At 36.2% G+C, this 144,179-nt stretch overlaps 6 protein-coding genes across 8 annotated transcripts in view; 3 read left to right on the top strand and 3 right to left on the bottom strand.

Annotated features, from left to right (window-relative positions):
- Nucleotides 1-8,597, bottom strand: part of LOC117329405 — a 12,775-nt gene extending 4,178 nt beyond the window's left edge. The window contains exons 1-4 of the mRNA XM_033887352.1: nucleotides 8,220-8,597; nucleotides 3,472-3,825; nucleotides 1,613-1,999; nucleotides 1-89 (exon numbers count right to left, since the gene is read on the bottom strand). The exon at nucleotides 1-89 is cut by the window's left edge and continues 43 nt beyond it. Coding sequence (XP_033743243.1) covers nucleotides 1-89; nucleotides 1,613-1,999; nucleotides 3,472-3,825; nucleotides 8,220-8,301 — 912 coding nt within the window. The 5' untranslated portion in view covers nucleotides 8,302-8,597. The remainder of the gene's footprint in view (nucleotides 90-1,612; nucleotides 2,000-3,471; nucleotides 3,826-8,219) is intronic.
- A 62,321-nt stretch (nucleotides 8,598-70,918) lies between these two features.
- LOC117329398 (actin-like) lies at nucleotides 70,919-73,613 on the bottom strand. The gene is made up of 2 exons (XM_033887340.1): nucleotides 73,352-73,613; nucleotides 70,919-72,172 (listed from the first exon to the last, which is right to left on the bottom strand). The coding sequence occupies exons 1-2, from the start codon at nucleotides 73,457-73,459 to the stop codon at nucleotides 71,282-71,284; spliced, it is 999 nt and encodes a 332-aa protein (XP_033743231.1). The 5' UTR covers nucleotides 73,460-73,613; the 3' UTR covers nucleotides 70,919-71,281.
- Nucleotides 73,614-78,118: 4,505 nt separating this feature from the next.
- LOC117329390 (actin-3-like) lies at nucleotides 78,119-80,879 on the top strand. Its single transcript, XM_033887327.1, has 2 exons — nucleotides 78,119-78,375; nucleotides 79,547-80,879. The coding sequence occupies exons 1-2, from the start codon at nucleotides 78,268-78,270 to the stop codon at nucleotides 80,516-80,518; spliced, it is 1,080 nt and encodes a 359-aa protein (XP_033743218.1). The 5' UTR covers nucleotides 78,119-78,267; the 3' UTR covers nucleotides 80,519-80,879.
- A 5,386-nt stretch (nucleotides 80,880-86,265) lies between these two features.
- LOC117337267 lies at nucleotides 86,266-113,095 on the top strand. The gene is made up of 16 exons (XM_033898199.1): nucleotides 86,266-86,602; nucleotides 91,657-91,970; nucleotides 92,474-92,628; nucleotides 92,949-93,088; nucleotides 94,764-94,914; nucleotides 95,826-96,315; nucleotides 96,787-97,015; nucleotides 98,241-98,413; nucleotides 99,229-99,463; nucleotides 102,436-102,617; nucleotides 104,175-104,376; nucleotides 104,429-104,766; nucleotides 105,282-105,378; nucleotides 105,655-105,775; nucleotides 107,210-107,424; nucleotides 109,231-113,095. The coding sequence occupies exons 1-16, from the start codon at nucleotides 86,323-86,325 to the stop codon at nucleotides 109,989-109,991; spliced, it is 4,083 nt and encodes a 1,360-aa protein (XP_033754090.1). The 5' UTR covers nucleotides 86,266-86,322; the 3' UTR covers nucleotides 109,992-113,095.
- LOC117329364 lies at nucleotides 112,827-131,783 on the bottom strand. The gene is made up of 8 exons (XM_033887290.1): nucleotides 131,710-131,783; nucleotides 124,440-124,551; nucleotides 121,638-122,559; nucleotides 120,528-120,619; nucleotides 119,732-120,011; nucleotides 118,769-118,893; nucleotides 117,698-117,803; nucleotides 112,827-117,222 (listed from the first exon to the last, which is right to left on the bottom strand). Exons 1-8 carry the CDS (start codon nucleotides 131,721-131,723, stop codon nucleotides 117,038-117,040), a joined length of 1,836 nt encoding a protein of 611 aa, XP_033743181.1. The 5' UTR covers nucleotides 131,724-131,783; the 3' UTR covers nucleotides 112,827-117,037.
- Nucleotides 131,784-131,858: 75 nt separating this feature from the next.
- On the top strand, nucleotides 131,859-143,924 carry LOC117329375 (kinetochore protein Spc24-like). 3 transcript variants are annotated; one of them, XR_004533157.1, is made up of 6 exons: nucleotides 136,212-136,291; nucleotides 137,852-138,036; nucleotides 138,217-138,463; nucleotides 139,204-139,280; nucleotides 142,341-142,617; nucleotides 142,652-143,924. XR_004533157.1 is itself a non-coding variant. In XM_033887314.1 (5 exons), exons 2-5 carry the CDS (start codon nucleotides 137,853-137,855, stop codon nucleotides 142,445-142,447), a joined length of 615 nt encoding a protein of 204 aa, XP_033743205.1. In that variant the 5' UTR covers nucleotides 131,859-131,936; nucleotide 137,852; the 3' UTR covers nucleotides 142,448-143,924. The 3 variants fall into 3 exon arrangements, 2 of the variants coding, with proteins under 2 accessions (XP_033743205.1, XP_033743193.1); XM_033887314.1 differs by lacking the exon at nucleotides 136,212-136,291 and adding an exon at nucleotides 131,859-131,936 and having other exon boundaries at nucleotides 142,341-143,924; XM_033887302.1 differs by having other exon boundaries at nucleotides 142,341-143,924.
- Nucleotides 143,925-144,179: the final 255 nt, after the last annotated feature.

Below are 144,179 nucleotides of genomic sequence, written 5' to 3'. Positions count from 1 at the left end.
TGGTATCATTTCCACTGGACCACAAAATCGTGGATTTTCAGCACTCTTCTTACCACACGAAATGACCACCTTTTGGCCAGATAAAGTTGCTGTAATGAGACAAGCAAGAGATTCAAAGTAGGGTTCATTATTTCACTCATAAATTATGATGTTTATGTTGTGTGTAATATCTTGAATGCAAAGATGTGCTTTATACATGTGTATAACTGTGTTAATTTTTAATCAAGAAGTAACAGTAATTATGCCTCATCTGTCCTGTTTTGTTAGTATAGTGCCTTGGTAATTTTTAAGCAAACCCTTAAATTCACTTATTTCTTAAATTTTAAACAACCCAACCAAACTTCCCCATTGATTAAGTGTTAGTATACATGGCCAGTATACATTAAAGACGTGTAAATATTGATCATATGCATTGTAAAACAAACACAAAACCCAAAATCACTTATTCTTAAAATTCATGTAAATATGATATTTTTACATAAAGAAAAATCATCATATGCATTCTTCCCAAAAAGAGAGAAAAAATACATCTGATGTATGAAAGAAGTTGTTTCAACTTGACAATAAGCTAATTTTTATGTCAATTGGAGAAGCAATAAAGATGTGGTATTATTTTCTCAAAAAACAAAGGTTTTATCCCCAAAATAAACAAGGTATATACATATATATGTAGTCCATAATATAATGCATCTATATTCCAACTTTTTTTGAATAAAACTGATGCTTATTAAGAAACTAAGGTAAACACTAAACTTTAAAGTAGATCCCCAGTATCCCTTATTTCCAGTCACTGGACATAAATTCTGGGTGATTTTCAGTGAATGAATGGTGTTAAGATAGATACCATGTGATTTAAATATATATCAAGTTTGGTTATATTTGAACTTATACTTTTTGAGCAATGGACCAAAACGAAAAACTTTAAAGTGAAATGTCAGCCAACAGGACACCGTCCCAACAGCCAGAAAATTAACACCATATAGTCTCACTTCTGTGACTTTTCCTCACAGACGAGACAAACATTCTGGTACTATAAGTATCATCTAACCAATTTAGGATTATTCATGTTTTTTTTCAGACTAAAGAGTTAAAATTATTTGCATTTTCATAACGATGATAAAGAAGAATTTTAGTCTGGACCAGAGAGATACCTAAATAACATCTTCAAGTTACCAAAATAAGAAAGTTGGAAAGTATATTTCATTTCATTAACAAAATATGTAGGAAATAACAGAAGAATCTGTGTGATCAAGCTTCATCAGCAGGACAACACAAGGACAACACAAGAAAATTGGTTTTGTAAGCCTGTTCTTCATTCTCTTATGTATTCAAAAAAAATTCTTATCATGATAATACAATATGTATTTCTCACATTGTGCATGAAACATCTCTTATACCAGTAATATTACATGGAGGTAGTATTGCCAAACTTGTATACAATGGAACAAGTGACTAACTGAGTAGTGAAAGTTTGAGATAAGGTAGACTGTTAAACATATATCACCTGTAAGTTTGACTTGCAACAAATCTAAGAAATAAAATTATGCATAGGAATATATATATATCAGTATATACACCTATACCAGACTGCTGACATTTAAAAGTGTCTTACCTTTGACTTGCAGCCACACCTGGGCAGGGTACACGCCTGGTTCGTAGTACATTGACATGCGGGCGTAGGAGGAGGAACTGTAGTATATGTCCATGAATTGTCGGTAGAAATGATTTGTCTGGCATTTATAGTCCCGAGGACCATTGGTATCAGTGATGGTGAACTTGGCATGTGGGTGACACTTGGAGATATTGCTGGCTTCATGAAGACGCACATCCACGGTACGGAAATGAAGTTTCGCGATAGAACTACAGTCAGAAGTAGATAGGATACAGACACAGCGGTTTGACTGCCGGTTAGAGGTTTCCATATGTGTGCCATTAAATATCAGGTTGATGGTGTCTCCTTCCAGGGACTGATTGGAACACATGTCTAGGAAGGAGGAATCTAAAACAAATCACAACATTAATTCACTCAATACATCATGTAATAACTAGTAATATGTTTTTGAACTATGTCTGCCATTGCTCCATTTTGATGGGCATGAAGCTAAACACAACAATTTGACTCCTAAAAAACTTTCATATAAAATCCTAACACCCTTTCACTTTTCATGGGTGCATGACAAACTCTGCAGATCTCCCTAACCAAAATATTCGACGTAGAATGTTAAGTATAAAACATGTCAAAATTCAAGTAAAATATAGTAAAATTTTCCTTTAGACTGCACAGCATTAATGTCTGAACACCATTGGCATTATTGAATGTGACTGACTGACAAAGAGTACCACTTGATGCCTTGGATCACTTCCTAGTGCATAAAAGAAGTGTCCATGCTTTTAGTCAGGTCATAATTATGCTTCAAAATTTCTTCTAGGAATAGGGGTTACCTGGATGCAGGTTTCCTGCATTTGATGCAGAAATTATATGAAACCACTGGAATTTGCCACTTAGGCAATAGTACATAATTTGATAAATGTACATTTTTCATGAAACTTGACAACTGGTACTAAGAATACATGTTACATTCAGGAATGAAATGCAAATAACACAACCAACAGGTACTGTTTCGATAACTACAATCTATGGTTGACAAGGTTAACGGGGCTCATTGGACATATAGAATCAATGGTTTACACTTGTGACTTATGTTAATGGAAGATTTTTTTCACTTTCTTTCGATCACTGCCTTTGAACCTCTACATGATGTTAAATGTAGACAGGATGTTAAACCACAAACAAATCAACAGATAAATCATCAGTCCAGTCTACAATGTACCTAGGCAGAACCCGGTTACCTGATGACTCGGTGTGATGACATTGATAAAGTGCAAATTGCAGCAGTTGCCAAAATGTTTGGAGTTAAATATATATTTTGGTTGTGTCATATGTAATGATTTATTTGTATACAACCTTTATATTTATTACCTTAAGTACCTAAAGACATGTGAAAAGACTTGATAAAACCAAGTGATATACTAGGTATATCACTACTAGGTATATCACTAATTAATACAATACTGGGTTTGATACACCAAGTCTATTCACATTCATACTTACCAAACTAAAGAACCTATGTTTCATAATAAGTTTCCATACAGTTATTTCGTGCCCTATTTTAAACTATATTGTTACACCAACCAATTTCTTTTTATTCATTTGCAGAACTACTTTTACTTACATGTCATTTTTTAGCTATCAATATTTCACAGGAAGTGTTTTTATAAGATGGTCCTAAAATGTATGCATGTCGTAAAACTTAAGTATACACCTATATAGCTACATCTACAGTATGTATGTATATATATGAATATGATATATATCAACAAGTTTTAATATTAAACGTTTCCCATTTTCATGCTGCATGGACATTACCACTTTTTAATGAGTGATTATATATGAAGTATAAGAAGTTGTACCATCAACACATTTGTAGGAGGCCCGGACGTAGTTGGTATGGTTTCTGCTGTTACAGGTATATGCTGCGCTATCAGCTTGGAGCCAGCCACACCGCTGCATCCCAGAACAACGCTTGTACACATCATATGCCTTTGACTCTGAAAATGGCATTCTACAGTCGTATGGGTCATATCTGCAGCATTTATCAAGGTCCTGACAGGCAGAGCTAGGACACTCTGAAGTCAGAGGCTTGGAATAGTATTGCAGATCTTTGATGGCAATCTTCTGTTGGTAGGGACATTCTAGAGAGTACTTATCATTACATTCTCCAGCACAGGCCGTCTTAGTCCACACATCTCTGCCTGGGAGGGACACTACAATGCCAAAATATACTATAAAATTACTGTATATAGTAACACAAGATACCTACATAACCTGCTTTATCAGAGATACAATCAATGAAAACATTAGATGGACATTAAAATTACATGGAAATCACATTTGTTTTGTCTTTAACCTGATGAAGAACTTAAATATTCTCCCTACCCCACAACCTGTGCCAGCTTATATATAATTATATTAAGTTCTTACCATGTAAACATATATGTAAAATACTGTACCAGAACTTTAATTTTCAGTAAGTCATTTTGTCTAAAAGCGAACACAGACTTGGCACAGATGTCCAAACAACAGTAAATATACCCAGTATATGGTATGCTAAGATATACTATGATACAAATATATGTATATATGGACTATGGGGTTTTATATACCATGTACAATATTGTATTATCTCAAAAATAAAAGCCATAATGGTATAAATGATGTCATCTAAAAAACTCACAACAGTACTAGTAGTGGCAAGCATATATACTATAATGAAGAATAATGTGTCATTTATATACATCATGTATGACAACTTTTTGGTTTGTTTGTTTTTGTTTAACGTCCTACTAACAGCCAGGGTCATTTAAGGACGTGCCAGGTTTTGGAGGTGGAGGAAAGCCGGAGTTCCAGGAGAAAAACCACCGACCTACGGTCAGTACCTGGCAACTGCCCCACGTAGGTTTTGAACTCGCAACCCAGAGGTGGAGGACTAGTGATAAAGTGTGGGGACACCTTAACCACTCGGCCACCGCGGCCCCTGTATGGCAACACTTCATTTTACACATGTACATGAAGTATAGCACTAACACATATAAAGACTGAAGTTCAGGTGCTCTACATATATACGTATACTGACTCAATTAACTAGCCCATTTAAGTTTATTATAACTTGGGGATGTCATCAATGTCATACAAGCATGTAATTGTGACATAATAGCAAGAATTGAATGTAATTCCTCAGAATGTGCACTGATAACTGCAGGTTGGTTACATTACATTCTTACATGTAACGCCTCATTAACACTGTAAAAGACATCGGGCCAAAAGAAGATAACCACAGGGACTTATATATATACATGTACACATAATGCATGCATATGTACATTTAAGGACCACGGTTTGGAAATCTGTGCCAAGTTCCTGTGTTGATAACAACTTTGTGTCTTATATAGTATTCAATACCAATATCAGACCTTAAGTTTGAAGAACAGAGATTTGAACACTATAGCATTATGCTGAGAATGATCTACCTTATGATAATTTTAAGTGCAATGCATGTCATCACAAAGCTAGACTCATGATATATATGAGAACCATATCATGAAATAATCAATACCTTATATAGGCAGACAATCTAATTAAATTTGAATACTAATCTAATGATGACAGAACTATACATGTATAGCAATTTCCATACACTGTTATTGGACAAAAGCCAATTACCTTTCACCATGTTAACTGTTATTTCTCACTATAAAACAACTGTCAAAGAATGAGATTCCCTAATGAACATGCTTCTCTTTGCCCTTAAGGCATCCCATCAAGAACACCAACGTCAACATGGAATTCAATCAATTTCAACCACTTTAGCGAAACCACAGTGAAAACTAATTAAAATGGTCGAATCATTTATAAAAAGAAAACACTGCCTCAGTAAATGTTGAGTGTAATGATAGTGCGAAATGAATTAGACTTGAAAGTGTTATTGCACATAGGGAGTAATAGTGCAAGCTGTTTAGCAAATTCCAACACAGAAAATGTAGTCTTGTAACACAGTTAGTCGTATGATTATAGAAGTGTTTTATGGTATCTATTCCATGTATGGTAGACTACACCTATATATTATACATGTACATGTTTTACATATACACAGAGCAAGCTGCTGTGCTTGTTACCATACCAATACAGTATACCGTATATACATTTTACATGTATATGTGATGACACATTTCAATTGTAAAGTAAAATGTGAACCAAAACAAGTGAAACGTGTGCACAGATCTAGATCTATTAGTATTAAAAGAGGCCAGTACATGGTACTTTATATAATTACTAGCATAAATTGTAAAGAAAATTAGTGTCTGGATCATATATAAACAACAGTAGCTAGCACTCTTGAAAGAAGTATTAACAAGAAATATCTTTAAAAAAGATAAACCGCATAGTTCTAATGCTGGTAGTTATAATGTAAAACTGCTGGTGAAATATGCGTTTCAGCACGGATAACAAAATTATATCAGTTTGAATCATTTTTGGTGATAATAAGACTGCATTTGAATCAGGAATATAATTTCATTAATGTGTCATTTGAAAAGATACATCCACTTATTCAGCTTGCATTCAATCTTAACTTTGTTTCATTTTTAACTGCATATCTGTATTTTGCATCTACCGCTACATTGACCAATCACATACTTCCTCTTGACCAGTAACGCCACCTGTCGCGTCATATCCGGGGCCAAAAGAATATTATACGGCTATGCCGAAAAATATTTCTTCTGAAACAATAGCGGTACTATAGCTAGCTAGCACCCTTGAAAGATGTATTGAAAATATAACAGTTTTAAAAAAGTGTGTTACAGTAAAGTAAAACAAATAGATACAAAACACTTCAACCTACAGATTATCCTTCAAAACCCTTGTTACAAAATTATATATCCTTCAAAAACCCTGTTACAACATTATGTATCCTTACTATCCTTCAAAATCCCTGTTAGTAACAACCTTATCATTCAAAAACCCTGTTACAAGATTATGTAACCTCAAAAACCCTGTTAGTGACCTTATCATTCAAAAACCCTGTGTTGCAACATTATGTATCCTTCAAAAACCCTGTAATTAGTGACCTTATCATTCAAAAACCCTGTTACAACATTATGTAACCTTCAAAAACCCTGTTAGTGACAACCTTATCATTTAGAAACCCTGTTACAACATTATGTATTCTTCAAAAACCCTGTTACAACATTATGTATTCTTCAAAAACCCTGTTACAACATTATGTATCCTTCAAAAACCCTGTTACAATATTATCCTTCAAAACCCCTGTTACAACCTATCAGACTGTACATTAAGTTTTAGAAGACAATAGAATCTTAAGTTTATCAAGTGACTGATTGAAGATCGAGGGAAAAAAAACCTCTGAAGAAAATCATTAAATTTAAAAGAAAAGATCAACTAAAAGAGCACAACTGCTCTATCTTGTAATTACCAACTGACAGTTTTGTATACTACATGTACCTTATTAATTTCAAACAAGCTGTCTAATCATGATCAGGAATAACCAGCTCTACTTCAGACAATTACGTATATTTCATAAAACCAACATATCTCCACATAAAAATATCCAAATGAATAATACATTGCAGGCTTAAAACAACTTCTAATTATCAAATTGAAAATCACAAAGTTTGCAAAAGAAAATGCCTTGGCATTTCATAAGACATAATATTCCAGACAGACAGTCAGACACAGTTGTTTCAATGTGACTGAGGGAACGGCAGTAGAGACACATACTCAAGATATATATATACAACAAGCATTATAAATAAGATCTGAACTAAAGGAGACTCTACATAAACATGTCTTTATATATAAAGTAGAGATTGTTATTGTCGATTTGTCAGTGTATAAATATCCTAATGACTTGTTGCAGGTGATTGTTCTTAATTCAACGAGTGAGAATTTTCAGGAAAAGTAGCATTATGTCAGCAATTTTCTTGAAGTTGAACAAAAAATGAAGTTTCATCAAAGGTTAGACTTTGCTGAGTACAAAGATATCGGTAAATGCAAGGGAATAGCTATATATATAGTATATCAATAGAATTGTGTACACTTGTGACATTTTTGTATCACTGTGCAGCTGATTTGAGGGTTAGCTTCAAACAACTGAAATAATATTGCCTCTCTGTTTTCATGGAAAATGTTATGTGACTATATATATGCCAAGGGTCAAAATGTATGCACTGCAGTGTTCATAAAACTGAAGCACAGCAATGTAACAGTAACATATTGTATACTATACTGTATGAATAAAATAGAAACACACACTCAACATGACCACTTCTTTAGAGAACTAAACTGAAAAGTGGCTAATATCAAATTTAAAGATGTTCAACAGTAACCTCTTACCTTGTATTGAACATTACTGAAGAGTATATAGATGTTCAGTCTACAGTTAATTAAGTGTTCCAGGGAATATTTATAGTATAACAATGACACTACACCATACAATCTGATGAGTGTACGGTACACATATTTCCCATGATATATCCCCTGACTATTCGTATCAGGACATCGATTACACGTGTGTACTGAAATAAAACACTGAAGTGACTCACCCGGGTGTCCAGTGATTATGGTGTCTGCCATATATACGTACCTACGTAAGTTAACAGGTGTCCGGCGAGGAGACAACATAGCGCCCATGTTCGGGTCCACTGTCGCCCTGTTACAGTGTGCATGCTGCTCCGACACCATCACACATACCCTGCATCGGTCTGATCCTACAGCACAGCCTCCCTTGATCGTTTGACAACTACACAGACGGTTCGTCGGTCTGTGACCTTCCGGTGCTATTGTTTACATCCGTCATTTACATCAGCTTTTACATACCAGCGTACGTATATTCCTCCGTCTTACATACGAATGAAATATTGGAAGGTACTTATTCACCCAAAACAACCATAGATTTTCAAAAAATCATGTTTTCTGTGCCAGATATTGCTCCTTGTTGAACCTCCATGTCGCACCTGGAAAGGAACCGGAAATAACCACTCAAATGTGACAGGTGTTATTGTTAACTGATGTGTTGTGGGAAATTAAGCGCTTAGTTAAAAATGCCCGGATATTTTTGTTAACCAAAGAATAAAAAGAGGTACGGATCTATCTAAGTGTAAATTAATTATGGTAATAATTTCTCCATATTTCGAACGAACATAATGTGCATTTGTATGTCGACCAAATTAAGTAATTTTAAGAGTAAATTTCCCCGCTATCAAATAATGACCAGGCATTAGGCCTAGTCTAGTATTTTCGCGCGTGAATTCGAACCTTGCGTTGTCCCTACTAGGTGGGCCGATTAGACTTGATGGTACTTCTTTGACAGAAAAGCTATCTAATTATTTCCTGACCGTCGAGAGAAACGGTTCGTCAAAAGGTATAGGCTATATCCCTGTCAAAATATAAGGCACTACTGCAAGTTTTTGTTGGGGTTTTAGAACTTGCGTATATTCAAGCCATCACTATGGTAGATTGGTGTTAGGAGAGCTAGTGAAATAATTATACAATAAAATAAAACTGTCAGCATAGTGGATAACCGGAAGGAGAAAATCAGAGTGAGATTGTGGACAATTTGAACAATGAATGGTCCAATGTGAAACGACAACAGTATGTTTCTAACCACTATCCCTCAATCCGTCGGATGGGACTTAAAATGGTGGTCCGTATGGGAATACCTAACTCCCACGTGCGGTTATTCGGGTAAAATTAAAACGTGATCTAACGGCGGTCAAGAGGTTAGAATCAGATAATAATTGGTGATTAAGAAATTCAGGGGGGCTTACAAATTATTGATATAAATCAAATTCAATAGACTATAAGACCCCCACTCTTTAATCGATGGTCACAACAGGGCATCCTGATGTGTCATTCGGCTAACATCGGCCGATTCCGGTACCCTTCATCTGATGTGTCTAATCAGAGTTAGGATATGGCTACTATTTGGATAAGGAATCGATGTGATTTCTCTGTCAACCCCTAGGGTGTGATTTCTCTGTCAACCCCTAGGGTGTGATTTATCTGTAAACCTCTAGGATGTGATTTCTCTATCAACCCTAGGGTGTGATTTCTCTGTTAAACCCTAGGGTGTGATTTCTCTGTCAACCCCTCTGTTAAGCCCTAGAGCGTGATTTCTCTTGTCAAACCCCTATATAGGGTGTGATTTCTCTGTCAACCCTTCTGTTAACCCCTAGAGTGTGATTTCTCTGTTAACCCCTAGAGTGTGATTTCTCTGTTAACCCCTCTGTTAACTCATAGGGTGTGATTTCTCTGTTAACCCCTCTGTTAACTCATAGGGTGTGATTTCTCTGTCAACCCCTCTGTTAACCCCTAGAGTGTGATTTCTCTGTTAACCCCTCTGTTAACTCATAGAGTGTGATTTCTCTGTTAACCCCTCTGTTAACTCATAGGGTGTGATTTCTCTGTCAACCCCTCTGTTAACCCCTAGAGTGTGATTTCTCTGTTAACCCCTCTGTTAACTCATAGAGTGTGATTTCTCTGTTTAACCCTAGGATGTGATTTCTCTGTTAACACCTAGGGTGTGATTTCTCTGTTAACACCTAAGGTGTGATTTCTCTGTTAACACCTAAGGTGTGATTTCTCTGTTAACACCTAGGGTGTGATTTCTCTGTTAACTCCTAGGGTGTGATTTCTCTGTTTAACCCTAGAGTGTGATTTCTCTGTTAACCCCTAGAGTGTGATTTCTCTGTTAACCCCTCTGTTAACTCATAGGGTGTGATTTCTCTGTTAACCCCTCTGTTAACTCATAGGGTGTGATTTCTCTGTCAACCCCTCTGTTAACCCCTAGAGTGTGATTTCTCTGTTAACCCCTCTGTTAACTCATAGAGTGTGATTTCTCTGTTAACCCCTCTGTTAACTCATAGGGTGTGATTTCTCTGTCAACCCCTCTGTTAACCCCTAGAGTGTGATTTCTCTGTTAACCCCTCTGTTAACTCATAGAGTGTGATTTCTCTGTTTAACCCTAGGATGTGATTTCTCTGTTAACACCTAGGGTGTGATTTCTCTGTTAACACATAGGGTGTGATTTCTCTGTTAACACATAGGGTGTGATTTCTCTGTTAACACCTAGGGTGTGATTTCTCTGTTTAACCCTAGAGTGTGATTTCTCTGTTAACCCCTAGGGTGTGATTTCTCTGTTAACACCTAGGGTGTGATTTCTCTGTTAACTCCTAGGGTGTGATTTCTCTGTTAACACCTAGGGTGTGATTTCTCTGTTAACTCCTAGGGTGTGATTTCTCTGTTAACACATAGGGTGTGATTTCTCTGTTAACACCTAGGGTGTGATTTCTCTGTTAACTCCTAGGGTGTGATTTCTCTGTTAACACATAGGGTGTGATTTCTCTGTTAACTCCTAGGGTGTGATTTCTCTGTTAACTCCTAGGGTGTGATTTCTCTGTTAACACATAGGGTGTGATTTCTTTGTTAAATCCTGGATTGTGATTTCTCTGTCAACCCCTCTGTTAAACCCTAGAGGGTGAATTCTCTGTCAACCCCTAGAGTGTGATTTCTCTGTCAACCCCTCTGCTAAACCCTAGAGGGTGAATTCTCTGTTAACCCCTAGGGCGTGATTTCTCTGTAACCCCCTTGGGTGTGATTTCTCTGTAACCCCCTAGGATGTGATTTCTCTCGAGGTAAGATATTTAAGCTACCAAACACTCGGCAAGCTTCGTGTTTTGCATACTTACTAGGATTATTCTCCATATGACTTTCCCCTGTCCCACCCCCAAGAGAATGAAATATTCTATTCTATGTTCTATAGACTGAATGATACCGTGGAAGAGAAAAGACAAATGTATCAACCCCGATTAAAGAAGCCCCGTGTTGACCACCCATGAAGTAGACAGACAGACAGACAGACAGAGGCAGAGACACAGACAGACGGAAAGAAAGATGGAGAGACACACACACAGACAGACGGAGAGACACAGACAGACAGACAGACAGATGGAGAGACACACACAGACAGACAGAGGCAGAGACACAGACAGGCAGACAGACAGACAGATGGAGAGACACAGACAGACAGACAGACAGACAGACAGAGGCAGAGACACAGACACACACACAGACAGAGGGGAGAGACAGACAGAGAGAAGACGTGAACAGTTTTACAAGTTCTCACAACATTATGCATGTACATCCATTTGCACTATATCATCCAGGATCGAGTTGCTCTGCTGATCAAATTACCCCGTCAATATATTGTACTAGACTGAACGACGTTATACTAAGAATGAAACTCCAACATCACCACGATAGTGAAATTACATTGGCCAATCTCATCTTCACATTTACACTGGATTTTAATTAGTAATTTGGTGTCTTCGCTGTCCTATACAGAACATTGTCTCCTACATTCTATCTCAGAATGTTACGACCGAAACATTTTATCTTCAATCCAATGATCAAATTATACCTATCGTTGTCTGTACCTTTACCCAGTAATGGGTAGACTCGAGCCCCACATAGAAAATGTCACCTGGGATTAGTTGTCCAGATTTTAATATTGCACGAATTTAATGTTTCTGCAATTGTGTGAATTTAATCTACTTTTAGAATTCTACTTTTTATTTCATTTTAATGCAAATACGCTTATCGTGTTGTCCAAAGTAATATATAATTAAAGAGTAGTATATCGTTCTGAACTGCACCTCATTACGGTGGCTGATTTGTGCCGTTTCGTCTTTTTGACTTTTCGCGCCGAAAAGACGAAAACTAACAAACCTTGAATTTCGTCTTTTTGCCCCGAAAAGACGAAAATTGAGCTTACTAATTTTCGTCTAGACGAAATTTAAGGTTTGTTTATTTTCGTCTTTTTGGGGCGAAAAGTCGAAAAGACGAAACGGCACAAATCAGCCAATGTACATCATGTCATTGGTTCGAGGCCATAGAAAAATAATACCATTATGACCAGGATTAGATTTATGAGTTTTTGAACCCCCTGAAGAACCAGAGGTTTTCTTCTCTGTTCAGAGACAGAAATAAAGTCAATATGAGGATTCTAAAGACGATAAGATCGCTAAAAGGACCAGACACCAGACCGACACTTCATGATTAGAAAACGGAAAGACACACCACCCACTCATACTGTACGGCTAACTGCCAACTTGTTAACATCAATGAGAGAACCATAGGTACAAGTGGGTGGTCGGGTGGTATGGGGGTAACACACTTGCCTTTCACCTAGGCGACCGGGGTTCGATTCTCCGATTGGACGTGAAATTGTTTGGATGTCGCCTACCTCAACGTGGGTTTTCTCTGGGAACTCCGGTCTACTCCCACAGTAACACCAGTTGCGCGCTTCCATCCGGGCCAACAAGAGTGAGTGTTATAAGTTAGTATAATTTGTCTCGTAATTGTTGTAAAATAAATAAAGTTTATATTTTTATCCGCAAGAACTAGTTTTTAGACTGGCTGTCCTCGCTTTGACGGACGCCCAACAAGGCCAAACGCGAGGCGATGACAAGGAATTGGGAAGGAAAATGTAAATGAAAAATTCAAGAGATTCAAAATGTTGCACTGCTATTCTCTTTAAAAAGGTTTATTGACAGAATTTTACATGAAAGTCCGTTGTCAGAATAATGAAAGCGGTAGAGAAATATGTTGCCCTGTCCAACTAATATTTCAGAGTTAATTAATAGTCGAGATGAAACTGTAACCCCCTAACAACCACGGAAGTTATCGTACGAGTGATATACATGTACAAGGTATTACAATCACAAATTGAGAGCACAGACGTCTACTTCTAGAGTTAGTATTTGTAGAAAAAATAGCAACCCCTACTCCTACTATATCAACAAGGTATAAGGCTTGTCTGAAGTGGGAGCGATATAGTAGGAGTAGGGGTTAATATACTAACCAGAAGCAGACACCTGTGTTGAGAGTTTGATACAGTAGAGTTAGATACAGTATAGTAAGGTACAGTAGAATTAGATAAGTAGAGTTAGAGACAGTATAGTAAGGTACAGTATAGTAAGGTACAGTATAGTAAGGTACAGTAGAGTTAGATAAGTAGAGTTAGAGACAGTAGAGTTAGATACAGTATAGTAAGGTACAGTAGAATTAGATAAGTAGAGTTAGAGACAGTAGAGTTAGATACAGTACAGTTAGATTCAGTGGAGTTGGATACAGTAGAGTTAGAGACAGTAGAGTTAGACACAGTAGAGTTAGGTACAGTAGAGTTAGATACAGTAGAGAGTTAGATACAGTAGAGAGTTAGATACAGTAGAGAGTTAGATACAGTAGAGTTAGATACAGTAGAGTTAGACACAGTATAGTAAGGTACAGTAGAATTAGGTACAGTAGAATTAGGTACAGTAGAGTTAGACACAGTAGAGTTAGATACAGTAGAGTTTGATACAGTAGAGTTAGACACAGTAGAGTTAGATACAGTAGAGTTAGATTCAGTGGAGTTGGGTACAGTAGAGTTAGTTAAAGTGGAGTTGGATACAGCAGTTAGATACATAGAGGTTACACAACGAGTGGTTGTTGGATATGGAATTTATTTCACACGAGTAAGTTATTTTTTAAAAGTTACAAAAGACACGAGCTTTAGCGAGTGTTTTTTGCAACTTTTACAAAATAACTTACTCGTGTGAAATAAATTCCATATCCAACAATTTCGAGTCGTGTGACCTGTTTCTACCACAATAATATCGGCTTGAATCAAAGGGAAACGTGGCCAAGTATAATTTCGCGTATGCAAATAAAGTGTACCGGTGACGTCCGGGACCCGGTGATGTGACGTCATTAGATTATTGATGACGTCAATAACAATTGCAGCTTGGGTCAAAGTTCACCGTGTTAGCCAATCGAAATGCGTACAGAGTTTATACCACGTGTGGTATAAACAGATTGTTAATCAACAGCTGTAATGATTAACTGATGGTCTGAGAGTTGAATAACACAGGGTATTGTGGTAGAAAGTAGAGTTAGACACAGTAGAGTTAGGGACAGTAGAGTTAGGGACAGTAGAGTTAGGGACAGTAGAGTTTGACACAGTGGAGTTTGACACAGTGGAGTTATATAGAGTAGAGTTATATACAGTAGAGTTAGGTACAGTAGAGTTAGGTACAGTAGAGTTAGACACAGTAGAGTTAGACACAGTAGAGTTAGACACAGTAGAGTTAGACACAGTAGATTTAGATACAGTAGGGTTAGACACAGTAGAGTTAGATACAGTAGAGTTAGATACAGTTGAGTTAGATACAGTAGAGTTAGATACAGTAGATTTAGATACAGTTGAGTTAGATACAGTAGATTTAGATACAGTAGAGTTAGATACAGTAGAGAGTTAGATACAGTAGAGTTAGATACAGTTGAGTTAGATACAGTAGATTTAGATACAGTAGAGTTAGACACAGTAGAGTTAGTTATAGTTGAGTCAGATACAGTAGAGTCAGATACAGTAGAGTTAGATACAGTAGAGTTAGTTACAGCTGAGTTAGATACAGTAGAGTTAGACACAGTAGAGTTAGGTACAGTAGAGTTAGACACGGTGGAGTTAGATACAGTAGAGAGTTAGACACGGTAGTGTTAGATACAGTAGAGAGTTAGACACGGTAGTGTTAGATACAGAAGAGAGTTAGACACGGTAGTGTTAGATACAGTAGAGAGTTAGACACGGTAGTGTTAGATACAGTAGAGAGTTAGACACGGTAGTGTTGGATACAGTAGAGAGTTAGACACGGTAGTGTTAGATACAGAAGAGAGTTAGACACGGTAGTGTTGGATACAGTAGAGTTAGATACAGTAGAGTTAGTTACAGCTGAGTTAGATACAGTAGAGTTAGACACAGTAGAGTTAGGTACAGTAGAGTTAGACACGGTAGAGTTAGATACAGTAGAGAGTTAGACACGGTAGTGTTAGATACAGTAGAGAGTTAGACACGGTAGTGTTAGATACAGAAGAGAGTTAGACACGGTAGTGTTAGATACAGTAGAGAGTTAGACACGGTAGTGTTGGATACAGTAGAGAGTTAGACACGGTAGTGTTAGATACAGAAGAGAGTTAGACACGGTAGTGTTAGATACAGTAGAGAGTTAGACACGGTAGTGTTGGATACAGTAGAGAGTTAGACACGGTAGAGTTAGATACAGTAGAGAGTTAGACACGGTAGTGTTAGATACAGAAGAGAGTTAGACACGGTAGTGTTGGATACAGTAGAGTTAGACCAGTAGAGTTAGTTACACGAGTTAGTACAGTAGAGTTAGTACACGTAGAGTTAGGTACAGTAGGTTAGACACGGAGTAGAGTTAGATACAGTTAGAGCGTTAGACACGGTAGTGTTAGATACAGTAGAGAGTTAGACACGGTAGTGTTAGATACAGAAGAGAGTTAGACACGGTAGTGTTAGATACAGTAGAGAGTTAGACACGGTAGTGTTGGATACAGTAGAGAGTTAGACACGGTAGTGTTAGATACAGAAGAGAGTTAGACACGGTAGTGTTAGATACAGTAGAGAGTTAGACACGGTAGTGTTGGATACAGTAGAGAGTTAGACACGGTAGTGTTGGATACAGTAGAGAGTTAGACACGGTAGTGTTGGATACAGTAGAGTTAGACACGGTAGAGTTAGATACAGTAGAGAGTTAGACACGGTAGTGTTAGATACAGTAGAGAGTTAGACACGGTAGTGTTGGATACAGTAGAGAGTTAGACACGGTAGTGTTAGATACAGAAGAGAGTTAGACACGGTAGTGTTGGATACAGTAGAGTTAGATACAGTAGAGTTAGTTACAGCTGAGTTAGATACAGTAGAGTTAGACACAGTAGAGTTAGGTACAGTAGAGTTAGACACGGTAGAGTTAGATACAGTAGAGAGTTAGACACGGTAGTGTTAGATACAGTAGAGAGTTAGACACGGTAGTGTTAGATACAGAAGAGAGTTAGACACGGTAGTGTTAGATACAGTAGAGAGTTAGACACGGTAGTGTTGGATACAGTAGAGAGTTAGACACGGTAGTGTTAGATACAGAAGAGAGTTAGACACGGTAGTGTTAGATACAGTAGAGAGTTAGACACGGTAGTGTTGGATACAGTAGAGAGTTAGACACGGTAGTGTTGGATACAGTAGAGAGTTAGACACGGTAGTGTTGGATACAGTAGAGTTAGACACGGTAGAGTTAGATACAGTAGAGAGTTAGACACGGTAGTGTTAGATACAGTAGAGAGTTAGACACGGTAGTGTTGGATACAGTAGAGAGTTAGACACGGTAGTGTTAGATACAGAAGAGAATTAGACACGGTAGTGTTGGATACAGTAGAGTTAGATACAGTAGATTCAAGTATTTTCGTCCTTTCGTCAGTTTGCGTTTTCATACACACGCGATTTTAGGTTTGTGTAGTGAAAACGACATCCGCATTTGTCGCCTTCTGATTTCATTATAATGGTTTTAGTATCTGTTTACATGTTTTAGGTTGCTGTCTCCGGACGGATTTCCCGTAACTGAGTTGGATTTCAACTGTAATCCTTACTGTCAGTCTCCTACAATCGTTGGTTATCCAGAACCGATTGCAAAAATTCCTGTGTCTGTCGATGTTGTTAAGCACATGTAGTTTCGTGTCGTCCGCGTATAACCTGGTAATTGATTCTGTCACCGCTGTTACACTGCAGGCCAATAGTGAATTCTGAGGGTCCGATCACACAAAGTGTAGACATTCTGATGATGCTACCCTAGTACCTGTAATACATCTGAGTTGTGTTCTAGACCCACAAGGTTCCTGAATAGAATCCTACAAAAACAGTCTTATGGAAATGGGAGAGAGGTTAGATTCATATGCCGTGATGGAAATTATATAAAAGTCCTCCTCTGATACAAGCTGTTATATTTTTTGGGGGCGTGATTTACCTGACCTTTCTTTTTTCTACACCAGATCGACAAAAGACAATGTCATGTATGATGAAGTTTTATATAATACTGACGTAAATGAGCCATTCACTTAATTTAGTTAGTCGTTTGTGTAATTCTTTGTGATTACTGAGCGGTACCGAACAGATTGTACCATGTATGAATTCCTATATTGGTACCGGATCAGACTATATACATGTATCATATGTCCCACTAAAATCATCAGATATTCAAAATATACCAAATTAGATGGATTGAATGACAAGGCTAGTGTATTTAGTTTTTTTATCTTCCTGATTTTCAACACTTTTGGCCCATACTACTTAATTATCACTGGCGAGTTCTAACAGGATACAAAACAGCATTATGGTACATTTTACGTATACAGGTTCTACCAATATTTATCCAAAGGTATTTCCGCATCAGTTGTATGTTTTTGTAGAAGTCCAATTTTGAGTCCCTTCCCCTAGGAGATGATAAGATTTCTCTGGAAATCGACATCACGATAATTATTTGTCCCTTAGACCTAATGTAACTTAACACTTCCCATTCATTATGCACCCTAGAGAATTTTCTTCGAATTTGTGGTTGAATATCCGATACTTTGATTCCTGATTCCTTAGTTTCATGAAGAATGTTGGTACATACCGAATCAATCTTAAGCCTGGAACCTTGTTGTGTTGCTCGTCCGCGAGTCTAGGACCTTTGCTATGATACCATCTGAATATAGGACCCTTGCTGTGTAAATCGCTGTCAACCGTCTGAATACGGAACTATCGCTACGTAGATGTCTGACTGACATGACGTCGAATCTCAAACCTTTGGTGTGTTGTTGTTTATGTATAATGATTTTTATATTACATGATGTCGAAATTAATAAGTTTGATTCATGATAGGAAACCAAACTTACAAACTCTATTTCGTATGCAGCTATCCTCATTTTATTCCCATAGAGACTGCTACCTTGGCTGTTTCATCCCCATAGCATGTTTCCTTAATTGTTTAATTCAACATGCCGCTTCATTAGCTGTTTTATTACCATAGACTGCTTCATTAGCTGTTTTATTCCCATAAACTGCTTCATTAGCTGTTTTATTCCCATAGACTGCTTCATTAGCTGTTTTATTCCCATAGACCGCTTCATTAGCTGTTTTATTCCCATAGACTGCTTCATTAGCTGTTTTATTCCCATAGACCGCTTCATTAGCTGTTTTATTCCCATAAACTGCTTCATTAGCTGTTTTATTCCCATAGACTGCTTCATTAGCTGTTTTATTCCCATAGATCGCTTCATTAGCTGTTTTATTCCCATAGACTGCTTCATTAGCTGTTTTATTCCCATAAACTGCTTCATTAGCTGTTTTATTACCATAGACGGCTTCATTAGCTGTTTTATTCCCATAGATCGCTTCATTAACTGTTTTATTCCCATAGACTGCTTCATTAGCTGTTTTATTCCCATAAACTGCTTCATTAGCTGTTTTATTCCCATAGACCGCTTCATTAGCTGTTTTATTCCCATAGACTGCTTCATTAGCTGTTTTATTACCATAGACCGCTTCATTAGCTGTTTTATTCCCATAGACTGCTTCATTAGCTGTTTTATTCCCATAGACTGCTTCATTAGCTGTTTTATTACCATAGACCGCTTCATTAGCTGTGTTATTCCCATAGACTGCTTCATTAGCTGTGTTATTCCCATAGACTGCTTCATTAGCTGTTTTATTCCCATAGACCGCTTCATTAGCTGTTTATTTCAACATGCCGCTTCATTAGCTGTTTTATTCCCATAGGCTGCTTCATTAGATGTTTTATTCCCATAGACTGCTTCATTAGCTGTTTTATTCTCATAGACTGCTTCATTAGCTGTTTTATTCCCATAGACTGCTTCATTAGCTGTTTTATTCTCATAAACTGCTTCATTAGCTGTTTTATTCCCATAGACTGCTTCATTAGCTGTTTTATTCCCATAGACTGCTTCATTAACTGTTTTATTCCCATAAACTGCTTCATTAGCTGTTTTATTCTCATAAACTGCTTCATTAGCTGTTTTATTCCCATAGACTGCTTCATTAGCTGTTTTATTCCCATAGACTGCTTCGTTAACTGTTTTATTCCCATAGACTGCTTCATTAGCTGTTTTATTCTCATAGACCGCTTCATTAGCTGTTTTATTCCCATAGACTGCTTCGTTAACTGTTTTATTCCCATAAACTGCTTCATTAGCTGTTTTATTCCCATAGACTGCTTCATTAGCTGTTTTATTCCCATAGACTGCTTCGTTAACTGTTTTATTCCCATAGACTGCTTCATTAGCTGTTTTATTATCATAGACCGCTTCATTAGCTGTTTTATTCCCATAGGCTGCTTCATTAGCTGTTTTATTCCCATAGACTGCTTCATTAGTTGTTTTATTCCCATAAACTGCTTCATTAGCTGTTTTATTACCATAGACGGTTTCATTAGCTGTTTTATTCCCATTGACTACTTCATTAGCTATTTTATTCCCATAGACTGCTTCATTAGCTGTTTTATTCCCATAGACTGCTTCATTAGCTGTTTTATTCCCATAGACGGCTTCATTAGCTGTTTTATTCCCATAGATCGCTTCATTAACTGTTTTATTCCCATAGATCGCTTCATTAACTGTTTTATTCCCATAGACGGCTTCATTAGCTGTTTTATTCCCATAGACCGCTTCATTAGCTGTTTTATTCCCATAGACTGCTTCATTAGCTGTGTTATTCCCATAGACTGCTTCATTAGCTGTTTTATTCCCATAGACCGCTTCATTAGCTGTTTTATTTTATAGACTGCTTCATTAGCTGTTTTATTCCCATAGACCGCTTCATTAGCTGTTTTATTCCCATAGACTGCTTCATTAGCTGTTTTATTCCCATAGACCGCTTCATTAGCTGTTTTATTTTATAGACTGCTTCATTAGCTGTTTTATTCCCATAGACTACTTCATTAACTGTTTTATTCCCATAGACCGCTTCATTAGCTGTTTTATTCCCATAGACTGCTTCATTAACTGTTTTATTCCCCATAGACTGCTTCATTAGCTGTTTTATTCCCATAGACTGCTTCCTTAGGTGTTGTACTCCCTTAGACCTCTTCCTGTACCCCCATCATCTACAATATTGTATGTATCCATCAAAGATGTATCGAAGAATTCTTGCACGGTTTTGATTAGCGTATTACATATTTTCTATGGATCCTTGTCATTCGTTCAGTTCTTGTCAGTCACCTTGTGTATCTACTGTTGCATTATCCACTGATCAATATATATATGTGTGTGTGTGTATATGGAGTAAAATGTTTACGTAGATATAATACAATTCACACTTCAGTTCTAGTTAGGCATCGTCGGATACCTACGATTGATAACACCACATCACGCTACACTTTATAGCATTGTGTAGTGAAATCAACCAGGGGTATCCGCGATGTAGTTAAGATGACATCTTATCTGTTTGAGCCTATTTTTCTTGTGTACGGTATTTATTGACAACTTATTAGAAACATAATTTACAATTATTAATTATCTAGATAACTAATTGGATAAGAGTCGCTAGGTACACGTACAGTATTGAAACTAACCAAGCCTGGATAGTGCCTCTAGACAAATGGTAATATATACAAAGTGTACATGTATAAATATATACATATATAAAATATACACATATAAAATATAAATGAGAATTTTCTAACGATTATGAATCAGTATAGACCCATTGGAGTGTGTATCCTAGAGAGAAGAAACTTGTTTTCGAGGGTTTACATTATATCAGTCAGAAATATCAAACACATCCTTCTGTTAAAAACAAGATACAATGTAACAGGATTAAATGTACATGTATTAAGACAGCAGAATTAGATGTATTAAGTTGTATTCTGTTATACTCTACACTAAAACGTATTTATTATCTTCATTTAGATAACTAGACAGAAATGTAAAGTATGTATTAATTTTGTATCAATTCATATTTACAAATACACGAAACTAACGATGGTATCACAGAAAATATATGGCCCATTTTCTGTGTTACATTCCTTTTAAGTGATAAAAATCAGTAAATTGCAAGCGACCTTGAGAGCTGATGTTGCGACATATCACTAGGAGTGATTTCATAGAGCCTTAGATTTAGAGAAACGATCTCATGATTTTCCCTTGGTGGCTGGCAGATGTGTTTTAGATCTAGATTAGCTGCTGTCATTGTGTTGGAGGATTCCCTTACATGTATTTAAGTTTGTCGAAGTGTGGTTCAAGGTAAAGACCAAAGTAACCTATAGTCGATATTGATGTCATAGGTTTAGGCTGTTAAGCGTGGTAACCTTGTAGGCATGGATTACATTTTCATTTCCCTGGGGTATTATCTCCCTTTGGCTGGTATGGTATTAATATCAAATTATAATTTTGAAGGGACTGGTAGTTTTGGTGGCTATGCGCGTATTGGCAAGTTAAATAATAACTTAACCCGACAGAACGGGTAACTACGTTAACTATACACATATCAAATTATCAATTTGAAGCGGCTGGTAGTTTTGATTAAATTGACGATGATAACCATTGTTACATCGATCACACCTTTATTGAACGCGTTGACATGTAATACCTACGTACGCATACATATATACCTATTACCTGTCTAAAGATATTGATTTCCCCCTATTGCCTATCGTAATAATCTATTCCTCAGATGACCATGAGATAAAACAAATATTTGTTGATTTAATTTACCGCGCATTATATTTCAATTACGACAGGTGATTACATGGTGGACAAACAACGCAATGGCGCCCCGACTACCTGACATGTGGACCGGGTACCTGTAATCACCATAAATAATACAATGTAAACCCATTTATTGTTAAACCTCTTCAGCTCGAGCTTTGTATCAAACATTATACATGGCGTAAATTGTGGTATTTGATGTATTGATTTAAAAGCGACCTACCTCACCAAAACTGATTTTGTCAACAATGCCCTCTCCTGTATACACACAGACTGATAAAACAATCGAAGTCTCGCTGTATATATTACTAGTAGTATTCTTGTTATTAACTCGTTAAATATATCTAATAAATCAAATTTAAAATTTTGGACCACTAAAAAGCAGCTCATGCAAACACTTGTTGTAAGGAAAAATTACCTAAAGTTTGAGTTTAATCTGCCTAAGGGAGCTTGATTTGTCGCACGGAAACATTTTTTTCTATTTTTAGTAAAAGTGACCTTGACCCACGACATTCGGACCTGAAAAGCAATCCCAAGTACTGTTGATAAGGAAGATCTGCATGAAGTTGGAGTTTGATCGGTCAAGGGGAACGTCAGTAAACGCACAGGAACACATTTTCTATTTTTAGCAACAGTGACCTTGACCTTTGACATTCGGACCTAAAAAACACTCCCAAGCAAGCACTTGTGATAAGAAAAATCTGCATGAAGTTGGAGTTTGATCGGCCCAAGAGAACCTGAGTTATCGTACGGTAACAAATTTATTATTTTTAGCAACAGTGACCTCGACCTTTGACCTTCGGACCTGAAACGCATTCCAAAGCAAGCAATTGTGGTAAGGAAGATATGCATGAAGTTTGAGTTTGGTTCGCCCAATGGAACTTGAGTTATCGCACGGAAACCTCTGTGCGGACGACGCCGGGATTCGAAATATGCAAATTAACGAAGTTCATGGGAAAGTTTTATGGTCATAATGGCCTCATTGGTATATAATATTATGTAGTTAGGCCGTGAGTGATTGTAATTTTGACGAATAAATTTGGGATATTATGTTTTCCCCCTTAGATCTCCCTTGCTCCTCTTTCTTAAAAACTTTCTCCATCCTTAGATCTCCCTTGCTCCTCCTTCATAACAACTTTCTCCATCCTTAGATCTCCCTTGCTCCTCTTTTATAACAACTTTCTCCATCCTTAGATCTCCCTTGCTCCTCTTTTATAACAACTTTCTCCATCCTTAGTTCTCCCTTGCTCCTCTTTCTTAACAACTTTCTCAGTCCTTAGATCTCCCTTGCTCCTCTTTTATAACAACTTTCTCCATCCTTAGTTCTCCCTTGCTCCTCTTTTATAACAACTTTCTCAGTCCTTAGATCTCCCTTGCTCCTCTTTTATAACAACTTTCTCCATCCTTAGTTCTCCCTTGCTCCTCTTTCTTAACAACTTTCTCAGTCCTTAGATCTCCCTTGCTCCTCTTTTATAACAACTTTCTCCATCCTTAGTTCTCCCTTGCTCCTCTTTCTTAACAACTTTCTCCATCCTTAGATCTCCCTTGCTCCTCTTTTATAACAACTTTCTCCATCTTTAGATCTCCCTTGCTCCTCTTTTATAACAACTTTCTCCATCCTTAGATTTCCCTTGCTCCTCTTTTATAACAACTTTCTCCATCCTTAGATTTCCCTTGCTCCTCTTTTATAACAACTTTCTCCATCCTTAGATCTCCCTTGCTCCTCTTAACAACTTTCTCCATCCTTAGTTCTCCCTTGCTCCTCTTTTATAACAACTTTCTCCATCCTTAGATTTCCCTTGCTCCTCTTTTATAACAACTTTCTCCATCCTTAGTTCTCCCTTGCTCCTCTTTTATAACAACTTTCTCAGTCCTTAGATCTCCCTTGCTCCTCTTTTATAACAACTTTCTCCATCCTTAGATCTCCCTTGCTCCTCTTAAAAACTTTCTCAGTCCTTAGATCTCTCTTGCTCCTCTTTCTTAACAACTTTCTCAGTCCTTAGATCTCCCTTGCTCCTCTTTTATAACAACTTTCTCAGTCCTTAGATCTCCCTTGCTCCTCTTTTATAACAACTTTCTCCATCCTTAGTTCTCCCTTGCTCCTCTTTTATAACAACTTTCTCCATCCTTAGTTCTCCCTTGCTCCTCTTTTATAAAAACTTTCTCAGTCCTTAGATCTCCCTTGCTCCTCTTTTATAACAACTTTCTCAGTCCTTAGATCTCCCTTGCTCCTCTTTTATAACAACTTTCTCCATCCTTAGTTCTCCCTTGCTCCTCTTTCTTAACAACTTTCTCAGTCCTTAGATCTCCCTTGCTCCTCTTTTATAACAACTTTCTCAGTCCTTAGATCTCCCTTGCTCCTCTTTTATAACAACTTTCTCCATCCTTAGTTCTCCCTTGCTCCTCTTTTATAACAACTTTCTCCATCCTTAGATCTCCCTTGCTCCTCTTTTATAACAACTTTCTCCATCCTTAGTTCTCCCTTGCTCCTCTTTTATAACAACTTTCTCAGTCCTTAGATCTCCCTTGCTCCTCTTTTATAACAACTTTCTCAGTCCTTAGTTCTCCCTTGCTCCTCTTTTATAAAAACTTTCTCAGTCCTTAGATCTCCCTTGCTCCTCTTTTATAACAACTTTCTCAGTCCTCAGATCTCCCTTGCTCCTCTTTTATAACAACTTTCTCCATCCTTAGATCTCCCTTGCTCCTCTTTCATAACAACTTTCTCCATCCTTAGATCTCCCTTGCTCCTCTTTTATAACAACTTTCTCAGTCCTTAGATCTCCCTTGCTCCTCTTTTATAACAACTTTCTCCATCCTTAGTTCTCCCTTGCTCCTCTTTTATAACAACTTTCTCAGTCCTTAGATCTCCCTTGCTCCTCTTTTATAACAACTTTCTCCATCCTTAGATCTCCCTTGCTCCTCTTTTATAACAACTTTCTCCATCCTTAGATCTCCCTTGCTCCTCTTTTATAACAACTTTCTCCATCCTTAGTTCTCCCTTGCTCCTCTTTTATAACAACTTTCTCAGTCCTTAGATCTCCCTTGCTCCTCTTTCTTAAAAACTTTCTCAGTCCTTAGATCTCCCTTGCTCCTCTTTTATAACAACTTTCTCAGTCCTTAGTTCTCCCTTGCTCCTCTTTTATAAAAACTTTCTCCATCCTTAGATCTCCCTTGCTCCTCTTTTATAACAACTTTCTCAGTCCTTAGATCTCCCTTGCTCCTCTTTTATAACAACTTTCTCAGTCCTTAGATCTCCCTTGCTCCTCTTTCTTAACAACTTTCTCCATCCTTAGATCTCCCTTGCTCCTCTTAACAACTTTCTCCATCCTTAGTTCTCCCTTGCTCCTCTTTTATAACAACTTTCTCCATCCTTAGTTCTCCCTTGCTCCTCTTTCTTAAAAACTTTCTCAGTCCTTAGATCTCCCTTGCTCCTCTTTTATAACAACTTTCTCCATCCTTAGTTCTCCCTTGCTCCTCTTTCTTAAAAACTTTCTCAGTCCTTAGATCTCCCTTGCTCCTCTTTTATAACAACTTTCTCCATCCTTAGTTCTCCCTTGCTCCTCTTTCCTAAAAAACTTTCTCTGTCCTTAGATCTCCCTTGCTCCTCTTAACAACTTTCTCAGTCCTTAGATCTCCCTTGCTCCTCTTTTATAACAACTTTCTCCATCCTTAGATCTCCCTTGCTCCTCTTTTATAACAACTTTCTCCATCCTTAGATCTCCCTTGCTCCTCTTTCATAACAACTTTCTCCATCCTTAGATCTCCCTTGCTCCTCTTTCTTAACAACTTTCTCAGTCCTTAGATCTCCCTTGCTCCTCTTTCATAACAACTTTCTCAGTCCTTAGATCTCCCTTGCTCCTCTTTCATAACAACTTTCTCCATCCTTAGATCTCCCTTGCTCCTCTTTCTTAAAAACTTTCTCAGTCCTTAGATCTCCCTTGCTCCTCTTAACAACTTTCTCAGTCCTTAGATCTCCCTTGCTCTTCTTTTATAACAACTTTCTCCATCCTTAGATCTCCCTTGCTCCTCTTTTATAACAACTTTCTCAGTCCTTAGATCTCCCTTGCTCTTCTTTCTTAAAAACTTTCTCAGTCCTTAGATCTCCCTTGCTCCTCTTAACAACTTTCTCAGTCCTTAGATCTCCCTTGCTCCTCTTTTATAACAACTTTCTCCATCCTTAGATCTCCCTTGCTCCTCTTTTATAACAACTTTCTCCATCCTTAGATCTCCCTTGCTCCTCTTTCATAACAACTTTCTCCATCCTTAGATCTCCCTTGCTCCTCTTTTATAACAACTTTCTCCATCCTTAGATCTCCCTTGCTCCTCTTTTATAACAACTTTCTCCATCCTTAGATCTCCCTTGCTCCTCTTAACAACTTTCTCAGTCCTTAGATCTCCCTTGCTCCTCCTTTATAACAACTTTCTCCATCCTTAGTTCTCCCTTGCTCCTCTTTCTTAACAACTTTCTCAGTCCTTAGATCTCCCTCGCTCCTCCTTTATAACAACTTTCTCCATCCTTAGTTCTCCCTTGCTCCTCTTTCTTAAAAACTTTCTCCATCCTTAGATCTCCCTTGCTCCTCTTTCTTAAAAACTTTCTCCATCCTTAGATCTCCCTATCTCCTCTTTTATAACAACTTTCTCAGTCCTTAGATCTCTCTTGCTCCTCTTAACAACTTTCTCAGTCCTTAGATCTCCCTTGCTCCTCCTTTATAACAACTTTCTCCATCCTTAGTTCTCCCTTGCTCCTCTTTCTTAACAACTTTCTCAGTCCTTAGATCTCCCTTGCTCCTCTTAACAACTTTCTCCATCCTTAGATCTCCCTTGCTCCTCTTTTATAACAACTTCCTCAGTCCTTAGATCTCCCTTGCTCCTCTTCCATAACAACTTTCTCTGTCCTTAGATCTCCCTTGCTCCTCTTCCATAACAACTTTCTCTGTCCTTAGTTCTCCCTTGCTCCTCTTTTATAACAACTTTCTCAGTCCTTAGATCTCCCTTGCTCCTCTTTTATAACAACTTTCTCCATCCTTAGATCTCCCTTGCTCCTCTTAACAACTTTCTCCATCCTTAGATCTCCCTTGCTCCTCTTAACAACTTTCTCCATCCTTAGTTCTCCCTTGCTCCTCTTAACAACTTTCTCCATCCTTAGATCTCCCTTGCTCCTCTTTCTTAAAAACTTTCTCCATCCTTAGATCTCCCTTGCTCCTCTTTTATAACAACTTTCTCCATCCTTAGATCTCCCTTGCTCCTCTTAACAATTTTCTCCATCCTTAGTTCTCCCTTGCTCCTCTTTCTTAAAAACTTTCTCAGTCCTTAGATCTCCCTTGCTCCTCTTTTATAACAACTTTCTCTGTCCTTAGATCTCTCTTGCTCCTCTTTTATAACAACTTTCTCCATCCTTAGTTCTCCCTTGCTCCTCTTTCTTAAAAACTTTCTCAGTCCTTAGATCTCCCTTGCTCCTCTTTTATAACAACTTTCTCCATCCTTAGTTCTCCCTTGCTCCTCTTTCTTAAAAACTTTCTCAGTCCTTAGATCTCCCTTGCTCCTCTTTTATAACAACTTTCTCCATCCTTAGTTCTCCCTTGCTCCTCTTTCCTAAAAAACTTTCTCTGTCCTTAGATCTCCCTTGCTCCTCTTAACAACTTTCTCAGTCCTTAGATCTCCCTTGCTCCTCCTTTATAACAACTTTCTCCATCCTTAGATCTCCCTTGCTCCTCTTTTATAACAACTTTCTCCATCCTTAGATCTCCCTTGCTCCTCTTTCATAACAACTTTCTCCATCCTTAGATCTCCCTTGCTCCTCTTTCTTAAAAACTTTCTCAGTCCTTAGATCTCCCTTGCTCCCCTTTCATAACAACTTTCTCAGTCCTTAGATCTCCCTTGCTCCTCTTTCATAACAACTTTCTCCATCCTTAGATCTCCCTTGCTCCTCTTTCTTAAAAACTTTCTCAGTCCTTAGATCTCCCTTGCTCCTCTTAACAACTTTCTCAGTCCTTAGATCTCCCTTGCTCTTCTTTTATAACAACTTTCTCCATCCTTAGATCTCCCTTGCTCCTCTTTTATAACAACTTTCTCAGTCCTTAGATCTCCCTTGCTCTTCTTTCTTAAAAACTTTCTCAGTCCTTAGATCTCCCTTGCTCCTCTTAACAACTTTCTCAGTCCTTAGATCTCCCTTGCTCCTCTTTTATAACAACTTTCTCCATCCTAAGATCTCCCTTGCTCCTCTTTTATAACAACTTTCTCCATCCTTAGATCTCCCTTGCTCCTCTTTCATAACAACTTTCTCCATCCTTAGATCTCCCTTGCTCCTCTTTTATAACAACTTTCTCCATCCTTAGATCTCCCTTGCTCCTCTTTTATAACAACTTTCTCCATCCTTAGATCTCCCTTGCTCCTCTTAACAACTTTCTCAGTCCTTAGATCTCCCTTGCTCCTCCTTTATAACAACTTTCTCCATCCTTAGTTCTCCCTTGCTCCTCTTTCTTAACAACTTTCTCAGTCCTTAGATCTCCCTCGCTCCTCCTTTATAACAACTTTCTCCATCCTTAGTTCTCCCTTGCTCCTCTTTCTTAAAAACTTTCTCCATCCTTAGATCTCCCTTGCTCCTCTTTCTTAAAAACTTTCTCCATCCTTAGATCTCCCTATCTCCTCTTTTATAACAACTTTCTCAGTCCTTAGATCTCTCTTGCTCCTCTTAACAACTTTCTCAGTCCTTAGATCTCCCTTGCTCCTCCTTTATAACAACTTTCTCCATCCTTAGTTCTCCCTTGCTCCTCTTTCTTAACAACTTTCTCAGTCCTTAGATCTCCCTTGCTCCTCCTTTATAACAACTTTCTCCATCCTTAGTTCTCCCTTGCTCCTCTTTCTTAACAACTTTCTCAGTCCTTAGATCTCCCTTGCTCCTCTTAACAACTTTCTCCATCCTTAGATCTCCCTTGCTCCTCTTTTATAACAACTTCCTCAGTCCTTAGATCTCCCTTGCTCCTCTTCCATAACAACTTTCTCTGTCCTTAGATCTCCCTTGCTCCTCTTCCATAACAACTTTCTCTGTCCTTAGTTCTCCCTTGCTCCTCTTTTATAACAACTTTCTCAGTCCTTAGATCTCCCTTGCTCCTCTTTATAACAACTTTCTCCATCCTTAGATCTCCCTTGCTCCTCTTAACAACTTTCTCCATCCTTAGATCTCCCTTGCTCCTCTTAACAACTTTCTCCATCCTTAGTTCTCCCTTGCTCCTCTTAACAACTTTCTCCATCCTTAGTTCTCCCTTGCTCCTCTTTTATAACAACTTTCTCAGTCCTTAGATCTCCCTTGCTCCTCTTTTATAACAACTTTCTCCATCCTTAGATCTCCCTTGCTCCTCTTAACAACTTTCTCAGTCCTTAGATCTCTCTTGCTCCTCTTTATAACAACTTTCTCCATCCTTAGTTCTCCCTTGCTCCTCTTTTATAACAACTTTCTCAGTCCTTAGATCTCCCTTGCTCCTCTTTTATAACAACTTTCTCCATCCTTAGTTCTCCCTTGCTCCTCTTTTATAACAACTTTCTCCATCCTTAGATTTCCCTTGCTCCTCTTTTATAACAACTTTCTCCATCCTTAGATTTCCCTTGCTCCTCTTTTATAACAACTTTCTCAGTCCTTAGATCTCCCTTGCTCCTCTTTCATAACAACTTTCTCAGTCCTTAGATCTCCCTTGCTCCTCTTTCATAACAACTTTCTCAGTCCTTAGATCTCCCTTGCTCCTCTTTCATAACAACTTTCTCCATCCTTAGATCTCCCTTGCTCCTCTTTCATAACAACTTTCTCCATCCTTAGATCTCCCTTGCTCCTCTTTCATAACAACTTTCTCCATCCTTAGATCTCCCTTGCTCCTCTTTCATAACAACTTTCTCCATCCTTAGATCTCCCTTGCTCCTCTTTCATAACAACTTTCTCCATCCTTAGATCTCCCTTGCTCCTCTTTCATAACAACTTTCTCCATCCTTAGATCTCCCTTGCTCCTCTTTCATAACAACTTTCTCAGTCCTTAGATCTCCCTTGCTCCTCTTTCATAACAACTTTCTCCGTCTTTATATTTCCCTTGCTCCTATTTCTTAACAACTTTCTCCATCCTTAGATCTCCCTTGCTCCTCTTTCATAACAACTTTCTCCATCCTTAGATCTCCCTTGCTCCTCTTTCATAACAACTTTCTCCATCCTTAGATCTCCCTTGCTCCTCTTTCATAACAACTTTCTCAGTCCTTAGATCTCCCTTGCTCCTCTTTCATAACAACTTTCTCAGTCCTTAGTTCTCCCTTGCTCCTCTTTATAACAACTTTCTCCATCCTTAGATCTCCCTTGCTCCTCTTTTATAACAACTTTCTCAGTCCTTAGATCTCCCTTGCTCCTCTTTCATAACAACTTTCTCAGTCCTTAGATCTCCCTTGCTCCTCTTTTATAACAACTTTCTCAGTCCTTAGATCTCCCTTGCTCCTCTTTCATAACAACTTTCTCAGTCCTTAGATCTCCCTTGCTCCTCTTTTATAACAACTTTCTCAGTCCTTAGTTCTCCCTTGCTCCTCTTTTATAACAACTTTCTCAGTCCTTAGATCTCCCTTGCTCCTCTTTCATAACAACTTTCTCCAGTCCTTAGTTCTCCCTTGCTCTCTTTTAAAACTTTTCCATCCTTAGATCTCCCTTGCTCCTCTTTATAACAACTTTCTCCATCCTTAGTCTCTTCTCCTTTTAACACTTTTCATCCTCTCCTTGCTTCTTTTAACAACTTTCTCCATCCTTAGATCTCCTTGCTCTCTTAACAATTTCTCAGTCCTTAATTCCCATTGCCTCTTTATATAACACTTTCCATCCTTAGTCTCCCTTCCATACACTTCTCATCAGATTTTGCTCCTTTCAAATTAGTCTTGACCTTGCTCTCTTTCTAACAACTTTCCATCCTTAGATCTCCCTTGCTCCTCTTTATAACAATTCTCCATCCTTGATCTCCCTTGCCCTCTTCTTACAATTTCTCATCTTAGTCTCTTCCCCTTTCTAACAACTTTCTCATCCTTAGATTTTTCCTGAACATTCTCATCTTAGTCTTTGCTTACTTTATAAAATTCGCACTTAGTCTTTTCTCTTTAGAATTCCAGTCTAGAATCCTAGCCCTTCTATAAAACTTTTCCATCAGTTCATGGCTTTTAAAAACTTTACAGTCTAACTGCCACTTATTATTAAAATTTTCATCTAGTTCTCCAATCCTGTCCAGTTTTTTCTTAAAAGTTTTCGACTTATATCCCTGCATCTTTTCTTAAAAACTTTCTCATTCCTTAGATCCTATGATATCTTTTACAATACTGCTAAAAGTCGTAGTTTATTCTGAATCTTATTATAAAACTATTCTATTTAGACTTCCTACTCACTCTTTATAAACTTTTCATCTAGTTTCATGGTAAACTCTCATTAATCTCCTTGTTATTTTTGAAAACTTTTTAGATTTTGTTTTTTACAATTCTATTTGTTCCGCATCTCTTATAACTCTCTTTTGATCCTAGTCTTTTTAAACGGCATTCTACCAGAGCGTGCTTTATAACACTTTATATTGCCTTATAAACTTAGTTAGTTCTCTTTAAACATTTACTTAATTAGCTATCTTATAGGTCACGCGTCGTTGATGATCCAGAAGACGCCTGCCTTTCCGGAATACCTTGTCTTATATTGTCCTTGCATGTTTTGAGGATTTCCATGTCAATGTATATTTATTTAACTGTATTTTGCCCTCGTTTGATCGATCTTAAGTTAGAATTACGATTTCGTTTATATGTCAATATTCTGTTATATCCAAATGAAACAATGCAAACTAAAAGGCGGGGAATACGTCTGAGAGGGCAGACTTATTAATTCAGAAATGCCGCGGGAGCCCATTGCCGTAGTAATGGTTTGGTCAGAAACTTTGACCACATCACCATAAGACGCCTGTGTACATGTATACATGAATATGGATATTCAAGGTAGGAAAAACCCTCTTGATCTCAACACCCCATAAGTGGTATTTAATAGCTGAAATACGATATTATGAAAATAATAGTTTTAGTATTTATGTATAGTTGTTATATCCGAACGGATTTCTGTGTAATTGGTTGAATTATATCAATGCTTTGGATAACATATTTCTGATGTATTTAAAAGTTCGTTTATATCTCGTTTTTTATCACAGAAGGTCCCTAGTTAGAAGGTTATGGTCATGAAAAGCTAGTAAAACCTCAGTAAAGTCACCAGGCAATATATTTTAAAACCTGGTAATGTAGAAACCAGGAGCCGCGTGACTTATATTGATAAACGAACTTTAAATGATGTGACCTTATATAACAGGCCCTGTTTAAGTAGTATGATTTTTCTAGAGGCGTTGTAAACATTGAAAATATAAAGCATTAGAATGTAAAGCATATCTATAAGAAATATTTAATATTCCGAAATATGTACCTCACAATTAGCGATATATTGTCTAAACCAATTGAGGTATCTTTATAAAGTTGCTTGAATAACTTATATAAAACATATACAATTATATACAATTTGTATATATATTATAATTCTGATACATTTAAGTGTATACCTTATTTATTTTAAAATGTCCTAATTACATATCGGTAGTTTATGTAAAGGTAGTTTGTTTCTTGGTCATCAATGTTTGATTACTATAACGTACCTGCCATATAAAGGTATTTACCAATCACTCGTGATTCTATGGTAGCCGGTTAGGGCCACCTCGTAATCTCACAACCTCGCAACCTCCACCTAAAGTCAGTCGAGGTCGCGAGATCGCGAGGTTACGAGGCGAGGCGAGACTTTAGGTCGAGGTTGCGAGGTTGCGAGATTACGAGGTAGCCCTAACCGGCTACCATATGTTTCGGTTCTATCTTAAATGTGTATTTTCTATATTTTGTAGTACCCAGTCTCGTTCATCTGCAGTCAGGGCGAACCAAGCTCCCCAATAGCGTAGTTATGATCTCGGGTTGGTTACATAAATATTAAAATGTTATAATCTTGATAAAGTAACTTGTTGAAATACTGGAGTACCTTGTTACGAATCTGAATGCATCTTATTACACTCCTTATTACTTCAAGGAGTTGCGATCATTTCATCGTTTATTTCTTCAAAGTCATTGCCATAAATATGACATGTGAAACTATCACTTTCATATTTTGCGTTTTTTGGTTAATATGCTAACCATGTTGAATATTTTTCAGCTAGTTTTGGACATTGTATTTACTTATATAATTACGTTAGATTCGTAACAAACATCTTAAAATGGACATCAATCTTACTTGTTATATCAACTCATATCGATCACACGTATTGGTCAGGATGCAAGTGCGCGAGAGGCCTTAGTGTGGGAGGAGACTGGGTACAAAGAGAAAACATTCATGGTCGGACATGTACAGGTATCCCCGCGGTAACGGACCCACTTTTCACCAAGGCAAGGGTTCGATTCCCCTCTCTGACATGTACAGGTATCCCCGCGGTAACGGACCCACTTTTCACCAAGGCAAGGGTTCGATTCTCCTCTCTGACATGTACAGGTATCCCCGCGGTAACGGACCCACTTTTCACCAAGGCAAGGGTTCGATTCCCCTCTCTGACATGTACAGGTATCCCCGCGGTAACGGACCCACTTTTCACCAAGGCAAGGGTTCGATTCCCCTCTCTGACATGTACAGGTATCCCCGCGGTAACGGACTCACTTTTCACCAAGGCAAGGGTTCGATTCCCCTCTCTGACATGTACAGGTATCCCCGCGGTGGCCGAGTGGTTAAGGTGTCCCGACACTTTATCACTAACCCTCCACCTCTGGGTTGCGAGTTCGAAACCTACGTGGGGCAGTTGCCAGGTACTGACCGTAGGCCGGTGGTTTTTCTCCGGGTACTCCGGCTTTCCTCCACCTCCAAAACCTGGCACGTCCTTAAATGATCCTGGCTGTCAATAGGACGTTAAACAAAAACAAACCAAACCCCGCGGTAACGGACTCACTTTTCATCAAGGCAAGGGTTCGATTCCCGTCTCTGACATGAACAGGTATGGGGTTCACCTGTCTGATTATGTGAGTTTTGCAATAAACTTGAAATAAGTTGATAGCAATAACAATTATCCATGTGTAAGTAATTTATCTTTGCTTTATATATGTTAATCACTGAGAGATGTGGAAATGTTGTTCCAGTCAATGAATCATGTGATACATTGTTCCGATTTTGCTGCCGTATAGTTAAATAACATGTCAATTCCCCTAGAACCCCATGGTTCTTAACCTTTCTCGGTGTCTTGTTAAAATTCCACCAGAACATCGTGATCATAGTGATTCTAATCATAACCTGTCTCGATCTTCAGTTAAATTCCACCAGAACTCCGTGGTTCTTATCATAGCTGGTCTCGATGTCTCGTAAAAATTTCATCAGAACTCAGTGGTTCTTAACCTGCTTCGATGTCTAGTTAATTTTTTGGATTTTATCATTTAAATATGATGCCATTAGTAAAATATAAATTTGGATATGAGAGTATTTTCTCGTGCCCCTGATTGATAGGTGACGTCATATTTGGACTAAAATGCACCTGCACCGTGTGATATGTACTATAGTCCTACAGGTGACTATACTCAGCGATTAAACGCCTTCCGGTACTGAAATATTTACAAGGCAAATTACTTGTTCAGCAGAACTAATGTAGGCAGTGTTTATACGACAATTGATGCTTTAACCTAGTAAATACTCACACATTTACGTTTGGTATTGATGCGCATACTATTGTCATCTTAAAATTGATTTTTAACAAAGTTCTATTTTGATTTTTACCCTCCGTCATATATTGTCCCAATAACAAAAACGTGTGAATTGCGTCTGCAGGATTTTCCGTAGGCGTAACTGAACGTTTCTTTTGATTGAGGGACTAGATTAAAAAAGAAAAACATAATTAGCTTAGTTTCCACAAAAATGCAAGCATTCGACACTCTATTCTAGAGAGGCTCCGAAAGTCACACGTGCAGGTGCGTGATTGCGCATACCCCGGTTCTCCTGGCGCCAGTCCGCCCGTCTTATTGATCTCACAGCGATGTTTACCGGCGCCGTCAGACTCTGTATCCCAGTACGGAACCCAGCTTATACTAACACGACTTAAGTCTTTATTTTATCTTAAAAGCCTGTCTTGTCAACGCATTAAAGGTTTCACATAATAAAATTTAGGGAAATGTTGTATTGTGTTTGAGATTTGGGGATATTCTCGGTTTTGAATTAAAAGCTATTTACCCAGAACTTGATTCCATTAGAATCTCTTTGTCGAAATGGCGTCGAAATTTGACAGTTTTTTTTTCTCGGTTTACAAGGTCTTTATATAATCCTTGATGTATTTGGCACATCCTACATTGTGTAACGTAATAAAACATTCCATTTATATCGAAAAGATACGACATTCTTAAACATGCAAGCGCTTCATGACGGCTTCATTGAAACTTTACTAAGTCGTATTTGACTTTACGACTCGATCTCAAAAAGCTGTTAGCTTTTGTTGGAACTACTTGGAATTGTTCAGTTTTGCTTATGTTTTTATCCTTACCGTTATAGTTTGTCGATAGGTTTTGTCTGAGGTCAGGTTTATGTCGTATGTATTCACGTATATCAGTTTGTGGTCTGTTAACAGCCGGATTACCATGTCTTACGTGGATTAATGTAGATTAGCAATGTAAGACCCCAGTGTTGGATCGAAGTAATGGGTGACCCTTCACAAGAAAGATTATTCCCAGTAGTGAAAGTTAGAATAGCTTTATAATGTAAACTGCAGGTGACAATACGACAGGTAAGATTTTAATGGCAATATATTTCAGTCGGCTCCAGGGATTTAGACAGGTTTATCCAAATAACTTGGTCGAGAGAAAAGACGTATTGATATACGGTATAGATTCTTTATGAAATTAAACGACTGATTACAACAATATACACGTGAAATAAATCTGGCCTATTATTGTATGTCTAAAGCCAGGTTTCATATATACTTAATGTTAGTGGTCTATAGTGGTCCCAGAGGTCGTTATCCACACCCTCACCAACACTGTCACCGCAACTGGAAATGAAATTAATGAACGAATGGAAAACAACAACATCGAGAACAACATGGGCCGACGTTTTGTCAACAAACAGGTGAAATTTATTTATTACACCCGGCTCAGTGTGAGAGTTTAATTTGGAATGGGTGTATATATACTTTAGGAAGGACAATATTATAGCTCAATGATGGGATGGTATTGACATAGGCGCCCCTGTACCGACCACACACCTGAAGAGATACACCTAAAGGGGAGCCATGCCTATTGATCAGTTAAAAATATCGATAGTGGCTAAATCAGTGTGTTTGCCAAGCACATCTAAATACGGAGCCGTACACGGTGTTCCCGACAAACCCTTCCGACTGTCCCGGCCGCTCGGTTGTGTGAGGAAGAAGAACCAGGCACCCCTCTTGAGTTCAGAAAATTTCCATGGACCGGAGGATGACGTGGTAAAGTTTTTGGATACAGATTCGCTGTTACTGCCACGGAGCTGGTCCGGTAACTCGTGTAGAAGGCTCTCTGAACTAATGGCTAACTCCACTCCCAGAAAGGATAGTCCTAATACCTTTCAGCGATCTAAACGCCAAGTTTTTGAAAACAGATACAGACTTGCTAAAGCCAGGAGTCCAACGAGAGAAGTGAAAGCTCAATCCGCTAATCAGTACAATAAACGTGTTATATGTCTGCCAATGTTCCGCATTAACTTGGAGAAGTATACTGGTTGGGACGATAATGTAACTGTCAACTCAGCCAGAAGATCGCTTAAAGAAATTATGGATAATAGCAAGAAACAGACAGCTAATATAAAAAATTATCGGTTTGTTTCTCCGGGAAAGGAGATGGAGGATGGTGAAGATACCCCACGCAGACTCATCATTTCCAATCCAGTGCAAAGTACAAACTCTTCTAGACAAAACAGTGCACGTGGTACCAGACCCGCTCCAGTGAGCGTTACCGGGAGTACAGACACAGACAGGATGGATATTAAGATGGATTCGTTAGAACTGACCTCTGTTGATGAAACAATGTACTCCGAGCTTGATACTGACTCGCTTCTGTCTCCTCGACAGGGAAGTTCCATCGACCAAACCATCCGTCGTATCCGGAAAGTCTCCGACAGTGCAAACTCATACAAGTATAAACTTACATCCGACAGCCAAGACAGTGATACTCCGGCGGAGAGCGAGGCGATGTGGCCAAGCTACGAGGACATCAAACGTCTCAGACAAAATATCAGACAACGTAAAAGTGCAAATCGAGCATCGCAAATGTCGGGCTCGCGGCGCCTGACGTCATCACAGTCAACTCGCGTGACGACAGACAAGCGACAATCCTCGTCTAGTAAGGGTCATGTAAAGCCTATTGTGGTACCTACAGCCAGTGTATGTCACCAGTGTAACTACTACAGTAACGTACCTCGAGAACCCACTCCGTGTCCACCAAATAGTCCTTCATTCAACGAATCGCGCGGCATCACTTCTGTTAATGTTAAATTCAGAAGAGAAAACACGTGGAATGACGTCGAGTGTTATCACGGACAGCGCACGGACACCATGTCTCGCACGTGGGACAGCGTGAACTCGCCAAGATCACATAAATCGTCAAAGTCTGCAGTGGCCCAGCGGAGTATTCCTGTCCGGTACAGCCAGGAGGTACTCAGGATGCCGAAAGTCACTGTCAAGATGTTGGAGTCCAAGGAGGAGTTACAGAGGGAAGCCAGTAAACTACACCATGTGAAAGTCATATCCTAACTATAACAAAAACATTTAACACGCCATTTCCCCGTTAGTGGCACGTAGTAGACAAACTGTCATATTGACGTCATCATGTTGTGGAGACGATGGATTCTGCAATTTATATCTAGGTACGTACAGTGCCTTAGTAAAGTCTGCAATATAGAGGTGTATGTACCGTGCCTTGGAGGGTTATATTTTAAACTACATATGTATATAATTCACCATTGAAGTATATATATATATATATGTATATAGATAATACATTGTTTTTATCCTTACGGACGAATTATAAAAGTAAAATAAAAAAAACAACTCTCCGTTAGCGCTTTCGTCGCGTCATGCCATGACGCGACGAAAGCGCTAACGGAGAGTTGTTTTTTTTATTTTACTTATATATATATACGGTTATATGTGCATAATAAATTCTTTATATGACATAATATGTGTGCCATTTCTTTGCATTACAGAATACAATTTTAAACATTTCTATATCAGTGTGGTATTGTTTCTTTACTGGTTCTGTCAATGTAGATTAGATACTGCACGTAATAACTCGTGATATCGTCCTCAACATCGTTAGATCACAGACTCCTTTATTGATTTAAACACAATTTAGAAAGCTTCAGGACATTTCAAGGTTTTCACGATCAATGCCTTTTAAATGTGACTTGGGCAGATTTAAACATAACCCAACATAGACTTTCCAATGGTGTCTTGCAGTAAATTGGACAACGACTGTGATTTAGAATAGTGATAAAGTACCTGTGTCTGTATCAGTAACTTACGCCTAACATTCTCACATTCACCTTCCCAGAATGTCTATTATTAAAACAGCCGACAGCCCCGGATTTCTGATGGAGATAGCTTCCCATCTATCATACCGACAATACGACCACGAAATTGCCACCAAGAATCATTAAACGAAGGGTAATAATATTGAGACTGGGAATAATCCAGCCAATTTTATGTAACTTGATTTAACTAGTCATAAAATGGATGTTACAAAAACATAGAAGATCATACCAACATATACTCATAACAGTGTAATATTGTATCTTCCTTTTGGGCAGAATATTTTGTATTGCCATTTTTTTCTTCGCTTTAAATACAACGTCTTTAATTGCCAGTACTTCGTTAATTACAGAACTAATGTAACAGAAAGCCCGCTAGTTAAAGGAATACCAGCTTGTTGTTCCTCTTCATGTACCTATTACACTTTCAATGTGTCATTATTTTAAATAGAATGTACCGGTATTAAAATGTCAGTATGTCACCCATTATAATAGAATATACCGGTATTACAATGTCAGTATGTCACCCTTTATAACAGAATGTACCGGTATTACAATGTCACTGTGTCACCCTTTATAATGGAATGTACCGGTATTACAATGTCAGTATGTCACCATTTATAATAGAATATACCGGTATTAAAATGTCAGTATGTCACCTTTTATAACAGAATGTACCGGTATTACAATGTCAGTATGTCACCCTTTATAACAGAATGTACCGGTATTACAATGTCAGTATGTCACCCTTTATAACAGAATGTACCGGTATTACAATGTCAGTATGTCACCCTTTATAACAGAATGTACCGGTATTACAATGTCACTGTGTCACCCTTTATAACAGAATGTACCGGTATTACAATGTCAGTATGTCACCCTTTATAACAGAATGTATCGGTATTACAATGTCAGTATGTCACCCTTTATAACAGAATGTACCGGTATTACAATGTCAGTATGTCACTCTTTATAATAGAATGTACCGGTATTACAATGTCATCTTTTATAATAGAATGTACCGGTATTACATGTCAGTATGTCACCCTTTATAACAGAATGTACCGGTATTACAATGTCAGTATGTCACCCTTTATAATGGAATGTACCGGTATTACAATGTCAGTATGTCACCCTTTATAACAGAATATACCGGTATTACAATGTCACTGTGTCACCCTTTATAATGGAATGTACCGGTATTACAATGTCAGTATGTCACCCTTTATAATGGAATGTACAGGTATTACAATGTCAGTATGTCGCCCTTTATAACAGAATGTACCGGTATTACAATGTCAGTATGTCACCCTTTATAATAGAATGTACTGGTATTACAATGTCAATATGTCACTCTTTATAACAGAATGTACCGGTATTACAATGTCACTGTGTCACCCTTTATAATAGAATGTACCGGTATTACAATGTCAGTATGTCACCCTTTATAATAGAATGTACCGGTATTACAATGTCAGTATATCACTCTTTATAACAGAATGTATCGGTATTACAATGTCAATATGTCACTCTTTATAACAGAATGTACCGGTATTACAATGTCACTGTGTCACCCTTTATAACAGAATGTACCGGTATTACAATGTCAGTATGTCACCCTTTATAACAGAATGTACCGGTATTACAATGTCAGTATGTCACCCTTTATAACAGAATGTACCGGTATTACAATGTCAGTATGTCACCCTTTATAACAGAATGTACCGGTATTACAATGTCAGTATGTCGGCCCTTATAATAGAATGTACCGGTATTACAATGTCAGTATATCACCCTTGATAACAGAATGTACCGGTATTACAATGTCAGTATGTTACCCTTTATAATAGAATGTACCGGTATTACAATGTCAGTATGTCACCCTTTATAACAGAATGTACCGGTATTACAATGTCAGTATATCACTCTTTATAACAGAATGTACCGGTATTAAAATGTCACTGCGTCACCCTTTATAATAGAATGGACCGGTATTACAATGTCAGTATGTCACCCTTTATAATGGACTGTACCGGTATTACAATGTCAGTATGTCGGCCCTTATAATAGAATGTAACGGTATTACAATGTCAGTATGTTACCCTTTATAATAGAATGTACCGTTATTACAATGTCAGTATGTCGGCCCTTATAATAGAATGTAACGGTATTACAATGTCAGTATGTTACCCTTTATAATAGAATGTACCGGTATTACAATGTCACTGTGTCACCCTTTATAATAGAATGTACCGTTATTACAATGTCAGTATGTCGGCCCTTATAATAGAATGTAACGGTATTACAATGTCAGTATGTTACCCTTTATAATAGAATGTACCGGTATTACAATGTCACTGTGTCACCCTTTATAACAGAATGTACTGGTATTACAATGTCAGTATGTCACCCTTTATAACAGAATGTACCGGTATTACAATGTCAGTATGTTACCCTTTATAATAGAATGTACCGGTATTACAATGTCAGTATGTTACCCTTTATAATAGAATGTACCGGTATTACAATGTCAGTATGTCACCCTTTATAACAGAATTTACCGGTATTACAATGTCAGTATGTCACCCTTTATAACAGAATGTATCGGTATTACAATGTCAGTATGTCACCCTTTATAACAGAATGTACCGGTATTACAATGTCAGTATGTCACCCTTTATAATAGAATGTATCGGTATTACAATGTCAGTATGACACCCTTTATAACAGAATGTATCGGTATTACAATGTCAGTATGTCGCCCCTTATAACAGAATGTACCGGTATTACAATGTCAGTATGTCACCCTTTATAATAGAATGGACCGGTATTACAATGTCAGTATGTCACCCTTTATAATAGAATGTACTGGTATTACAATGTCAGTATGTCACCCTTTATAACAGAATGTACCGGTATAAAATGTCTGTATGTCACCCTTTATGATTGATTGTAATGGTATAACATTGTCAGTAATGTGTTTGAAGTCCCGTTACCCTGCTTCAGCACACTTAAACACAATAATCTTCAACTTATTTTAGAAGTTTGACGTTTTACCGACGTTATCATCATATTGAAATCTACGTTTGATCTCTATTTAGAATTACTAATTTTACATAATTTTCAATTTTGATACAGCAGTCTTTATCATGGTATTATATGCCGAAATTTCGACCACAGAGATATTTAGATATACATTGCAAATTAGATAGTCATATTGAATGAATGTAATTGATCAACTCGACCGAGATTACGCCATATCTGTGTCTTTTGGCACGAAATGGAATTATTCTCGAATCTACAATATGTGAATGATCTCAGAAACCTGAGTAACTGTGAGGTAACATTAAATTGTTTAAATTTGGAATCAAAGGTCGAGTGACCTACAATGATAATTATCGCGCTGTTTCATAATGTATTGTTATAAATAAAGTACGCCATAAACATTGTATGTAACAGTGTTTATAACAAGGCTAGCTCAATTCTAACTCATAATGACAGTTTATATAAAATTCATATATTAATGAAATTAAACACAGCCATTGATTATATACATATGTATACCTGTGTTACTGGGATGTTTATTTTTTTCCTCATAGCAGAGATACTGTGTGTGCGGAATACTGCCATGTAGCATTGGTTTGAGGTAGTTTAGTCTCCCCACAGCTCACTGGCGGATTTAAGGGGGTGGGGCGGTGGGGGGTGCGGAATGAATCTATCGTGAAATACATTAGAATGCAGGGTTTTTCATTTACCTTCAAAATTTTTTCACGGGGGGAATACCCCGGACCCCCCGTAATTTGCCCCCCCCCCCCCCCCCCCTAACTGAAAATCCTGTATGCGACCTTGCCACAGCTAATAAAAGAGCTCGGCATGGCTTAGGTACATATACGACTATGGATACTATTATATAGCATTCGTCTTGATACTTTATATCACACACTTGATATGAATTATTCCTACATTTAATTAGGGTCTATCAATATCATTTATATCAGAGTTGAAATTTACTGTACCTACATCATCTTTTCGACGGCATATGCACTGTACCTGCTTCAGGACGGGGCCAGCAGATAGGTGGATATGTATTGTACCTGCTTCAGGACGGGGCCAGCAGATAGGTGGACATGTATTGTACCTGCCTAAGGACGAGGCCAGCAGATAGGTGGATATGTATTGTACCTGCTTCAGGACGGGGCCAGCAGATAGGTGGATATGTATTGTACCTGCCTGAATGGGGCCAGCAGATAGGTGGATATGTATTGTACCTGCCTAAGGACGGGGCCAGCTGATAGGTGGATATGTATTGTACCTGCTTCAGGACGGGGCCAGCAGAGAGGTGCATATGTATTGTACCTGCTTCAGGACGGGGCCAGCAGAGAGGTGGATATGTATTGTACCTGCCTAAGGACGGGGCCAGCAGATAGGTGGATATGTATTGTACCTGCCTAAGGACGGGGCCAGCAGAGAGGTGGATATGTATTGTACCTGCCTAAGAACGGGGCCAGCAGATAGGTGGATATGTATTTTACCTGCCTAAGGACGGGGCCAGCAGAGAGGTGGATATGTATTGTACCTGCCTAAGGACGGGGCCAGCAGATAGGTGGATATGTATTGTACCTGCCTAAGGACGGGGCCAGCAGAGAGGTGGATATGTATTGTACCTGCCTAAGGACGGGGCCAGCAGAGAGGTGGATATGTATTGTACCTGCCTAAGGACGGGGCCAGCAGAGAGGTGGATATGTATTGTACCTGCCTAAATGGGGCCAGCAGAGAAGTGGATATGTATTGTACCTGCCTAAGGACGGGGCCAGCAGAGAGGTGGATATGTATTGCACCTGCCTAAATGGGGCCAGCATATAGGTGGATATGTATTGTACCTGCCTAAGGACGGGGCCAGCTGATAGGTGGATATGTATTGTACCTGCTTCAGGACGGGGCCAGCAGATAGGTGGACATGTATTGTACCTGCCTAAGGACGGGGCCAGCTGATAGGTGGATATGTATTGTACCTGCCTAAATGGGGCCAGCATATAGGTGGATATGTATTTTACCTGCCTAAGGACGGGGCCAGCAGATAGGTGGATATGTATTGTACCTGCCTAAGGACGGGGCCAGCAGAGAGGTGGATATGTATTGTACCTGCCCAAAGACGGGACCAGCAGAGAGGTGGATATGTATTGTACCTGCTTCAGGACGGGGCCAGCAGATAGGTGGATATGTATTGTACCTGCCTAAATGGGGCCAGCAGATAGGTGGATATGTATTTTACCTGCCTAAGGACGGGGCCAGCTGATAGGTGGATATGTATTGTACCTGCCTAAGGACGGGGCCAGCAGAGAGGTGGATATGTATTGTACCTGCCTAAATGGGGCAAGCAGAGAGGTGGATATGTATTGTACCTGCCTAAGGACGAGGCCAGCAGAGAGGTGGATATGTATTTTACCTGCCTAAATGGGGCCAGCAGAGAGGTGGATATGTATTGTACCTGCCTAAATGGGGCCAGCAGAGAGGTGGATATGTATTTTACCTGCCTAAATGGGGCCAGCAGATAGGTGGATATGTATTTTACCTGCCTAAATGGGGCCAGCAGATAGGTGGATATGTATTTTACCTGCCTAAATGGGGCCAGCAGATAGGTGGATATGTATAGTACCTGCCTAAATGGGGCCAGCAGAGAGGTGGATATGTATTTTACCTGCCTAAATGGGGCCAGCAGAGAGGTGGATATGTATTTTACCTGCCTAAGGACGGGGCCAGCAGAGAGGTGGATATGTATTTTACATATATTAAATGGTAATGTGCTACTGAGTAATGTCATTATAATAGTTCGGGTTTACATGTCCATTTACAATGCATGGCCATATTGATGTCAAGCTAGGTTTCTTTTGATTTGTCTTTTAAAGTGTAAGATTCCCTTCAATAGCGTTAGTGCATGACCTTAAAATCGGATTGATATTTCACTTTTATTAACGTCCATATAATATTTATTACTGGGGAACCTATTGGACCGGTGGTATTTATCTGTTGATAAAAAACGCAATGCATTGTGAATAGTTCACATGGACAATAGACGGTGTCTGGTGTGGTAGGCACCCCGTGTTTTATGTATCCCTGTGTGACATGTATCGTGTTTGTTTTGTGGCTATATAAACCATGTCTATTGAAACGTTTGACAGACGCGTGGCAGCATGCTGGTGACGAGACTCACTGTGTGGTATCATTATACACTAGATTGTCTTTGATAGCAGAAAAACAAAACAAAATGCAAACTGTCAGCGGTGATAGTAACCATGTGATTCACGACTACTTGTGGTGACAACTGTATGGTACACACACTATCACAGGAACAATCACAGGTGACAACCGTATGGTACACACAATATCACAGGAACAATCACAGGTGACAACCGTATGGTACACACACTGTCACAGGGACTATCTCTGGTGACAACCGTATGGTACACAGAATATCACAGGGACCATCTGTGGTGACAACCGTATGGTACACACATTATCACAGGGACTATCGTGGTGACAACCGTATGGTACACACATTATCATAGGGGCTATCGTGGTGACAACCGTATGGTACACACAATATCACAGAGACTATCTGTGGTGATAACTGTATGGGACACACACTATCGTGGTGACAACCGTATGGTACACACACTATCGTGGTGACAACCGTATGGTACACACAATATCACAGGGACTATCTCTGGTGACAACCGTATGGTACACAGAATATCACAGGGACCATCTGTGGTGACAACCGTATGGTACACACATTATCACAGGGACTATCGTGGTGACAACCGTATGGTACACACATTATCACAGGGACTATCTGTGGTGACAACCGTATGGTACACACACTATCGTGGTGATAACTGTATGGTACACACACTATCGTGGTGACAACCGTATGGTACACACACTATCGTGGTGACAACCGTATGGTACACACACTATCCTGGTGACAACCGTATTGTACACACACTATCACAGGAACAATCACAGGTGACAACCGTATGGTACACACACTATCATAGAGACTATCTCTGGTGACAACCGCATGGTACACGAAATATCGTGGTGATAACTGTATGGTACACACAATATCACAGGGACGCTCTGTGGTGACAACCGTATGGTACACACACTATCGTGGTGATAACTGTATTGTACACACACTATCGTGGTGATAACTGTAATGTACACACACTATCGTGGTGATAACTGTATTGTACACACACTGATGACAAGGACTATCGTGGTGATACACACTATCGTGGTGATAACTGTATGGTATACACACTGGTGACAGGGAGTTCTCACTATCATATTGTCACTATCATTCTTCACTCATACCTGAATATATCACAGCAGTTATAAATACGTATTAAAAATGGCTCTACTATGTTGGACTGGTACATTGTACCTGTTTATAACGGAATCGCTACTATGTTAGACTGGTACATTATACCTGTTTATAACGGAATCGCTACTATGTTGGACTGGTACATTATACCTGTTTATAACGGAATCGCTACTATGTTAGACTGGTACATTATACCTGTTTATAACGGAATCGCTACTATGTTAAACTGGTACCTTGTACCTGTTTATAACGGAATCGCTACTATGTTAGACTGGTACACTATATCTCTGTATAGCGGAAGCTCTACTATGTTAGACTGGTGCATTGTACCTGTTTATAACGGAATCGATACTATGTTGGACTGGTACATTGTACCTGTTTATAACGGAATCGCTACTATGTTGGACTGGTACATTGTACCTGTTTATAACGGAATCGCTACTATGTTGGACTGGTACATTGTACCTGTTTATAACGGAATCGCTACTATGTTGGACTGGTACATTGTACCTGTTTTTAACGGAATCGCTACTATGTTGGACTGGTACATTGTACCTGTTTATAACGGAATCGCTACTATGTTGGACTGGTACATTGTACCTGTTTATAACGGAATCGTTACTATGTTGGACTGGTACATTGTACCTGTTTATAACGGAATCGATACTATGTTGGACTGGTACATTGTACCTGTTTATAACGGAAGCTCTACTATGTTGGACTGGTACATTGTACCTGTTTATAACGGAATCGCTACTATGTTGGACTGGTACCTTGTACCTGTTTATAACGGAATCGCTAATATGTTGGACTGGTACATTGTACCTGTTTATAACGGAATCGATACTATGTTGGACTGGTACATTGTACCTGTTTATAACGGAATTGCTACTATGTTGGACTGGTACATTGTACCTGTTTATAACGGAATCGCTACTATGTTGGACTGGTACATTATACCTGTTGATAACGGAAGCTCTGCTATGTTGGACTGGTACATTGTACCTGTTTATAACGGAATCGCTACTATGTTGGACTGGTACATTGTACCTGTTTATAACGGAAGCTCTACTATGTTGGACTTGTACATTGTACCTGTTTATAACGGAAACTCTACTATGTTGGACTGGTACATTATACCTGTTTATAACGGAATCGCTAATATGTTGGACTGGTACATTGTACTTGTTTATAACGGAATCGCTACTATGTTGGACTGGTACATTGTACCTGTTTATAACGGAATCGCTACTATGTTGGACTGGTACATTGTACCTGTTTATAACGGAATCGCTACTATGTTGGACTGGTACATTGTACCTGTTTATAACGGAGTCGTTACTATGTTGGACTGGTACATTGTACCTGTTTATAACGGAATCGCTACTATGTTGGACTGGTACCTTGTACCTGTTTATAACGGAATCGCTACTATGTTGGACTGGTACATTGTACCTGTTTATAACGGAATCGATACTATGTTGGACTGGTACATTGTACCTGTTTATAACGGAATCGCTACTATGTTGGACTGGTACATTGTACCTGTTTATAACGGAATCGCTACTATGTTGGACTGGTACATTGTACCTGTTTATAACGGAATCGTTACTATGTTGGACTGGTACATTGTACCTGTTTATAACGGAAGCTCTACTATGTTGGACTGGTACATTGTACCTGTTTATAACGGAAGCTCTACTATGTTGAACTGGTACATTGTACCTGTTTATAACGGAAGCTCTACTATGTTGGACTGGTACCTTGTACCTGTTTATAGCCGTAACACCATTGAGCTGATAAAGTTTATTGTTCCTACTTCGAAGAAAGTAACACAAACTAAGGATGTTTAACTAGCCTCGTGCCTATAGGGAAATACTGTCAATAACGTTTTGTCAAAAGTCAGGCTTCTGGAGGTAGGGCAGTATTATATGTACATGTAGTTTTATTCCAAGAATAAAACTCCATTACATCACACCCGAAGTACCGCCAGAGGCATACCTTATATCATTATGTGGCTTTCAGATGTTTTAGTACTGTTTTAAATGTCGCCTTGTGTTACCATCTTCCAGCTTGTCCTTGGGATTCTTCTCCTGGTGGTGAGATATATAAATGAACTTGTTTTTAACGTTAATATTACTCATTCACTGCAATATAACACCGCTGTTCAAACAGGCAGATTATCATCATGATACAGAAAGCGAGAAATATAAAAATGTAGTATGTTTGTCTACTAGGGTAAACGTGCGGTTTATTTCTCATCATACACACAGTAAAAGTATATACAATGCGTTGTCACTAACCTCCCTAAGGTTACATATATTACCGTGTTATCAGTGTGGTGAGCATAGAGTTATGTGGTTAACCAAATTTGATTCGAAACATTTCTTGACGCCTTTTATAAAGCATGCTCCCTAACAATTGGGGTTGATAACCAATTATATTTATATAATGAGATGTGTCCTTCACCACACTATATAGGACTATGTTAAGAGGTATGGTATTTAACCCGAAATAAATTCAAATTCACGTACATATATGTGCTTTAGCAATTTCACTTTTCCAACAGAGGTCTTTATCATAGGTATTACAGGCCGGGAGCGATGATACGTAATCCCTTACAGTACATTACACTACTCGTATATTATAAAGGTATATATGATACACGCTCTTCACGCATTCAGTAAACTACGGAATCCATGGGTTTAATGCGTGCAGATTACTATTCGACACATTGAATGACGTTTTAATTCATTTGCAAGACTTATGAAATGAAAGGACATATTAAATGTAACTTTTCTTAAGGCTGTATGCTACTTTACACAGTTATGTCCGTTAGTTCAAACTCACATGACTTGTCAACAAAACTTTCAAACATTTTAATTCAGTCCTTAATTTATTTCAACAATGAACATTTGTATTTGACATATTTCATCGTATGGTTCTGTAGTTCTTCATACCGACCAAACAATAAAGTATACATATTTTATAGTCTTGATCTGTAGCTCCTCACACCGACCAAACAATAAAGTATACATATTTTATAGTCTTGATTTGTAGTTCCTCATACCGACCAAACAATAAAGTATACATATTTTATAGTCTTGATTTGTAGCTCCTCATACCGACCAAACAATAAAGTATACATATTTTATAGTCTTGATCTGTAGCTCCTCATACCGACCAAACAATGTAGTATATATATTTCATATTCTGGATCTGTTGTTCCTCATACCGACCAAACAATGTAGTATACATATTCTATATTCTGGATCTGTAGTTCCTCATACCGACCAAACAATGTAAACAAGAAAAATTACGAACAAAAGTATAGATTATCACGTAGGCCCTTGGAAAGTATAAAAATATTATGACCACATGTTAAGAAAGGATAAGCGTCTTCTTATTCGTCAATAATACGGGCCATGAAACCACCAGGCATATCAACAGGCATCGAGATACTCCAACAATGTTAGAGGATTACACGGCGAGAAACTTATTACTTCCCAAGGCGGATTTACACAGCGCAGAATGTCAAATTTTCTAAGTTAGGATTCTGATTATAATAAAAAGCTAAATTACGTTTTAATTATTTACGATGTTATGCTATTACCTCTTTTTCATGATTCCATAATTAAATAAATAAAAAAAAAAAGCAATAAAAGACACACAATCACGATTATTTACATTTTCGGGCTTCACTCCAGTAACAACTTGGATTGAAAATGGCGGTCCGGTAAATACACAAATGGAATATAACACAAAACAAACGAAAAGCTATTTGCTCCGTACTTTGTATTGGTTTCGCTTGTTACACACATCCGTATTTTTATCATCCAATGCCGCCATGTTCGAAATAGGTTACCTGAAGCGGTGGAATGATGTAGCAAAGCATTTTGTGGCAAATCGTTATTAATTAGGCGTGAATTAGCGATCCGATTGTTTAATACACAGACTGTAAGTACACACCGTTGTCATGAAGTTAAAAGTTGTAAATACTGATGTTATTGTATTTTCCTTTCCGCCCATAAATCAGGGCGGAACTTGCGCAGTGTCAAATAGGGTTCGGTTGCAAAAAGTAGCCCGATACCTTTAGCTGGCTGAAGTAGCATCGAAGATGTCTGACGTCATAGCGCAAAAGGAAATAGCATGTTTCCCAATTATATAACAAAACGTTCCTATATTATTCATCAGCATGCATCTCATGAAACCTTGTGTTAGTTTTTCCATCAGTTGTCGGATACATTTCCATTTTCTACCACAATACGCTGTTATTCCACTCTCAAGTCATTGTATAAATGTTGGATATATATATATATATATATGTTGTATTCCACTAGTGGAATATAATCTTCCGGTCTTCTGATTGGTCAAGAATTCGAACTTTGACCCGAGCTGCAATTTTTATTGACATCATCAATATCGAATCGAATGACGTCACATCACTGGGTTCCGGCCGTCACCTGTACACCTTATTTGCATACGCGAAATAAGACTTGGCTACGTTTCCCTTTTATTAAAGCCGATATTATTGTCGATATTAAATGATTATTTCATGCCTTGGGAGTTAAATAACACTCATCTATTGTAGAAATAGAGGTTACACAACGAGTCGTTGTTGGATATGAAATTTATTTCACACTCGTTATTTTTTAAAAGTTAAAAAACTTTTAAAATTCAAAAAATAATAACTTACTCGAGTGAACTAAATTCCATATCCAACAACCAGTCGTTGTGTAACCTCTATTTCTACAATAGATGGGTGTTATTCAACTCCCAAGGCATGAAATAATCATTTTATACCACACGTGGTAAACTCTAAATAAATGCATTTTGAATGGTTGACACAGTGACCTTTGACCTGTCACTTGGTTCAATGCGTTGTGATTGGTTAACGCTTGAAGTCCGCTTCATGAGGTCCCGGAAATGATAACGCACAAGAAGTAGTTTGCAGTTGTTGTTTGTCATAATTTAAAAACCATAGATATTTCTACCAATTTATTACTTTGAAAATAATAAACTTGCTTAATATTTGTTATGATTTGTAACAACTTTTAATATTTCCATACATTTCTGAAATTGTCAGTTTTGCATAATATTAGCGGCATTTCACTTAGGTCATATTCAAGCACCCCAAAAAGCTCGTGTTTTTTGTGTAACTTTTGCAAAATAACTACCTCCAGTGAAAGATATACCATATCCAACAACCACTCGTTGTGTTACCTCTATACATGAGAGATATATTTACCACAAGTGTTATACAAGACGTGTTAGAGCGATAGGCATGGAATCACACCCCTGGATTACTACAAAATGAACAATCTGGCAATCAAACACGTAATGATGTAAGGTAGAACGGTTAAACAACAACGCACATTGTAATATTAAAACTATTGATCACAAATCACTGGGGATATATACACATGGAATCGCTGGTCATTACTGATGGCCGCATAACGATAGTTCCTAATGGACGGACACTCCAGAAACCAGTACCACCAGGAAACATGTTTGGAAACTGTCAGTGTGATAGAGTGATTAAACATCCAGTATTGATTAGGACTGAGACATAACGGTTTATACACATCGTTTAGTAAACACCGCAGACTTGCCAAAAACCGTAGACATCATCGGATACGTCTAGAATGTCAGTCAAATAGATAATAATTCTTTATGACAATACTAACAGTGTATGAGAGTAGATATCGAGAAACAGGCATTATAATGTTGGGAACAACAAAGAACACACAGCTATAGAAACAGAGGGTGAGACATTAGAACATTCAACTACTAGAGTATGAATGTGCCTTGCTTTATACATTTAGCTGGTTTTAGAGTGTGAATGTGCCTAATTTATTGTTAACCTCCATTACAACCCTCAACTTCTAAAATCCAGGAACTGATCACTTCAGTAGAACAAAGTACCATAATTTGAATATGATTTTGCTGGACAAAACACTTACTTATTCCTTTTTGTTTTTATTGCTTTTATTTTTAAGTAAGCTCACTAAAACATCAGTGGTTAGATTTGTTCCAATGGGAATATACAGTTTATTCCATTTTTGATTGATATTGAAATAATCGATCAGTTGGCAAAACTACTATATCTATTTGTACTTAACATAATAAAATCCAATTTTTCTCATAACTACTTGTTCACAAGTGATTTGGCACGTGGTAAAATTCGTAACAGTATGTTATTGTTTTTTTACACACCGCGTCCTTTGATTGGTCGTTTCTGATCCCCAACAAATCTGATTGGCTAACCTCTAGCCTTTGACTACGAACTAGTTTTACTGTTGCTCATTTTTTTCTCGTCTGTCAATCAAAATCATCAACATGACTGCATTTTCTCTATTTGCCGGCGGTCAACATTGGCGTTACTGATTGAGAGGGATGTCGTCAAGGAAAGATATAATAGCTGGGGATTTGAGTCGTATGAAATAGAATTAGATGATGGTAACGGAACTGAGACATCGCATTGATCTTGACAAAACAGACTCTCATGATGATCATGGCCCATGTCCGTGATGTTCAATATATACAGATTAAGAGGACCTCGATAGTCATCAACCATTAAAATAAATCATACATGTACGAGAAAATGGTTCAGTCACTGTCCGCAGTCGTAGTTATTTAAATGAAACAGTCGCAATTTCTAACGGAGGCTAAAGCCTCGGGCTTCCCTTTCCCTGGTAGCTACAGCAGTTTAGGTCGCTGTCACTCGGTACGAGTATTGTCACCAACAGAACAAACTACACTTTCTAATAATTCCACTTACCTTTGATTGCGAATTTATATCCCAAACTTTTCTCCTGTCAGTAAATTGATAGGCTTAAAGAGATTTCATAAACACACCGACATACGTGAAAGACAAACTTCCCTCAGCATATCTTCAATGACTATATCTCAGGGTAATTGTTAGCATCACTATAAACAATTATAGCATACCTACAAAATCCAGGAAGTAACCGATAATTGACAGCGATTTGTCTGGTATTCAGCTGTGACGTTCGACTTCGCGGTGTCCTCTTTGAGTATTTGCGTGATTTGATTTTTTTTATTGTATTTTATTAATACAATGATTGGCCAATTAATATTTCATTTTGTAAAATTATATAATTTACAAATATATTTCATTAGATATTAGTCGTTCATCTAAAAAACATTATACATCTTACGAACTATATTTTGTCGCGTATTCATTCGGCGAAAAGAATTTAGTTGCTACGTTGGGAGAATTAGAACTCGGTACTTTTGTAGGTAAAATGTTATGGGATAAACATGTTCTCTAACAAGGGAAGGTTATTTATCATGTTTATCTAATTCTCGTTAGTTAATTTTCAAATTTATAATTTTTTTTCTAAATTTGAAAACTAACTAACGAGAGTTAGATAAACAATATAAACAACCGTCACTTGTTGGGACACCTTAATATATCCACTTGCTGCCAACGATTTGGTTTTCCTTGACACTTGGACACAGTTGTATTGGCGAGTAATATATCTACGGGTGTTACTAAGATATTACATCGCATTTGAAAAATGTTTTTGAAAATAATTTATCTTCTTACTTGAAATCAATTTTGTCACGAATTTGCCATTTGAATCTGTTTTTTGTAAGGCAATGCTAAAGTATCAAACAGAAAACCATTTCACCTTGTGGTATCATTCTACAGAGTGGATATGTACTACTGGATTTACGCTAATAAAAGGCGGTGGTCAGTAGTCTTTAAAACTACAGAATGACATTGTAAAGTATTAATAGATAAGCATTTGTCCGCACGCCGATATATCGTTCTTTAAAAAGAACATAAAAACCCCAGCAAAGAGAGTTAACAGCTCCGCCATACAATTTATGTCATGTATACATTCTGATTTGTTCGCGGCGAGAGTGAAACACATGATCATCCTCTAATCCCGTTATATAATGACCGTGTTTGTGGCATTTTGAACAAACCTGTATGACTCACATATTTTATGTTATTGAAACGGATGCCTCAGAGTTTAATAATTAGTAATATATACTATCGTAATTGGTCGTAAAAACGACACAGGCCCGTTATGATGGTGGCACGCGATGAGAAGCTGGGCCTTTTAGGAGAGACGGTTTTCTAATTCAATCGATAACGCAGCGCAAGGGAAAGATCTTTATCAGCGATGTTACATAGATATGATACATTCTGACTTAATGTGGCAATTCATGTAATATTCCGGCCCCGCATAGCCCTGGCTCACATTACATGGGTAGACGTGTAAAGCAATTCACAATACGTACTGTATATCTAGTTATATATGGAATTCACGGCCTCAGACAAATTACCACAGAACCCATTCCACGCACCGCTGGGAGTATTGCTGGAGTGAAGACTTGCTCTATTCTGACCAATAACATATATAATATCGAATTGCAGAAAATGTTCCATGTGGAAATAAACATTATCTCTGCCTTTCCAGTAACTTCTTTTCTTCTTTGTGTTATGTGCTATTTCGTGGTGAACAATGAAGCTGTCAACATTGTCTTCTCTTGTGACTTGATCCTAGGTTCAAGGTGGGCTTACAAACTTTAAAGTCTTCGGGCTAAATTAAGCAAAAAGAGAAGAGATCTGAACAAGTAGACATACAAATAAACGTGGGGTTTGCCTCTACTTCATCTTTCACACTTAAATTGACTATTAAATTAGCATATCATTTAACAATGTTGTAGAGTTTGCCATGTTTAAATGACCATTGCTACCATTTTTTGATACATTTTTGAAACCAAGGCAGAAGGAAGGGATGTATGCGCTAGTGCAAAAATCAAGGTTTCCGTGTGAATGCAGTGTTGCGACAGTATGGACAAATTGCTATCATTGCCGTGGTTGTATTGTGATATCATACAGCGATTTTCACCAACTCTGGGCTCTTTTGAGGCTCTGTATGATATGTCGTTTGCACAACACGAAGAAATCACGAAAAGGTGATTAGTAAACATGTTCTCTGTTTCTGGACACAGATCCTTATACCGGAACAAGTCGGTGTTGAGATGCCCTTGGATCCAAAACTACAGTAGCAGAACGGAACTGCAATTACTCCACAATCGATAATATCGCTGTACACGTCATTCAAGTCTGAAAAATATCTGTAATGTTAGTAGCCAATGCTTTGTGTATAACTAAACACATTCATTTCGAAATAGATAAACAAGAGCGAAAACATCATCTGTTCACAGAAATCACATATCTAAAACAGATCTGACCTTGAAGAATAGAACAAAGAATGATACAGTCGTGGCAGGTTAATGGAGAATACACATGCTATACTAAGGTTCGTATAATTAGACATGACAGGAGAGTATTCACTGATATAACTTTACTATTTATTTTCATATGCCAATTATCATATTTTGCACTTAACAAGTAACGGAATTCCCTCGTGAACGCGCTTTGTCTACTCAATATTAATAATCTAATTAATCCGTGTGAATGGAAACAACGTTATCATTAGAACGAATGCTATTACATAACACATTCCGGGATGATACCAGGCGTATATATTGCCGCGGTAGCCAACTGCACAGTAATACATACTTCATAACAGCGTCAATACACTTAAAGACTAAATAACCCAGTATACTTCACTATAGAAGCAACAATGGCGGCGAGTGATTTCTAAAACGTGTTTCAGAAATTTAATATCAACAGGTTTTAATCATCTCAGCAGAATATCATTGTTGTCCTTTTGTCTTACAGATATATCTTCCTATCAATGAAAATAGGCCTTGGTCATGGAAAAGCCGGTTATCAGGCATTTCAGCTTATATGAACACCACCAATGTTCAATTTCGATACATTGTTTAGGTTATTGATGCACAAAAATGCTACGCACACAAGGACTGTTCCTAACAGCCAAAAAGCATCGCCGTACTAGGTTCTACATGTTTAAAACACGAAAGACCTGTAGGACTTCTTGTCCACTATATCTTTACCACAGACTCTGCACGTCTCATGGGCAACGCCATATTGTTACATGGAGACTGGTACCCTCTTCAATTACCTCACTTGCGTATGCTACACCAAGAACTGGTAGTGAGTAACCATCTTCAGTTGGAATTTCTACTCTAACGTCTGCGCATCTTTATTGCGCATTTTCTGTCATACATCATGGAGATGGTTACTTCCGCTTAAGCAACAAGCGTCAATGGTGTCGTTGTCATTAGAACATTGGACGCTGTTCGCCTGAAGTCATTTTAAAAAGCCAAACGTAAGATCCTCTTCGTTTGTTTATCGATCAAAGGGTTTATTTTCCCATGACGCTGACATCCATAGCTTCCTATGTATTGGGGATTCCACGTTTTAAATTAGCAATACGTACGTCACCAGATACAGAAATTAACAAATGAAAAAATCAACATGGTTACCTACATATATTTTCCTTTACAGGGAAGAGTTCTTATTCTGTTATTCTGACGATGTAACCAAAACAGACACAAGCAAGTTACTCCTTGGTATTAATACGTAAGGATAAACATCCTTCAGTCTTAATACGATACGAAATAACAAATATACCTCAGAGTTAATACATAAGGACAAATATACCTTAGTATTAATACATAAGGACAAATTACCTCAGTATTAATACATAAGGACAAATATACCTTAGTATTAATACAAAAGGACAAATTACCTCAGTTTTAATACATAAGCACAAATATACCTCAGTGTTAATACAAAAGGACAAATTACCTCAGTTTTAATACATAAACACAAATATAAGTCAGTGTAAATACACAAGGACACATATTTCCTTTACCCTGGACAGGGATATCCGCAATTTTGTCGGTACGAGATTTCCTTTTCTCATTTCATGACAAGCTACACGTGCTCTTCTCACGTTCTCAACAATTGTATTTGAATATTCAACAATACCATGACGTCACATCGACAAGTCAATCACGTCACGTCAACATTTCCTTGCATTGATGTAACGTCAAAATTAGATACATAAGAGGGCCCTCGGGGAATGATAACTTGTATAGGATATCTTGTCTTTTACCTAGGGTGAGATAAGAAAATCTCACCTCAGTAAAACTACGGATATCCCTGTCCAATGTAAGAGAATGTGGGATCTCATCACTCGGGGAACGATTCCACATTCTATTAATCTCGGTGTTAATACATAAGAACAAATATGCCTCTCAGGAAAGTAAATAAAAAATGAACGCCAGAAGTAAGCAAAAACATTTAAATACAACAAAATATTGGAACCAAAATTACCACAATATCAACTACCGACGACAAACATTGGAACCAAAATTACCACAATATCAACGACCGATGAACAAATATTGGAACCAAAATTACCACAGTATCAACGACCGACGACAAAACATTGGAACCAAAATTACCACAGTATCAACGACCGACGACAAAATATTGGAACCAAAATTACCACAGTATCAACGACCGACGACAAAACATTGGAACCAAAATTACCACAATATTAACTACCGACGACAAAACATTGGAACCAAAATTACCACAGTATCAACGACCGACGACAAAACATTGGAACCAAAATTACCACAGTATCAACGACCGACGACAAAACATTGGAACCAAAATTACCACAGTATCAACGACCGACGACAAAACATTGGAACCAAAATTACCACAGTATCAACGACCGACGACAAAACATTGGAACCAAAATTACCACAGTATCAACGACCGACGACAAAACATTGGAACCAAAATTACCACAGTATCAACGGCCGACGACAAAACATTGGAACCAAAATTACCACAGTATCAACGACCGACGACAAAACACTGAATGCAATGAAATCAGAACTGAACAGAAATCAGAAAGAAATTAAACGACATGATGGATCTCTGACAACTGATGCTGGATATCTCTGCCAAGAATAGGTGATCTGGATATTATCAGCAATCTCCAGCATGTTATATTGAAATTAGGAAGGGTTCAGTGCCAGTTGTCTGCTTATGATATTTAACCAATTTTTGACGACCAAATTATATATAAAAAAAAACTTTATTTTATTAAAATAAAGTCTTCGGACGTGCAGCAAAAGATGGTAACATATGAGCAAAAGAAACATTTCTTGTAATCATTGAACAATATGTCAACAAATGGTACTCATTACCGTTATATACCATGTGTGTAGTTTAACAAATGTAGATATGATTAACGAATCCTTTTAATTAAATACCATGTATTTGTCAACAAAGTTTAATTTTCAGTCAAAATATATCCCTTCTTTGTCATATGTCCGTGTAATCTGATAACGTTCGCCATCCCCTCTATCGTCCACCAGTCTCCCTTTCATATGATATATATCCAATGTACAGATGTAATTGCGCAGATTGAGCCATGAAAAATTTACAAGCGTATGTACTGATAAGGACATCAATTAATCATTAATATAAAAAATAATTGAACTGTACTACCTCCCGACCAAGTGAGGTTTCTGCGGGTACTCAGGTTTCCCCCCACGGGACGACCCCCGGGGCGCTGACAACCGGGTCAACAAGAGAGACTAATATTAGTTGTTATAACTTGTTTTTTATATTACGGTATTACTAACAATGAATACTTGCTATAAACAAGAAGGATCATTGTAAGCTTTAAGTCGACTTTGTAAGCAAAACTTGCATGAATCAAATACAATACACACGCTCTATGTTTAACAAAATAGCATTATTAAAACGAGCCGTATATCTATATGCTAAGCGAATTATGTACAGTAGGTAAAAGCTGTAATAATATTATTATATTGGTATATAGAATAAGCCGATGTCCCATTAAGTGTAAGAGCGATTACTTGTTGATTTTGTTGTTTTTCTCGAAATACTGACAAACCGACAGTTAACATTAAGCTGACGGAACAATGTAATATAGCTACCAAGTTAGTTGTTTAATTAGTTTGGTAATTCATAGACACATAGTGTGAAAGTTGACATCATCAGCGGGTACGTGTTGATAATTCCCTAGCGTGACGAGACAGTGTTGTCGTGGCCTTGAAACTGAGTCGTAGAGACAATAAAGGCCACCTAATTATCACATCCTGGCAATGTCATACAAACTATCATACACATCATAGGGTAGGGTTAAATATGGTATAGTTCAAATGTTTATATATATACAACGCTGCATGAGTTCATATTTAAGCAAACACAACATTCTTAGCAATTTCGTTTGATAGTGTTACTTTTGACGTCATAAAATCATGAAAAAAAAAAAATTCCGGAGACAATGTAATTAGGAAACGCCATCATAACAATTCCACACGGATTCTAGAAAAATGGATGCCGCCAAACGTTAAATTTTTCACAAAGCAAACTGATAAAAAAAACGTGGGATTTAAACGAGGATGACAGGAGGAGAGCCATACATTAGTAATGTAACCCCTCGACCTCGCCTCACAGACCCCACTAGACAAAACGGCTCGCTGTCTAATGCATTCATTTCTGCTTTAAATGTTTTCCACGATAATTGAAATATTTCTTTCTACTCTGGTGCAAAGGAGTGTCGTAAGTGATTTTCTCCAAGTAAAAGTGAATTAAGGGAGATCCTTGGTAATCACGCGTTACGTGATCGACTGCGGTCTTTCTAGGATGAAGCAATTTGTCTTGATTTGGTTGGAAACCATACTCAATTTGCAGAGTATTTCTCATCGGAAATAATTTGATATTTTGTGTTTATCACAATGAGAAACAATCCGGGTTAATATCAAGTAATTGTGTTTTTCATACCTCTGTCATACAACACTCAGCAATTGGTTTCGTGATAAGGTGTATCATTATCATTAATTACCATGTTACAACGTTAACTTCCAATTTAGAGTTTAGTCTATACAAACCTTTGTACAACAGTGAATTTGGCAGGGATTTAAAGGTAAGTAGATTATATCTGATGAAAAAAGTAATTGTACTCTGTTCAAAGACCTTAGTGCGGCCTGTTCATAATAATAACATAGTGCTTCTTGCATTGAGCAGGTTACGGTCGGACGCTCACCCCAATTATAACGGTGTTTCGTTAGTAAGAGAGAGATTGGTATCCTTCTTTGTAATAGATAGATACAGTTATTACAGGGGTATTTTGTATCGGTGTAGCTGTTACATGGGTGTACACAGCACACAAATACACCAGTCCCATGGTAGAACGGTAGGAAGACGTGTTCAATGATATAAGTGAAGAGATGTGGTCACGGGGCAGTCCACGGAGTTTGGTGAAATCATCCCCACGGAACGTCTGTTAAACTTTGCCAGCGGGATTTACAATAACTAAATGAGTCGATCTGTTCCAAATTTATCCGCGTCTTACAGCGGGAAATCGGAATTCGGGCGACATAAGCGTGAGAAAGTGATTCAGGGAGTTTTGAAGCGGAAGGAACTTCCAATAGCAGTGTACTACCGCACAGAAGCGTCCCGAAAGCGGAAAATGGCCGGGAAACAATACAAATCTTGGGACTTTTACACTGATAATGACATAAACAAAGTATACGATAATATTAAACAGACCAGCAGATCAACTGAACTTCCCGACCTCTTCACTAGAGTTAATTCAGGCGAAGATTACCCCGTTAATTTATCGAGGCGAGGAAAGAGAGTCGCATTCGACGTGATCGACGCTCCATACTACCCCGAAAGACTTCCAAATATTACCCCAGTGACGCCTCGCTCGAGAAATTCAACCAGAGAGAAAATGTCAGCAATGACAATATACGCTAAAGGATCACCACGCGCATCTCCACGTAAAGATTCGGATAAAGACATGTTTCCAAAAAACATTAACGAGGTGTTTCGAGAGTACTGGCAGGAGGATGGAGATACATACAAGATCAGTTTCCGTCAGGACACTCGGGGGAACTACGATCCTCACAGTGAATTACACAGTGACTACTACAGTGTCAGTCGGGTTAACGATGAGCCTGAAACAAAACCGAAGAAGTTAAGTAAGAAGGATATACGACTGATGAATAGACCTAAGGCTGTCACCTTCCCACCTCCAAACTTCAAATTAAACGCCGTGCTGATTGGCACCTCAAAGACACTTCACGAGAAACACCACCTAGATGACAGGTATTTCTCCGAATCAATAGAGGAACTCGTTAGCTCCGGTTTTGCTTACCATCCGGCCTACACGTCCATACCTCTATTACGCAAAACCCCAAGTTGGGTATGACGAATTGGCCCACCCTTGTGTTACTTCAAACCAAATGACTATCCATTCTAAAACGGAGAAATTTTTTTTTTAAGACAATGTTATATATGATATTCTTCGCCGCTGTAACAAAGAAACTCGTGTGTAAACGCAAGAGGTTTATTAATCTTAATTGACCATTAACAATGTGAATACATATTGGTTTTTGGATGTGATTTACAGTATTTATTTGTTCTTTAACTGTGGTGATTTAAAGTGTGATAAACCCGTTTAGATGTGAAGCGATAATAGGAAAATAATTACATTTACACAAATCTGTTTCCGATAGAATTTGTTTTTCGACTTGTGTTCACTCCATTAGTCGGATGGTTGTCCGTAAATAACAAATTTAATGTGTATATACAGTCTGACTAATGGCGTAGAAGAAACACTTGTACCAACATGGTGATTTCCCAAACATGGCTTTAGACAACATAACAATGGTGTTTAGAGGTGCCAAACAGTGGTTTCAATTTCAAAATGATTGTGTGAGTCCTTTGATTGTTCTGTAGCCCCACCAGAGAGTTGACGTGAATTCACTTTATACGGAGGAACTTGGCGTGTACTCTCACACAAGATTACGGATAAGATAGGGAAATGGTAATCGAATACATTAAATTCCAACGCAGACCATGTACATGCGTGGGATATCTCCATCTAGATTTCATTCTTTAAAGTTTAATCAAAATGCTAAGAAATGTATTTTATTAGTTCATGAATCTTCTAAATGACATATTTGATACCTATATCGTTCTGTTGGTGATTGTTAACAGCTAGTCTAAAGTAAATTTCAATAGATTTTTGTTATGAAGTTATTTTTTTTAAATGTGAGGTTGCAGCATGGTTCTATTGTGTGTTATATTCGTATAAGGTATAACAATGATCGCAGAATGCCTCTGTAAGTTCAATCAGCTTAAATTGGCATAAGAGGCTTACCATAGATTTTCAAGGTAGAATTTGCACACGTACGACACTGTATGACAATGAAAACTGTTCATACTTAACGGCAGTGCATGTGTGTTATATGCAGTCACTTATGTCATGCACAGCTGCAATACTATACAAAATAATCGTTTTTTTTCTGGTGGTCATTTCAATTAACTCTCTACTTGTTAATACAATTATTTAATTCAATTAAAACATTACATTTATTGCAGTTTTGCCTGTGAAATATAGAAATTGATCAAACTAATAAAACTTATATTTTTACTGCAGCTATGAGCAGTGAAAATATAAGATTTTGCAGTGAAAAAATAAGTTTTGCGGTGAAAATATAAGTTTTCCGTTTTTGACCAATCAGAACTAGCCTTTGTATTCATCTCATTGAAACTTGCTGATTTCTCCAGTCGAAGCGGAGATAGATACATTGGTTATTTTGTTGTATTTCTGTAATATTCTGACTAAAATTTTTGATAAAATATTTACTTGACGTTAGCTATTCATGCACAGATTCGCCGATAACAGCAGAAAACGCTTAAATTGCGCTGACCAGTCCTTTCAAAATGGCGCCGTCAAGCTGACGTGGAGTAACGTTACAAAGAATCATGTAACTGATTCCTGTACTTTTTGACACTTTTAATTTTTCGATGTTATAATTTTATTTTGAAGCATATTAAATGCAATGAAAAGAAAATTGAATGGTCTCCCGTTTAATATTACACATATTTCACTCGAATGACAGAATATTTCGATGTTATTCACTCGTGCTTCGCACTCGTGAAAATATTGATATTCTGTCATACTCGTGAAATATATGTTATATTAAATGGGAAACCATTCAATATAATTTATATTTATATTAATCAAATTCATTAATTTTAGTAAACGTACTACCAATAAGTACCTAAAAAGTTCAGCTGTCAATCTGAAGAATTTCCTTTAAAACAGACGAAATCGAAAATAAGAACCTTTTAACTGAAATTAGGAAAGAAATATTAACCCTTGGAATGCCAAGTTGTTTACGTCGCCAATTTGAACTGTCTTCAACTATTCCGCCAAGTATGACGTTACGTTAGTTATGACTTCATTTGATTGTGCATTGCATAATGTTATAGTCTGGCACACAGCTACATGCGTTGTTAAGCTATTCTAGGGCATGCCGAAAAAGAGCTACATAACCGCATGTTTAAATGATATTTCCATATAATTTAATGTATTTTTGAATGTCGTTATATGCTGCAGCAGTTGTTGATAGTCATAAATAATAAAATGTACAAAAATTAAACAATATTTATTAATACGATTGCAAATGTCTAAATCCTATCTTTGACAAATGTTCGTGATGGGCACAATGCAAAATAACGAATGTCTATTTCAAAGTTTAGCCTCGCTGGAAGAGAAAATCATATATGTGTCTTGATCATAAAGATCAGTACGTTTTCCTGTACAATAATGAACTCAAACTAGTTTTCAATCTAAGAAACTACAGCTCTATACATTGGTGTAGTCTGACGCACTCTGTGTAGACGTCTCTTACATAGAGTACACGCGGTTCGACTGCGACGTCTTATACCTCCACGGGCACGGTTTGAGCAAACGCAACAGTCTTTTTCTTGCCGCCGCGAGAGGATATCAACGCGGTGTCTGTCTTGGCCTCTCGATATCTTCAATCACATGTTGAATAAACTTTAGATGTGACACTACTCGATCAGAAGTGTTGTTTTTTAACAGCAAGTACGCATTCATCATGATGCGATAAAATAGATGTAAGACCACCTTTTTCTACACTTTCTTGTTTCGCCCCAGTCCGCTATATGCGCTCAAAACAGCGTCGGAAGAATCGACGGCTCCCATGTACCTGTTATACTGGTCGACTATTTTCAGGCGTCCGTTGTGGAGGTCCTGCGCCGGAAGGAATGTGCTCAACACTGGTTTCTTATCCACTGCGTCTTTATACACTATATAAATGGCAGTTCTAGCGAGGGGATCTGCTTGTTGAATCGTGCGTGGCATTGGTCGGTTTTTGCGCAGTGTTCCTGTAACATAAGTATTGTGTGTGAGGAGATTTGATGCGAGATTGATGGAGGTAAAAACTGTCACATAACACGTGTATCCCTTGTTGAAAAGCGAGGAATCTCTTAAAAGGCTAAGCACTACATGTGTTCCCTGTAATTCTCCTCTTGGAGTTGGATCAAAGTGTCGACCTCTATATACATTCATTTGTAGAACATAACCAGTGGCCGCCTCACAAAACATCCAAAGTTTTATGCCAAATTTTGCGGCTTTAGAAGGAATGTACTGTCGTATTATACTATGCCCTCTTGCTGAGACTAAGGTTTCCTCAGTACAGAACTCCTGGTTTGGAATCACAAATCTTGTGAAGGTTCTGTTTATAAGGTTAACAGTGGTTTGAATCGAGACGCCGGATCATATGCTGGATGCTGTAAAATTAATCAAATAAGCGGAATTAGGTCATAATGAAGAAAATGGCACATCTCTAAATTGGGTTTATGTTCAAACCATGAAGATAATCTAAATAGCGCGCGTGATTTCTTTCATAGGTAAACTCTATCTTACATAGCCAGGTATGATAGAAAAAGTATTGGCTCCTCATTGTGTTGCAATATTCATTAACGAAACAAAACTTCTTATTCATAGAAATCAGCGGAGATGAATTACAAGTTTCAATTTGTGTACAATCTGGACCTGGAGATATACATTGCGAAGTTATCCCGATAGTAAAATTCAAATTAATCAATATACATTCGTTAATCGTATCATGTTCAATTAACGATAACCAAGTCCGTACCTGTCTGTCTACCATTCTTTCATGATCAGCCACGTGCAGGAACTTCAAGATGTTTTGAAAAGTATTCCTAGATGGTACTGTTTTAAACCACGATGAAAGCTGACTTGGCATCATAGAGTTCAAATACTCATCAATCGAAGCCTTCTTCAAGATGCCCATGTTGAAAAATATGGCCAAAAAGGACTTGAATGACTTCACGGTTAATGCCAAGGTTCTGTGTCCTCAAATAATTCCTTGCCATATCTATTGGAAGTGATATTGGCCATGTAAGATAGAGTTTACCTATGTACATGTATGTTGAACGCAGCTTAACCAATTGTCTACAAATGACTTAAACAAAAACCACTCGTGCATTTGACAGACAGTTTTTTTGTAGCTGTCGCATAATTAAAATCAATCATGTTTAGGGGATTGTTTTAGTAGCTATTTCTAAGGTTTTAGTTGTTATGCAAGAGCTACTGCATTTACATTTATTTCAAAACATTTTTGCCAGTTAACAATTTCTAACCTTTCTCTATGATTTAAGAAGTCACATCGTCATACGTTTCTCGTGTTATTACCGGATACCATATTTGTTTAAATTCATGTAAACGTATATGGAAAATATATCTCGATTGATAAACATTTCCATGCGATCTTACCGGATGTTTCGTCCGCAGCCGCCTCCGCTACCAAGTCACATTGTATTTAATGGTAGATAACTCGTGACACGGATCGGACAGAATCGTGCTAATCTTATACATTGCCGATAACATTACACACCGTTACGATTTTATAATGAAAAATATTTATAATTTATCAGTTTGTATTTTTTGTTTTTTTTGCCATCTGTACATTTTCATAAGTCATCAAACGGTTACTTGTAAGAAATAAAGTCTAGCCAAGATGATATTTTCGTAAGCTTTTCTGGGGGACATTTGATTCCCCGAGGTTTGTCGTTACCCTAGCTGTCCACAGCGTTTAAATTCTTATGAATAGTATTAGCTGGTCAGACACGCATTTCTTGTTCTTTTGAAATTATCTAATATCTAAAATCCATTAATTAATTTGGCTAAATGACTTCCCCTTCTATATTAAACTGTCGTTATAGGTCCGTTTGGTTTCCTTGACTTCCCCTTCTATATTAAACTGTCGTTATAGGTCCGTTTAGTTTCCTTGACTTCCCCTTCTGTGTTAAACTGTCGTTATAGGTCCGTTTGGTTTCCTTGACTTCCCCTTCTATATTAAACTGTCGTTATAGGTCCGTTTGATTTCCTTGACTTCCCCTTCTGTGTTAAACTGTCGTTATATGTCCGTTTGGTTTCCTTAACTTCCCCTTCTACATCAAACTGTCGTTATATGTCCGTTTGGTTTCCTGGACTTCCCCTTCTATATTAAACTGTCGTTATAGGTCCGTTTGGTTTCCTTGACTTCCCCTTCTATATTAAACTGTCGTTATAGGTCCGTTTGGTTTCCTTGACTTCCCCTTCTACATTAAACTGTCGTTATAGGTCCGTTTGGTTTCCTTGACTTCCCCTTCTATATTAAACTGTCGTTATATGTCCGTTTGGTTTCCTTGACTTCTCCTTCTATATTAAACTGTCGATATAGGTCCGTTTGGTTTCCTTGACTTCTCCTTCTATATTATCCTGTCGTTATAGGTCCGTTTGGTTTCCTTGACTTCCCCTTCTATATCAAACTGTCGTTATAGGTCCGTTTGGTTTCCTTGACTTCCCCTTCTATATCAAACTGTCGTTATAGGTCCGTTTGGTTTCCTTGACCTCCCCTTCTATATTAAACTGACGTTATAGGTCCGTTTGGTTTCCCTGACTTCCCTTCTATATTAAACTGTCGTTATATGTCCGTTTGGTTTCCCTGACTTCCCTTCTATATTAAACTGTCGTTATATGTCCGTTTGGTTTCCTTGACTTCCCCTTCTATATTAAACTGTCGTTATAGGTCCGTTTGGTTTCCTTGACTTCCCCTTCTATATTAAACTGTCGTTATAGGTCCGTTTGGTTTCCCTGACTTCCCTTCTATATTAAACTGTCGTTATATGTCCGTTTTGTTTCCTTGACTTCCCCTTCTATATCAAACTGTCGTTATAGGTCCGTTTGGTTTCCTTGACTTCCCCTTCTATATTAAACTGTCGTTATATGTCCGTTTGGTTTCCTTGACTTCCCCTTCTATATTAAACTGTCGTTATAGGTCCGTTTGGTTTCCTTGACTTCCCCTTCTATATTAAACTGTCGTTATAGGTCCGTTTGGTTTCCTTGACTTCCCCTTCTATATTAAACTGTCGTTATAGGTCCGTTTGGTTTCCTTGACTTCCCCTTCTATATTAAACTGTCGTTATAGGTCCGTTTGGTTTCCTTGACTTCCCCTTCTATATTAAACTGTCGTTATATGTCCGTTTGGTTTCCTTGACTTCCCCTTCTATATTAAACTGTCGTTATATGTCCGTTTGGTTTCCTTGACTTCCCCTTCTATATTAAACTGTCGTTATAGGTCCGTTTGGTTTCCTTGACTTCCCCTTCTATATTAAACTGTCGTTATAGGTCCGTTTGGTTTCCTTGACTTCCCCTTCTATATTAAACTGTCGTTATAGGTCCGTTTGGTTTCCTTGACTTCCCCTTCTATATTAAACTGTCGTTATAGGTCCGTTTGGTTTCCTTGACTTCCCCTTCTATATTAAACTGTCGTTATAGGTCCGTTTGGTTTCCTTGACTTCCCCTTCTATATTAAACTGTCGTTATAGGTCCGTTTGGTTTCCTTGACTTCCCCTTCTATATTAAACTGTCGTTATAGGTCCGTTTGGTTTCCTTGACTTCCCCTTCTATATTAAACTGTCGTTATAGGTCCGTTTGGTTTCCTTGACTTCCCCTTCTATATTAAACTGTCGTTATAGGTCCGTTTGGTTTCCTTGACTTCCCTTCTATATTAAACTGTCGTTATAGGTCCGTTTGGTTTCCTTGACTTCCCCTTCTATATTAAACTGTCGTTATAGGTCCGTTTGGTTTCCTTGACTTCCCCTTCTATATTAAACTGTCGTTATAGGTCCGTTTGGTTTCCTTGACCTCCCCTTCTATATTAAACTGACGTTATAGGTCCGTTTGGTTTCCTTGACTTCCCCTTCTATATTAAACAGTCGTTATAGGTCCATTTGGTTTATTTGACTTCCCCTTCTATATTAAACAGTCGTTATAGGTCCATTTGGTTTATTTGACTTCCCCTTCTATATTAAACTGTCGTTATAGGTCCGTTTGGTTTCCTTGACCTCCCCTTCTATATTAAACTGACGTTAAAGGTCCGTTTGGTTTCCTTGACCTCCCCTTCTATATTAAACAGTCGTTATAGGTCCATTTGGTTTATTTGACTTCCCCTTCTATATTAAACTGTCGTTATAGGTCCGTTTGGTTTCCCTGACTTCCCCTTCTATGTTAAACTGTCGTTATAGGTCCGTTTGGTTTCCTTAACTTCCCCTTCTATATTAAACTGTCGTTATAGGTCCGTTTGGTTTCCTTGACTTCCCCTTCTATATTAAACTGTCGCTATAGGTCCGTTTTGTTTCCTTGACTTCCCCTTCTATGTTAAACTGTCGTTATATGTCCGTTTGGTTTCCCTGACTTCCCCTTCTATATCAAACTGTCGTTATAGGTCCGTTTGGTTTCCTCGACTTCCCCTTCTATATCAAACTGTCGTTATAGGTCCGTTTGGTTTCCCTGACTTCCCTTCTATATTAAACTGTCGTTATATGTCCGTTTGGTTTCCTTGACTTCCCCTTCTATATTAAACTGTCGTTATAGGTCCGTTTGGTTTCCTTGACTTCCCCTTCTATGTTAAACTGTCGTTATATGTCCGTTTGGTTTCCTCGACTTCCCCTTCTATATCAAACTGTCGTTATAGGTCCGTTTGGTTTCCTTGACTTCCCCTTCTATATTATACTGTCGTTATATGTCCGTTTGGTTTCCTTGACTTCCCCTTCTATATTATACTGTCGTTATAGGTCCGTTTGGTTTCCTTGACTTCCCTTCTATATTAAACTGTCGATATAGGTCCGGTTGGTTTCTTCACTTCCCCTTCTATATTATCCTGTCGTTATAGGTCCGTTTGGTTTCCTTGACTTCCCCTTCTATATTAAACTGTCGCTATAGGTCCGTTTTGTTTCCTTGACTTCCCCTTCTATGTTAAACTGTCGTTATAGGTCCGTTTGGTTTCCCTGACTTCCCCTTCTATATCAAACTGTCGTTATAGGTCCGTTTGGTTTCCTGGACTTCCCCTTCTATATCAAACTGTCGTTATAGGTCCGTTTGGTTTCCCTGACTTCCCTTCTATATTAAACTGTCGTTATATGTCCGTTTGGTTTCCTTGACTTCCCCTTCTATATTAAACTGTCGTTATATGTCCGTTTGGTTTCCCTGACTTCCCCTTCTATATTAAACTGTCGTTATAGGTCCGTTTGGTTTCCTTGACTTCCCCTTCTATGTTAAACTGTCGTTATATGTCCGTTTGGTTTCCTTGACTTCCCCTTCTATATCAAACTGTCGTTATAGGTCCGTTTGGTTTCCTTGACTTCCCCTTCTATATTATACTGTCGTTATATGTCCGTTTGGTTTCCTTGACTTCCCCTTCTATATTATCCTGTCGTTATAGGTCCGTTTGGTTTCCTTGACTTCCCTTCTATATTAAACTGTCGTTATAGGTCCGTTTGGTTTCCTTGACTTCCCCTTCTATATTATCCTGTCGTTATAGGTCCGTTTGGTTTCCTTGACTTCCCCTTCTATATTAAACTGTCGTTATAGGTCCGTTTGGTTTCCTTGACTTCCCCTTCTATGTTAAACTGTCGTTATAGGTCCGTTTGGTTTCCTTGACTTCCCCTTCTATGTTAAACTGTCGTTATAGGTCCGTTTGGTTTCCTTGACTTCCCCTTCTATGTTAAACTGTCGTTATAGGTCCGTTTGGTTTCCTTGACTTCCCCTTCTATGTTAAACTGTCGTTATATGTCCGTTTGGTTTCCTTGACTTCCCCTTCTATATTAACTGTCGTTATAGGTCCGTTTAGTTTCCTTGACTTCCCCTTCTATATTAAACTGTCGTTATAGGTCCGTTTGGTTTCCTTGACTTCCCCTTCTATATTAAACTGTCGCTATAAATCCGTTTGGTTTCCTTGACTTCTCCTTCTATATTAAACTGTCGTTATAGGTCCGTTTGGTTTCCTTGACTTCCCCTTCTATATTAAACTGTCGTTATAGGTCCGTTTGGTTTCCTTGACTTCCCTTCTATATTAAACTGTCGTTATAGGTCCGTTTGGTTTCCTTGACTTCCCCTTCTATATTAAACTGTCGTTATAGGTCCGTTTGGTTTCCTTGACTTCCCTTCTATATTAAACTGTCGTTATAGGTCCGTTTGGTTTCCTTGACTTCCCCTTCTATATTAAACTGTCGTTATATGTCCGTTTGGTTTCCTTGACTTCCCCTTCTATAGTTAAACTGTCGTTATAGGTCCGTTTGGTTTCCCTTTCTGGTCCTTATAACATCACTAGTTTGTGTTTCATTTTCTTTAACGTCCTATTAACAGCTAGGGTTATTTAGCTACGTGTCAGGTTTTGGAGGTGGAGGAAAGCTGGAGAACTCGGAGAAAAAATCACCGGCCTGGCTACGGTCAGTACCAGGCAATAAACATCACTGAAGTTTCCTAGAAGGATGGAACAACTGTCTTAAATATTCAACATGAGATATGATATCAAGGAAACTACTTCTGAACATTGACAGGAACACGAAACAAATACATAGGTTTACATATAAATCAATTTATTCAATGCAATTACAACTGTACAAAACAGTTCATTTAAAAAGATTGATTCAGAAATCTGGTAAAAAAAACCCTGAAAATTAAACGACAGCCCAAAACGTTGTCATATTGTTGAAAAATTAAGTATGAATAAAAGCGATTGCAGCAATGTTCTTTAAAAACAATTGTCAGATAATATATAATGATAAGTGATGTGGGGCATCGTAAGGCAAGTAGTGGTGAATGTTGCATCTCTAGTGTTCAGCGATAAAGGCCTTGTAGTCAATCACATACAGTAGCTTTCAAAGTTTCAAATGTATTTATCAATGTCTGACATTCCCTTCAGGCAGACACGCCCAAAATCAGAATTTGCGTTCAATGGCCTGTGCTCCCTCCTTATCATACTCAGCCCTCGTTAAAATAATGTCCCCGAATGTGTCATGACTGCCGAGGATAGATCCACCTATCCACGCTGAACACTGTGCGGCTTTCGTCACCTTTATTCCACTTACACCTTCCATCTTGGATTTTATTATGTCCTCCACGCGACTATCTAGTCCAGTGAAATCAGTGTTTCCTCCGCTCAGTACGATATTATCATACAGTTCCTTGGCACGCTCCTCGCCGTGCTTGGTGCGGACCTTCTCGATACAGTCCACTATGGCTTGCGGAATACTAGGAGTGTCCATGTTGGCGAGGGAGGGATCCAATAAAATCTCTGGAGCCCTTTGTTCATTTGGGACGACAGTGACGGAGCTTCCGTCTGGAAGTGTATAACTTTTGTCCTCGGTAGCGGGAGTAAAACCAGTTGTCGCCTTCTTGATTTCGTCGACGGTTTCGAAATCAAGACCAGGATTATTAAGTTTTTGTGAGATGTAGTTTGTCAGTTGTTTACCTGTCAAGTCACTAGACACAACAGAATCTAACATGGCGTATCCTTGGTAAATAGCCACACAGTTAGATACACCTGCACCAGATTCCATCACAACTCCGTTCAGTCTCCCTGTACAATACAGAGACAAGACATTAGTGTAGGCTAAGAACACCGCTGGAACATTTAACCTCTCAAACAGGACCTGGACAACCTTCTCCTTGTTGAGTTGTGTGTTTGTCATGGGCTGAGACAAGAGGACGACATTTTCCTCGGGCTTGACACCCAGTTCCGTGAAAGTATTGCGGAGAAGCTGCTCAAAGTCTTCCCAGTTCGTCACGAGTCCCTTCTCAATAGGATACTTGCCGCCATTAAGGACACTCTGCATAAAAAAAAGAAATGAAAAACGTTAAAACAATTGACTATAATTACTCGTGTAGCAGTATTACACAATAACGTCCTAAGCACAACTACATATATGGAGTACTAGAGAGATCAATTTGTACTAAATATCTCCAAATAAATATCAATACTCCTAATCAGACAATACAGACAATACTATGTCAAATGACAACTAATGGAATCACGGCTGTCTGTTTTAACGTAAACCAAGAAGTAAGCTATATATCTATTTCCATTCTTTATCCAGCCTGATATGATGATGGAACCGTAGAACAAATCGAGAGATAGATACAGTAGACATAAATTGAATCAAACTCAATCATACAGTTGTTTCGTCCTTCTGAGACTCGAGCTCGTCAACGATGCTAAAAGAGTGACGAAACACAATATAGTTCGAAAGATGTTCCTAAATATGGATTGGGAGGTGTGATAGTCCCATAATCAAATTAATTTACATACTGTGTATTATATTTAAAAAGAACATGAATTATATGGACATTTTCTTAACCTTATAGCTGTTAAAAATAACTCAGAGAAAAGTGCACCAGCACTGTCAAGCAGTGTCCAAAAGTTGAACAATTTAATACTCCTAGTTAACACAGACGAGAGAATATACCGTAATATATCGAAGGTACACTAAGTGAAAGCTTTTAAGTTGAGGTAACAAAACAATTAAAACAAGAATTGAACATGAATGTTTTCTTGTTATTTTCATGATTTTATTTACCCGTTTACACACAGGGAACATTTAATATCAAATAGTAATGGTGTGTTAAATGTTTTTTTTGCATCTAGGGATGAGGTTGTTGACAATGCTAGATTAGTAAAACAAAACATCTGTTACAATTGGTTTGAATAAACATACACAACAATATAGATAGTTTTTATTTTATAATAGTATACGAATTTGGTCTCTAAGCGATATTTCTGAATGATAGTAAATATATACGAAACTCTGAATCAGCAGGTATACTATTAGGTATAGGAGAGTTACTGATATGATATGTTATTCATCGACTCATTGTGTTTGAATAATTAAATAACCAACAATATATCGTTTTAAAATGTAAATTTCTTCGACAAGAATTTGTACAAATTGGAATTATATTCAAAGTTAATAAATCCTGTCCAGTAAAATTACTGACAACTTGTTACTTACCTTTTGATTTTTTTCTGTCAGTATACAAGAAGGGCTGCTACCTCCCTTCAGACCAGCCTTGACACTCCCAGATCCCAGATCTATCACCACAACTCCCTGTCCAGCCATTTCTTGTGTAAGGTTTCTTTTCCTCCTGTTGTCGCTTAAAGCTGTTCTACTATATCACAAGTATGATGCCTACATGTATATATACTAATTGAAAAGCCCGCGATAAACATTGTGTGTCACCTACACACTCCTTATACGGAAGGCTTCAAAACAAGCGATCAAAATGTAGCACGTAACCTGAAGTATTCACAGTATCCATGCAGTGAAAGAGAGATGTACATATTTTAGCGATAAGTTAAAAGCGTAACATCGTTATAGATATCCAAAAATAGGACGTAACCTGAAGTATTCAAAGTGTTTTTGTAGTACGAGGGAGAATTAATATTTAAGCGATAAGCTAAGAGCGTAACATCGTTATCTATATCGAGTATATAAAGCACGTAACCTGAAGTATGCAAGTTATCAAATGAGCTTGCATACATTCATAAAGTTAAACGCGTAATATTATCATGATACTCGAGTAAGTACAATATTGAGAACGTCCTGTTTGGCGTGTCAATCAATATCAAAACTTCAGTATCATAATAGCGACATTATGTAGTGGATTAATGGAAACATTTAATATCACATTGCTACTGTAATTGATTTCACTATCAACACTTAACAAGGAAAACAGCCAAATGGAATGGAGACAGTTCAATTCAATTCAATTCAAACTGTATTTATAGTCGGACATATTATAACAAATCAACATTAGTTCTAATGAGCTATTAAAACCTTCTCCAACAGTAAAAGACATGCACCAATACAGAATTAAATAAATAAAAATAAATATAATATAAAAGCATACAAATGTATTTACCTAATTGTGAGTTTAAAAAAACAACAAACAAACATTGTAAAAAAAAATAATTGCAGAAAATTATTGTTCGGAAATATATTCTTTGAGTTATCTCTTTAGATATAGCAGTAGCAATTTATAATATGGATATTAAACGTTAAGCATTAAGTTTATTCAGACTCTTAAAAAAATGGAACATAAAAAATTGTTAAAAAAAATTACCACAGTGTATTGTTTTGAAATATAAATTGTGTTTATATGGAAATCGCGTATATTTCCTTGTCAATATCATAAATTATGAAAGGTCGTGTCAAAAACGAGATATATTAACGAGTTAAACAATAATTCACACGTTAAATTATACCACGTTTAACTTTATAAGACACATCTGGGTATTTACTCAATATTTTGCATAAAGTCTTAAATCCAATCACGCTTCAGTTCCAGATTCATAAATGGGCTAAATTAAAACGGTCTGACTATATATTGTGTAAGGTTATTCTCGCCAATTCCACTTGTCCAACCTGACCGCAGGTGAGCTATTTTGATGATGACAAGAATTATCTTTTAAGAAACAGAAAAAAAACCCATAAATTTTACAATTTCTGCAATATATCAATTTAAATGCGAACACGTTAGTTGATCTCGTTCCTTAAACCTGCCTTGTACATGTAAGTTCTGTGTTCATATGACTTATGCTTGATTCATAACAACATGAATACATAAATAGGTATTTACATCTTAATATACACCTGTGCTAGGTTGTCTTACAGTGCTTTGTGTAATGCTTATATATAAAAACCTTCGATCAAATTGAGATAAACATACAATTGTTCTAAATGTTTAATAGTACTCTTTTTTAGACATATTTAGAGTTAAACAATAATGCACACGTTCAATGATACCACGTTTAACTTTATCAGACACATCCGGGTATTTACTCAACATTTGTTCTAAATGATTTATAGTACTCAACGACATCTATTTTTATTAAGTTCTCCTAGAGATTCTACATGTTAACACAGTTGATAAAACGTATCTTAATTTATATGTAATCATATTTTAAAGCATGCATCTGATATCACATAAATACAATTCATAGTAATTCAATATTCATTTAACGACTTTGTACTTTGCAGCTCATCAGTTAATACAATACAATACATGTAATACCATGCATTGCATTAAATTATTCGTTATATTATTTTTTTCATACTTACATACAGACCATTCCTTTATTTCCGGTCATGTTTATTATTAATGCTTCCAACTCCAGAAATATCAGTCAAAAAAGCTACGTTGTTCGTAAATGCATAGTCCTGAAAACTGTAATATGACAATACCTCTTTCGGATTCCCAGGACCCCCCCCCCCCCCCCCCCCCGTCATTGTATCACGGCTTAAGAGTAAACCTGGACCGAGAAAAACACGCAACATAATATCGCTCCTTGTTTTCACACATATCTTACATTCTACGATTTCATTCTCACAGGATAATTAATATTTTAATAATTCTACCATATCACATACATATTGTTGACAGATTTGTTTGGTGCTTAATTGTAACATAGGGTTTATTTCCGGATCACTAGAGAAAGCAGCATATCTCTTGAGTAACTCTATATTGAGTTTGGCCATTATATAATCAGACAAAAATCCAGTAAGAATAGTCTAGTTATAAAAAGAGCTTTCCATAAAAACTTAGCACCACCTAGACACAATTTGTTCTAGAACAAATGATCATAAACACAGAGTAGTCAGCGAAGAGGAAGGTTTATGGACACCAATACAACGTCTACATCCATATCTTTGAGTTCATTTAAACTCTTCCACACTTTTCTCTGTATATGCGTTCCAAAATACACATTCATACATGCAACACTTTTAATAATTTCAAATTTGCTACAGGATTAAGTTTACAAGGGTGAATACCGATATTTAAAAGTGAATTTAAGTTAGTCAGTCCTTCTTTTCACACAAGCATCAATTATTCTCCTGCTTGATGGTAGGTCACTGGTTATTCCAGTGTAAGTTTTCAATGATGTCATGGAGATAATATTAGTGCCAATACTGACACACGATCTTCTAGCAGTAGTACGTACAATGGTGGGATTGAAGTATTACTAGAGAGCTCTTTGCAGAATTATAGTTGAGACGCACAAAGATTAGAGTATGTATATACTACATCTATTGTCCGTTTCTAATTTTGTGTGTGTAAGCGTTGGTGTGGTATCCCTGTCATTTCCCATTATTAATCTCACTTCCATCCCTTAACACCACATCATGGTAAAACATCTTTAGTTTTTGTGCTGTTATTTACTTATTATTGCATATACATATCTAGTGCATTACCTTGTGAAGAATGATAATTGAATTTCGCTGAAATATAATATATAAAGATGCTGATTAATAATCATCAAAAGGGAATCTCTCGTTGTTGATCAACAGTCTAGATATGCCCATTTTTTGCGTCATATATGATAATGTGATAGAGTTATTGTCATATTACTGCCGTCCGGAGTATGCATTTAAGAACAACGTAGTGTTTTTGTTGGTGATCTTGCACATGCACATTTGATTGATATATCTTAAGTAGGAAGCATGGCTGGAAATAAAGGAATGGTCTGTGAGAGTGAGAGTTTACTATAATTAACATATAAACGTATGCAAGTGCATACGAACATATGTAGAAATGATATGAAGGAAAGATAATATAGGGAACAATTTAATGCCAATGTATTGTATGTATTGTGTGAACTAATGAGCTGTAAAACAAAGTCATTAAATGAATATTGAATTACTATGAATTGTACATGTATAATACAATTAGGTGATATAAGATACAAATGTACATGTTTTAAAACACATAACACATAAACTAAGATACGTTTCATCAACTTTGTTAACAAAGCATGTATGTCCGTCTGTCCGTATAAATAAATGTCGTAGAGTACTATTAAACATTTAGAACAATTGTATGTTTATCTAAATTTGATCGAAGGATTTTATATATAAGCATTACACAAAGTACTATAAGACAACCTAGCACTGGTGTATTTTAAATTGACAATACCTGTGTATACTATGTACATTGTATTTATATTAAAATGAATCAAGCATAAGTCAGATGATCAAAGAACTTACATGTACAAGGCAGGTTTAAGAAACGAGATCAACTAACGTGTTAGCATTTAAAGTGATATTTCACAGAAACTGTAAAATTTCTGGGTTTTCTGTACCCTTTAAGATAATTATTGTCAGCTTCAAAATATCTCTGATGTGGTCAGGTTCGACAAGCGAAATTAGAGAGTTTAGCGCATTTATGAATTCGGAATTGAAGCGTGATTGGATTTAACATTTTATGCAAAACATTGAGTAAATACCTAGATGTGTCTTATAAAGTTAAACGTGGTATAATTTAACGTGTGAATTATTGTTTAACTCGTTAATATATCTCGTTTTTGACACGACCTTTCATAATTTATGATATTGACAAGGAAATATACCCATTTCCATATAAACACATTTTATATTTCAAAACAATACACTGTCTCTATCCCATTAGGTTTATTTCCTTGTTTAGTATTGATAGTGATATCAATTACAGTAGCAATGTGATATTAAATGTCTTTAATAATCCACGCCAAATAGGACGTTCTCAATATTGTACTAGCTCGAGTATCATTATGATATTACGTGTTTAACTCCACCAATGTATGCAAGTTCATTTGATAACTTGCATACTTCAGGTTACGTCCTAGTTTTGGATATCTATAACGGTGTTACGCCTTCAACTTACCGCTAAATATGTATATCTCTTTTACACTACATAGATACTGTGTATACTTCAGGTTACGTGCTACATTTTGATCGCTTGTTTTGAAGCCTTCCTTATAAGGAGTGTGTAGGTGACACACAATGTTTATCGCGGGATTTTCAATTAGTATATATACATGTAGACGCCAAACCTGTGATATAGTAGAACGGCTTTAAACGACAACAGGAGGAAAAGAAACCTTACACAAGAAATGGCTGGACAGGGAGTTGTGGTGATAGATCTGGGATCTGGGAGTGTCAAGGCTGGTCTGAAGGGAGGTAGCAGCCCTTCTTGTATACTGACAGAAAAAAATCAAAAGGTAAGTAACAAGTTGTCAGTAATTTTACTGGACAGGATTTATTGACTTTGAATATAATTCCAATTTGTACAAATTCTTGTCGAAGAAATTTACATTTTAAAATGACATATCGTTGGTTATTTAATTATTCAATCATAATGAGTCGATGAATAACATATCATATCAGTAATTCTCGTATACCTTATAGTATACCTGCTGATTCAGAGTTTCGTATATATTTACTATCATTCAGAAATATCGCTTAGAGACCAAATTCGTATACTATTAGAAAATAAAAACTATCTATTTTGTTGTGTATGTTTATTCAAACCAATTGTACCAGATGTGTTGTTTAACTAATTTAGTATTGTCAACAACCTCATCCCTAGATGAAAAAAACACTCAATACATCATTACTTTTTTATATAAAATATTCCCTGTGTGTAAACGGGTTGATGTCATGAAAACAGTAACAAGTAATTTAATTGAAACGATATGATATGCATCCCCGTCCATTTCATGTTTAAATTAATTTTGTAACCTCAACCTAAAAGCTTTAACTTAATTTACCTTCGATATATTACGGTATATTCTCTCGTCTGTGTTAACTATGAGTATTGCATTGTTCACGTTTTGGACACTGCTGTTGCACTTTTCTCCGAGTTATTTTTAACAGCTACAAGGTTAGGGAAAATGTCCATATAATTGACGTTCTTTTGAAATATGATATTGAAATGTATGTAAATTAATTTGATTATGGAAATATTGCACCTCCTAATCCAGATTTAGGAACTTCTTTCGAACTATATTGTGTTTCGTCACTCTTTTAGCATTGTTGACGAGTGTTAGAAGGACGAAACAGCTGTATGATGGAGTTTGATTCAATTTGTGTCGACTATATCTATCTCTCGATTTGTTCCACGGTTCCATCATCATATCAGGCTGGATAACGAATGGAAATAGATAGATAGCTTACTTCTTAGTTTATTTCAATAGTTGTCATTTGACAGAGTATCGCCTGTATTGCCTGATGAGGATAAGATAATTGATATTACTTTTGGAGATATTTACTGCAATTAATCTCTCTAGTACTCCATATGTGTATTTGTATCTAGGACGTTATTGTGTAATACGGCTACACGAGTTATTATAGTCAATTGTTTTAACGTTTTTCATTTCTTTTTTTATGCAGAGTGTCCTTAATGGTGGCAAGTATCCTATTGAGAAGGGACTCGTGACGAACTGGGAAGACTTTGAGCAGCTTCTCCGCAATACTTTCACGGAACTGGGTGTCAAGCCCGAGGAAAATGTCGTCCTCTTGTCTCAGCCCATGACAAACACACAACTCAACAAGGAGAAGATTGTCCAGGTCCTGTTTGAGAGGTTAAATGTTCCAGCGGTGTTCTTAGCCTACACTAATGTCTTGTCTCTGTATTGTACAGGGAGACTGAACGGAGTTGTGATGGAATCAGGTGCAGGTGTATCTAACTGTGTGGCTATTTACCAAGGATACGCCATGTTAGATTCTGTTGTGTCTAGTGACTTGACAGGTAAACAACTGACAAACTACATCTCACAAAAACTTAATAATCCTGGTCTTGATTTCGAAACCGTCGACGAAATCAAGAAGGCGACAACTGGTTTTACTCCCGCTACCGAGGACAAAAGTTATACACTTCCAGACGGAAGCTCCGTCACTGTCGTCCCAAATGAACAAAGGGCTCCAGAGATTTTATTGGATCCCTCCCTCGCCAACATGGACACTCCTAGTATTCCGCAAGCCATAGTGGACTGTATCGAGAAGGTCCGCACCAAGCACGGCGAGGAGCGTGCCAAGGAACTGTATGATAATATCGTACTGAGCGGAGGAAACACTGATTTCACTGGACTAGATAGTCGCGTGGAGGACATAATAAAATCCAGGATGGAAGGTGTAAGTGGAATAAAGGTGACGAAAGCCGCACAGTGTTCAGCGTGGATAGGTGGATCTATCCTCGGCAGTCATGACACATTCGGGGACATTATTTTAACGAGGGCTGAGTATGATAAGGAGGGAGCACAGGCCATTGAAATGCAAATTCTGATATTGGACGTGTCTGCCTGTAGGGAATGTCAGTCATTGATAAATACATTTGAAACTTTAGAAGCTACTGTATGTGATTGAATACAAGGCCTTTATCGCTGAAACTTTAGATGTCACATTCATCACTACTTGCCTTACGATGCCCCACATCATCTATCATTATGTAGTATCTGACAATTTACGTCAACTTGTGTTATCTAACACAATTATATTTAAATTTATTGAATCATTTTTTAAAGAAAAATAAGTATGAAAAAAGCGATTAAATCGCAATCGCTTTTTTCATACTTATTTTTTTTTTATAACGTTTTGGTCCGTCGTTTAATTTTCAGTCTTAAGACGAATTTTTTTTTTAATACCAGATTTCTGAATCTTTTTTTTTTTTTAAATGAACTGCTTTGTACAATTGTAATTGCATTGAATAAATTGATTAATATGTAAACCTATGTGTTTTTTTTCCGTGTTCCTGTCAATGTTCAGAATATACACATGAACTCGACGTTCTTCTGACATCCAACATTGATAATTATACATTGAATTATGTGACTACTTGTACATCTTGATTTTGACCTCAATATCATAAATTATGAAAGGTCGTGTCAAAAACGAGACATATTAACGAGTTAAACAATAACGTTCAATGATACCACGTTTAACTTGATCAGACACTTGATCTGGGTATTTACTCAATATTTTGCATAAAATCTTAAACCAGTGACGCTTCAGTTCCGGATTCATAAATGCGCTAAATCAAGACGGTCTGACTATATTTGTGTAGGGTTATTCTCGCCAAAAGATATAGAAAAAAATGATTCTGTCACGCAAAGAAGAGTCACAAATGTCTACCAGGAATGAAGGAAATGACACACCAAGAGAGATCACAGAAACGCAAACTTCCAACTTTAACCTATAAAATGACGAGAGGAGATATGATAGAACTTTACAAAATCACAAATGGTTTTTACGACAAGGGATCTTGCAAGTTTATCAAGCTGTTGATAGACATGGGATTCAGACAGTGTTCGAGGTCATTCCAAAATGCTTTGACCCGCGATAAGAAATGTTAAACTGTGAAAAAGCTTACTAGAAGCTCAAAATATTTGTATATTTAGAAATAGACTGGATAAATTCTGGAGTAATACAAATATTGTATATAACCATAGAGCAACTGTAACATGACCGGAAAATAAATTATAAATCTAATATAAAACGGCAAATTAGTGAGTCATGTGTAGAGGAACAATACAAATATTTCATTGAACCAGAAAGTGGGCCCACGAGGGGGCAATTATACAAAGGATATTGTATAAAACACAAACACATAACAAATATAAATGCAGACAAAATGGAACCAACAACCTAAATATCATGCATATGTTTCGGAGAAACCTCTAGTAGTGGAATCTCCAAATTTGGTAATGTTTCTATTAGATTACGTATAGAATAGAATCGTCTTATTGTACAGTCTTACTAGGGTCAAAACTGGGTGTACATATATAATTCTAATGGTATTAAAAGAGTAATTAAATGAGTAATAGTTGTAAGCTCTTGTATGTGTGCCTGATGAACTGTCTAAAAGGTTATTCTTTAAATTTATTTCTTTTGTCAAAGGCAATAATGATATCCGGGACTATATTATAAGCAATGCACACACATCTTTGGACATAGTAAAAACAGCACTACAAACAGATAGCATAACCACATGAAGGCTAATCCAGACAAATTCCAAACAATGGCAGTGGGTAACAAAACACAACAACAAAATATCACCTTTCAGATCGGAAATAACACTATAAAATGCGAACCAGAAGTTAAACTTTTAGGGGTTACATTAGATTACAAGCTAAATTTCCATATACATGTAGCAAATGTCTGCAAAAAAAGCATCAAGCCAACTTAACATACTAAAACGCATTGGCAAACACCTAAACAGACTAGGCAAACTCACAATATATCTCTTTTATCCTTTCAAACTTTAATTTCTGTCCACTCACATGGCACTTCTGCGGAGCAACCAACAAACAAAAAATGGAAAAAATTCAAGAAAGGGCACTCAGTTTCATATACGACACACAGGAAGATACTTACGAAAATGTACTAGCCCATTCAAAATTACCATCACTCAGAATAAGGAGACTGAGGGATTTTGCAATAGAAGTCTTCAAAATAACAAACAAACACCAACATAATTACATGACTTAATCAATATCACAGAAAAAGCATATACATTCAGATATCACAACACTGCAGATATATCACATGTTAGGACAAGATATGGCAAGCACTCTTTTCGGTCAGAATCACCTAAAATCTGGAATGCCCTACCAGACCACTTCAGAACAACAACTTAACTCACATAATTGACAAACAGCTGGTATGACCTAGACCTAGCGTTTTCAAACTTATTCAACTCATGAGTGTGAAAAATGTCAAAGAGTTAAGTAATCTTGGAAAATTTATTCCTTTTGCATATAAACGAAGGTCAGAAGCATTATAAGTAAATTTGTGTTGTGTTCGTTTCAAATATTATATTTCATTTCTATTGAGATGTATTGTTGTAATGTTTATTCCAGTCGGAACAAAAAGTACTGCAGACTGTACACATAAATATCTATCTATATGCAAAGTATTCAAAGAATACTTGAATAATTAATAAGAACATATATTAATAAGAACATATATTTAAAATTGTGTTTACGTCGCAATCGATCACTCTCCAAATGTGAAATTATGTCTATTACAACATGTTCATTAATGTCAATTAACTATGTAAACCTTTGGGCTGTAAGGCTCCTGGAATTGAATTGAAATGGGCCACAATGCGAATGCAGCACATGCAGACAAAACAATAGACATATTGTAAAGTGTTACTCATTGTGTATCTTGCATTAGCTGAAGCGATAAAGCTGAATCGGGCGTCTTTGTTGATGGCAAGATTTCATAGATTTCCCCTATAAAATATTGTTCTTGTAAGTTAATACTATTTGTGTGTATATATAAGAGTTCCGCCTTTACTATGTATTAACGATAGAGCCTTGATTACGATTCAAATGTCGTTTTGACGAAAAAATGTATCGCCTAATGCAATCGAAATGTTACTGGTGATCATGTTGTGTCATACAATCTGTGTCAAAATTAATTTGTTTGTGCTTTTTATTGACGGAAGACATTATATATAACAATAATATTATCAGACGATTGATAAAAGGTCAATTACGGTCCTAAAGTTATACACCAATCAATCGTGTTATAAGTTCATCAGAATTTCACACCGAAAAAATCTTTGTAGATCCAACGGTCTATGATAACATTATGCTGGTGTTGCCGGATATGCCAACTTTTGTAACCCCGTTCCATATCATAGTAATTCAAAGTGATTACCGTACTCTGGGATATTTCGGCTGTGGTAATATTTTAGTTGATTTGGTGCCTGGCATGAGATCGCCAAAAATTAACATACCAAAATAAAACGTCGTCAGTATCAAAATGCCGAAAAAATACCGTTTTCTTGCTCGGTAATTAGGGAAGTGGCCAATTCGAAATCATTTCCGTGAAAAAAAGGAAAAGCTATTTATCGGCATTTTTCCTTTTTCTAAGGATGAGCTAGGGTGGCGATTTCTTCAATAGAGATGTAGTTCCTTGATACATCTGTACGATAATATGCGGCCATAATAGTTTCTTAGGCAATATATACTTAGACTACTACTACGACCCCGGCCGGAGGGGTACAATTGTGGGGTCTAAATAAGGGATCAATTTTACGACCCCGGCCGGAGGGGTACAATTGTGGGGTCTAAATAAGGGATCAATTTTACGTTCATCATGGTACACCACTTCCTCACGTTGTATATAATGGTGATCTGTATTCTAATCAGATTGCAACAGCCACATTCTTTGAATGTGTAACAATTTATCTCACTCGTTTATGAATGTTTATAAATCTTAATACCATATGACCACTTTCGATTTCGGACAATCGTTCAACATACATGTATATATTTTCGTCTGACCAAGGTAACGTAGAACATTCAGTACTTTGACACTACTAAAAGTATCATATAGGCTGTCCTTTTACCCTTAATTGTTGAACAGAAACATAAACTTAAGATGAATACTAACTGACCATCTTGAATAATAATAATTGTGTGTGCAAAACTATGGAAATCCAGTGCAATCTATACTTCCCGAATCCTCACGTAAAGCATTCCCTCTAGTAGTTTCTAAGAAATAGCGAAAACAAAGAATTGTTTTACAAAGAAAAGTTGATATCGTTGGAATCAACAGGCGACCATCTTCCATTTTAACATGAAGGTTCTTGATCCATACTTGTGCTAGCTTTATTTCGCGACTGTTTGGAATTACAAAATGGCTTTTCGGTTTCACAGCTTGCCATTACTATTTCTCAACAAGCATTCGATGGATCTCACTTTTAAAACTATTTAAAGAATATAGAGCAGCAGAAATGTCAAGGGATAAATCCATATGAAAAATGAAGTATTTGAAAGTGAAATATGAAAAGTTGCAAGTTTGGTAATAAGGATACAAAATACGAAATACGTTCACAGTGTCGCATGCGTAAAGCAGTATATTCGTATTGTTAATCTCTAAATTCACACTTGGAAATTGCGTGTTTTTCATTTTCGTGGCATTATACACCGATGTTGTGAGAGAAAAACGTGGTTATATTTTTGTTTGATTAATGAACGGAGCAATATGCCGTATACCCAAATTGCAGTAGGCCGTACACCAAATTACTGTCAGTGGGGCAATATGCCGTACACCGGCTTTTTGATTGTTTTGACAATATCTCGGCTAAAACAACGCAGATAGGCTTCAAACTTGCGTCTGATAATAGTATTGTTATATACAATGTCTTCCGTCAATAAAAAGCACAAACTAATTAATTTTGACACAGATTGTATGACACAACATGATCACCAGTGACATTTCGATTGCATTAGGCGATACATTTTTTCGTCAAAACGATATTTGAATCGTAATCAAGGCTCTATCGTTAATACATAGTAAAGGTAGAACTCTTATGTATACACACAAATAGTATTAGCTTGCAAGAACAATATTTTATAGGGGAAATCTATGAAAACTTACCATCAACAAAGACGCCCGCTTCAACTTTATCGCTTCAGCTAATGCAATATCCGGTGGCGATGCATTGGAGATGATACACAATGTTACTGCAATCTAAAGAGATAACTCCAAGAAATATATTTCCAAACAATCATTTTCTGCAATTACCTGTTTTTACAATGTGTTTTTTTTTAAAACTCACAATCAGATAAATACATTTGTATGCTTTTGTTTTATCTATTTTATTTATTTAATTCTGTATTTGTGCATGTCTTTTACTGTTAGAATCGGTTTTAATAGCTCATTAGCTAGAGCTACTGTTGATTTGTTGAATTGGACGTACATTCTATGTATGTCCCTGATGATATAGGCCTACTTGGCAACTAATGTTTTAAATATATGCGTTGAAAATGTTTGTAAAACTAGTGCCCAATCCTTTCGCTATTTATGGTAATAAGATACAGCTAGTGTATGTTTAAACTTAAAAAAAAACTTGGCAACATTTGTTAAAATAGTTTCATCTTAATTTGTGGCCAGCCAGATACATTTAAAATCCTCCGGCAAAGCAGCTAAATGGCCGCATGAGGTCACTTCTAAGTGCGTCATAAAATATACAACAAATTAAGTTTGTAGAGCATAGTAAAATCTTCATTGCGTTTCCATACAAGTATTTTGATAATTGTATTTACCAAGCTAACAGGAATTATTATCCGGGTATTTTTCTCATGGTGTTTCCGGAAATGGCGGTGTGAACGACATTTAATGAAGACTTGTTTTGACCTACCTTTACAGAAAATATGAAAACTACACGACGAATAAATCGTGGTATATGCAACTTTGCAAATGTTATCGAGTACATAAAGCATGGAAAATACCCAAAATACGCTACTGACGGAGAAAAACGAAGTCTTCGAAAACGTTCCAAGAGCTTCAGGCTAGATGGCGATAATCTTTACTATTTGACGGCTCCAGCAGAAAGTAATGACGATACAGTGTCAGAAAGACATGATCGTTTGGTTCTCTTGACGGATGAGCAGCGACTGGAGGTTATCGCTGAAGCACATGTAGATTCAAAAGGTACAAAAACCAGCGACCATAGTTTGTTGTTGACATGGTCCATTTTAACCAGGGGTCAGATTTACCCTCTTCGGTGATGGCGGATAAAATATTCCACCCATCAGTTTAGGGCCGGTCTGGTCCTTCAATTACCTATACAGTTTCTATGATCTTGGCACAATAGCATTTTAACATTTAGAGCATTCCTGCTTTCAAAATTCGCGTTAGAGTAAAATGGTTGACTTTACTAGTTTCTCGGTTTTTGGATTTGTAGATAATGTATAACAGTTATATGGCGTCATTACAATTCACATTCTAAAAACGAATCATAGACGCCTCTGGTCAATTCGGCACTTGGACATCTCGGTAGGCACCTACTTGTACTTTTATTTTCGGCAATTGGTTACTTCGGCACTTGTTGGTGACAATATTCGGTACTTATATCAAACTTCTAATAATTAAATCGCTAAGTAAAACGGAACGTATAAGATAGTCAAACTTGTAATTAATATAATTGCTTATACAACAGAATGTATAAAACTTCTTATCAATTAAATTGCTATTACATAACAACAACAAATATCAATGTCAAACGCTACGTCCGGGTGGACATACCAAGACATTGGAATAACCTTGTCTTTTTCCAAGCTGGCTCACTTTCTCTGGCTGTTGATCATGAGACTATACTAATTGTGACCAATATAAAGTGGAGGATAATAATATTTTTCAAAAAGAATGTAAGTTATATAAAATGACATAAGAAATGATTTCTTTGAAAAATGCTTACCTGTTATTGATGGCCTTAACATGGACATAGATAGTAAATTAATAAATATAATGAAAATGGACATAGATAGTAAATTAATAAATATAATGAAAATGGTGTTTCCAACAGTTGCAAGCTAAATGTATATTACTACTTTTTCATAGAAGAAAACTTTTCCATAGAATTTAGGATTCATTAAATAAGTATAGATATTTAAGTTAAATGTTTGACGAAGGACAGTGAATATGCTCTGATGAAAGGTCGTTCTTTTTTATTGGAAAAAAAAGTATTGCGTATGAGACTGGTACCGCTGATTGCAACTTTAGGTCCCGACAATGTATATATAATATGCGATATCAGTATTGCTGTATGACAAACTGAGATAGTATTTGTGTATTGCCAACTAAGCATTTTGATTATTTAATTGAAATTATGGAGTCTATATTCTCAATTAATTAGTCAAAATAGACGTCTCTTAATTAATGCCAATCAAGGTATTACCAGTAAACCCTACACCCAAGCGCTAGATATAAAGGCAGGCCGTGCGAAGGTATCGTTCACATTAAAGTTGAAAGGATCGGCCACCTGGTCATGCCGAGTGACTTGATAAGCATTCATGTCCCGCCAAATCAAGCCAAAGGTGTCTCGATTTAAAAAATAGTGATTGGTAATTTTGAAAGTGTCATATGAGTTTGGCAGATATTACAACTAGGTAATTTAAAAGGTGACATTATCGATGCTCGGACATAATTTAATGATATATATATATACCTATATTTACTGTAGCACTTTCGTAATACTCAACATTTACGTATACAATAGGCGCACACATAAATCTAACTTTTGTGTCACAAATTAATGAACCATACTACAATGCTCAGGCAGCTTCCTGATAAATAAAAGATCATAATTATCACAAAATGAAGAAAGTTCAATGATCAATTAACATTAAAGGGGCACTCTTTGTTTGGACATCAGAAATATGAACAATTTCTATTGATGAAATCTATGTTCGAACAATGATTATATGAGTGTTTGTGCCTACAAGTAATGAAATTAATGTCAAAATGCACAGGAAAAGGGTGTATCATATACGGTATACAAATACCAATACCGTAATACATCTTTGCAGGTAATTAGTGATACTTTGTGTCAAATTAAGAATTTTCAGGACTTTATACCAGAAGAACTTTGGTTTATCTTGAGAGTAAAACTGCCTTATTAATGTAAAGATAACACCTTTTACTATTTGGAAAAAAATAAATATTTTCCAGTAAGTTTAATTTTGCCTTCAAATGAAGGAATGCCCATTAGTTGTTCGGGCCTTGTTCATTTGCAAACGCCTTGTTGTAACAAGTTTTTTTTAAATTTATTTTTATATTCACAACTGTGCAATAAGCAGCATGATAAAATAAACAAGAAATTAACACCCACTAGTCCTAATTGTTGTATAAAAAAGTACTGAAAATACACTGAAAGTGCTGAGGTGTCCCATGGAAAATGCTGAGGTATCCTGTAAAAGTTCCGAGGTGTCTTGAACCGTAAGTGGCAAGCTTAAGATGTCCAAGTGCCAAAGTGTCCTGTTACCCCAAAAACTTCAACTTTCCAAAAAGCTACCAATGGAATTATTTATATAATTAGTATGCATCCTGGGACGATAGCAGTAAAAAATTGGTATCAATGTATAAAGAACTCTTGCAATTGGTAATTTAATATAAGCTAATATTATACATACTCAGAATCCAATATAAACCATCACTTGCGGAGCCTCTTGATAATAAAAGTAGAATATTGTGTTGATAGTGTGAAAAGTGGTGTTAAAATTTGTAACCACTATAAACTTGCGATGAGTGAACCTTGTTTCTGAAAGAAGATCTTCAAATACATTTGTATCCTGAAAGCATTCCTATGATAAATAGGACTACAGTAGATGATATATTTCTTATCTGTATTAGAAATATGTTGTTTATAAACATGGCATATGTGTATTTTTAGCTTCATTTCATTTCAAAATATTTTATTCAATCAAGCAATTTGAATTAATTTACATACAATATTTCATAATAGAGATAGATTTTAGATATAAAGTGGATTGGACAACAGGCTAAGCCTATACAGGTCCTTTCCGTACTTCCGTTATAAATATTATAAATAATTTTATAAATATAGTTGTATTTCTAATTATTTAACGATATAGTAAAATGGAATGCTTATTATCAATTAATGGAGGAAAAGAAAGATCATAGTTGAGAGGAAAGTTTTGCTTATAATAGAGAAGATAATTTATTGAAGAGAAAGTATAACAGAGAAGAGAAAAGGTCAATAATAAATATATATATAAATAAATAAATAAATAAGTAAAAAATGAATAATAGATTTAATAGTAAATAATAGAGATGCTGAAAAAGACAAAACAACAGAGAGAGATGAATAAGACAGAAAAAGAGAAAAAAGAAGAAGAAACCATCACCTATCTTCATACATACATACATACATACATGCATGCATGCATGTATGCACGCACGCATGCACGCACACACACACACTTTGGTGTGCTTTTATAGTATAAGTTACTTATAAGTTAAAAATCTTTTTGTTTTTATCAAATATGTACTTGTATGAAAAAAATAATTTCATTAATTTCATTTGATTTCTCAAGAGAGCCATTTAATAAGATATTCACATTTACCAAACCAATAATATTAAATACTGTGTATATATGTATTCTAAATTCGTAATATAGAGGACATTCCAGAAAAAAATGTTCAATATTTTCTAATTATATATATATATATATAATGGTGCACCACATTCACAGGAACCATCATCAGTCAAGTGATCAATAAATTTATTTTGTTGTAAGTCACTTGCATTATTTCGTAATTGACATAGTAATATATTAAGATTCCTAGGGTTACAGTTAATAAAAGTTTCAGAAATTGTTGTTGGAAATAATGTTTTTATCTTTGATTTAAAACTAGAAATAGAGACAGAGTTTCTTAATGAGTCATCAATATTGTTCCATAGTCTCATCGTAGAAGGGAAAAAACTATTAGTATAGTTGTTAGTCCTAGTTTGTGGTATTTTAGCTTCATGATAATGATCACATTGGATTGTGTATTTGTATACATCTAATAGCAATACATGTACATGTCATGATCAGCATTCAGACTCTATGTATACATTTGAAGTGTTTAAACTGGAAGGCAGTTTATAGTCAGATGGTTGCTTCAGCAGTACATCTGTAGCAGAATAAGACTGGGCTGAACGTCAATGGCCTGGACACAGCTCAAATGGTTAAAGCATCTGTCAAGTAATTTGGATGTCCCAGGTTCGAATCCTACATGTGTAATACATCTAACACACTTGAAACTGTGATTAAGAGCTGTATACGTAACATCACAAATTCATGGCGTCTTGTGCATCATGATGTCTCAGAAAGAAGCATACTTTAGCATAGAATTGGAGTCAAAAGATTAACTTTTAGAATTTACCATTCACAAATATTTGCAGAAATATTAACCACATAGTCATGTGACGAATAGAATTCTGCGATCAGGCATATCAGATTTCAGACCAGCTTCACCAAAGTTATATATATATATATATATATGCTGTCATGACTACAAGTTGTTCCTTGACCTGTCAATTCCAGAAGTCAAGTCACTATATATATTTACCTCTCAGAAATCTGAAAGGTCATAACACGTCTAATTGTCAATATACTTTCAAACCCAAGATTAAAATCTGATTTTGGGGAGTCAAAAACAAACTCTCAAGGGTTCTACCTGATGCCCTGTATTGATCTGTACATATACGTAGTCCTTCAATTTCAAGTTACATGTACATAAATTTAGGTTGATCATGATGAACCTATAAATAGAATTCTAGAATATGCTCTGACAGGTGAAGCATTTTTAGCATGGTGTATACGTATTGTCCTGACTTTATTACTGGCAATGAATATTAATCTACATGTATAATCACAGTGCCACTGTCTGATAAGAGTCAGTATCTGTTACATTTGTAACAGGAATGGCTTTTGTGAGTTATGTACCTTTGTTGGAGAGAGTTGTGTCCCTTAGCATTATAAGTATGTATTTGTGCATGAATGAAAGTGTTTTGTTGAATTATAGTTGAATTATCAATTGTGAATGTGAATATATATGTTCAGAATATAAAATATTTGTATTTTATACTGAAAACAGTGTATGCTAGCTAAACTATGTGCACCATTGTACTGTTAATTCTACTCATGTTTTATGTTGTTCATATATATATAATCACATCCTATCTTTTCGTATTACAGGTGTACATCTGGGTCGAGAAAAGGCCACAACACTTATCAACAAAAAGTACTATTGGGTGGGAGTGTCCAACATGGTGAGGGAGTATGCAAGGACATGTCAAGTTTGTCGTGCCAATAGAATGGCCCAAAGCCAGGCCTACGAACTTTACCGAGCACAAATAACCAGCACACCTAAGGATGAAGAAGAATTCCCTGATGTAGAGACAGCATCATCATTGTCCTCATCCTTTATGTCCACTGCATCTGATGTAGCAGATGACTGTGTCAAAATGGAATGGCAAAGTCCATCAGAACCTGTGGCATTTGGTGAAGCGGTAAGACAAACTAAAGTATAAATTAAAAATAGTTGGATTTAATAATGAAATCAGTTTAGACTGGTTACACGTCTAGGGTAATGAAGCAAAATGTATATGATTAAACTAAAGATTTAATACAATAACAACCCTCTGTTCAGGCCAAACCTCTAGACCAGCAAACAAATTAAGAACCTCACCCTGATTTGTTGCAGTTGTATTAAATCTTTAGTTTTCTCTTTATCCTCAACTGCCCTGCATACCTTAAGGTATCCAAGACAGGGGACTGGAATGTCTACACTGTACACTAGACTACTGGCGTTGGCTCTGCTATTTGATTACTTGTATATATTTTAATACATGCTCAAGTATATATGTTTAAGGTGAAGCGTTTCCTGATAATATCTATAGCCTAGCTAGCTAGCAGAAATATCTAAAACATTAATAAACTACAAAATCTAGATGTTGATGTCCCATCCTTTATAATACAATGTATGTGTGATTTGTTGATATGTCATATGTAGGTGGAGCTGTCTGTTTTTGGGCCACACAAGTGTCAGGGCAGTAATCAGTACGTGGTTGTTTTCATGGATGTGTTCTCCGGTTGGCCAGAAGCTTATATTTTGCATAAGGTGACACCTGCCGATATAACACACCTGGTGATGAAATGGATTTGTAGGTCAGTAGATTCAGTGTACATGTATTCAATATACTTCTTTATATATAATATTTGAAAAAAATTCACTTGAATTATGTCTGTAGAACTTTCTGCCTTTCTGTGTGGATGAAACATGGTAATTTTTCAGTTAACTTTGAGATAAAAAAATTGCCACTGTATACTTGAGGGTTTATGAATTATAATATTTTCAAAATTGTGCAAGTATATATATATACATATTTGTATGTATTTATTACAATACAATACTTTTTACCCGGTATGTGCAAGATTCATTGTATATTTCAAAGTAGCAATAAATTTTGAAATATTCACTTTTGTAGATTTGGAGTGATGCATAACCTGAGTGTAAAGAAATGTGGACCCAGCACCATACCACAATGTCAACCATTGTCCACAGTATTGAAAGATAAGGGCCTCTTTGACATTACTCTACATCAGAATTCAACTGTTTGGAATTCAGGTACGGTAAACCTCCGGTGGATAAGTTAGAACAAAATTAATAAATATTGATGAACCTGTTAGAATTATACGAAATTATGCTTCAGAAAATAGCGTGAGTTTGAACTATCAGAGTCGATATAAGCCAAAATCTCGGCAAAAGGTAAGATGTAAACATAGATCTTGATAGATTTATCTGTATAGCTGGCATATCCATTGTATGGCTGACAGGTAACATATGTGAACAATGGCACATTCATAATTGAGTAAAAAGATAGTATTTCATTTAATTTCATGTTAATTAATCATTAAATTGTCTTCATTTTGGGATATTAAATTATGAACGTGTGAATGGTTGATTATTCAAATCGCCCTGCATCCGTTGTCCGTCCATCCATAAACAATCCTTGTTATCGCTATTTCTTTTTAAGTACTGGAGGGACATTCCTCAAACTTCATGTGTAGGTTCCTCTTGGTCCCTAGTTGTGCCAATTCAATTAAGAATTTTGATCAGAAAAACAAAATGGCTGACAGGCAGTCATCTGGATTTTGAGAATTGAAGTTTATCACTATTTCTTGAAAATTACTGAATAAATATTCCTCAAACTTCATGTGTAGGTTTCCTTTGGTATCTAGTTGTGCCAATTCAGTTTTGATTTTTCATCTGGAAAAGAAAATGGCCGATAGGCACGCGCCATCTTGGATTTAGATATCTGAAGTTTATTATTCGCTTTTTCTTGAAAAGAACTGGAGGGATGTTTCTCAAACTTCACATGTAGATTCTGCTTGTTTGTGTAATCAGATTATTAAGAAAGAAGAAAGAAGGGAAAAGTAGAGAGAAGATCAGTCTGATATAGAAGCAATAAAAATCATCTAATGGTGGGAGCCAAGATCCTTCTTTGGGGGTGTTGTTAGTTTGCTATATAGCATCATACTGATCACATGTTACAAATACATTGTCAGGGCCTTAAGTTGCAGTTAGCTGTCTCATGCACAATGTATTTTTACAATGTAAAAAAAACTGAATCAGCACTAAAATTTGTGGCATATATGAATGGTTTGTCTGTCACAGCTGAACAGTAATGATCACACATACATGATTACCCGAAACTTGTCTATTGATCTTGTCTTGGCATATACCCGCGGCTAATCGTTGAGAACTTTCCATGGAGTTTGCAAAGAAAAAATATTACTTGATGTTCTTCATCTAAAGAGTTTAGACTAGCCAAAACTGGGTCCATTATAAACAATCAGAGTTTTGTCTATCAGCTTCTAGAAAATTATTGTTTGTATTGACAAAAAAAAACAAAAAAATCGAACTTTTGGCCAAATCGAAAAATTCATAATACTGTAAAAATATATGACACTTATCTGATTGTTTAACTATCCACTCTTGGGTTGAAGGAGTGGTCTCCTTTATTCTTTGCTTTTCAAACTTATTCTGTCTCAGTAATGCTGCCATTTGAAATGAATGTCTGGAGTTTAAGATGACTGTAAATTTATCATTTAAGATACTATCAACTGTTTGTTTCTGAAAGCTTATAATCATTGCTATGGCCCTCTCTGATGATATCATCTTTTGAATTATTGTGATGCATGTGTTGATAATTTTGATATCATACTGCACTATTGACTTGTTTCAGAGTTGTAATTTAAAATCTACAAAGTCTTCCATGATACACTTTTCATGTTTTTAGCTGCACAGTGGAATGAAGTAGAAGAAAAACTTGTCAGTTTCATTCAGAATAATGAGTGTTGGGATAAATGTATCGAGTTCGCCCTATTGCCTCTGCGAATATCTAGAGGAAAAGAAGCGGAGTATACACCAAGCTATTTAACATTTGGAAGGTAATAATAATTGATCATATACTTATCTTTTATAAGCCCGTCATCATAGGATGGTGGACTATTAAAGCCATCTTATGTCTGTGGTCCTTCCTCCGGGCCCTCAATAAAAGATCCTTGTTATATTTCTTGAAAAGTATACATATTGAAGAATATTTCTCAAATTTCACATTTAGGTTCTTCTTGGGCCCATGTTGTGTCATTCTATTGTGACTTTGATCAGAAAAACAAGATAGCCGACAGGTGGCCATCTTCGATTTCAACAGTATAAGTTTGTTAACACTGCTAAAAACTGTTAAAAATGCTGTAGGGATATTTTCTCAAATTTCACATGTGAGTTCCCATTATAATTAATTGTGTCAAAGATCACGGTCAAGGTCAGTATGTCCTTAGTGCCATCTTGTTGTGCTCATTCCATTTTGAGACTGAACAGTAAAAGAAAGTGACTGACAGGCAGTCATCTTGGTGAGGGAAGTTTTTCATAGCATTGATAAAGGTCATTTAATGGTGGGTGCCAAGATCCCTGTGGGATCACTTGTTAGATTTGTAATTAAATTCAACATACATTAACTTGTACACTGTAATTAGTATACATTGTGCTGATATTATCAATTAAAGTGTTTGCGATTTCATCTAAGTTATATTCCCTATATAAATCCTAAAGATGTGTCAATATTTTTTAAAAGTTTGACCTTTGTCACAGTATGTTAACTATACGAGATAGAGCTTTCATGTTTGACACTGTGTGTTCCTTGTGACAAAACCTTTCTATCTGTACTACATTTGTGGACATACTGACCTTGACCGTGATCTTTGAGTTACTTCATTTCCATTCACTCAGTAAGCTACGTTGTCTTCCGACAATTCTTGTGGAATGCATCTATATACATGTACATTTTGTTTATTTACCATAGGGAATTTCGCTTGCCCCTGTACCTATCTCATCGGGAAGATGCCAGCTCTACGATTGCTACAATGGACCCCCATCTGACACTAGACCAGATGCAGAGCTCTACTAATAGACTTGTCCAGCTCTACACAGATTATGCCCTTGATTTGGGGAAAGAATTCAAAGAACAAAACAATGAGATGGTAGACACTACAGACTTTAAAGTACCTACCATCTCTAACACATCTGGTAGGAAACGTGGAAGGAAAAGACGGCAGCAGAGTGACGAGGACATACAGGTGGATGAAGAGGACAGTGATCATAGTGATGCTATTTTCTCTAGTGACAGTACAGAGATTAGTACAGATATTCCTTTATCAACACCACTGCCAACAGGGGCGCGGAAACGCAAACCCAGATATTCACAGCAACTCAAGGATAGAGTCAAAATAGAGAAAGAATCGGAGGCTGATCGTGATGGAGATTTAGATAAACATGATCAGGAGATATGCAAGGTATGTAATGTTGTAGTGTAGTGTATGTTGTATATTGTCTGTTTTTGACACAGGAATTTTAGAATTATTTGAAATTGTGAAATTATCAAATTAAAGTCGGTAGTGGCTATGAGGCAACAGTTGGAGTAATTGTAGCTTCCTGATGAAGTATTAACTGATTTTCTCAATAATTTGTATCCCAGATGAAGGTCAATGTCTTACATTCAAGGTCAAGGTAATAGCTATGGAATCTTTACATATTCATAGGGAAATGCCTACATTTGGTTCATCGGCAAATTTTTATTGACGTAAGAATACATTCGAACTTCAGATCACAACACATCATTATCTTGGAACCTTGAACATTTAGGTTTGTGATGTTGACAAATTTTTCCTGGTGATTATTTTGGTCTTTTTAGTCCTTTTAACTGTAAATTTATGTTGTATACTGTAGAGATAATATCAAACCTGAGTAAAGTTGATTTTTTTCAGGTTTCTTTAGACGTGTTCTATGGAAGCATTTTGACATACTTGCAACAACAAACTTACCCTCCAGGGTGTAGTGAACACCTGAAGCGAACAGTCAGGAAAGCTCATACTAACTACTCCATAAAAGATGGAAAGCTCATGTACAATGTGGGATCTACCAGTAAAAGGCAGGTTGTCACCAAACTGAAGGACAGAATGAAACTCCTGAAATCTGCACATATAGATGCTGAAGGTATATCATTTACCATTCTAATCCTAACAATCTCTCACTATCTGATGATGAAGAAATGTACAGGTAGTTATTACTCAAAATATCAAACCTATTCCCTTTTTTGTAGACCTTGAATATCGACAATGAATACGATGCATGGATAACAATTTATGGGGACTAGGTAATTACAAACGTATTTCCAGGTATATAATACATAGGTTATGAATTGGAAGCAAAGTTGGAGCATTCACTGCTTATCTATGGATTGAAATAATTTTATAAGGGAAATCCAATTTTTGAGCATTATTTGTTTGATAGTCTTTGGAAATATTACAAACTATAATTATCAGTATGGGATAGCAGTTAGATGGTATGAAAATACTGACCCTGATTGACCACTAGGGATTGATGAGCAGGGCCAAAATATAGGTGAAATTGACAGAAACTCCAAAAAATCTTCTAAATACCCATGTATGCTATTATCAAATTTTCTTCATAGCTAGAAAACCTTCAAGGTGCTTAACTAAAACTGCCAATTTCATGAACCTGGGGTCTGATCATGATCATCTCATGATCATGGGGAGGGTGTAAACTAATATACTGGAGGGAAATCACAGTTTTGACTATCATTTGTTGAATTTCCATTGGAATTAATTCAAACTACTGATCACCCAAAGGGGCTGTGATTCAGGGCTCAATGTAGTCTGATATGTGCCAAGATTTCCACATTTTTCTTATTTAGCTAAACCCAATATTGCTAGAATTGAACAGTTTAATGCCTTAAATCTATGCTAGATATTGAAAAAGAGTGTTGATATTTTCTAATATCATGTTGAATAATACAGTGCAACTTATTTCTAGTTGTTAAATCGTTATAGTTTGCAATGGAATAAATGCCCCTTGTCATGCCCCATAAGCACAGAGATATACTTAGTGACAGGTCGTATGCAGCTGCTTCAAAGATCAAACATAAAAAAAATTAATCTGATCAGTATTATTTTCCCCGGATCTTGACAAGTCAAAATAGATCACTTCTCCAAACCAAACATTCTCTAAATTTAAACCAACCAAATATTCATGTGCCATGCGTGATTAGTTTAGGGAAGTTCCGCTGTATTTTGTTCATTTAAAAAAAAGAACATGCGTGACTGTTAAGTCCCACGAGCCTCTTGTATGTGTAGAAATTTGATTACATTATGAGGAATAATTCTAACATTTATTTGATAAATACATGTATACTTGACAGGTAATCACATGCCCGTACGACAAGTTATGAAGTCGCTATCCTCATACTACTGGAGAAGTATTGTGACAGAGTGCCAGGCATTTGTAGCTGCTTGTCCAGTTTGTGATATGAAACATTCAGAGAAAGGAAAGAATGTTACGGAAGTACCTACAATGGCTAGAATCCGGAGATTTGTAAGTTTAAAACTTAATTGGTTGCATTTAATAAGCATTTATTATATTTAATTATAGGTCATCTGACGACGTCTTAAGTGACTTATTGGGATCGCCTTTTGTCCTATGTCATATCTAGAAAACAATTCACATTTTCAAGTTTGTCAAAATTGTAGAGGCCTAGGGTCATTATATATATTATACCAGTAGCATAGTGGAATGAAGGGCTATCAAGTTTTTCAAATAAATGACCTTGACCTACTTCCAAGGTCACAGGGGTCAAATATGTATTCATATCTTTAGAGTTTAACTATAGAGAAGGCATGTCATCGTATTATTCCTGTAGCATGGTGGGATGAAGTACTTCAAAGTTTATTGAAATGAATTACCTTGATATACCATCAAAGTAAAATGTGTTAAAATCTTTGCACAACTTGAAACCAAGAGGCCAAAGGTCATAATGTTGGATTATTAGCATGCTGGGATGAAGGGCTACCAAGTTCAAACTCTTTAATATTTTAAAGCAACTTATTATTCTCATGAACTAAGGTTCAATATATTGGGAAAGTGGCATGCTTGGAGAACAGACAAAAAGTTTGATCAAATGATTGCCCTTCTCCTTCTTTCAAGGTTACAGTGATTAAATGTTAAATAGAGGGCCTGTATTGCTCACCTGGATATTTCAACAAATATGACAAAAAAATGCATTTGAGTTATATACTAACCAATTTCTCAGTTAAGGATTTAATTTGTACAATTTTGAATTCCCACCCCATCACATTGGACATCATATTTATATGAAAAAAATCATCAATTATGTTTTTTCTTTACTGTAGGAGAAGATGGCAGAAGTTGCTGAGAAGCACTACTCCTTACTTATACAATATCTACAGAAGTCAAAGTTTCCATCCTCCACTAATGGTCAAGATAAAGCTGCAGTTGAAAAGATAGCTGACCAATTCAAGCTTGTCAAAGGGGTCCTGTATCTGATTGACAAGACCTCCTCTATGTGTGTAGAAATAGCCAGTCGGGCACGCAAAATGGCCATCAAGTCTGTTCATAAAAGTACAGGTACAATGACAATAACTTGATCCGTTTAAAAATTCACAGTTGAAAGGGAGCCATTTTGAATTTTAACACATTTAAGTTTTTTTAACCTCTATTTCTTGGAAAGCATTGTTTGGATCAGACTAATATTTTACATGTAGGTTCCCTATATGGTCATGTGCATGTTCAATTTTGAGACTTATCGGAAAACAAAATGGCTGAGAGAGGACCATTTCGTATTTTGAAAATTGAAGTTTCTTATCTGTATTTCTTGTTCAAAGAAATTTCATTTTATATTCCTCTAAGATTTCATCTGTAGGTTCACCTTGTTATTGAAATAATTAAAAGGAAATTAGGAAAGAATGAAAAAGCAGAGAAAAGATCCGCCTTACATATACCCAATAACGTTCCTTCAATGGTTGGAGTGGATCCTTGTCCTAAAGATAACTTGTTGGTATTCGCTCAGAAAATTGGGAAAAACAGCATCAGTGTTTTGTTTTTATTGATGCATTTATGCCTACCATAATGCGATCATCTATCAGACATGACGCACAATGTGTTACTTTTATTTCCATTTGATTGCAATTGCGTTTCAAAATTGATCATGCAATTTCTTTTGATTCACTAATGGTTTAGTTGAACTGTAAATACAAATAAGATACCAGTATATATTGTAAAGAAATGTAATTTTTCTATCCAGTAAAAGTAAAGAACTTGCAGTCCTTTTGAAAAACTGAGTTACTGAGTTAGGAGACAACTTTTGTAGCATTTTGTTCATATAGCAAATATGTAAGAAACAATAAATTATCCTAATAATGTTGTGAACATTCCAGTTAACACTATTTTCAATAACAATATCCAGTTAACACTATTTTCAATAACACTATTTTCAATAACAATATCCAGTTAACACTATTTTCAATAACAATGAAAATATTGATTAACACTAAACAATGGAGTTACAAAGACTTTGAACAAACTGCATATCCAATGTAATAAATCAATTTACTGTAAGGGAGTAGCTTTATAGATATAAAAGGAAATGAAAGTTAAATAATTTTTATTAGCCCTGACAATGAGACCTTCGATACATACTTTGCCTTCCAAACGGCGAATCTGATAATGATAGTCTGTAAAAGGTATGCAGTGTTGAAAGCAAGTGTTTTCAGACACAATATCGATAAATACCTCTAACAATAAATAGCTTATTTTATATTAGCACAAACGGGTTAGGCCTCGACCTCTTGGCATGTGCTAGATGTATTTCAAATATACCTATGACAAGCTCCTTGTTGGTTTGCGCCAGACCTTTACCTAGCTGAAGTAGGCGTGTGTATGATGTTAAGCACCTAAATTTCCTTGTTCCACTAGTACTGTCACAATGCATACAAGTCCAGCAAAACACTGAATTAATGCCGATATTTATACAAATTTTATAGGCAGCTTATCACACTAACGCAAATAAGAGAATTGCTGATACAGCAATGATATTGGAGTGTTCAAGAAGGGATACTTTTTGATTGGTCCTTTATCTAGCTAAAGGCTTCCATCACCAGTCAAGTGATTAAAATACAATGGAAAGGAATAGGCTATGTTTTTATCCTGACAAACTTTTACCTTAGAGACTACTTATGATTAAGTCAGCTACCACACTGCTAAAGATTGAATGTTTTGTGATTTACATGCAAATATATTTGAATATTGGTGATGCATATTGTTGTCTACAAATTGTTGTTGCATTTTTGTGTTCAAATTCTTTAATTTTACAGAGTTTTGGTGGAGAGCATTGTAATAGACTGTAAAGTGCCTTACATGTTACTTATTAAGCCTCTCAATAAAATACTTACTTCTCTCAATAGACAGGTTCGGATAAACAAATTTTATTAAGAGGGCAAATGCCGAAATCAGATACCAAAACCAGGGGAGACAGTGTCCAGATTATCGCTGTAGGAATGACAAACTTGAGTTTAAACAGATTTTGTTAGTAGCAAAAGTGGCAAAAATTAAAGCAAGTGCCCCAAGAGTTTGATTTGATGCTACAAGGAAGTTCAGCCAATCTCACTCACTTGATATTCCACCCTTGATTTTATTATGCAAGGTTAACTAAATAAATTTGAAAACAGTGACACAACCAAGTGTTGGGGAGATCAGTACCCGGATGACTGATAGATGTTTTGAATGATTTAAATGAGGGATTAGCAACTAGTTTAACTATCTGTACTGTGTTTTGGATAATTGTTATTATTGCAAATGTTCAACAATCTCACCAACATTATGTTCTTAATATAAAAAGGAGAGGGTAAATCTTTCGCTGAGGATATTGTTATATTGCCCCTACCAAAATATTTGTATGACATAGTCAGAATGGGCGAGTGAGCTTCATATGCCATGTTACTGTGTTTGTCTATCTGTCCAGCTAGCTTCATTTTTTTTCAGTAAACATCCTTTTGTCAATAAACTAAAAATCTTGAGTGGTGCTTCTACTTCAATTATATTGATATATAATTGCTTTATTTAAAATTTCACCTTTAACAGTTCATTGTTTTCCAAGTCCAAATATCTCACTAGCTCCTTCAGTATTTTCAGTACTGTTATTTTGCTAGTTTCCAAATTTTCATCTTTGTAAGAATGTATATGATGATGTTGTATAGCTGATTTGTAGTATTCATTTTTGAGTCATTGTTTTCTCTTTTGGTGGAGTACAATGTGAATTTCTTATTGGAAAACAAATTTGAAAATACAGAGCTGATTTTCTAATGGGGACTCAAATTCTTTGAATATGTAAGAGGTTAAAATAGTACAGCCAGTTAAGTGTTTTATGTATGACAATTCAGTGATTGGACCGGTTAAGTGTTTTATGTATGACTATTCAGTGATTAGAATGTACCCTTTTACCTGATCATGCAGATGACCAGTGTAGTGAATGCATACTATTATGTAAAAAAAACCATTCCCGGTAAATTATTAATACCCGGTATGTATGCTTTGTGTTGAAGGAGCTGTTGTCCCTACATTTGAAGATCTATGTGGAGCTGTCAGTCAGAAATATATATGGCACGGCCTGACCACAGATGTGTCTCACTACTTAAACTCACTGGAACCTACAGCTCAGGAATGTACCCCTGTCAACAGACTATCACTTGTGGAGAAGAAGCAGTTGGAGTTCCTGGAGTATTTTGTAAGTACACCTAGTGAGAAAACGAAATCCTCTACTCACAACATGATACAAAACTAGGACTGCTTACAGGTATCTTTAAACATTTAGCAATTGATATTGATTAATGTTGTCATATTAACAATTATCACTTTTACTTAAAAAGAACTGGATGGATATTTTCCAAACTTCACATGAAGGTTCCCCTTGGTCGTTAGTTAACGTTGTGCCAATTCAAATTTTGAGTCTGATCTGCAAAAATGGCTAACAGGCGGCCATCTTGGATTTTGACAATTGAAGTTTGTTATCACCATTTCTTGAAAAGTACTATAGAAAAAATACTATAGAATATTTCTAAAACTTCACATCTAGGTTCCCCATAGTTCCTAGTTGTGCCAAATCAATAAGAGTCTGACTTGGGAAGCAAATGGATAACAGGCGGCCATCTTGGATATTTAGTCTGCATGACTATCATTTGCTTGATTTCAATTGGAATTCATTCTAACTTGGAAGACATAAGCATGGTACGACATTTTGATGGTATGTACATGTTGGCCCTGATAGACCCCCTTGGCTGACGGGTGGGTCCGAAAAGGAACAAATTAACTGAAATTTCAGAAATCTTCTTCTCAAGACCCTAACAAGGTGAAATCAAGTATTCTTCTTAGATAAAAGGGTCTTAATGTGCTTTACCAAAATTGTGAATTTCGTGACCCTGTGGTCTCACGTTTGCCTCTGGGGTGGAGGTAAACTTCACAGTATTTTATGTATGGAAATCACATTTTTGACTATCAGTGATGAAGTTCTTTTGGAATTAGTTCTGATGGTTTGCAAATGGTGGCCTGAATAACCTTCAGGGGCTGATGGACGGAGTCAAAAAGGGTCTGTCAATATGACAGAAATATTTCAAAATTCAGGTGACCTGCCTATGGGCATCTTATGGACAGTTGAAGATTGTTATTGCTGTTTCCTGAAAGGGACTAGAAGGATATTCCTTAAACTTCATATGTAGGTTCCCCTCGGCCCCTAGTTGTTTCCATTCAATTTCATGTCTGATCAGGAAAACAGAATAGTTGACAGGTGGCCATATTGGATTTTGAAAGTTAAAATTTTTTATCAGCATTTCTTGAAAAGTACTGAAGGGATATATTTCTCAAACTTCACATCTGTGTTCCCCATGGTCCTTTTTTATTAGTTGTTACAAATCAATTTTGAGTCTGATCAGGAAAACAAAATGCCTGACAAGTAGCCATCTTGAATTTTGACTGCTAGAATTTGTTGTCCATACATTTTAGAAAGTTCTTATATGGTTCCCCATGTTATCAGATGGTTTAGAGAAAGAGGGTAAAAAAGTAGAGAAAAGATCATTATTTCATAACACTGATACAAATGATTCAATGGTGGGCATCAAGATCCCTCTGGGATCTCTTGTTTCATATGAGTTATGCATGATTTAAACACCAACAGAGGTAATTTTAGTTTTATTGACATTGCCATAATTCCTTACTAGTCATATGAATGATTTATATGCTCTTGGCCTCTTATTATGCTTGCTAAACTGTTATTTCTGTCTATTTCAAGAATGATGAAAAGACATTTTTTGCGAAATATTGCAATCAGTCTACGACCCATTCAGCTGAGGATGACGAAGAAGAGAATACTGAGTTTACTACAGAAGTTGGGCTGGACATGCATGTGTCTGAAGTGGAGGAAGCCAGTGAAGAACAATCTATCAGTGTTGATAACAGAGAATCTGAGGTGCAGGATAAAAACAGACAGTGGTGTGTGTGAAGAGGTAGGACTAAGTAATTATGTCAGTAACACTCCCAATAAAGTGTATGTTGTGTCGACCACAAGGAATTCAGCCGAGGCTGAGTCTGAAATAACTGTACACATAACGGAGGAAATGGAAAATGACAATAAAGGCAACAAAGAGCAGTCATCACTGGTAACAGAAAAAGGAGGAGTTGTTGGAAAGAAATCTCAGATGAATGACCTTGGTGAAGGAGGATTGGTACAGCTAGCTAATGCTCTGGCCCTGGTGTCTGATCCTCTGACCGAGGCGGCTGTCCAGTCCATTATACAGGGGGAAGACTCCTCACAGAAGGGCAAAGTCACACTTCCCAAAACTACTACAACTAAGGCAACAAAACCAACTGGGAAGCAGGCCACTGTAGTCTCTACAAATGTTCAGTCCCAAAGTGGCTGTGTCAAACCAGTTCCACAAGGTTCAGCTACAGAATCAGACACAGGTAATAACAAAAACATGCTGGGTCCATAATGTTAAGTTTCAACGGTGATGAGGAGATGTTGTATGACATGAAATGTTTGTGTGTGCACTGTACTTTCTTTCCTGGTTTGGAGCTTTCAAATTATTCCATTGGCTAATACTTTCATTGTTAGCCTATGCAACAATAATACATGATTGTATAACAATAATACATTGTTTTGTTTGTATTCTTGGTTCCATGCCAAACAAGAAACAAAGAAAGTTTATACACAACAAACCTTTCGTGCTATATATAGCAGCAGTGTGGACCAAGATACAGTTGCCAGTCTACATACAGTTACCTACTCATTATCTATCTTAGCACTTACAAAAATAAAATATGTGATGTAATCATCCAGTAACGCTGTTCTTGTATTGTTACATTGATGCCAGAATTTTATGTTTAATTGATGTTGCAGGTGAAGAGATTGGGGATGGCAAGAAGAAGAAGAAAACATGTTTGTTTACATGTAATATATGTAACCAGGTCATCCGGGGAAATGTTCAAGTTTAAAAGTAAGGATACACAATCTTTGTTACCTGTCTGATTCCTGAAACTGAAAGACAATGATCACCTGAGAGTATAGACTATACAGTATCTTACAATGATGTAGATTCAAATTGGTGTTTTTCTCAATTTTAATCTTAGGGTTATGAATACAATAAAATATAATGTAGAGTACAATGAATGCAATACAATGTAGATTTATCAGTCATGATAATTTTGAGAACATAACACATAGCACCTCATGATTGAAATGATTTGGATGATCTTATGTGCTTGTTTAACAGTCCACTTGGCTAAACACAATGGTCAGAAACCTTTCCAGTGTGAGGTGTGCAACAAGCGATTCACAAATATCAAGTCCAGGAGGCTGCACATGCGTAGACACACAGGAGTAACGCCTTATCTGTAAGTTAGACTCAATACCAAGTTCCGTTGATAACTCGCTTATTGACACACAGGAGTAACACCTTATTTGTAAGTTAGACTCAATACCAAATTCCGTTAATAACTCGCTTATTGACACACAGGAGTAACACCTTATTTGTAAGTTAGACTCAATACCAAGTTCCGTTAATAACTCGCTTATTGACACACAGGAGTAACACCTTATCTGTAAGTTAGACTCAATACCAAGTTCCGTTAATAACTCGCTTATTGACACACAGGAGTAACACCTTATCTGTAAGTTAGACTCAATACCAAGTCCCGTTAATTACTCACGTGGAGACACACAGGAGTAACACCTTATCTGTAAGTTAGACTCGATACCAAGTCCCATTAATAACTCACGTATTGACACACAGGAGTAACACCTTATCTGTAAGTTAGACTCGATACCAAGTCCCATTAATAACTCACGTATTGACACACAGGAATAACGCTTTATCTGTAAGTTAGACTCAATACCAAGTCCTTTTGATAACTCACATAGTGACACACAGAAGTAAATCCATAATCTGTAAGTTAGACTCAATACCAAGTCCTTTTAATAACTCACATAGTGACACACAGAAGTAACTCCATAATCTGTAAGTTAGACTCAATACCAAGTCCTTTTAATAACTCACGTAGTGACACACAGAAGTAAATCCATAATCTGTAAGTTAGACTCAATACCAAGTCCTTTTAATAACTCACATAGTGACACACAGGAGTAACTCCATAATCTGTAAGTTAGACTGATATCGAGTCAGGTTAATTAGGATTTTAATAACTCACTCGGAGAAACACAGAAGTAACTCCATAATCTGTAAGTTAGACTGATATCGAGTCAGGTTAATTAGAGTTTTAATAACTCACTCGGAGAAACACAGAAGTAACTCCATAATCTGTAAATTAGACTGATATCGAGTCAGGTTTATAAATCACGCGGAGACACACAGGAATAACTTGATAATCTGTGAGTTAGAGTCCATAGTAAGTCAAGTTGATTACATTTACTAATTGTGAAGACATACACACTGATAACTTTACTCCATTATCTGTAAATTAGCCTCAATATACTGATAACTTTACTCCATTATCTTTAAATTTAAATAGCCTCAATATAACTTTACTCCATTATCTGTAAATTAGCCTCAATATACTGATAACTTTACTCCATTATCTGTAAATTAGCCTCAATATCAAGTCCAGTTAGTTACTCATGTCGAGACAAACAGGAATAACTCCATAAAGGTGGTACATGTAGTTGTATTGGAGTAACATTTGAATTTATTGTCTAGTCCATATCAGAAATGGAATGATGAGGAGAATCAATTGGGCACCTATTGAGAACCCTTCTTTTATTCATAATGCTTGATACAACAACTTCATACTGGCTTTTATTTTTTGTTTTAGGTGTAATCTTTGTGGAAAGAAGTTTACATTGATTGGAAGCCTTAAAGCGCATATCAAAATCCATGAAAAAGGCGGTAATGTGAAAACAATTTGCACAATTTGTGACAGGGTGTTTGCCAGCCAAAACCGTTATGACAGACATATGAAGTTCAAACATCCCAGCACTCCGCCGGTCTACAAGTGTGATGACTGTAGCAAGTTCTTTACCACCTCCAGTGAGTGCTCTATTTAATACACCTGTATCTGTTTTAGCTCAAATAACCAATTTCCCCAAAAGAATGTTTACAAATACAGCTGATATATATGATTAGCCTATTTCTCCAATCGTCGGAGACCCACGATTGATTTCATTACGCTACGCTACACATATCAAGCAATGGTGCGTCAATGTCTGTGTTTGGGTACTTCCCTTCTTTCTACTTTAGGGGCCGCAGTGGCCGAGTGGTTAAGGTGTTCCAACACTTTATCACTAGCCCTCCACCTCTGGGTGCGAGTTCAAAACCCAAGTGGGGCAATTGCCTGGTACTGACCGGTTTTCTCCGGATACTCCGGCTTTCCTCCACCTCCAAAAACCAGGCACGTCGTTAAATGACCCTGGCTGTTAATAAACCAAACCAAACCAAATCTTTCTACACTAATTGTTATATATGATAGATATAAATGATACAAGCATAGAGGAATAAACTGTATACCTGGTATTTTTCACCCCATGTTATTTTCGCCCTTGAGCAACACAAAAGATATTCGCCCCCGTTTTAATTTTGCCCTAAACGACTTTTAAGAAATGTCTTTTCCTCAATTACAATTGAAAAATTTCGTTAGGAATTCTCGATACAATTGCACTCGGAACACTCAGGATTTATCGAGTTCCCCCATTTTCTTTGCATATCCTGCTGTGGTGTGAAATGTTATTAGGTGTGAAATATACAACCTTAACCTGTGTTCAGATTTACTTTTAGCCTATATTGATTCAAATAGTATCAGGCATGCATGGTGGATTTTAAGCAAACACGATGAGTGGTAAGTTCACTGTGCCGTGACTAATTACTGACCAGTGTTTTCTCTTGTTCATTTGTCATTGATGGAAGCCACAAGCGACACTCAACTTATAAAATCAGTCTTCACAATGGCAAGAATTTGATACTAATAGTGTGCATCAATTTAAAAAATGACTGGATACTTAGTATTTATAGCTTTTTAAAAATCAAATATACTAAACCTAGTATGCTGTCTTAGCCCATATTCCCGATTTAACTCAACCTGATATTACAAATTTACTAGGCCTAGATTTAGATCTAGATTATATTTCACATGCATAGATTGGAATAAAACAATAAATTATTTTTATAAATTAGTGTAAATATATAACACGTGTTGCTTATAATTGTATATAATAATATAAATCACACTTGAAAAGGACAAGGGTATGTTTTGGATCCGACTACAATTAGCCTATGTACGATAACTTGTAAATCCTGCAATTGAACTTAAAATTTTCACTGTCATCTTAAATTCGCCCTATCATCAAAGGGCGAAAATGGCAAAAATTAAACGGGGGCGAAAATTACCAGGTATACAGTATATATTTTGCATATCAGTACATGTCAGAAAAGTATGTACAATGTATTTGTATATAATCATATATTTATAGCTGTCAAAATCCTGGTTCTAGTTCATCGATATCGATTTTATGAACATTTTAACAGATATGTTTTAGGAACATTTTAACAAATATATGCTTTACTGAATTGTATTATTATTATTATTGTTTGTTTGTTTTTTTTTTTTTTTTGTATTTCAATTCTTTAAAGAAAAGATAGATTTTGTTTGCTAATTGTTTGTTAATTTTCAAACTTAATTTTAATTAACTTTGTATTTGATACCTTGCCTCAGTTTCATGAATGAATGCTTTTTAAAATGTAATTTGCAATTTTCTGTACACTTACTACATGTTCTGATCTGTTCTCAATGTTTTGCTTCAGTATATTTGATGTGATACAAAATTCTTGATTCTGTTATAGGGAGCTTGAGGCGACATACAATGTCTTTCCACATGAATGTCAAGTACCATCTCTGTGGAGTATGTGGGAAAAGTTTCTTCAGAAAGGAGTACCTGACATCTCACTTGGCTCAACATCAAGGTCTATCAGGTGTACGAAAGGTTGTAAAAAGACGCGAGTCCTCCAAGAGTGAACTTAAGGATGAAGTGATTCGTGTTGAGCACATTGGCCCTTCAGTAGTAGAGCGGCATGTTCAGCACATGCCAGAAACTGGAATGATAGTGGTTGATTCTTCAGGTTTACATGTGAGTCCCTCAGATATCCAAGAGATCCCTCATGCTGAGTTACACACTTTGGATCAATCGACTGTACAAAACATTGGTTCCTCAGTGATGCGCCATGTTGGACCTTCAGATGTGACTCAACCATCACAAGAAGCGTTGGAGACCTATCAGGCCACACATATTGTGGCCAGTGGGGATGTCGCATCAGACAATATGGTCCCAGTCACACTGTACTCCAACTCACCAGTTCACTACACAGCCACAGGGGCTCAGGTGGAGAACACCTACTACGCCATAGAGACTCCTAGTCAGGATGATGAACAGCAGGTAGCTCACACAGTAGTGTATGGGTACCCTGCTGTACAGTATGAAGTGGAGTGTAGCTCTGGAGCTGATCAGCTCAACAGTGAGGACTTGTCTGCCATAAATCTCCTCGCACAAGCTAGTGTATGTCAAGGCAACGAGTCCATTACCTATGTCACGCACGGATACCAGTAATGTATGTCAAGGCAGCGAGTCTATTACCTATGTCACACACGGATACCAGTAATGTTTGTCTAGGCAGCGAGTCTATTACCTATGTCACGCACGGATACCAGTAATGTATGTCTAGGCAACGAGTCCATTACCTATGTCACACACGGATACCAGTAATGAATGTCTAGGCAGCGAGTCCATTACCTATGTCACACACGGATACCAGTAATGTATGTCTAGGCAGCGAGTCTATTACCTATGTCACACACGGATACAAGTAATGTATGTCCAGGCAGCGAGTCTACTACCGACGTTGCACATGAATACCAAAAATGTATATGTCACAGCAGTGAGTCCATATCGTAATTCACATCTACCTGTGTTGTATGTTTGGTCCATTACTTATGTCATACACAGATACCAGTAATGTATGCCCAGGCAGTAGTCCATTACCTATATGTCACAAAGATACCAGTAATGTATATAGAGGTTATCTAACAGTGTCTTCAGTAATACCAAATCTATTTTACGAGTAGGGCAATATTTTGATATTTTTTTAACGAGTGAAAAATATGAAAATATTATCCACACGAGTGAAATATATTTGGTATTACAGAAGATATATATACTGTTAGATATTCTGTTAATTACATTTTATAGCAAAATAAACTGGATCAGCTTTCATTTTTCCCCATTATTGTTTTAAGCAGCGTTTTGATTGGTCAAATCAGAAAAAGTGATATTTTTCACTAGTAAAACATATCGCTTTTATAGAATGAATAATTTTTGATATTTCACTGGTAAAAATGTAAAAATGTACAGTGTATGTCAGGGCAGTGAGTGATTGTAAGTTGAGAGCCTCGTATTGAAGGATTTGAATTTTGCCAAACATGTATTACTTTTCAACATAATCCCCTTCAGTATATATACACTTTTGCTAGCGATGTTTAAGGGCCTCCATGCCGCTTTTATAGAACTCCTTTTCTTGGCTGTTCAGAAAGTCATCCACTGCATGTTAGGGTTAGGGTTAGGGTGCCTGAAATAATTGTTTTCAGTTTTGGATATAGATGAAAGTCTGATGGAGCGAGATCAGGTGAGTAAGGCAATTGCTCAATCAATTAAAGCCACAATCATGAATGGCAGCCATGGCAATGACGACAGACTCCTTCACCTTATAGCTAACCCTAACCGATTTTGTCCCATTTGCAAAAGCCGCTAGTCTTGTTAAATTTAGAGTGCTACCTTGTCGATATAAACTAATCAAATGAGACCATTCCTTGGGTACACGGCCCTATATAGTCAGATAATAGTAGGACTTAAAAAAAACATCCTTGAGTATCTCCTTCAATATGAGGCTCACAACTTATCAATCAGCCCTCGTATGTCACATTAATATCAGTGGTGTATGTTTGGGCAGTGAGTCCATTACTAATGTCACACATGGATACCAGTAATGTTTGTCGGGGTTGACGAGCTCAAGTCCATTATCTTATGTCATACAAAGATATAGTCAAACTAGAATGACCTGTCGCATTGACGTTTTCGTGGAATATTCAAAGTGGGTCATTCCATTTGTGCACAGGTGTGTTAACAAAACATATTGATTAGGAATACTACTGTGTCCAGCAGGGTGCTGTTTTCGGCATTCATTTTTGTTACAATTTTGTATTGACAACAGAGGGATTGTATCATTTATTTTTGATGCATGGTTTACACATACTGTATTCAAGTAACTATGTGATCAATTGTTCACATGTTAACTGTTTTGTCGCTTAATCTATAGACCAGTATAGATATAAATGATGCAGCTGATGATAAAGTTTGTTACATTGTAAACAACTAACAGATATACATGTATACAAAGCACCTATTTCCCCTAAATGACTATAGACTCGTCTGTAATCAGTATGCTAATCAAAGTTTAATAGGACAGGTCATTTTGGTCGGACTATACCAGTAATGTATATTCAATTATAAATAATGTTTTGAAAATATATTACTTTTTTGGTAAATTATTACACAATCAGTTAGTTGTGCAACAATATTGAAAGGTATTGATGGCGAGTTTTTTTGTGTAAGCATCCTTACATTATATGTAGATTTTGTGTAATGATCATGATCTTAAGATTTATTTTAAATTATGATTTTCAGGTTTGACCTAAACTCATATTATTCATAATGATTTTCCCCAGATTTCTTAGTAATTAAATATAAAAAATTTGGAAATATAGCAACTGTCAAAGTAATGAATCAGTTGTATTTTCTGACCCAAGTTAATGGATAATTTTAGTAAAAAAATATGTCAAGTGCTTCTGTTTACTTGTCTAGGTAGCCAAATTAATCCTTACTCATGGGCCAGAGCAGTTAAACACATATTTAACTATGTATATTATATGCATGTACATCCCTCATGTTTAGTCATTCTGATAGATAATAATAATTTATTGTACATTATGAAATACATTAACGTATATTGAAAGTTCAGTGTACACTTTGTAGTTGTTAAAAAATAATTAAATATTTGTTTAATTAATGATATTTTATTTCATTACTGTTGTCAAAAGCATGCATACAAATGAAATAAGAACTGTAACAGTTGTATGTTTCGCAAAAGGTTTTTCCATTTATGCGTACAGTTGCTGTAGTGGTCTGTTCAGCAATAAAATCAGTCACTGTTTTTTAAATCATTATTTGCTTTGATTTTATCAATTTTACATGTCCAAGATAAAGAAATAAGCAACGGTAATTGCTTTAATATACAAAAGTAGCCCCTGATTGTGGATTTACCTGATTTGATCGGGTGAACACAAATATATTAAAGTTAAGCTTTGGAATAAAAAAACAAGAACACTCACAATTACTTAAAATAAAGTATGATTTATTTTTATACATTAAGCATGTTTATCATAATTCAGTACAACAAACATTGGAGATGTGACTTTTGTGTGTAAGCTGAGATTGAGGACTTTGTCACAGTAAACGAATAAGAATGGTTTAATCCGAGATTATTCCCATGTATATTAAATTCAAAAAATAAATAACATGAAATACATATGTTTGAAACAAGTATAACCGTGCTCTCATGTTACCACTGATGGAAATATGGAGCTATTTAAAAAAAAAAACGAAAAAAAAAATCAACCAGTTTTAACATGTCAAAAGTTTTGGGAAATGTCCAGTTTAACTACACTGCATTTATACATGGTCCTTTAAGAACTTTGATGCGAAATATCAGCATCCTTTCACTGAGTACATGGGCAATACTTTTTGAAACCAACTCAATGTCCAAAAAGTGTAAAAAAATCTAACATGTAAAAATTCAAGAAAAATTAGAATTTTCTGTTTCTACTGTGCAGTATTAACAGTAAACCTTGAAAGATCGTTCATACAAAATAACAGCATTCTATCACTACTGATGAGTGCTCGATGATTTCTGTGAATATGATGGACAGTTGGAAGCTGTTGGAACCACTTTGTAGCAGGGCGTGAAATTTTAGTTTTTTTTTAATGAAATTGCGGCAAATTCACATTCAATTTTACTACCATAATATGTACTATACATAACAAGAACAACAGATTAACACACAAACACATGGCATCTGTAACAAGACACATCCACCAATTATGCTAACCAGTACATTTTTATCCCGAGTCTTGGAGAATGGAGTCATTTTGCTTGATAAGTTAAAAGTCAAATTTTCCAATTCAATTTGTGATAGATATAAGTTTTTATAGTTATAGTAATTACGAAATGATTGATAAAGTTTTACATGATTATAATGAGATGTGATGTTTGCCTTCATAAAATCACAAAATCTACATGGTATATATAGGTCCTGGTAATTAATTTTCAAAGCAACAAATTACATTCTAGGTAGATGGCTTTTGTCTGCTGTCCCTGTTATGTGACACTAACTTCTCAGATTTAAGGTCTCTTTTAATTAAGTAAGCTTACGTAGCAACAGAACAGTTTTTCAGATGAATGTACACTCAGGAAATGTTAAAGAAATAACTAAGGCAATAACTCAGTAAATAAGGAACACCAGTTCTGAAACTCAAATAACAACTTAAGTTTCATGAAATTCCATTGAGGATAAACTTTTGAGAGTGATGACAAAGTGAAAATGAGTGAAATAAACTACGGGCAATACACTAAAAGAGCGCGGATTCTGAAACTCAAACTCATCTGAGATGTTACCATAATAAACTTGTGTAACAAATTTCATGAAATTCCCTCGAGAAATGAATGTGTGACAGCACTGACAAGAAAGTGTAACATACATTAGAATCCTCAAAACTCAGTTTGTGAGGGGATAACAATGTGAAGTCTCAAGCTAATGAAAGCTCTTGGTTTGGAAATAAGCATTTGAGAAGGAAAGAAATGACATAAATAATAACCTATTTTAACATAATAAATAGTATGCTTATAATCATCATGTATATTAACGTAGTTTCATCAATATGATACATGAGAAGTTATGTCATGAATTTTAAGCAGAATTTAACTAAATCACCTCACAGCCCATACAATAATAGGACTAATGTGATCATTATGACACCAAAACGATAAACATTTTCATGTTTTTGTATTCCTTTGGTCAATATTTAGTACATTCTTACCAAAAAAGTTTTTTTTGACAATTTTGGATGATTTAAAAACGAAATTGATAGTGGAAATATGTCATGCAAAAAGTATACAAAATGACAATGTCCAAATTAAGTAATTATATTGAAAACAAATATGCAATGTATCAACACATATACAATGTATATATATATTCAAATAAAATTAGCACCCAATACTCAAATACCAAAAGCATGGACTCGCTCTTGAAATTATTATCAACACTGATGCCTGTTTCCAGAATGGAAATATTAAAAACGTTTTCAGCTGTTCTGACATTTGATATTCATACATCATAACTTAAACATAGAATACATTTCATTTTTATTCTTATACATTAAGTAAGCCAACATCTGTCATTCTATTAATGTAAATAAGATTCAAAGTGATGGTCATAAATGACACATAGCATGTTTGTTGTGGAAGTGACGTTCATAGATATCCAATATATCCGTCCTGGTAGTTAATCACAACTAAATCTGTTGTTTTCACTTTTGTGTAATAAATAAGCCAACATCTGTTTATTTATAGGAGTCAATAAAAGAAACGCCATCAATATTTCCTCTGTTACAAGGCCTATTATGATAAGTGTATTACTTAAAAAAACACATCATCAACTCATCTTTGCTATACTATACTGCTTCAGGCTTTAATATGAGTGTTTTAATTAGCTTCTAATGAATAACACAAATGGATATTGGGGAAAAAAAACACCTTTTCTACTATTTTCCAGTTAAGTTACACACAGCCAGGAGTTTGTAGGACACATCAGTAACACATTCATATTGATATTGCTGAGGACATAATAAGATACAGCATGTACAGAGTTTAAAGTGGTCTTCTGACTCTTTATGACATGGCTATCCAACTGAGATCCCAGAGGGGTCTTGACATCCACCATTGAGTGAGCTTAATTGAGTGAATGTAAGCCTGATCTTTTCTCTACATTTCTATCTTTCCTCTGGATCACTGGTTTCTAAACACATTATTTTTTAAATAAATAAATTTAAAAAAAAATCCCCAGCTTTAAGTATGGATATCACATTTCAGAAAAAAATTATGCATGTATCTATTAGTATTAGTCATCACAGACAATAGATTCATAAATAATGACATCAATCAAAATGTATAAAAACATTTGTCATCAGATCTGTGAACAAAGTGAGATGTAAAATGAGACAAAAAAATATGTGGGGAGGGAGGGGGGGTTGTAACAATTAAATAAGGTTGCTAATTACAAGCAGAATGTACACGTACTGGTTTCTATAATAGCATTTTGATATACAATTACAAAACAAATATCAATGATAGACTGATAGACAAGACAAAGGAGATTTGTTTTAATATAATTGTATATGGAACGCTACAAACATTACAGCCATAAAAAATGGGGCAGATTTGTGACATATTTAAGTGGGGTACATGATGTATTACAAAGGATACATACATGTATTTATACTTAAAGCCATCAAAAAGAATTTGATATACATACATAAGGGAGAGTTCTAACAGTGATAAGGATTTAAAGTCCAATAACTGAAGTGTATAAAGTACTGTCTGTAGAGTAATTGCAGTCTTTAGCCTCCATCATAGGGTATCCAGAAATAATGGTCACTTAATTAATTTTAATGAAGTGTGTCAGGATAATAGCTTTTCAGTTCTGAATCATTAATTTTTTTTTTATTTCGCTACAACACTTATCTCTTAAAGTAAACACATTTGAATCCCTTCTACATATGAATGTCCTTTGCAGTAATACGCTTATAGCTGCTTCAATTATGTGGTACAATTTTTTAGCCAACTCCTTTATTAAAAAGAATCCTTCATCACAAATTTTGTTTTGAGTTATGTGGGGATATGAACATTGAACATGCTTCAAATTCAATGGAACTATTTTCAGTTCTCATATATAAAATATATGTATGAGAATATGTTTATACAATTTATATTCATATATCATAATTTTATGTATATGTAATAAATATGTATGTGACACATATATCTTTGATAAAACATTATCGCTGGCATATATATGAACACCTAAATAAGAGAATAATATAGTTCCTGACCGTGAATATGATAATGTAATACCCAATTATTTTGTATATATGTATAAAATACTCAATACATCTAAAAACCCAGCCATTCCACAAGGATTTTTTTCTTAGAAAAGAACTTTAACACATTATGGAGACAAAAATGTCTGTATCCAATTATATAGTTTTGTAGAGACTGAACCACTCTCCATATTCATTCTTTCATATCATAATCACATACATTAATGGAAACAATCACATTAAATTTTACAATAAATGGTCATTTAATGAATTTACCAGTACCAGGCATGTTCTGTGATAACCTCTATGTTGTAAGTTCTTGCTGTATTGTAGGAATGATTGAGACTGTTTCATTGTGATTTACTTTAAATAGTAACATGAAAGCATCATACAGAGGTATTGCTCACAAGTTTTTTGACAACATATACGAGACTGATGGTGCTAGCACTACAACCAAAAACTATGATGAGGATATCTTTTAGAATCACCCCGTATGATAAGTCACTGTGGCACAGTTTCAGGTGGAATATACATGGCAGAATGAAGGCTAGTGCTGAACTTCCAACAGCTCCTACAATGGGAAGGTAGAAAGGTTATTCCAACATTGTCAAGAATGAAAGCTATAACTAATTGTCAACAATATAACAAACAAAAAAACATTCTAAAATGTTTTAAAGAGAACTGGTCACAAAGTTGATCTGTACTTATAAAAGGTAAGTTTTCACAAAAATACTCTCCAATCAATAAATTTATCCAAAATTTCTGTTATACAATTAATTTTCTAGGAGTAGTCAGCCAAGCAACATACCAGTATTTGTTTACATTAAAGATCACATAAGAAGTAATTCCAACAGACAAACAAATTTTATGAATAAACTTAAGCCATCAAAATATTTGTATTCACCAAATTGTTTAAGGTACATTGTATAAATGTTGTAATGCCAGCAAAGATGAACTAAATAATGTAAAAAATGAACATATGACTTTCAAACCCAAAAATGTGAATTCTTCAATACTGTTGTTATAAATCCTTTAACAGAACTTACCTGTAAACCCTCCAATATATGCAAAGCTGGCCCTAAAAATGATGGCAAGACCAACAGCTGCACCTACAACTAAAACTCGTACAATGTTCCTCTTCCATGCAGGCACCTGGGAGTGACAAACATCAATAATATCAGCACAGAAATATGATAAGTTTAAATACAACAATGTACCAGGTCACAACAAACCAAAAAGACTGTAAATAGACGTTCTTCTTTATTGAAACACCATATCAATAAATAACTTAAGTGAATAACAAGTAAACATCCATGTAGAATATATTACTGCTATTCCAGTATTCTTACATGGTGGGTGCTCGAAAAAATGCAGCTTATTGCAGGGTATATGGTACTCTTTAAACTTATATCACTTCTATGGGTGGACAGTATGTGTGTACCTAGAGTCCTTCTGTTGGGTAGATATTTAACTGTAATATGAAGATCTAATTTCACATCAAATATCATTAATGACAGCCTATATCAAAATGGGGGAGAGTTGAGGTCTGAGAATGGCCTGCTGACTGCAGGATGAGTACTGTACTTACAGAATGAGGGATATGTACAGCTTCTGTTTGGTATACTTACAGAATCAGGGATATGTACAGCTACTGCGAGTACTATGAGGTGTGCTTACAGAATCAGGGATATGTACAGCTACTGTTTGGTATACTTACAGAATCAGGGATATGTACAGCTACTGTTTGGTATACTTACAGAATCAGGGATATGTACAGCTACTGTTTGGTATACTTACAGAATCAGGGATATGTACAGCTACTGTTTGGTATACTTACAGAATCAGGGATATGTACAGCTACTGTTTGGTATACTTACAGAATCAGGGATATGTACAGCTACTGTTTGGTATACTTACAGAATCGGGGATATGTACAGCTACTGTTTGGTATACTTACAGAATCGGGGATATGTACAGCTACTGTTTGGTATACTTACAGAATCAGGGATATGTACAGCTACTGTTTGGTATACTTACAGAATCGGGGATATGTACAGCTACTGTTAGGTATACTTACAGAATCAGGGATATGTACAGCTACTGTTTGGTATACTTACAGAATCAGGGATGTGTACAGCTACTGTGAGTGGCAGGTCTTCTGTAGCACGTGGCAGTAACGATTCTTCCGTATCCTCCTCTTGTAATAATCGGTCCTTTTTATGTTTAGGTCCACATATGCTTCCTGAAATCATTTCTAGACTTACTATTTATGACTTCAATACACATTACACATATTTTACTTCTGTTAGAAAAGTGTGGTTATTATACATTATTTTCAAAGTACAATGTCTAAACCAGATTCAATGGGGACTATATAATTTTGACGGTTTGTAGAGAGTTTGGATCATAGAGATTCTGCTTTTATATCATTTAATGTACAATATAATTATGATATAGTTGTATTATATATGTATTAATGCATACACCACGAGTCGACAGCGGTTCACACAGAGTAGGTTTACAAGTGTAAAGAAGAAACAGGACTTTGAAATATGGTCAGACTACAGAATAGACAGAGTTAAACTACTATAGTTAAAGAAAGAATGTTTCGGGATGAAATTAATCTACCGGTTTAGACGGAGATCTGGATTGGTCAGAGTTCAATCTTGACAGAGTCTACTGTACTAAATATTTATAACATAAACCAGTGTCCTATCTATTCAATATTAAATAGTTCTTTTACACCTGATCACATTACTTTGCAATGTCCTAGTACATGCTACAATGTTCCAGTACATACAACAATATCCAATATCCCAGCTAGTACATACTTCGTTGAGATGTTGCCAATTTTCACCTTTTTTTATCCATTTTGAAATCAGTTTAATTTTGTAATAATAATATTGTTTTACTTCATTTAAAATCAGAACCAGAACAACAAAGAATGCCAACACAATAAGTACAAGGAGAATAAGACCAGGTGCTCCAGAAGAGTAAGCGTCTTTTGCTTGATTTTACTCTGAAATATTAGTACTCCTTTACAATAATGGGTAGTAAGTTTTGTGCTTGCCATTACAAACCTTCACTGAAGATGATGATTTCTATAAGTTCAATGACAGGGTATATCTGTAGAGGGAAGGTTAGAAGTACTCCCACACACACACCAATGTTGACAGCGAAGGACACCCACTCTGTGGAGGGAATGTTAAGGTTGAGCATCTGCTGTACATCATCACCAAATATGATGTACCCCATAATACCAAACGTGCCAAGGATTAGAGTAAGTACCCCTACTGCCCCATGGAGGAAGCTGTTGAAGTTGTGTCTGTTTCCTTCCATACTTGACTCTACTGGTATCACCTGTAAGTGTAATAAATACATGTACACAATATGTCATTATGTCTCATATGCATACTAAGTACAATGTAGTATGTACTTAATGCTTAATTCATAATTACTTCACACTATGACCTGAGTGTCCTCTACAAAGTAAAACAAAATGTGTAAAGCAAATGGACAGAAGTATACAGCATTTTAAATTTTATACCTGCTGACCAATCTTAATGGTGTTTTGATCAAATGCAAGAGCAAATACTTTTTAATTGAAAGAATTAAATGTGATGATGCAATGCATTGCAAAATACTGAATACCATAACTAGTTTTATCCATTGACAAGTTTTGGTCATATTTGGACCATCAATTCTACTTACTGTTTTAAATACAGTGCTTATTAGACAATGTCCGTGAATGGAATGTATGCTTTTAAATCATTATTTCTAAAATCATTTATATAAGTTTGTTCAAGAATGAGATCAGCGGTTACCGAGACAAAACCTAATTACCAATGGTGAAAGACGTATATACAATATACTCACGAGACCTATGCCTTCAAATGCTGCTGTGACCATTCCAAAAAATACTGGCACTCCTGAGAAATTTGCATAAACAAATTTGCCCACACTGAAATCTGGGGGAAAAAGTATGTTAAGTGAGTTAAAAGGATTAAAGAGGCTTGCCCGCAGAGAGATCAGAAAAATTGGCTAATAGAAAAAGATTTTTTACACATGACAGATTGTTGGAATTGTTGAGTTTTTCATTTTATTTTCCTTATAAAACGATGAAAAGTGATATCAAAACCTCATTTTTTAAATATTATTTATTTAATCGCAACCCTCAATAAGTCCCCGCTATAAAGTGGAGTCTAATTTGATTGACACATCAAAGAAACAAGCACGTGCACAGTGCCGCACAGTGATAACTTCAAAGGCAGCGGCGATTTACAAAGAAGATTTGCCGTTATATTCCATACATTTCCCTCTCAGGTTGAGTTTTAAAACATCTTTTAAATACATATTCTGTAATTGCTTTCAAGAAATAAAGTCGGAAAGCCTCTAATTTTGTCACATAGAAACGCGTATTGAAGTTTATTTAGTGATCGGAGATGTGTCGTTTACCGGCCGTCTGCGGGTAAGCCTCTTTAAATAAATCATTTTTGTTAATGAACTTTGTATCATATTGGTTGGTTTAACCTACTAATTTTAACAGAGTTTCTGATTTCTGAACAATGATATAGCAATAGAGGAAATTTGCTTGGATCCTGGCTATGGAAGTAGTATCAAAATGGGTAGCCTTCTAACCTGTCAACTACATGCCACTATATTGTAATTGGGAGTATTTCTGAATCAGTTCTGAGAAAATCATCTGGAAGAAGTTGCTTGTAGATAATGCATTTGACCTCTGTGTCAGTGAATGTTGCTCAAGGTAATTTATTTGAACAAAAAGCAGACATTCAATAACAAGTGAGCTACCAATATTGCACAGAATATTTTACCTAAACAATACATAACGATATATATACAGTTATCATTATTTGTATGGTACATAACTGACTTGATTCTATGCAGTCCGTGACTCCAACAAAAACATTAATACCCTAGTTTAGAAATCCTTCTTCTGTTATATTTATAATTACTACATATACTTACTGAAGATCATGTAGAGAAAGACAGCTACACATCCCCCGAGTATAGACACATTGGCAGTGACACTGATCCAGCTTAAATTACGGATACTGCGAATGAGAGCAAAGATGAGGAAGAGAGGTAGCGGCGTCAACACCAGAATCTTTAGGTCAGGAGCAGTGCTTATATCCTTACACAGCTCCTTCCACGGTTTTGTTACATTTTCCATTGGTGTTGTGGACATGTTCTGTGGTGACACGGTAGGTCCCAATGTAATGTTAGATGGTAGTGTACTTGTGGTCAGATCTGGAGTTGATATATTACTATCTGGTAGAGTGAATTCAGTTACTGTACTTAATTCCATTGTTGTCGTATTCAGGTCACTTAAAATATCTCTATTATCTCGTAAGTGTTGTGTAGAGGCTAACGTGGTAGTAGGTACGGATACAGGGTATGAAAACGTGTTATTGACTGTAACATTCTGACATTCTATAGAAATTGGAAACAACTTATGGATGGTGTTACCAATGAATATAAAGTAGGCAACACAGAAACAGAACTGGGTGGTACCAATGAAGAGGTTAACGAGAAAGAGGCCACTTTTGCCGAAGCTCAGTCTTCCAATGTCGCCATATGACATGTGCCTCATCATATGGTGTTCCAATGTCTCCAAATCATCGACTTCAATGTTGATATTCGGGATCTCTCTGTTGTTACCATTTGAATGTGATAGCTCGTCTTCACTGTCCGTGGTTTCTGTACCAAATCTGCGCCCGTAACAGTCCAGACGATTTCCTGCCTGGTATCGGTCAGAGCTTTGAGTGAGTTTTTTCTTGGCTTTAAACTGAGCTAGCAATATCTTCATAGCATGATACTTGGTCTTAACAATCAGATGACAGCAGTGATCGGTGAGACTAGCGATGATGAGGAGACACACAATTCCCAGCTGTAACAGAAAATCAAGCAGTGATCGGTGAGACTGGTAATGATAAGAATCAAGACACACAACTCACAGCTGTAACAGAAAAGTTATTTATGTTGATTTTGCGTATTTCATTGCCAAACTGACAAATGGATAAAAGTTCGATCACCACAAGAGTTCTTCTCCACAAACAAATCACATTTAGTTAATTTCATCATGTGATGTTCATATAACATGTATACAGAAATGAATATACACTGTACAAAATTAATGACATTGCATATGTGTTTAGCATAGTTAAAATAAAATTTCTTCGGTTAAAAAGAGACAATAGATGAGGGTAGAGTGATTCAATGTGGATTGTAATGGATTTGTTTAAGTATGTTCAAAATGCTGGCATGTAGCTTTAACTGCCAGTTGATGTAAACTTAACTTTCACTGGACTGAAAAGCAATCTAGCTACATTGTGTACATTGTATATACCACACACTTCCACCCCCTACTGTCTTACTGTGGTTGCTATGTATTTTTGTCAAAATAAATAAAATTTTACCAAATATAAACATGAATTTACTCTCGGCTATGCATGTTTCTGTTTGATGAATGGGCTTGTAAGATCTTATTACACAATGACGTAGATCTATATATATTCACATCATGTTTCAAGTACAATTTACAAGTAGATATGTACAAAGAACTTGAATGATGACAAACACTCATCTCTTTTCATCTGAGCTTCTTCATCATGAAGATAACTGTACAATGTTTACCAGAAGACATAAGGATACCTACATATAGATTAATGAGGAAGTACAGTCTCAGCCAGGCTCAATAACATATCTTATGTATTGATAAGACAATAAAAACAAAGCTAGAATAACCATCATATCTATATTGCTGACCTGGTTTTTCTTATTTGAACCAGATCAGTCAAAATATTTCTGCTTAGTTGAAACTGTAATGGTGTTTGGGTAGCAACTCCCCAGTGGCATGGATATTACACTTACATTATACCTTACCCTGAAATCCCACATAGGTTTCCTCCCACATTGAGACCCCTTGTACATTTATATGAGTTTTTATCTATATCTCTCTGGTAACTGGTTATTAAGTATAAAGATAAGAGGTTTATAGGCCTAAATGCTCACCTGATCAGATATTCTAATAATAATATTTAAAAAATATAATAGATTTCTCTACATCTAAAACACGACACTTTACATGTAGCTTTGAATTTGTTTCAACAAAGTTTTTAATATATATTTCAATATGTTTCCAATCTAGCAATGATGATATAATGGTAATTTAATCCTTTCTATAAATATCTTTATTTCTGTTAATATTTCTGTGATATCCATCCTCTAAACACCACACAGCTTTACCTAAAGGTCTTATGTCATATCATATCATAACACTGCAGGCTTAGTGTCAATGTCAATATATATATACATATGTATATAAGTCACTGGAAACCACAGGTCAAACTGGTTAGTATTATATGTTCAACTGTTGTCTTGACTTGAGTTAGCTTTTCCAGAAAAAAAAATATATGTAATGTTTTATAGTTCATCAAGTAATAATTGCTGTGGTGGTCATCTTGTAAATTCAATACTTTTCAAACTTTTGAAATAGCAACTCTTGTTCAGAAATGTCACTTTAACATGTTGGTCATGGCATCCATTTTGAATATTCTTTTCACTTAAAACATAAAAATATTTGGCCAGGCCTGTTATTGGCCATTTCAAATATGTTACCAATACCACAATAGAGAAAAGTTTAAGGGCCATGCACAATGTACATCAAACAACAACTGATGTGCCATAGCAAAGGCTCAAGAGTTAAAAATAGTGTTACTATCAATCTTCAGTTATAATATACATTGTAACTACACCAATATTACTTACCACCAGCCCACTCTGTTTGAATGCATAGGCAACACCTAAATAATTGGAACCAATAAATGCCTTCAGCATATTGGCAAAGTCTCCTAAATGCATCACCCATCTTGGACCAGTCCTAAAACAGAAATATACAATATAATTCATTAATTGCTGGAGCCTACAAATACATATTTTTCTATTTAACTGAGTGAAAGCAATTAAAGAAATATTGCATATTTAAATGAAACAGATACAAATTAAATTAAGCTGTCTGAAAAAAAATCTAGAACAATTTCCTGTATTGGTGAGGATGAAGCAGAAACGGAAGTTTCAAAAACAGAACTGTGGAAAATAACCGTTATTGATATGCAGAAGTTCCTGAAATGAAATTGGAAAGTACACTATATGAGACAGGTCTAGCGTCCATATATATATATATAGGGGCTAGGAGTTTTGTTGCTGTCAGCCTGTGTTGAGAGTAAGTACCATTTTTAGTCACTGGAGTGATGTCATTTAAATAAATGGTCTATTTACCCCTTGTCATATGCCAAACAATTACTTTTATACACAGGGATACGTCCACATTCATATAAACTGCATTTATTTCTCAGGTCCCCTTATACAGGTGCTAGTGTCAACATATAGATGATATATTGCAGCTTGCCTGGCAACATGGTCCAGAATTACGTAACATGCTATTTTTGACAGAGGCATTGCCACTCCATGTCTGTTTTTTTTTTTATAAAGATTAAAAGAAATTTTCAAGTGAGTTACTGATATATGGAGGTTTAAATTTATTTGTAATAACTGAACAGTGTACATGGTCACACACTGACACACAGTAAGACATGTACACTGGTAGGTGTGGCAGCTCATTGGTGTTCATATATATATATACTGATACAGTTATTATCAAACAACCTTATCTCAATCTCCGGTACTATACAAGAGATATGTGTTAAAAATTTAATACAATTAGTAGGTCATAATTATAAGGTGACATTTGATAATTCTTAGGAATAGCATTGGTTTTCTCTAGCTGCATCTTAATTATACATATGTACATAACATCTCCTTATTACTTAGATTAGTATAAAGTACCCCAAAAACTATTGTCTTGCCCTTAAATCAATGTAGCCACATAGCTAGTCCCAACGTCCTATTCTAATTAAGGCATAGTCCTGTCCTACTTAACAGGATCCTATATATGCCCTCCAATGTTTGTATCAGGAATTTTAACATTTTAAAATTGTCAGATATTTGACATTTTTGTGGATCCTCAAAGTGTTTGTGGTTCGACAAATATCAAAAATGTCTTATACTACATGTATTAACAAAAAGCCCAGAGGGCCTGTATTAATCGTTCAAAGATTTCAAAGAACTTTCTATAATATTTCTCTTCAATAGAGCCCCAACCTAGGGGTTGCCAGACCCACCTTTTATACAAAATTATTCTTTCTTCCCCATAAGTTGCTTTATTTCAACACAAGAATAGGAGTTTGCTATTGTACACTAGCAGTGTATATTTGTCTATTGTTCCCTGTATGGGGGCGAGACCCAATGGTTCCCTTTATCCAAAGACGATTCAGACCAATAAGGACCAAATGCACAGAGCAGTTCATGACTCTAGTGGAGTACGGTATAGCAATTTTTAGGAAAAACTGATAGATAAACGTGGACGGATTGGGAAAGCTTCAGCCAGGTGAGCTAAAAACCCTTGATATAGATATTATTTTGTATATATACTGTAAACGATTATACAATTAAATTTTCATATTTAACCATGTCCTACTGCAGCCATATATAGCCCTGTCCTATTGAAGAGTGAAACACGTAGCACTCATCACTCACTGTAGCAAAAGTCCTGACCTACCCACTATAAGGCCACATTATTTTTTAGAGACTTCTATTTCAAATGTTTGTGATTTAAACATACAACATACAATACATACCAGATTTACGTGTGTTTATATGTCAAAAAAAGAAAATCATCAGATCTAAAAATGTATGATTGAAAAAGATTTGTTTTATAATCAATATATACATGTAGTTTGGTAACTTGTGCCCAGCTATTAGTAATCTTTTGTACTGTATGTTAAATAAATGCAGAGAAAAGTTTAAGAAATTGCTATCAATGAATTGGGGATCTATGAATATAATGCATGGTATAAGTGAAAAAATTGTCATCAGTATTAAATAGGAAAATATCTTTTCAATCTTTTTTCCTGGTACATAAAGATCTAATATAATTCAATTTTTTATTATTATTACCATAAATTATTCATAGCTAAATCCATCAATAAAATAAAATTGTGTAGTCCTGATCATGAGCAAATCGTAATATTTCAAATGCTAAATTGCACTTAAGCCTGCATTAAACTAACATTAAAATACTATATTTTGTTGTGTTTTCGTTTATCCTTTTTCTTTTTGGTTTGGAAAAGAAAATAACTTACATTTTCTTCTTGTTCAACTGTAATAGTCCTTCCCCAATAGAATATTTTAAAATAATTATCAAAATCAGGAGTTAATGAGGAAATAATCAGCAGCTGCAGCAGCATCCCTTCATGCTTGCCTGTCCTTAGATGACTGTCCTGATACAAGTCATACGTGACAATTCACTCAGCCGAGGTCAGCTGATATACAATCAGTAGAAGCAAAGTCCATCAATGACTGGATGGCTATAAGTATGTCGCTATGGAGGGGATAGAATGTAAGTATTGGTGTGGTGACTGAACAGATAAGATCCTACTTCCTGTGTACCAGCAGACACCTAAAAAAGGTCAACACAACACTAATTGTTGTTAAAGACAATACGATGTACTGGCTTATCTTGCAAGGTCAATATCCTTGCATAATTTAGACTTGCCCAAGTCAGTTTTATTTTTTGATATATATACATCAGGGCATCCAGTTGACCCTTGACTTTTAGCAATTTCAGAAGTCAAATCACTATTTCTGAGAAATCTGAAGGGTCAAAACATCTGTCAAATAGACAAGTCCTTTCAAACCCAAGAGTCAGATCTCAATTTGGGGAGTCAAAAACATACTCTCAAGGGTCTACTGGATGCCCTGTACATGTATATGTAAACTAATATTAATTGTTATTCTGATTCCTTATATTAAAAACTGTGACATACATTTTCATTTAGTAATAGTTTTGTATAATCACCATCTCACAATTGAAGTACTAAACTGTATTTTGATCAACAAGTTTTTAAAAATAACTTTGTATTTGTAACCTGTTTAACTGAACTCTTATTCTATTCATGCTGGCTATTATAACTGTATATATTGCTGCTAAGTTTTCAACATTGAAATGGGGAGGATAAGTCTGTGGCAAAAATTTAAGAGTGTCATAATGCTTTTTGACAAAGTAGTTGTGTAATATTGATAAATAAGCTAGCTGTTAAATCAATATGTTGCACTAAATAACCACAATATGAAAGCAAGATTTGTGAATCATTCAGAATAAATAAGTTACATTTTGGCGTGTAAATTTAAGCAAGTTTCCTCTCTGACATAATAATCTAGCAAACTACACTGTACATGTATTTATATGGCTGCGGACATATACAGTTAAATGTCAATGTTTGAATCACACAAATAAATGATTTTAACATTTCATATATTGGTACATGTACTTATTGTACTTATTAACTTATTACCATATCCGGTATCCTTATCAGATTTAATAGATATATCACTAAGTAACAGCGTTATGTTTATTCTAATTCAGAAAACATTTGCAGTATAAACACATATTTTACATTTTATACTATACAGTGTCATCTGAAAACTTCTTCCACATTTGCCTTTAACCAATCCACTGGCACTTTCATACTCAATGATTATGTAATATATATACAGTGGAACTTCGTTAACTCAAACTTGACGGGACCATGAGAAAACTTTGAGTTATCAGAGTGTTCGAATTAAGCGAGTTGTCATTTTTGGTGCAAAGTTTGGTCAATATTTGTCAATATCATATAATCATTATAACTCCGCTCTGTCGCTCATCAGTTAAAATTAAATGTAAAGATTGGTCAATTCATGTAAATGTATATGTAATATTTCATTCTGCCACTCATAGTTAGTAAGTAGTTTGGTGTAGTTTTGCCATTTCAAGTAGGATTTTTATTGTTGGGACCAAATTTCACTTCGTATTATCCGAGTTTTTTGAGTTTTCCGAATTTGAGTTTTCCGAGTTTTTTTACTAGGATAAAGAGAGAATTCGGCCGGGACTGACGAACTACTTTGAGTTAAGAGGGGTATTCGGGTTTTCCGAGTTCGAGTTATTGAAGTTCCACTGTATGTCATTATGTGCCAGCACCTGAATATGTCAGGCAGGTTATTATAATTAAGGTGGTCAAGAATGAACTATATCACTTACACTGTGTACATTGTTCACAAACAATCTTTTGGCTCCAAGTTTATGCATACTAAGATGAAATATTTACAGGTTGTATAAGAACTTTTGATGCCGAAGTATTTACAATGTTTTGATGAGCATGTGGAACAGGGAGTAAAACAAGAAGCAGACTGAATGGTTTGGTTTGTTTTGTTTAATGTCCTATTAACAGCCAGGGTCATTTGAGGACGTGCCAGGTTTTGGAGGTGGAGGAAATTTAAGCCAGAGTACCCGGAGAAAAACCACCGGCCTATGATCAGTACCTGGCAACTGCCCCACGTAGGTTTCGAACTCGCAAACCAGAGGTGGAGGGCTAGATAGTGATTAAGTGTCGGGACACCTTAACCACTCGGCCAATGTGGCCTAAGTCTGAATGGATGAATGAAACAATCATTATGGCAAATATAGAGAACAGAAATAAACTTAAAGCTCAAGGTCACTCTGTGATATTGCAAAATACAAAGTAACAGATGTGTAGGGCTAAATCCAAAACAGTTATTGAAACTAACCTTGAAACCCTAACAAACTTGGCACCCAACATCAAATGATCTTTATTGGTTTCTCTACTTAATGATTTAATTTGATGACAAGGGGGCCTCCATATGAAATCAGAGAGATATCTATATATATATGCTATATTCCTATATAACTTGTATATACTTCAATAAAGTTGATTCAATAATGAAATCACTGCCATAACCTTTTACTATTATGGGTTAGATTATTCTTGAGATTGAGCCAAAATGTAAATAATGGATATTATTAATCACATTACATTTTACAAATATCAGTCAACATAGCCATGATAATTAGTCCAAGACAAAACCAGAGACATATATACAGAGACTGGCAGCTCTCTATTTGCCCTTGTGTTTACATAGTGGCCCCTGACCTTCCCACAATCCTTTGCGGTCGCTCAGTTCAGTCTTCACTAGACGCCATATTGGAGAAAACTTGAAAACCAGACACATAATTATCGATAATTTCTATTTGAAATCATCACCAAGATCCAATTATGTGCTTTAATTTTATTAATATCAAAGTACAGAAGTGTCATCAATATGAAATATATCACAATTTGCTGTCCAAGTGTTTGTATTTTGAGTATGAAAGTCAAGCACAACGCAGGAAAGATCGGCGGGAATCTCCAATTTTCGAAAAAGTCCCTATGGGGTTTTCGAGAATACGGATAAATGACAACAATGTGCATGATAATCAAGACCACATTCCATAAGTATGATAGTTTTTGGTTAATGTGGTAACTTTTGTAGTGGCCTAGATAAAACAATGTGCTTTTTGTGTGCATTTAAAATTGACGATGTTTTGGTCGGACGTAATGGCTGCTTAATTACAAAACTTGGACATGTCGATAAGACCCAATGGATTTTAGAAAATACGGATAAATGGCAACAATGTGCATGATCAATAAGACTATATTCCATAAGTATGATAGTTTTTGGATAATGTAGTAACTTTTGTAGTGGCCTAAATAAAACGATGTGCTTTTTGTGTGCGTTTAAAATTGACGATGTTTTGGTCTGACGTAATGGCGGATTATTACAAACTTGGACATGTCGAATAGGACCCAATGGATTTTCAAAAACACGGATAAATGACAACAATGTGCATGATCAATAAGACTATATCCCATAAGTATGATAGTTTTTGGTTAATGTGGTAACTTTTGTAGTGGCCTAGATAAAAAAATGTGCTTTTTGTGTGCGTTTAAAATTGACGATGTTTTGGTCTGACGTAATGGCTGCTTAATTACAAAACTTGGACATGTTGATAAGACCCAAATGATTTTAGAAAATACGGATAAATGGCAACAATGTACATGATCAATAAGACTATATCCCATAAGTATGATAGTTTTTGGTTAATGTGGTAACTTTTGTAGTGGCCTAAATAAAACGATGTGCTTTTTGTGTGCCTTTAAAATTGACGATGTTTTGGTCTGACGTAATGGCGGCTTAACCAGAACATGTTGAATAAGTTCCAATACATCGATACACACATGCGTACAAAGCCCGATTTACCTGCGCTCACGTGTGTTTGATAGGAGACAGGACGCTCTCGATAAGGGATATGCTTGAGTGGTCATGAATAAAGGGAGCCGCTACGTGTACGGGGAAATGGCGATGTTACTTATCTCTCTGTATATATGTCTCTGACAAAACTAAACACTAAAAGAATATTTGATATCAAGAAAATCACTATCCCAATTCGAGATTTCAATTAAACCCCTACTCGCCTTTAGGGAGATACAGATAACAAAAGACTCATTCTCCCACGTAAAGTCATATATAAGTGCCTAGGTTCTGGAATCTATCAGGGACACACATGTACGTCGCTGAATTTATACATAATTTCATTTAAAAAATAACAAAAAAACCAAAAAACCCCACTATATCAATATGATTTGTAAGCGCAAGATTTTAAAAATAAAATTATATATATCCCGGAACTTACTTACCAAGGGATTAGTATACAGTGGGATTTTTTTTAAACATGCCAGTTCAATGCAGTTAGGTCTACTTCATAGGTTCCAAAACCCTGTGCGTACAGTAGGCCTATAAATAGCTACTATATCCAATAGAATACCATACCAATTCAAATTGTTTTTGCTATTTCTAGATCTGTGGATGAGTTCAGATTTGCCATCCCAGAACACAAAATATTTAGAACTATTGAAACTAGGCCTAGGCTATGTAATTTTTCTGCAAAAAGTCTTATTGACAGAGAAAAAACAGTGTACGGTACGCTTAATAAATAAAGAAGAAACAGTACCGACATAGTTACTTACATGCTATTTTTATGGGATATGAAGAAATGTGTAAATTTAAAATGACTACTTTCATAAGAAAATCAATATGATCTTACCGTTCTGTTGTCATGTTAACTGTGACAGGAAAGATATTTTTGACGTCCGACACCAAACTTAGTGGAACTCTTTTGAAGGGAAAGATATCTTTATAACTTTGGCGAAACGATGTAACAGGTTATTCTATTGGTTCAACATTATGGCCAATCAAAATTCCTGTTTATAACACAGTCTATTGCTACTACCGCGATTTTCGAATGGGTATTTGATCGGCAAACAGAGACAGGTAAATACAGATCGCCAAGTAACTTGCCCTTACCATAGTGGTGTAAGAAATGTAATTATATAAGTCCGTAGCATTAAATTATATTTCGGCCTGGTGGTACTATGTCTATGTCCCAAATGAATTCAAACTACCGACAAGTGTCACTTACAATGTGTTCACACACTTGACACAGGAACTGGTTTAGTAGATGCGCGACGAATTAGGCTATATTACCAAAAATTATCCAAAACCTCCTCAAATTTCGTTAAATCTATCCAAATATGATGCATTATGCTGAATTAACAAAGATTTGTGTTGATTTTACCGTCCTTCTCGTATTTCATACTTGGCTATATATACAGTAACAGTATATCGCTTATCTCCCCTATATCGGGATACGGACCGGAAGAAATAAAAGATATCGACAGTGATTTTATTAGATATATGTAGAAAGTTGTCTGGACGCTTAGTATTAGACTAAAATATCAAAGCTTCGGTAATTTATATTATGTTAGAACTATACAATCCAATCTATAAATTATATAATATTCATCATGTCACATCTGTATGAGTCCGCATATAAAATGTTGATAGGTCATGACAGAGACCTATACATATACTAACTGTACTATTAATATAGCCTCTATGGTCTCTGGTCATGATAAAGAGTCGACTTTTTAATTTTAAGTTATGTGAAAAATAATACATACAAAGTTCATGCCTGTTGTCAGAGACATATATAGTGTGTATCTGTATATATCACTGGGAGACACGAATGTCCTAGTTTTTTCATATTTTCTCCTAATTTAGAATTTTTCACCAATTTTACCAAATAAGCACTAATTTAGCACAGCACAGACTATTTTTTCAGAAACATATCTAATTATGAAATTCACACACTAGTTTTTTGCCTTCAAGCCGAATTTTGTGAAATGTACCTAATACTTCTGTGATAGGCACTAATATTGTTTTCAGTGTCTATTATTTCCCTCGATGTCTAAAAAAAGATGTATACTATCTAATTCTCTCGTTACTGTCTAAAACTAGGTGATGTGTCCTATTATTCTTCAATTTTGACTATTTTTCCTGGTCGGTACTAGAAATATTGGACAGTGTCTAAAATTGGAGAAAACGACTAGTTTTCTTGGGACAAGGACTAATTTTGACAGATTTGCCTCGGGCTATTTTATGGCACAGCAACACCAGCACTGCTAGCTGTATACTACCTTACCTGGACAGCAGTAATCCCTGACCACCAAGCTCAGTGGCTAGCCCTGGCCTGGAGCGCTCATCCATGAAGCTGTCTTATATAATTACCTAATTGATGGGAGAATTGATGGATCAGGTCTTGAAATAATTAGGACACAATAGGGAAATATTTCATCATTGTGATAATTTATTTGTGAAAATTAAAACACATATGTCTAAAGTTTAGTGATATGAAAAGGACTACCCAAAAAGCTGATGAATATTTCATCAATTAAAGGATTTATTCAGAAAAATGGAGAACAAACTGTTATATTGAACATAATCATAGATGTATATATCACAATATTGTATGTGTTTTAGTGACTAAATGCTATATATATCTTTGATAACACAATAGCTTAGCAGATAATGACAATTAGTCAGCGACAGTGGTACATGTATACAGGATAATACAATATTTCACACTTTTCAAGTTTGCATTGTGACACTGTATTTCATTGCATCATAAGCAAAATTATATGTCTGCAAATAGCTTATCTGTCATCATACGTCAAAGTATAAATAGTAATATAATTAATTTTAAATAGTTGTGTTATAATACAAGTAGTATTTTATCAATACTGATCGATTACATGGTGCCAGCAGGTTCCTAAAACATCTCCCTTTACAGTATCTGTATAATTAGTTTCAAATGTATCTTATAGCTGGGTATATCTGTAAAAGACTATTGGACTACTTAATTTATCAATGATATAGGCTACTTTATTATAGATATTAAAAGTTATAATGGTTTGTATTCCATGTAAAGGACTTGGTATAAGGTTATGGTATGTATAATTGTCGTGAATAGAATAGCAGAAATTGTCAAAATAACAGTTTAGTTTACAGTGTATATATTCAAAGTTTCAACATTTTGCATTCCATGCATAGGACTTATAGGTTATGGTATGCAGTAGGAGAAATTGTCAAAACATCAGCTCATATTAAAGTTGGATAGGACGTAGTGATAAACATAAAAGATATATAATCAAACTTTTCTCCATATACATGAAGAAGCAGATTTTGATAGTATTACATAAAAGCAGGGTGAAGGTATATTTTTTAGATCACAATGTAACTTATATCATCACTTATGTCAGTAAATAACCCAAAAATAAGACCCTGTTATAAAGTGACACTTCAGTCAATAAACAAAAGAAGTGTAACCTTTCCTATCCTTGGCTTTTGTTTCAGCTCACCCAGGTATCACACCTTTACGCCTGAGTGAGCCCCTCCTAGTCCCTAGCTCTACAGGTAAATACCAACACCAGTATAAGGAGATCAGTATTAAACCAATTATTTATTCTAATTGTTTTCTTTTTTTTATTTCCCTCTAAAACACTGACCAATTTGATAGTTCATAGCTTGAAATATAACTTAATAATATATAAATATAGTTAATATAATAGTAGTTAATCGTTAAATAATTTTGTGAAAAAATTTTTTTGCATGATCACAGGGTACCACCAGGTTCTTTTCATGGAAAGCGACATTCGCCAGTATCTTATCATTTTCAAGATTCAAAGTTGAAGTTTTCATGTACATTTTTTCATGATAGGTTATTCATTATTGATAGTAATATTTAAACTTTTGCCTTACGTGTATATGAGTGTAGGACAAAAGCCCCCCTTCTTCCACATTTCGGATTAACAGTATAGACACTCGATGTTTTTTTTTGAATAATAATTTACTCCGGATTCTATTAACCCAGGTCAATAAAAAAAAAATCATAAATTCTTAAGTTTTAACTATTTTATTTAAAAATAATTGATAGTATTATATAATATCATTATATGTAATACAAAATTCCTAAAGCAAATGAAAATTGATATTATGTAACACTCTTTAAAATAGCACTTCAATTGCTAAACATGCTTCGGTTTGTCCAGGTAACACACCATCACGCCTGAGTGGGCCTCCCTCAGTCCCCTGCTTTACAGGGAAATATTAACACCTATATATATTAAACATGTTTCATTTTTTGTTTCCCTCTGTAACATTGTGACCAATATATGATAATTCAATGACTATATTTTCTTTTAAGTGTAACTGTTGAACTACGATATTTGTCACAGTGTTTCAACGAAAAATGAAACAAACAAAAAATTAGAATGGGTAATTTGTCTAAACCTTATCTGTTTATCTGGTGTTGGTTGGCATTTACCTATAGAGCAAAAAAACTTTGGGAGGCTCACTCAGGCGTGAAGGTGTGATATCTTGCCAACCTGAAACAAAAGTCAAGGATAGTAAGGGGTAGGCTTCTTTTGTTTCGTGATTAAAGTGTCACTTTATAACAGGGTCTGATTTTTGAGTTGTTTACTAACAGAAAGTGATGACATAAGTTACTTTGTGATCTGAAAGAGGTGATTTGATCTGCTACCATAGTTTTCTTATATTCTACTATATGTATGCTATCACTATGTCATATCCAACTTTAATATGAGATGATGTTTTGACAATTTCTCCTACTGCATATCATAACCTGAAAGTCCTATGCATGGAATGCAAAATGTTGCCACTTTGAATATATACAGTAACTACGTAACTATATACTATTATATTACTATTTATACTCATAAAGTATGTTGATAGATAAGCTATTAGCCGTCATATTGTGTTCATGATGCAATGAAATACAGTGTCACAACGCTAACTTGAAAAGTGTGAAATATCCACTTCTGTCGTGAGCTGCATCATTGTATTATCCTGTATACATGTACCACTGTCGCTGACTAATTGTCATTATCTGCTAATCTATTGTGTTATCAAAGATAGATATAGCATTTAGTCACTAAAACATATACAATATTGTGATATATACGTCTATGATTATGTTGAATAAACAGTTTGTTCTCCATTTTTCTGAATAAATCCTTTAATTGATGAAATATTCATCAGCTTTTTGGGTAGTTCTTTTCATATCACTAAACTTTAGACGTATGTGTTTTAATTTTCACAAATAAATTATCACAATGATGAAATATTTCCCTATTGTGTCCTAATTATTTCAAGACCTGATCCATCAATTCTCCCATCAATTAGGTAATTATATAAGACAGCTTCATGGATGAGCGCTCCAGGCCAGGGCTAGCCACTGAGCTTGGTGGTCAGGGATTACTGCTGTCCAGGTAAGTTGTATACAGCTAGCAGTGCTGTGGTGTTACTGTGCCATAAAATAGCCCGAGGCAAATCTGTCAAAATTAGTCCTTGTCCCAAGAAAACTAGTCGTTTTCTCCAATTTTAGACACTGTCCAATATTTCTAGTACCGACCAGGAAAAATAGTCAAAATTGAAGAATAATAGGACACATCACCTAGTTTTAGACAGTAACGAGAGAATTAGATAGTATACATCTTTTTTTAGACAGCGAGGGAAATAATAGACACTGAAAACAATATTAGTGCCTATCACAGAAGTATTAGGTACATTTCACAAAATTCGGCTTGAAGGCAAAAAACTAGTGTGTGAATTTCATAATTAGATATGTTTCTGAAAAAATAGTCTGTGCTGTGCTAAATTAGTGCTTATTTGGTAAAATTGGTGAAAAAAAACTAAATTAGGAGAAAATATGAAAAAACTAGGACATTCGTGTCTCCCAGTGTATATGTCTCTGCTATTATTGAGACAAACATATTACCATGAGGTAAAATTGCAAAGAATATTGCGAGCAATTTCATGGCATCTTTTTCAGTGATTGATGTTTTGCGTCATGGTAGATATATTATGAATATGAAGGACATACATAGAGGGATTTATTAGAGACTGACATAGTTTGAGCTTTTGTATTTGTGCACTGAGCCGTTAAGGAGTGACTACCACTATATCACTAAGACATTAAGTAAAATTAGATAATTTGAATTTATCAAATGTCTGCTAATTGATGTAAAATTAAGTTAACTTTTTCAAAATTGTTTGCCATTAAACTTGCAATTGATCACAAGCAATAAAATAAATATAAATGTAATCAGTTTTTAATTGATTCAATGATGAAAAAAATCGGATGAGTACTTTTCAGGGACATACATAGATTTGGAGATAGTTAGCTAAAAAGTAATCTATATTTGCTGCTAAATTTTGATAACTTTATAAACAAAATTATGTTTCAAAAACTTAATCAGTGCATGTGGAATATAATCAGCTTTTTACAGATTCAAAAATTGAAATGATTGGACGAGAATTTTCGGAGAAAAGTGGTTCACAATAAGGTAGTGTAGTTAATTACTCGATGTCATCTTGCTACATTGTTGCTAACAGATAGAGACACTTTTAATTTCCAGTCCCTGTATGTATGTCCCTGGTATTCACATAAAAACAAAAGCTTCTGATCACATATTAATTAATACTGACTTTTCAAACTTGCGCAACATTTTACGTCAATAATATTTTCGTCACGATAATAGGCATGATAATAGGCATAGACCCTGTATGTTACATATATATATATCATAGGGTTAGGGTAATATATCATAGAATACACACATTTTTACCATGAAATATGAATTGTCTAGTGGCAATAATTACAAGATATGGCCAGGTGTACATGTATGCTACCATGCTGGTCCTGACTATCACAAAGCGTAGAATTTGATTGAAGTTTTTTTAATTTTGATTTTAATAAAATGTCAGTTATTTATACTGACATTAAGATTGATTAAAACTACATGATAATTCTTTTTGTTGGTGATCAGGATGGATGACACAGAGAATTTAACCAGCTTCAATAAATTCTTGAGTATACAACAGGAGATTGCAGCAATTCTAAGTAACACTGACTGGAATAACACAAAACCCCTTGGGCAGCTGCAGACTGTGTGGAAAGAGATAAGAACGATCAGGGAATCGCAACAAGATCAAATCAAAAGACTTGTCAAAGGTATTTGTTTGAATACCTTCATGTTCAAATATCAAATTTATCTTTAATACAATATGTGAGATGGCAATATGCAGTAATGCATAATAATATACAAATGTAACTAAGAAATCATGGAAGCTGAATAAAGCCATAGAAGAATTATCATTCATATCAACAAGAAATACACATTTCTCTTTTCAGCATGGCAAGATTATGAACATGTTGAGGCTAGTAAAACAACATGTGGGCAGGATGCTGCTCAGATATTGTCACAAGAGGAATCAGTACAAGGGGAGGTAACCCAAGCAAAGCAGTCACTCATAAGATCTAAGGAAGAATATGAAGATGTCCAACAGAAGCTAGAGACCAGCAAGTCTGAGCTGAACCAACTGCTGAAAGATAGAGAAGTTGTAGAGAAACAGACAACCCAGTCACTTCCAAAGGCCAGGTACAGGGTGGTGTAGTGAAACCAGTCTATGCATCATATTGTACATCAAGTATTATGTATACATACATAGTGTATGATACATCTCTTATCCTCCTACTCCACCATATTGCTCACATTAAACATCCAATGATGGTGACCCTTCCCAATAATGTCCACATGGAGACCCTTCCCCACAGTAAATATCCAATGATTCCTCCCTACAATGTCCACCTGGTGACCCTTCCCCACAGTAAATGTCCAATGATTCCTCCCCACAATATCCACCTGGAGACCCTTTCCCACAGTAAATGTCCCATGTTTCTTCCCCACAATGAATGTCCACCTGATGACCCTTTCCCACAAGTAAATGTCCAATGATTCCTTCCTATAATATCCACCTGGAGACCCTTCCCCGCCGTAAATGTCCAATGATTCCTTCCTACAATGTCCACCTGGAGACCCTTCCCCGCCGTAAATGTCCAATGATTCCTTCCTACAATGTCCACCTGGTGATCCTTCCCCACAGTAAATGGAGGTGGACAGAAACTAAAGTCACATCATAGTACATTTATGATATATATTTTATTTCTTTGAAATTGTTTTCTAAGTCAGATCTCAAACCTCAACCTGCACAGATTCTTGATTGACTGGGGTGGGGATCTATAGCCACACGAGGGGGCCCTTGACCTGTCAGTGTTTCAGTTGATGTTAATCTACTGTATCTAATTTTACATTGATCGAAAAAATGTTTTGTTTTACAGATATGATGTGAACCTGTACATGAATATCACAAATATAAGATGGCAGTTTGACAGTGACCCAGAGGAAGTGAAAGGCTGTATCCTTATATTTTACGTGTATGAGTCGATAAGAATCTAGCTAAATAGGTCAAAATAAAAACTTATTCGAAGTAAAGATAACTAAAATTCAGAGAACAGAAAAGATACATGACAATGACAAGATAATTAAAGCATCAGTTGATGCCCCTAGAAATGTTTGTAATTGAATATAAGTAACTTTGTACATTAAATATTTCATTGCATAACCTCAATAGGGGATGTGATAGTGAAGTCGGTAGAGCAGCTAATGCAACCTAAGCCTAAGATCTGAGGTGTGTGGCTTGATCCCTCCTCAGGTTAAAATCTGTGTGTAGCTTGATCCTTCCTCAGGTGAAGATCTGAGGTGTGTGGCTTGATCCCTCCTCAGCTTAAAATCTGTGTGTAGCTTGATTCCGCCTCAGGTGAAGAACTGAGGTGTGTGGCTTGATCCCTCCTCAGGTGAAAATCTGAGATGTGTGGCTTGATCCCTTCTTAGGTGAAGATCCGACTTGTGGCTTGATCCCTCCTCAGGTGAAGATCTGAGGTGTGTGGCTTGATCCCTCCTCAGGTTAAAGTCTGTGTGTGGCTTGATCCCTCCTCAGATGAAGATCTGAGGTGTGTGGCTTGATCCCTCCTCAGGTGAAGATCTGAGGTGTGTGGCTTGATCCCTCCTCAGGTGAAGATCTGAGGTGTGTGGCTTGATCCCTCCTCAGGTTAAAATCTGTGTGTAGCTTGATCCCTCCTCAGGTGAAGATCTGAGGTGTGTGGCTTGATCAGATGAAGATCTGAGGTGTGTGGCTTGATCAGATGAAGATCTGAGGTGTGTGGCTTGATCCCTCCTCAGATGAAGATCTGAGGTGTGTGGCTTGATCCCTCCTCAGGTGAAGATCTGAGGTGTGTGGCTTGATCCCTCCTCAGGTTAAAGTCTGTGTGTAGCTTGATCCCTCCTCAGGTGAAGATCTGAGGTGTGTGGCTTGATCCCTTCTCAGGTGAAAATCTGATGTGTGTGGCTTGATCCCTCCTCAGGTTAAAATCTGTGTGTAGCTTGATCCCTCCTCAGGTGAAGGATCTGAGGTGTGTGGCTTGATCCCTCCTCAGGTGAAGGATCTGAGGTGTGTGGCTTGATCCCTCCTCAGTTGAAGATCTGAGGTGTGTGGCTTGATCCCTCCTCAGTTGAAGATCTGATGTGTGTAGCTTGATCCCTCCTCAGGTGAAGATCTGAGGTGTGTGGCTTGATCCCTTCTCAGGTTAAAATCTGAGGTGTGTAGCTTGATCCCGCCTCAGGTGAAGATCTGAGGTGTGTGGCTTGATCCCTCTTCAGGTGTAGATCTGAGGTGTGTGGCTTGATCCCTCCTCAGCTTAAAATCGGTGTGCAGCTTGATCCTTCCTCAGGTGAAGATCTAAGGTGTGTAGCTTGATCCTTCCTCGGGTGAAGATCTGAGATGTGTGGCTTGATCCCTTCTCAGGTGAAGATCCGACTTGTGGCTTGATCCCTTCTCAGGTGAAGATCCGACTTGTGGCTTGATCCCTTCTCAGGTGAAGATCTGAGGTGTGTGGCTTGATCCCTTCTCAGGTGAAGATCTGAGGTGTGTGGCTTGATCCCTTCTCAGGTGAAGATCCGACTTGTGGCTTGATCCCTTCTCAGGTGAAGATCTGAGGTGTGTGGCTTGATCCCTTAAGTGAAAATCTGAGGTGTGTGGCTTGATCCTTCCTCATGTGAAAATCTGAGGTGTGTGGCCATGGCTTGATCCCTCCTCAAGATGATTTGTGTATCACAGAACGCTGAAATCACAGACTGTCTTTCGTTGTTGGTGTTAGATGCTTTACCCCAAACGTGCTTGATTGCATATGATGGACCTTCTGTAAGTTGTTAAGTGGGGTAGCCTTATCCTATTACAAGTATATCCTGCCTCAAATTGACTCTGGTTATTGATGCAGTGATATATTTAAGCAAACATCAAGTCACCTGGTAAAGATGACATATTGGGATCATTTTGTCTTTGAAGAGTTCCCTGTGGTCAATCAAACTCAAACTTTATACAGTGCTTCCTTACTGAATGTGTCTAAAGATGAAAGTAGAAAAATAATATTGTAAATCACTTAGATTTGACACTTTATTTTGCAAACTGACCTCTTCAGAATACTAACCTAGAAATTACTTTAAGTTCGCAAATAATATTCTTTAAGAGATACAGACTCTTTAAGACCCAAACATTGATCCGATAGACAGCTTCATATTGACCTTCATTTTGCTTTTGAGAATCATATGATTCAGTCATGTGATACCTGCTGTGATGGTATATACTCTAGTACAGGCTTGGCAACGCATACAATATGTATGACATAGACAAGGGAAACCTACAAATGCATACACTCCACATGATTTTAATATATTGGAAGTGAGATGAGATGTTTTCAGGTTAAATAATATACCTTAAAAGTATTCACCATTGATTCACAATCATGCCTGGAAGATGCCAGACATATTTGTGCAATGTTCAATGTTACACTAAATACAAGGTACTTGGTATACAGTAGTTGTCCCAATGGTAATACATTGTTTTATAGTTTTCCTACTTCTTATTTCATAATCAATAAAATAAATATTTTGCATCTTATTTACTCTATTGTAAATTATTCTAACACAAAAATAACATCCAAAATCTTAACTATACATATGAATGTGAAGTTCTACAAACACCAATATATAGTTTTAGAGCTGTCTAAATTTAAAGGCAATATGTGTCTAGCAGACGGGTTTGTGATTATGTGATTAGGTATACAAGCAAGTTATGAATGACTAAATCAACATGGATACCATCAAAACTTGTTCTCTTCATACAAATAATCGCAAGGGATTTGAATTCAAGTTTGATTGTCATATACATGTACTGTGTGCCTCTTTACTGAGAGTGCTTGCTTGGGATTTCTTCTCAGTCTGAAGATCTAGGTATCTATTTCTACATGTATACACAATATCTTTTCTTATTTTAGTAGTATTGGGGGAAAAGACAATTAAAGGGATATTGATATGAATGTAGAGCGTGTATAACTTTTAGAATCCTTGACTCTTTTTTCAGTTGTTTGCAACAAGAATGATGTCAAACCCTTCTCCCTGAACAGCAAACAAGTGTCCAAGTTTTTCATCTCGAATTATTTGTGGGACCTGATAGAGGAAGACTGGTGAACACCAAGAACATCATGTTTAGGACCATGAAACAGGCAGGATAATCTTCCTGTCCTCTGGCTATTATAGAGCTGTGAACTCTCATACAGCACCTACTAACTAAAGTGTTCAATAGCATGGTAAAGGCTGTCCATTTGACAGCTCATTCTACCATTGGTGCTATAGATAAGTGAGCTAAATCTAATATCAAATGAGAGTTAAAACTGTATCACATCTGATAAAAAGACGTGGTATCATGTGAACTTATCTCCGCATGAATAGTTTACACAACTCTATACATTGTATTAACAAAGTAACAAGAAATTTGCTTTAGGTCTTCTTAGCATGTTTTGATCAAATTTTATACAAAGGTAAAGTATGAGAATACTTCAAAGCAGGAAATCAATTAAGTTCACATTGAAAGCCAACTTTTATCAAAATTATGAGATTGCCTTGGTTGCTTTCATGTTTATTTGATACTAGGTCACTGCTACTGAAAATACTTTGGAGACAATGTTTCTGTTAATAGTCAAGTGGTTTCAAACTCTTGATAGTGATTGAAATGAAATTCATGAGTTATCACCTGCATCTGTGAAGATTATATTTAAACTACACTATATATAGGGGGTAATTCTAAATATGTTTGAGAGCAGTTGGTTATATATGTAATTTACAAATGCTACTCTGGCCATTTATGTCATGGATACAGACATATAGGGATTTATTTCTAGTGTATCAATATAACTAGTTGGTAAAGTTCAATACATTTTGCAAATTTAATTAGCAGGGATACTTTGGGGTATTAGGCTGTAGTGTTGCAATCAAGGTTAACACTTGTTATGTTGTACAATTGCAATTTGTACCTTTCATACCTGTGTAATTTACTTTTCAAAAATACAACACTTACCGCCTCATTACAACACTTGGGATCACTGCCTTATACTTTCTTTCGTTCCTTTCTTCTCTTTCTTAGCTTCCTTCTGTTTTCTTTTCTTCTACTAGAGTTTTCTTTACTCCGATCCTCAACCTTGGCTTTTACTCTCTTCTTGACACTAGTCCACATACAACCCAGGCTGGTGGTGTCTCCTTGACGCCTGTCCACATATGATCCTGACTGACAGTGTCTCATTGACCCCTGCTCATAAAATATATGACTCTGGCTGTCGATGTCTCTTTGGCCCTGGTCCACACATGACCCTGGCTGGTGGTGTCTCCCTGACACCAGTTCACATATGACCCTGGCTGATAGCGTCTCTTTTACCCCGAACCACACATATGACCCTGATTGGTGGTGTCCCCTTGACACCTGTTCACATGTGAATGTACCATGTAGGTATTGTGTATATAAAACATAATGATAGGTTTTAACTTCTACATGTATATTGTTAGATAATTCCTATTCTGAGGCAGTTTGTGGTTGAATCGCATTCTCCGAGTATCGATATGGATGCATTACAATTTACGTTGTACATGTATAATAAAACTAGATTTTACTTTGCTTGGTTTCAACTCTTGTTGTATTCAATAGTAATGCCAACTGTCTATCCCAGATTAACCTTTATATACCTTCTGGTGACAACAGTTGATGTTGGGGAGATCTTCATTTCAGATCCCTAATGAAGAAGGAGCACAAATGGCATTGTCATGCTCATTATAAACAGTGGCGGCGACTATGTAGAAGAAAGTAACTAACTGGACAGACGTTAGAGTAGTGACAAATAATTGTAGATGCTTCACAAGGAAGGACTATACT

Source organism: Pecten maximus, chromosome 1, assembly GCF_902652985.1.
Source record: "Pecten maximus chromosome 1, xPecMax1.1, whole genome shotgun sequence".
Taxonomy (NCBI): domain Eukaryota; kingdom Metazoa; phylum Mollusca; class Bivalvia; order Pectinida; family Pectinidae; genus Pecten; species Pecten maximus.
This window is presented reverse-complemented; position numbering and strand designations above follow the sequence as displayed.

Coding starts and splice junctions, on each gene's coding strand:
- LOC117329364 (XM_033887290.1), bottom strand. Junction 120,620..121,637: donor CTTTCTCTACATGATCTTCA/GTAAGTATATGT, acceptor TTTTTCCCCCAG/ATTTCAGTGTGGGCAAATTT. Junction 117,223..117,697: donor ATATATTGGAGGGTTTACAG/GTAAGTTCTGTT, acceptor TTCCCATTGTAG/GAGCTGTTGGAAGTTCAGCA.
- LOC117329398 (XM_033887340.1), bottom strand. CDS start 73,459: ATGGCTGGACAGGGAGTTGTGGTGATAGATCTGGGATCTGGGAGTGTC. Junction 72,173..73,351: donor TGACAGAAAAAAATCAAAAG/GTAAGTAACAAG, acceptor TTTTTTATGCAG/AGTGTCCTTAATGGCGGCAA.
- LOC117329390 (XM_033887327.1), top strand. CDS start 78,268: ATGGCTGGACAGGGAGTTGTGGTGATAGATCTGGGATCTGGGAGTGTC. Junction 78,376..79,546: donor TGACAGAAAAAAATCAAAAG/GTAAGTAACAAG, acceptor TTTTTTATGCAG/AGTGTCCTTAATGGTGGCAA.
- LOC117329375 (XM_033887302.1), top strand. CDS start 136,227: ATGGATGAGCGCTCCAGGCCAGGGCTAGCCACTGAGCTTGGTGGTCAG. Junction 138,464..139,203: donor CAGTCACTTCCAAAGGCCAG/GTACAGGGTGGT, acceptor TTTGTTTTACAG/ATATGATGTGAACCTGTACA. Junction 139,281..142,340: donor CCCAGAGGAAGTGAAAGGCT/GTATCCTTATAT, acceptor CTCTTTTTTCAG/TTGTTTGCAACAAGAATGAT.
- LOC117337267 (XM_033898199.1), top strand. CDS start 86,323: ATGAAAACTACACGACGAATAAATCGTGGTATATGCAACTTTGCAAAT. Junction 98,414..99,228: donor TGGCTAGAATCCGGAGATTT/GTAAGTTTAAAA, acceptor TCTTTACTGTAG/GAGAAGATGGCAGAAGTTGC. Junction 105,776..107,209: donor ACAGGAGTAACGCCTTATCT/GTAAGTTAGACT, acceptor TTTTTGTTTTAG/GTGTAATCTTTGTGGAAAGA.